The 124,796-nt window shown below is 48.6% G+C and overlaps 3 long non-coding RNA genes across 10 annotated transcripts; 1 reads left to right on the top strand and 2 right to left on the bottom strand.

The window, feature by feature from the left end:
- Nucleotides 1-23,414: 23,414 nt before the first annotated feature.
- LOC138423663 (uncharacterized) lies at nucleotides 23,415-62,421 on the bottom strand. Its single transcript, XR_011250383.1, has 4 exons — nucleotides 62,093-62,421; nucleotides 30,655-30,723; nucleotides 29,165-29,606; nucleotides 23,415-23,817 (listed from the first exon to the last, which is right to left on the bottom strand). It is a non-coding gene; the product is annotated as an uncharacterized lncRNA (long non-coding RNA).
- On the bottom strand, nucleotides 59,456-60,979 carry LOC138423664 (uncharacterized). Its single transcript, XR_011250384.1, has 2 exons — nucleotides 59,757-60,979; nucleotides 59,456-59,506 (listed from the first exon to the last, which is right to left on the bottom strand). It is a non-coding gene; the product is annotated as an uncharacterized lncRNA (long non-coding RNA).
- LOC138423662 (uncharacterized) lies at nucleotides 61,040-90,581 on the top strand. Of its 8 annotated transcripts, XR_011250379.1 has the most exons (13): nucleotides 61,674-61,761; nucleotides 63,003-63,123; nucleotides 71,633-71,724; nucleotides 73,991-74,438; nucleotides 74,614-75,585; nucleotides 75,813-75,891; nucleotides 76,359-76,502; nucleotides 76,834-77,167; nucleotides 80,255-80,452; nucleotides 80,949-81,214; nucleotides 84,624-84,671; nucleotides 89,633-89,767; nucleotides 90,167-90,581. It is a non-coding gene; the product is annotated as an uncharacterized lncRNA (long non-coding RNA). The 8 variants fall into 8 exon arrangements; XR_011250376.1 differs by lacking the exons at nucleotides 63,003-63,123; nucleotides 84,624-84,671 and having other exon boundaries at nucleotides 61,040-61,761; nucleotides 74,356-74,438; XR_011250380.1 differs by lacking the exons at nucleotides 63,003-63,123; nucleotides 80,255-80,452; nucleotides 80,949-81,214 and having other exon boundaries at nucleotides 61,040-61,761; nucleotides 74,356-74,438; nucleotides 75,810-75,891.
- The last annotated feature ends 34,215 nt before the right edge of the window (nucleotides 90,582-124,796 follow it).

The raw sequence follows: 124,796 nt of genomic DNA, 5'->3' as shown, positions 1-124,796 counted from the left end.
TCTGGGAGGTCACGGTGGCAGGGGGGCAGAGGGGTGCCGGGGGGGAGCAGGGGGAGCGGGGAGAGGAGGAGGCCCCCTGGGCTGGGAGGTACAAGGTCCTGGCTCTGTGCCCAGCCCAGGATATGCGCTGCTGAGCCGCCTCGGACACACCTCTGCCCTCTCTGGGCCTCCACTTCCCCACGTCAGGTGGCCTCTGAGGGTTGTCTCGTCTCTCAGATCCCACCCGCAGTGAGAAGACAGGGGACCCCCAGGGATGGCCACAAAGGACTCATGGCCGCACCTGAGCCTCACGTGGTCACAGATTCCCTGAGGTCCTGCTGCACGACCCCCTGAGAGCTGGGGTGCTCCTGAACCCCACCCTTGACTGTGAGCTGCAGCCCCTGAACAGGCTGGGGCCCGAGAGAGGAGTCCCACGGGGGTCTGAGCCCTCCAGGGCTGGATGGTGGCCGAGTGGGAGGATGCAGACAGTTGCGATGCAGCGGGAAGAAGCATGCCCACCCGACTTGGAGCCCCGGGTGGGGATGCTGGGGGGCTTGGGCCCGTCTGCTGGAGCTGCTGGTCTGGTGGGGTGGCCGAGGGGGACACAGATGCTAGTAGCCCTGGAGACTCGGTGGCGTGGGGTGGACGGGCCGGGGCAGGAAGTGGCCTTCTCGGCCTGGTGCTCAGAGGCGCTATCTGGGCTGGGTCTGGCACTCTGAAGGGGGGCAGGGCGGCCAGGGTGGGCTGTGGGAGGCTCACCTGCGGCGGGAGGCTGGGGTGGCCACTCCTTCATTAACCCGCCTCTAGATCTGGGACCCGGCCCGACTGTGTGCCTTCTGAGTGTGTCCACCACCTTGCAGTTTCCTTGAAGCCAGCTTGTGATGGAGGTGTGACTGTCCCCATTCTCCTGATGAGGAGACTGAGTCCCGGGGAGGCAAGCAGCTTGCTGAGTTTGCAGTGGCGTTTTAGAGTCAGTAGGGGAACGAGCTGGCCCTGGCGGCTCTAAGGACCTGGCTCCTTCCTTGTTGGGACTGTTGTCTCTCATCCTCCGGTGATGGGCTGGTCTGTCCATCTGTGCTCTCCCCCGGTCCTTCTCCTCCCCCTGTGCTCAGCTGTGGCCTCCAGCAGCAGTGGAGGGGGCACCCTGGCATCTCAGCTCTGCTCCCTGCTGGCGCTGCTCCTGGGTTGGGGGCAGTGTTTTCTGGCTTCCCCTTCCCTCTCCCCAGAGGGGAGAAAGGACTTCCCAGAGTGAGGGAAGGTCCCAGGGCCAGCAGCCATGGCAAAGATGGAGGTTTGAGACTGATGCATCATTCAAGCCAGAGCTGGGCTGGGGCTGGGGAAGAAACGGCTCCACTTACAGGGTCTTGGGCTTCCCTGGTGGCTCAGAGGGTAAAGCGTCTGCCTGCAATGCCGGAGACCAGGGTTTGATTCCTGGGTCGGGAAGATCCCCTGCAGAAGGAAATGGCAACCCACTCCAGCATTCTTGCCTGGAGAATCCCATGGACAGAGGAGCCTGGTAGGTATAGTCCGTGGGGTTGCGAAGAGTCAGAGACGACTGAGCGACTTCACTCACCTTACAGGGTCTTAGTCCCTGGGAAGAGGTGAGGCTGGCTGGGCTGGGGGCTGAGTTGGGTGGTGGTGACGGCTTGGAGGGAGGTGGGGGGCAGGAATGCAGGAATGGAATTCCTGGAAGGAGGTCCCTGCCCTGGGGGGTCGGGAGGGAGCTGACTTCCCGCCTGCGGCCCTTCCCCTTGTCCTGTCTTCCAGGCCCCACCCGTCCACCTCTGGCACCAGCATCACTTTGCCTGATGGAGTGGGTCAGGTCACAAGTAGCAGAGAATCAAGGCCCACCTGTCCCACCCCAGGGCCAGACCTCAGCAGCGGCCGCGGGGGCAGGTATGTCAGTACCAGCTCCCTCGCCCTTCAGGCGGGACGCCCATAAAAGGTGGATTGATTATTATTTGTATTGTTGTAGTGCCTCCCCAGCACCCTTTCCTTCCACCCTCCCCACAAACGCCACTCTTTCCCGAGCTCTGCCTGCACCCGCCGGCTCTCCCTCTCCCCGCCCACCCCCGAGCAATCCCACCCATGCCCGCAGCCTTGGGTCCCTGGGCAACGTGCTCTGGTTCCCACCCTGGTAACGCTCAGCTGGCTCCTGCCTCAGCCCCTTGTGCATCCTGACCTGCTGCCCTGGGACCTTGTCTAGGGTCTGGTGGGGAGGAGGGTGGAGAGGTGGTGGGGTACACGGCGGCTGGAGGCTGGGGTGGGGAGGAAGGAGGGGTCCAGGTTCTGGCATGGGTGATGGGTACGTGGGGCGCCATTCACTGGGAATGGCCGTTCACCATTCTATGAAGGCATATGAGACTGCCTTCCCAGACTGCCTTGCAGCCCAGGAGTGGCCACAGGAGCCAGGCCTGACTAGTGTGACTCAGGGGACAGAGAGGTGAGGGGGACATTCACTGGAGGGCTTCTGGGAAAGGCTGTGTCCTCCCTGAGATGGGGAGCTGTCCCTGCCCCTCTTCCTGTTTCCGGCCTCTGGACAATTGTTTGCAAACTTGGTGTTTCGAGCCAGGGCAGCCTTCTTGCAGCAATGAGGTCATGGGCAAGAGAAATCCCGGGTCTGGCCCCAGGACAGTGGGACCAGTGTCATAGCCAGGCTTCAGACTCCTTGTTATGCTGGAGAAAAAAACCCTCTTTGGCTAAGTCACCATTCACTGGGTCTTCTATTATTTGCAGCCCAATGCATTCCTAAATAATATAGGATTTGCTACCACGAGTGGGGTTGGAAGCGATTTCCCAGGACCCAATCCACAGAGTCCGCTGGGGCAGGAGGAGACGGGGAACATGATGCAGCTGGGATGCTGGGTTGGAGGGGCGTTGAGGTGGGGCAGCTTTGGGTGGTGGCCAAGGCTGCGGGCATGGGTGGGATTGCTCAGGGGTGGGCGGGGAGAGGGAGAGCCGGAGGGTGCAGGCAGAGCTCGGGAGAGAGTGGCGTTTGTGGGGAGGGTGGAAGGGTGCTGGGGAGGCACTACAACAATACAGATAATAATCAATCCGTCCTTTATGGAGCTGCTGCTAGACCCGAGAGGCTGGAATTTGCATGGACTGTCTCATCCATCCAGTCCTCGCCACCGCCTGGTGTGTGAGGCACTGTCATCGTGGCTGTTTTATAGGTGAAACACAGAGGCTCCGAGAAAGAGCCACAGGGACCCAGAGCACAGAGAGCATCCTGGGGGCACCGGAGGGCCTCAGAGGGGGTGCTGCTGCCATGGGACCCGCAGGATGTTGTAGGTGCGGCGGCCAGCGGGGGAGGCGAGGCTCTCCAGGCAGAGGGGAGGAAAGAGTGGGGTCTGGCTGGGCCTCAGGATGCTCAGGCCGGCGGGGGGTGGGGGGGGCTGCTGGAAATCAGGTGAGGGGATAGCTGGGGCCTGGAGTGCCAGCCTCGGGGAGGCGCCGCGTGACTGGGGCCAGCTCGCTGTGCAGAGCGGCCAGAGCTGAGGCTGCAGCTGACCCTGGGGGGAGTGGGGGCTCGGGCGTCACGCCCCCCTGCCCAGATGTCTCTCAAGGCGGAGGCGAGGCAAGACCACAGTCGGAGCCCTTGGCCTGTGGCCACGGCAAACAACTTGTCCTCATTGTCATTGAGTAACTGCAGTTAGGCCCTTTGGTCCAGGCCATTTCAGGACAGAGGGCTGCCGGCAGCTTGGGCGGGGTGGCAGGGGACCCCCCGACTCACCAGCCTGGGGCCAAGCCCCCCATGGCTGTGGCCCAAAACCTGCTCCTGGAGGGGAGGCCCGCGGGCCAGCTGGGCCGGGAAGGCTGAGTCTGGATGACAGCTATTCCAGGGAGCCCTGGTTGTCCCTCAGCAGGGGGAGGGTGGACATGGAGCTTACGGGGCAGCCACTGGTTAAGAGGGTGCAGGGGGAGGAGCCCTGGGTCGGGGCGGGTGCACCTTCAGTGCCAGTGACCACTTCTGCCGCCGGCTGGATGGCATCAGGAGACCCTCATCCTGGAGGATGGTGGCCAGACCCACGAGAAAGGACTGAGGGGGAAAGCTAGGTGGTCAGACAGCCACCCCCACCCTTGGGGTGAGCTCTCAGGCGGGCCCTGCACTGCTCCAATTTCCCTATCCATCAAGTGGGTACAGTATTCTCCATCCTTTGGGGAAAGCCATGAGAATTGAAAGGATTCATGCAAAGTCCCAGGCCCGCAGATTTCGCAAACAATTAAAATTTCAAAAATCAACTTTAGTTCCTGTCGTCGGGTGCCAGCTTCATATTTTGCCAAATGAGAACACTGAAAACAAAAACAAAACATCAGCTACCATCTACTGTGACCGGCGCTTCACAAAAGAAGCGGCATTTGGACACGAAAAGGGTTGGAAGCCTCTGCAAGGAGAGGGCGGGCCTGGAAGTCCTTGGCCACGTCCTTATTTCTGCCCTGCACTCCTGGGACCAGGCGCAGGCGGCCCCAGCGCCGGCCTGGGGCTCAGCGGGTGCCTTCTTGGTGGGGCTGGGTCTCCCCCCATCTCCTCACCAGCCACTTCCAGCTCAAAACTGGAGAACTTACCATCTTTCAGGAGGAGTCTCTCTGATCAAAGGGTCCCCCCACCCCTGACACCCTGGTGTGGTTAGTAGCACCCACACTCGCCCTGTGCTTCCTCCCGCATTTTCTCAGCAGATGAGGTGCTTTTGGGAAGAAGAACCTGGCCACACCAGGTCCACTGCAGGAGGCGCCGGACTGAACACGCAGACCCCTGAGGTCGGGTGCCTGCCAACCCCTTAGTGCCCTGGGGCTGGGCTGACACCTGGAGGGTGGGAGACCAGGGCTCACAGAGGTGCTGAGTGGCACAGCTGAGGTCCCCCCCACCATCTGCTGGGCAGGTTCCTGAGGCAGGTGATGGAAACCCAGGTGGAGAGCCCTCCCTCCCCTGCAGAATCAAAGGTGCAGACGAAGGTGGGCATCAGCCCTTTGCTTCCTCCCAAGGTCACTGGCCCTGGGCTCTCCTTCCTTCCTGGAGGATCTCCAGGGCTCTGTGGGGCTTGGGAGGCTAAGCCTGGCAGGGACCCGTGGTGTGGGCCTCCACGTGGCTAGTGTTACAGCTGCACACAGGCACCCGCGTGCACACACACACACACACACACTTCCTCTTCAAAGCCCCCTCCCCTGGGTAGGAGTCTGCACACCCATGGCACCGCCTTCCTCAGGGGGCCCCTCTGGCTACGCTGCAAGGAGAGAGAGAACTAGTTTCAGGGAGAGAACTCCGACAGACCTGGGTTTGAGACGCATGCCTTTCCAAGTCTGCAGGCATTTCTCAGGGCCCTGGAGCAGGACGCCAGGCCCCTGCCGATTACTGGTGGGTCACAGATGCTGGGTATGAGTCCTGAGCGGTTGTGCAGCTTCAGGACACCTGTCCACCACGAAGCGGGAGGGAGGGGCGGGGGTGTCACGTCAGCTCACCGCTGCAGCAAAGAACCCTCAGCGGCTCACACAGCACAGGGGTTTACCTGCTCAGGTCTCAGTCCATGCAGGTGTGCAGAGATGGGGCTGAGCTCCTGGGTCACTCAGGATCCCAGGTCGACTCCCATCGGTGGCTTCACGGACAGGAAGGATTTTCGGAAGTGGGCTGGAGGGCCATACTTGGGGAAGGGAGGTGGGGGAAGCGGGAGGGGGCGGAGTTCGGCCAAGCCCAGCTGCGCTGAAGCCTCCGCAAGTCCTCGGCCCACCCCACTGGGAGCTCCGGGGCGGGTGGGCCCTTCCGCGCGGTCTTGAGTTTGCATGAGGACAGCGGACCTTTGCTCTCACGCTGGCCACTCCCCGGTGTGAGGGGTCCTGCGGGAGAGGGGCTGACCCTGGGCAGCTCTCTTCAGGACACGTGTTCTCAAAGGGCTGGAAACTGAGGCCTGTCTTTCGGGGACAAGGTCCTGCCGGGGTATCTGGGCAGCGCCCCGCGGCTCCAGGGCGGGCGGCCCCGTGCACGGCTCAGACCCTCCCGAGTTCTGGGGGAGGAGTCGCTTCCTCTGGGCTCCGCGGGTCTCTCTCCCTAACAGAAGTCAGAAGAGGACGGTTCCTGAACAAACAATCGCCCCGCCGCCGCTGCTGCTGCTGGGCCTTCAGGCGGCTGCGCCACTCATCACCTCCTCGGCTCTCAGTTCTAGGCGCCTGGCGTCCTCTCGCCGACCACGTCTGCTCAGCACCTGGGGGCTCACCTCGGGGCTCAGCCGGAACATCATCCCTGGAATATCTGAGCGCCGGGTCACCACGTCTGCTCGACTGTGGCGGCTGCACCTCTGCATTTTACCATCAACACTGGGCAAAGGGGTGCCAAGGCGTGCCCTGTGGGACCTCCTGTGAGGTCCCCTGAGAGCCAGCCAGACTTCTCCTCATCTCCACCGAGGAGCAGCGATTCTAGTTCGTGCTAATGAGGCTCCATCCACCCCGCTAGGATAATGATGCCCCTTCTCTCTGCAGGTCTCTTGGCACAAGAGGCCAAAGTGCCCGGCATCTCTCTCTTGGCACAAGAGGCCAAAGTGCCCGGCATCCTCTGTGGCTTGGAGGTCACTGAAGCTCTCACTGTGTCCCCAGTGGGAGCTCTAACAGAGCCCCGGCCTGCAGGGACAGGAAGCACAAGCCCCCAGCGGTCTCCAAGCGACGTGGTAAACGTGACCACTCCTGCTTCTACCCAGCGGGGACAGAGAAATGTCACTGACTGAGGTGTTCACTGAGCCCTGGGGACATCACCCCATCCTGGTGAGGAACTGCCTTGAGCGGCCCTTCACTCTACCTTGGACAGGCCATCCTGTCACACCATCAGGCCGGCGTGTGGTCCACGATCTGACAGCGGACTCTACTACAGTTATAGGCTCAGGGCAGCACCCCACTTCCTACAGAGTGGGTCTGTGGTTTGATATGATGGTCCACGGGCCTCACGCCAAGGGACTTTACATTCTGTGAGCTCGAAGATGGTGATGCTGGCTGAGGCCCTGTGGGAAGAAAAGGTAACCTACACCTCTTACACTATTTCTTGATTCCTCATTGCCTCTTCCAGGATGGAAGAAGTCCAGGGTAGTTAACTTGCTTCTAAGAGGCTGGTGGGTTTCCTTTAGGAATGAGGCCCTACTAGGGTCTCAGCATGGGGCCCTGTTGCTGGAAGGTTGAACAAACAGCCGTGGCACAAGCTAGACCAGCCTTGGAAAGTGAGAACCCGGGCAGCTGGGCTGCCTTAAGCTCTGTCTCGATGGCTACTGCAGTCGCGTGCCCACTGCTCCAGTGTGGGGGTGTCCATCCAGCGGCTGGCTGCCGTCAGAAGGCTGTCTCTCTCTCTGTTGTTGCTATTCAATCGCTAACTCGTGTCTGACTCCTTGCAACCCCATGGATTGCAGCTCCCAGGCTTCCCTGTCCTTCATTATCTCCCGGAGTTTGCTCAAACTCATGCCCATTGTGTCGATGATGCCATCCAATCATCTCATCCTCTGTCGCCCCCTTCTCCTCTTGCCTTCAGTCTTTCCTGGCATCAGGGTCTTTCCTAATGAGTCAGCTCTTCACATCAGGTGGCCAAAGTATTGGAGCTTCAGCATCAGTCCTTCCAATGAATATCCAGAGTTGATTTCCTTTCGGATTGATTGGTTTGATCTTTCTGCAGTCTTATCCAGCACCACAATTCGAAAGCATCAATTCTTCAGCGCTCAGCTTTCTTTATGGGCCAGCTCTCACATCTGTACATGACTACTGGAAAATACACAGCTTTGACTATACAGATCTTTGTCAGCAAAGTGATATCTCTCCGTTTTAATAAGCTGTCTAGGTTTGTCTTCGCTTTCCTTCTAACGAGCAAGCATCTTTTAATTTCATGGCTACAGTCACCGTTTGTGGTGATTTTGGAGTCCAAGAAAATAAAATCTGTCACTGTTTCCAGTTTTCCCCCATCTTTTTGCTGTGAATTGATACTGGATGCCATGATCTTAGTTTTTTGAATGTTGAATTTTAAGCCAGCCTTTTCACTCTCCTCTTTCACCCTCATCAAGAGGCTCTTTAGTTCCTCTTCACTTTCTGCCATTAGAGTGGTATCATCTGCATATCTGAGGGTGTTGATATTTCTCCTGGCAATCTGGATTCCAGCTTGCGGTTCATCCATCCCAGCATTTTGCCTGAGGTACTCTGCATAGAAATTAACTAAGCAAGGTGACATACAGCCTCGACGAACTCCTTTCCCAATTTGGAACCAGTCCATTGTTCCTTGTCCAGTTCTAAATGTTGCTTCTTGAACTGCATACAGATTTCCCACTCTTTTCAGGGTGATTCCTGGATGGGGTGTTTTCTAGTGGATATTTTAAAAAATCATTAAAGCATTATTTATTTATTTGGCTGTGCTGGGTCTTAGTTGTGGCATGCAAGATCTCTAGTTGTAGTGTGTGAGCGCTTAGTTGCAGCATGAGGGATCTAGCTCCCTGACCAGGGATTGAACCCAGGCCCCCTGCATTGTGAGTGTGGGGTCTTAGCCACTGGACCACCAGGGAAGTCTCTCTGGGGGGTATTAACATATAATACCTGATGTTTTCTCCACATATGCACACTCCATCTGCACACTTCCACCCCAGGATCCCTGAGCTTCTATTTCTACTCCCAGGCCTCTGGCCAGGTGACGGAGCGATTTGTCACTGCCCACGCATCCAGCTGTACTCGAACTCTGGGCTCCTTCTCCTTCCACACAGAGTGGACGACTGCCCCGAGTCTTGCGGCTTTATTTGGAAGACTCTCCCTTTCTGTTATTCTCAAGGCCATTACAGGTGGTTTGGAGCAGCCAATGTCCGTTTTCAGTTCGCACCCATTTCCTGAACCATCGCTGTGCTCACCATATACTATTCCCTCCATGAGCCAAGCTCACACTGTCCCTCATCAGCTGGTCATGAAAATTTCATGTGGTTATAAGTGTGAGCTGAAGGAGAGGAAGCGGCATCATCTAGTCCTTAACTAAACTGTGCTCAATCTGAGGCGTGGCACGCAGGGGTTTTATGTTGGAGTACTGCTGGGCTTTCCCATTCTACTGGTTTCCTCCACTTCTCTGCATTGTTCACTGAAGAAGGCTTTCTTACCTCTCTTTGCTATTCTCTGGAACTCTGCATTCAGTTGGGCGTAACGTTCCCTTTCCCCTTTGCCTTTCACGTCTCTTTTCTCAGCTATCTGTAAGGCCAAGATGAGGAAAAAGTGGAAAGCGTGACAGATTTTTTGGGGGGTGGGGGCTCCAAAATCACTGTGGATGTTGACTGGAGCCATGGAGTTAAAAGATGCTTGCTTCTTGGAAGAAAAGCTATGACAAACCTAGACAGTATATGAAAAAGCAGAGACATTACTTTGCCAACAAAGGTCCATCTAGTCAAAGCTATGGTTTTTTCAGTAGTCATGTACAGACGTGAGAGTTGGACCATAAAGAAGTCTGAGGGCAGAAGACCTGAAGCTTTGGGACTGTGGTGTTGGAGTAGACTCTTGAAAGTCCCTTGGACTGCAAGGGGATCAAACCAGTCAGTCCTAAAGGAAATCAACCCTAAATTTTCATCAGAAGGACTGATACTGAAGCTGAAGCTCCAATCCTTTGGCCACTTGATGTGAAGAGATAGTTGAATGGTATCATCGACTCAATAGACATGAGTCTGAGCAAACTCTGGGAGATAGTGGAGGACAGGGAAGCCTGCTGTGCTGCAGACCATGGGGTCACACAGAATCGGACGCGACTTAGCAACAGAACGACCAGCAGCAACTGCTGGACTTAACTGACTTATGTCTCGGTAGGTCTGATAGAACCCACTTCATGATGGCAAATTCTGACCACATGGTCCCTTGGTTTCCCATGGCTGAGCACAGTCTCTAGGAGGGTCCACACCACGAGCTATTTATTGAAAGATACATAATTCTCCATTGTAGATACCGTGGGCTTGATCCAGAAATGGAAGCATGTGATTTGAGATTTTCCCATTGGGGTTTGCTGTAAAATCTTGGTGTCTTTTCCCACTGCTGATGACCTCTAAGATCATAACATAGGACAGATCATGTGGTCCAGGGGGCAAGGATGCTTGTTCCGCAGCCTGAACCTGCTGCAGAGCCTCTTCCTGCTTCCAGACCCCACTCAGAGTTAGCATTCTCTTGGGCCACCAGGTATGGGTGAATATTGTTGTCGTCCAGTCACTAAGTCGTGTCTGACTCTGTGCGACCCCACGGACTGCAGCATATCAGGCTACCCTGTCCTTCACCATCTCCTGGAGTTTACTCAAATTCATGTCCATTGAGTCGGTGATGCCATCCAACCATCTCATCCTCTCTCGCCCCCTTCTCCTTCTGCCCTCAGTCTTTCCCAGTATCAGGGTCTTTTCTAATGAGCTGGCTCTTCTCACCAAATGGCCAAAGTACTGGAGCTTCAACTTCAGCATCAGTCCTTCCCATGAATATTCAGGGTTGATTTCATTTAGGGTGGACTGGTGTGATCTCCCTGCAGTCCATGGGACTCTCAAGAAGATTTTTGAGAGTGAATACAGGCAAGTATCCCCAGGTGTGGAGCATGCTGCCCCGAAAACTCAGAGGCCTTCCGCGCTTTGTGTTCCCTTCCTCGCGGAGCGGGTAGAGGAGGGGTGCAAGATGCAATGATTTGTCCTTTGCTTTTGAACAGATCCTGAGAGCATTGCCCTAGGTCACTGGATCGCTAATATTTGCTGATCCAGCAGGCATGCGAATCTTCACAGGGTTTATCTCTCTCCCTTTGGAGACGAGGCCTCCACTGTGTCCATCCAGCTCGTGTTGCATGGTAGCCTCTTGGTAGTGGACCAAAGTGATGTTCTGTGGGGCGTCCAGCCAGGAATGTGATGGGGACTTCAGACTGTAATGTGTCAGGGATGAGAGAGAGCGCCGTAGTGCCAGATGAGATGTGTGCTATAGTTCTTCCCGAGTCCATGAGGACTGTTCTGTACGCTCGTTTCTCATGGGGATGAAAAGAACACAATGGTCCTGTACCTTGTGTCCCGGCCACATTCATCATTGCTAACAAAGACCACATCTGCTACAGGGGTTGCGGCTGGGGCAGCTACTGGCTTGAGTTAGTGGTAATTCGTCACCATGGTGCAAAATCCTTCAGGGCTTTGGGGCGCTGACAGGCAGATGAAATGGAAATATGATGGGGACTGCACTCTGCGTCATTTACCTCTTGAAAGGTGGCATTCACGTGTGCCATTCTCTGGTGTGTGATTTTGGTTTTGGCCCAAGTGGGAGAAGGCAGTTTCAGATGAGGCCAAGGTCAGGGTGGTACCAACTACCAAACAGGTCTGTCCAAACTGTTCATTCCAGTTCCAGGGAAATGACCACTGGACCGCAGACCGGGGCCTCACAGGAAGCCACACCCGGGTCAGGACTCCGTCGCCCCCAGCGGTCTCATTCTATCAGGGTCATCTGGTCTCTGGTATCATCATCAACTCGAATCTTGTGTCCAACAGCCTTTGGGGTGTCTGGGCATCCTCCTTTCTCAGTCTAAAGATGCTCAAGGCACTCAGATCAGTAGCCTCACCCTCATGTGTGGAAGGACTGGCGCGTTACCGCCCTGTACACTTGCGGTGGCCCAGGGCCCTTCCTCCTGGAGAAGTGTCCGTCAGATTCCTGGTCTGAAAACTAGCTCCAGAGGGAAGCCAGGAGGGGAGCTGAGACTTTTTATCGGGGCAGCTACCGTCAGCATCCTGATCAGTCATTTTCGATTTCTTTTCACCGTACAGGTTGCACTTTGCCTTCCGTGGCTGCCCAGCTGTTCTGCCCCATGCTCCAATAACCAGGCTAACCGTTTCCAGAGCCCCCGAATGCCACTGTGATCCTGTTGCTCATTAGACTGGTTATTGTTGTTGTTTAGTCACCAAGTCATGTCTGACTCTTTGTGACCCCATAGACTATAGCCCACCAGCCCCCTCTGTCCACCCAAGAATACTGGAGTGGGTTGCCATTTCCTTCTCCAGGAAATCTTCCCAACCCAGGGATTGAACCTGAGTCTCCAGCACTGCAGGCGGATTCTCTACCACTGACCCCTCTGGGAATCTCCATCACAGTGGTTCTTCTGTCTACTTTCCTGCAGCTCCACGTTGCCCCCTTGCCTCTCCCATGTCACCCCCTTGCAGTCAGGGAGCCTGGTTCTGCAGGGTTAGCCCTGGCTGCCGCTAGCCCTGGATCTGGAGGACAGACGCCACCGTGGTGTTCGAACTTTTCTTACATTCCTTCCCGCTTCGGTGAATGGTGTACTTTCCAGGTCTCTGGATTCATTGTCAGCTTGAATCCTGTGTCCGACAGCCTTCCACGCGTCTGGGTCTATTCCTATTGTGCTGGTCTTACCACTCTCGGAGCCTTGGGCCTCTTCCTGGATCTCCCCCATCTGACCAGCAGGCAAGGGGACCACGAAAGTAAGACACGTGAGACTTTGCTGTGGAGGGGTGAGTCTCACATTGCATTGGGCAGAACTCAGCATCGGGAGAGGGGAATGATTTGATAACTACCCAGCTGGTCCCTGCCACCCCCCTCCAAGGTATCCCGGGCAAAAGAAGTGAGCTTGCCTCCAGTGGGTTGAACTAGGGGGCCTCACAGTTGGGCCCCCCAGGACACCCTGCCAGCCTTCCCTGAGAACCTGCCTGCTTGAGGACTCGGGATCAAGAGGGGCCCCAGCCTGGTGGGGAGGTTGACTCCTGAGTAAAGGATGGTCACCCTGGGGCACAGCTGAGCCCCTGCCGGAACAATCTGAAGGAGCAGTAAAGCCTTCTAGGGGAGGGGTGGACGGGGAGCATGCCAGGACGGGCACTCTGGCTGTCCCTGGGCACAGGTCCCGCAGGCCGACAGTGAAGCAGGGCACACACAGAGGGAGCAGCTTAGGCAAAGGTTCAGGGAACTGCGGCGACTCCGAGTGGCTGTGAGGCTGGGAAGGGGCCGGGGGGAGGGCTGGGAGCACCCCCCTGAGGATCCAGAGGGGACACCCCCTGGTTCCCTGGCGCCTGACTCCCTTTTGCCACCCTACGCCTTGAGCACATCAGAGTCAACTTTCCAAAACAAACCCGGGCTGTGTCACGGCGGGATCGAAGCCCTCCCTGGCTCCCACCCCTCCAGAGCCCACACTCCTTCACTGGCACAGACTCCCCATCCAGGCTGAGTCCGCCCAGCACGGTTCCTGGATCCACCTCTCCACGGGGCTCCCAGCGGCTCTGGCCCTTATGTGGGTGTTCTGTTGTGGCTCAGCCCGTGGGGCCCTTCTGCTCCCGACTCGAGGCCTTTGCTCCTCTGTTCCCATCCGCCGGGATGCTCATCCCCCATTGGTTTTCTAGTTAATTCCTACTTGGCCCTCAGGAGCTGCCTCCTCCAGGAAGTCTTCTCTGATTCCCTCCCCAGCACAGTGCCTGGCCCATTTGGTCATCCTGAAAGATGGCTGCCATCGTTGGCCAGCACCATCTCCTGCTCCAGGTGGAGACTCTGTGAGCAAGGCCAGGAGCCACGCTGGACTCTTCTCCGGGGTCCCAGTCTGCAGCCTGCAACCCAAAGCTGAGCAGCCCACAGGCTGAATGAGAAGAAAGCAAGGAGATGACGCCCTTAAGCTCTGCAAAGACATTTTCCCAAGCAGCTGGCAAGGCCCCCACCCGCTCTGGGGGATTTTCCAATCTGCTCCAAAAAGGCCCAGCTCTGAGCATACTGGGATCATTCCGGGACACGGCGAGTCCCACTTCACTAGCCCTGGCCACGGGCAGAGCATGTCTGGAGGTCCCTTCTCCTGCTTTTCCTCTTCCCCCCCTTTTCCCTCCTGCTTTTCCTGGCAGCGGGGCAATTGGAGATGAGGCGAGATGAGCCTCCCAGAGCCCTTCTCTCCTTGGCAGCCTCTGGCCCCATCCCAGACCTCATCCCAGCACAGGCAGCATCCTTGTGTGGCATAGAGGCTAGCACAACCTGGATGACTCTCAGCGCCAGGGACCTGCAGAGACGATGCTGGCAAGGGGGTGGGGGTGCGACTGAATCTCGGAGGGTGGGTGCCAGGGAACCTGGGCTGCCTGCCCTGCTCCCCTCCGTTTCGTATTCCTGGGCCTGTGTGTTGGGGACGGGGGTTGCTGGGAGCTGGCTGCTGGCAGCGGGGGTGCTCCTACTGGTCCAGGGGTGGAGGGGGAGGCTATGGATGGCCAGGAGCAGGGTGTGGGTAGAGGCAGAGGGAAGAAGGGACTGGGTCAGCTGTGCCAACGTGACGGGCATCTCCTGGGATTTCCAGAGACCGAGCGGAAGCTCTTTGCAGAGGGGCTTGTTCCTCGCTCTGTCTGGCACCGCCTGGGACCTTCTGGGAGTTGTTTTGCTCGTGGTAATTGGTGAGAAGTTTGTTTCTAAAAGTCTGCCCAGAACCCCAAAGTGGAAGCAGGCGGAGGGCCAGGGTGAGTGGAGAATGTTCTTTTCAAACACATTTTTAAAAGAATGTGTTCAGGTCTGCTCTTTGGACTTTGTGAGTTTAGAATTTGGAGTTAATTTAAACAGGGCTGGGTGGGGGCCCACCTTTGCCCCCTGAGGCCCTGGAGGACAGAGGGGGTGTCCCTGGCCCTGGGGAACCGGCTGCCCTGGGGCAAATGACCTCATGCTAATCACAGGCGCTTCTTATCTGTGCAGGGGAGCCAGCCCCTTGGGGTGTCACTGCCTCGGTGTGGGCTCTGCTGCTGAGAGTAAGGGGGAGGGCATCTGCCTGGCCTCCTCTGTGGTCAGAAGCCAGTGCCCTTTGCCAAGTGCTCAGCCCGGGTAGAAAGGCGGGAGTCTGCCCATCCCAGTCCCAGCTCCGACTCTGAACTCAGCTGGTTTCTGCTGTTCACAGACAGCTGCCACCCAGCCAGACTGCCCGACCTTCACGGAGTAGGCTGGTAAATGCAGAGAGAGAGGAATGAGACCCCATGTCCCCTTCCCAGGGTACAACCTGGGAAGAGAAGTCCCCAGCAAAGTGATTTTCTGAACCTGAGGCAGCAAGGCAAGCCATCAGTTTCTGCCCTACTGGGTGATGGCATTCAGTCTCTTGCCCTACTGAGCCTCAGTTTCCCCATCTGTCAAATGAGGGGAGAGTGTCAGAAGGGATGTCTTTTTGAGTTCCATACTACTTAAAATATTGTCCTGTGATGCCCCCTGCGTTGGTTGCCCACCTGTGAAAGGAGGCAATTTGGGAAGCAACTTCAGAAAAGAAGCGTGATACTTGATTGGCAGGTCCTGGTAGCTTGGAGAGAACCAAATGTAAAAAATGGTGAAAAATAGGAGAGATGGTGTGTTTCCAGCCTTCGCCCGGGGAATGAGGGCCGCCTCTGTGCCAAGCTGTTTACCCCCGGATGGGCAGGGCCCAGCCACCGTCTAGAGCATCCTTTTTTGGTAGGTCCTCAAAGCAGCTGGATGTCAGCCGGGATAGGACTGGCACACACACAGGGTCTTCCTCTGCCTGTGTTTGGCAAGGAGGCTCTGAAGCTCGTGGTGTGTAAAACATTCCTGAGTTTAGCCAGAGAGAGGCAGGCTGGACACGGGCACCAGGGTGTCCTGAGGGATCACAGCCTGCCCCGATCTTGATGACCGGTCATGATGCCCACTCCTGCGTCTGGCAGCTGTTCGCTTAACCCAGTGCTGACTGTCTCCTGTGGGCTCTGGATCACCGCCTCCATTCTCACCCCCGGCTTGAGACAGAGCATCATCCCCATTCAAGGAGGTGGAAACCTGAGCTCAGAGAGGCCCTGTCACTTACCTGAGATCACTCCACTAGTGACAGGTGAAGCCCCAGGGTTACTAGACTCACAGGACTGCCCTTGGGTCCCGTCCTCCACCCCAATTAAAAAAAGATGGTAGGCCCAATGGATTCCGAGACTGTGTTAGAGGCGTGTGGATGGATTTTTACATACTTGTGTGTTAGAAACAAGTTACACCATCAAACCTGTGGTTTCAGTGAGAATATTGCCTAGGAGAAAATCAAGGTTTAAGAAGCAAGATTATTTAGGATTGAATTTAAGAATGGCTGCTGTTGTTCAATTGCTCAGTCGTGTCCAACTCTTTGCAAACCCACGGACGGCAGCACACCAGGCTTCCCTGTCCTTCAAAATCTCCCTGAGTTTGCTCAAACCCATGTCCATTGAGTCGGTGATGCCATCCAACCAACCTATCCTCTGTCACCTGCTTCTCTTCCTGCCCTCAGTCTTTCCCAACATCAGGGTCTCTTCCAATGAGTTGGGTCTTCGCATCAGGTAGCCAGAGTATTGGAGCTTCAGCTTCAGCATCAGTCCTTCCAGTGAATATTCAGGACTGATTTCCTTTAGGATGGACTGGTTTAATATCCTTGCAGTCCAAGGGACTCTCAAGAGTCTTCTCCCATACCAAAGTTCAAAAGCGTCAGTTCTGTGCTCAGCCTTCTTTCTGGTCCAACTCTCACATTCATACATGACCACTGGAAAGGAAGTACAACTTTGGTCTAGCCTTGCAGCCTGGCAAAAAGTCAGGGACTTGGGATGAAGCCTGTGTAAGTCACACCATCAGCCTGCTTTCCTCCTGACCCTCGGTTTTCACCTGCAACCCGGGCGCCTTGACACTCCCTCCCAAATCCCTCTCCCTTGGACCTCAACCTCGGGCCAGCTCCCTACACCCTATTCTGTCTCAGAAATGCCTGTAAAGAATGACCTCCACCGTGTGCCCCTCTCTTGAACCCTCTGCACTCTGAACTCTGCTTCCTGCCCCCACTGAGGCCGCCGTCTTCGTGGTCCAGTGGCTTCTCTTCAAGGGGGTCCAGTGGCCTCCTTTGGCATGGCTGTCGGCAGCCCTGATGTGGGTGGCTCCTCTCTCTCAGGACTTCTGGACCCCATGCTCCTGTGACTTCCCCCCTTTTCTCTGGATACTTGCCCCCAGGCTCCTCTGAGGATCTGCGCTTCCACTCACCTTGGAATTTTGTTCCTTAGACCCATTTGGATGCCCTCCTTGCTCCCTGCTTAGCTGGTTCACTCCCTCCCTTGGGTTTAATATCAACCATGAACTGATAACCCCCCTGCTTACATCCGCATGCCATCTCCTGAAATCCCGACCTGCCTGCTGGGCGTCTCCCCTCAGGCCCCTCACAGGCTCCTCCCACTCGACTGCCTGAGCTAAACCCTGGACCACTCCCACCCCTTGCCTGAGCTGGCTCTTCCACCCAGCCTCATGGGCAGATGAATATTGGGACTCCACGTGTCTGGCCTCCTCTGGCCTCAGGAATGTGTCTGGGATCTAACCTCTTCTCTTGCCTCCCCACCACCCTCCTACTCTAAGCGTGGTCCTCTTGCATACTTCAGGGACCACTCCACTTGGATAGTAACAGCCGGCAGGACCTTTTGAAAGACACAACTGGAGTCCAATCACCCCCTGCTTAGAGTCCTCTCCTCCACTCTCATCCTGTCCCCTTGGGATACAATCCAGACTCCTCAGCATTTATAAGGCTCCCACAGAAACAGCTGCAGCAACGAACCTCTGTGGCCAGAAGCTGGTTGCAGAGGGTGGGAGCCAGTCCCCATTTTACCTGCTGCCAAAGCAGACACATCCGGGCGCTTGTGGCCGCTGCTCAGTGTCAGCAGCCCAGGCCCCTTCCGCCTTGTGGCTCTGCTGGTCTCGTGGGTCTAAGGCGACTGTTCGAGGTCCTGCCATTCCATGGGGCAGGGGAGGTAGGGAGGGAGAGAATAAGCAGGAAGTCGGATGCGGTCCTGCTCATGTCCACGGACCAAGCCGCATCATGTGGCCGCACCTGGCTGCCAAGGAGGCTGGGAAATACTGTGTTTGGCTGGGTGGTCATGTGCCCAGCCAACTCTTCTCTTACGACAGAGGAAGGGGAGAAAGAGGTGGGAGCACAGCTGAAATTCCTTCTCAGGAAAGGGTGGTTTGCCCCTATCCTGGGGAACCTCTCCAAGGCTCGGTGCCCATCTATAAAATGGGTGGGGGCTGCGGGGATGCACTGAGATGGTAAACCGTGAATGAGCGCTCTGAACCCCCTCAGGGTGTCTCTCCACTGTTGTCTTTCTCCTTCCATACCTGCCCCCGTCGCCTGGGATTTGGCATCCGTGGCTCATGAATCTTGGTACTGTGACTGAATCGGCGCTTAGTAGGGCCAGACAAAAGCAGCTCTGCGGCATCTGCCTTGTTGCCTTGTCTGTGCCGAGGTTTTGGCACAGGCGGGGTTGGTGGGGGGAGGGTTTGGGGGCCTCGGGAGACGAGGCTGGCAGGGCAGGCGCAGTTGGTGCGTGGCAAACCGAACCTGTCAATTCCAGAAGCTTTTGGCACATTGTGGAAGCACTAGATGACTTTGAGAAGTGTCTGTGTGTTTTTTCCCCAAGTGCAGTTATTTTTGCCGCTGTGAAATGTTCTGAAATCTGACAGTTTTGTTTTGAGTCTTAGCCCGATGGGAAGATGGAAAGGAACACTGCCTCCTAGTTCTGTGGCACTCGCTTCTCGGGGTCTCCTAAGGACACCCAGATCCTGGCAGAAGTGGCCAAGGAGAAGCCAGGCAACCAAGATCTCCTGGGGACGGGTGCACAGTGGGTCAGGCGTGCAGTGGGTCACGACCAGGAGCTCTCAGACCCACTCAGGACATGAGACCCAAGGGCTGAAACTTGGCTGATGTAAAAGTACCTACTCTGGGTCAGGCCCTCCTCCACCAAACATTTGTTGAGAACCTACTGTGTCTTCACATGTCAGATGTAGACTGTGCACCTACTGTGTGCCAGGCCCTCACCCACCAGGCATTTCCTGAGCCCCCACCATTGGTGCGGGGCATGAGAGGGCTCTTGGTGGAGGAGTGGGTGGTGGTGGTAGGGGGGAGATGAATGGGGATGATGCTGAAGGATGTAGACCCCAGAAGAGAGATGACTCAGATGCAGACCCTGGTCATCTGAAACCCACAGGGGTCCTGCCAGGCTGCAGGGAGGATGGGGCGGGGGGGGGTGTCTGAGTGCACCAGGGGAATGGGCGTATCCTGGTCTCGTTGCTGGACCCATCCCCTGTCTGTCTCCTCCTCCTTTTCCCAAGGTCACAGCTCTCTAGGGCTGAGCCAGACACCTCTACTCTTCCCGCCTGCCTGCCCTCTAGCTGATCTCAGTTGCATCTTCACAGATGGTGTCCTCACTGCCAGGGATGCCATGTGCTTCTCCACTCTGGCATCTTCAGGCCCCTCTTGCTGGGTCCAGTCACCTGTGAGCACCTCCAGTCATCTCTCTCTGTGTGTGGTCGTCATGAGCTTGTCGTGTGCCCCCTAACTGCCCAGGCTCTGTTTCGGTGCCCATCACAGGCACTGGCCCCACTGCTCCTGGACCAGCAGCATCTCAGCTGCCTTCTGACCTGAGAGTCCCAGGATCCCGGCACATGGATTATAATGCAGTTGGTGACTTCCCCAAGCACCGGCTGAATGCCAGGCATGGAGGCAAGGGCTTTACCTGCACCAGAATCCCAACAACAGCCCTGGGTGGCAGCAACCACTGTGATCTCCATCTTCACAGATGACAAAACCGAGACCCAGATGAACAGATTACCGGATGACGCACATTGCATCCAGTATTTCCCGAAAAAGCCCAGTCGTTGACTTAACCCCGGATGATAGCTGGGGAATGGGAATTGAGCTATAACAACAGTGATTTCTTACACGTGTACAAATGGTTTTATGTTTACAAAGTACTTTTCTACATTGCTATGGAGACTGAGGATGTAGCCTTTCCCTCTGAGAGGTAGACCTAGAAGTAACTGACAATCACACTACAGTGTATTTCTGGTTAAGAAGGCAAACAAAAACAGGGCGAGGCTCCCGCCCTCCCTCCCCAGCCTTCACTTTGGGACCTTCATGGAGAGACACTGCTGCTCTGTTAGTTACAGGACTGGTGGCTGTAACAAAGATGCCAACGTCACAGCAAGGAAAGTAAGGATGTCTCCTTCTCTTCCTTTAAATATAAGCTATGCAGGGCTGATACTGCAACTTCCTGGCTCCTGGGGCACAGGCTTCTCCTACCCCAATTCTGCCACCTTCAAGCACCTTTCACTTTGTAGCTCAGGAAGGTCATGCCTACAGCCAACCACACGACACAGCCAGATAAGGAGGAGGCAGAGAGCAGAGTGCACGGCTCTTTCCTTAAGGAGCTGCACGTGCTGCGTCTGCTTGCATCCCATTCGCTGCGAGTTGCTCACAGGGCCTCATCTAGCTGCAAGGGAGGCAGGAAGCATTGTCTCAGGGGGCGGCTCTGTTCCTAGCTCAAACTTAAAGGGCTCTGTTTTTAAGGAACGAGGGGGCAAATGGACACTGGGGAACAACTCACAGTCTTGGCCATGTCCACCCCTTTGGGCCCCCTGACTTCCATGCAGGCTCTCCCTTCCAGCCCCTGGACACATTCAACCCCTTCTCTTGAGATCAGTCCTGAAGTCCCGCCCAGGCATTGCATCCAGCCATGTCCAGGGTCCAAAGGGAATGTGCAGACCTCTTATCAAGACCAGATGTGAAGGCTCATGGATAGGGAAACTATTAATAAAAAAGACAGTGGTTTATAGCCCCCGTTAGGTGATGATGAGGCAAGAACAGCAGAACTGCTGTAAATCTTGCCTTTGGAACAGATGCACATGGACAAGACAGCTGCTGCTGTCCAGGATGATGACTGAATCTGGTCGGGCAGTCATCACCACCACTCTGCTGCAGCTGACCCCTTTGGTCACCCAGCCTCTGCTTCTTGGAGGAGTGCATTGTCCACCATCTCCCGCTGGCCTTGCTGGGTCCTCTGAGAACACTCTCCTTTCCCACCCCCGTCTCCAAATCCACCCTAGTAGTGGGCATGGCTGACTACACGCTTCCTGGTGGCCACCAAACTCCCACAGCAAATATCTGGCTGTGTCTACATTTTAGGAGTGTCGAGGGATCTCTTTGAGGCGGGGTGTCAAAAAGTAACAAGCTTTGGGAAGCTGGGCTATGGTTTATTTGGCAACACAATTCCCTGCAAAACTTAGTAGGTCTATTTGCATCTGGTTATTCCATATTGCATGTAACCCCACTTGAGATCTTGTCCATGTCTTGCTTTTTACTCTGAGGAAGCTGCTCTTTTGTTTCCAGGCCTCTGTTTTCAGCTCATTTCACAGCAGCTACTTTGATGTTATCTGAACCACAGGCCTGAGTGGGGAGACGCGGAACCACATTCAGACTGTGACCCCCAGGACAGCTGGCCTTGCCTGTTTGAGAACTCTTTATGGGAGGAGCTGGGAAGGGATTGGGTCATCTCTTTCTCCACCCGGACTGCACCTCCAAATCCATCTTCATAATTTTCCTGTATCACTTCCTAAAGGCAGCGTGCCACAGCCAACACATCTGTACTGAGTCTCAAACCAGTTTTCTCTTCTCAGGGGCCATCACGATGTATTCAATCTTCCAGACATCGCAGGGAGCATTTTTATGACAGGCTTTCGGCAGCACCAGGGCGGAGAGCTTTCCAGTTCACAAAACCTGAATCCTAGACTCTGGAGGCCAGACCTTGGAAGTCTGAGTTTGTTGTGGCAATGCCCCAGCCCCACTATGTTTGTGTAGCCAAATCTGTTAATAGTCAACATATTGGCTTGACTGCTAGAACAAATACCTAACCCTGAGCCCCCCAAAGTGGCTTAAACATGATGGGAGTTAATTTTTTTCTTATGTTACAGTCCAAGTGGTTCAGGATGACATGGTGACACCAGAACCTCAGGAACCTAGACATGTGTAGCCTGCTGCTTTACTGGCCTCAAAAGAAACTTTGAATTCACAGTCTAAGATGGCTGCTGCAGCTCCATCCATCCCATCTGCATTTTGGCCAGGGTTGAGCAGAGAAGAGGAAGAAGACAACATGCCCTGCCTCTTCCTCTCAAGCCCAGGGCCTGGAACACGCACGTGTCAGCCTACTCATATTCTGTGGCAAAGAGGGATCTGAGGCTCAGGACACTGGGTCGCCGGTGTGCCTGAGTGTCTGTGAGGACATGTGTATGTATGAGCTATTGTGCTGCCCAGGTCTCTCTCTCCTTCATCCAGTGCTCTTTCTTTAAGCAGCAACACTGGAAAGAAGCGGGCCTGGGAGAGAAGTGAGATCCTTTGTTCCAACTGTGAAATGCCTGCGCTTGGAATTGGGAACCCGGGGGACGGAATGAATGCTTGTGCATTGTGGTCATGTACGCTCAAGGCCCAGGACGCCCGCTGGCTGGGCAGCCGTGAGCCAGCCGGCCTGTGGGTGAACAGTGCCTACTGCCGTCCTGGCAGGGCCCGAGCCCCACCTTCCTGCCCGTCTTGCTCTGACGTTGCCAGCTGTGTGCGTCTCAGGGTTTTCGCCTATTGTTGTTCAGTCGCTCAGTCTTGTCCGACCCTTTGCAACCCCATGAACTGCAGCACACCAGGCCTTCCTGTCCTTCACTGTCTCCCGGAGTTTGCTCAAACTCATGTCCATTGAGTTGGTGACGTTATCCAACCATTTTCACCTGTAACATGGAGTTAATGCTTTTGTCCTGTTACATCACACGTACTTTTGGGACTTCAGATGGGAGACTGGGGCAAAAAGGCCATCAGCTGGAACATTGCGAGTGGTTGAACAGGGGACCCCGGAGGGACTCTGCAGATGAGATGAAGCTCAGCATATTGAGGTGGGAAAATGGTCGTGGATCACCCAGAGGGAGGCATGCAACCGGGAGGGTCCCTAGGGAAAGCGGGAGATGGTAGGGTCAGAGAAAAGAGGATGTGATGATGGCAGCAGGGGCCCTGGTGATGCAGCTGGAAGGCAGAGAGAAGGGCCAGCCGCCCAGGCATTGGAGGGCAAGACTTCTCCCCCGAGCCTGCAGGAGGAGCCGCCCCAGGTCACGCCTTGGCTTTAGCCCGGTGAGACCATTTGGACTCCTTCTCAGCCGTAAGCACAAGGGTTTGTGTGGTTTTCGGCTGCGGAGTTGGTGGCTCTCGTTACAGCAGCAACAGAAGTCAGATATGTGAAGGCCTGGGGCGCTGGGACCCTGTGGATTGCAGCTGGCAGGATGGGAACCAGTGGGTGGAAGGAGACTCAAAAGGAAAGGTCCAGAAGGAGCAGTTCGGCTCTTTGCTGGATGGTGAGCGGCCTCTGGGACCAGCGTGTGGGGGGCTGGGATGGGCTCCCGGGGAGGCCAGCCAGGAAGGCCCTGAACCCGCCTTTCACCCCCATCGAGGGGCCTGCGCTTAATCTGGAGGAAGAGAGACCCATGAGGGTGGTGTGGGGGCCCGTGGAGATGCCTCCGGGCGAGGAAATGACTGGCGGGTCGGGAGGCAACCGGAAACGGCCTCACGTAGCCGGAGTGCTTGCGGTCGCGGTGTTGTGCAAAGTTTTGGAAGCCGGTGCGTCTCAAGAAGTACCCGGGTGTGCAGGGCCGCGGAACGAATCTTGGATCAGCCAGACCAGAGCCCCAACAGCACAGAGAAACCAGAGGCAAAGACCCGGAGCTTTTATTGAGAGTGCTTTCAGAGACCACTACACAATCCAGGGTCCAGCGGCCGCTGGCTCTCGGGGGAGGGGCTGTGGAAGTGCAGAGATGCTCTGCAAGCGGAGCCCAGGAGGGTCCCTAGGAACTGGAAGCGTGGCTCAGCCAAGACGCACAATGAAAAGAAATGTGTGACCGTGAAAGAGACACTTTCAAAACCGCACGTTTGTCGTTTGCGGTGTTCACGGAAACAGGCCCATCAGCGGGGGTGGGCGCAGTGGGGGTGGGGGAGGCCTGGCGGAACGCGGCGAAGGGCTCCGGGAACAGGATTTCTGCGCGCGGCGAAGACGCCACCCTGGAAAGCCATGTGTGGACGCGTGCGTCCAACCGCCCCACGGATGGTTTCAGATCCTGCAGGGAAGAGAGAAAAAAACATTCTGAACATTGCCAGAATGGTATTTGAGTAAACAGTGTGGACAGCTGCTCCTCGCTGTCGGAGCCAAAGAAATTCTGCTGTCGTCCAGGAGGAAAAAGCGTTTGGTCCAGGAGGAAAACGCGTTTGACGAGGGACCTATTAACTGGGGGCTGATCTATCCGGCAGGATTGGCGCCCCTGCCAGGGGCACCCCGGGGGTCTGTGGACTCCACCTCGAGCACCCTTTTTTCAGCTGGCTGTGGGTTCCCTGATTTGCGGGTTTTTTTCCCTTCCTAGAGAAAGTGTTAACTGTGCGTGGGAGGGGGAGGCGGGCTGCAGCCTGGCTTGAACCCCAGGTGGAGATGTGGGAGGTGCTGGGAGAGCCCGGTGCCCCTCGAAGCGGCAGGTAGGGGCGGCGGGGAGGCCCGAGGAGGGCATGCCAAGGCCTGTCCGGCCCAAAGGTCAGAGGCACACAAAGGATGCTGGAGTTCGCCCTCTCCCCCGGGAATGACCCGAGTGTGAGAGCCGAGCTGCTCCTCCGGCAAAGCGCCTGGGGATTAATTAGTTTAATTGGTCCCTGCTTTAGGCCAAATAGTCAGTGTCAAAAGAGAAAAGTAAAAGATACTTTCCCATTTGGGAAGACAAAAACGGCCCCTGGCAATGGCGGAGGGTGGCAATAACAACAAAAGCCTTTGCGGGAGTTGACTTGAATGGCCTGGGAAGGCGGCTGGACCCCAGCTCGGACCCCCTCGCATACCAAGCAGAGATGGGAGCCCTCTGGGAAAGGCCGGCCCAGGAACTTGCTCTGGCCAAGGCGCCACCCCCAGCCTCGGGCAGAAACATCTTGAGGGGGGGGCTGCCCATTGAGCCTCCTTATCAGGGTTTCTACCCGAGGCCGCCCACAACTCTCCCCAGCCTCATTTGCAAGAGGAAACCAGGTTCTCAGAGGACTGGCTGGTTATGGCTGCGCCTCGCTTGGGCCGCTGGACTCTGATTTTCGTGCAGTAATTGTTGTGGGGCTGGGGAGCCTGGTGGGGACAGAGGCTTGAAGCAGGCCCACGGCTGTTAAGATGCGCAAGGACCTGTCTTATGTCTTAGAGGGTGGAGGTGTGGTGGCGGGGGGTGGGGGTTGGGCAGGGCCAGAGCCCACAGCCCAAGGTTAGGCTAGCTGTGTGACCTTGGACAAGTCGCTTGGCCCCTCTGGGCTCCTGTCCCCATCCCTCAGATGCAGATCAAGCATGTGCCCGTGTGTGCTGTTAGGATGGTGAGCACAGACGCCAAGGGCAGCTCTGGCGCGAGGACGGTTTGCAGTCCCAGGGGAGCTGGGACGAGTGAGGGAATCTCGGCTAAGGCTGAAGGAGTGGTCCCAGGTGCATTTTCCCAATTAAAGAAGGTTGAAAGAGTTGGACGCGACTGATCACGCACGCACGCAGGACAATACGAGAGTCGGAAAGATTGTTTGGGGAACCAAACTGTAATGACTTTAAAAATCACGCTGGACCTTTTCTATTTATATTCTCTTACCCAAGCCGAGGCAGAAAATGTTTATCTGTGCTGTTTTATAAGAGATGGCCTCTGGCCAGATGAGACACGACTTCGGTCCACAGCGCCCAGAAGACAAAGGGAGGAAGGGAGCTCCATCAGGAGCATTCATTGTGTCAAACTGCCCCGGAGAGACGAGGGTGGCCACTGTTTGTTTTGTTTTGTTTTACAGCTTTTTAAAAAAAAATTGTAAAATCTACTCTGTTGTTCTTGTTTAGTCGCTAAGTTGTGTCCAACACTTTGTGACCCCATGGACTGTAGCTTGCCAGGCTTCCCTGCCCTTCACCATCTCCCAGAGTTTGCTCAAACTCATGTCCATTGAGTTGGTGATGCCATCCAATTGCTCATCTTCTGTTTTCCCCTTCTCTTTTTGCCTTCAGTCTTGCCTAGCATCAGGGTCTTTTCCAACGAGTCTGCTCTTTGCCTCAGGTGGCCAAAGTACTGGAGCTTCAGCTTCAGCACCAGTCCTTCCAATGGATATTCAGGGTTAGTTTCCTTTAGGATGGACTGGTTTGATCTCCTTGCTATCCAAAGGACTCTCAAGAGTCTTCTCCAGCACCACAGCTCGAAAGTATCAATTCTTTGGCACTCAGCCTTCTTTATGGTCCAAGTCTCATATCTGTACATGACTAGTGGAAAAACTGTAGCTTTGACTATACAAACTTTTGTCGGCAAAGTGATGTCTCTGCCTCTTAATATGCTGTCTAGGTTTATCATAACTTCCCTTCCAAGGAGAGTGAAAAAGCTGGCTTAAAACTCAACATTCAAAAAACTAAGATCATGGCATCCGGTCCCATCACTTCATGGCAAATAGAAGGGGAAAAAGTGGAAACAGTGACAGATTTTATTTTCTTGGGCTCTAAAATCACTGCGGATGGTGATTGCAGCCATGAAATTAAAACATGCTTGCTCCTTGGAAAATCTACATAGCATATTATTTACTGTTTTAATAATCTTCAAGTGTATAGTCAAGTGGTGTTAAGTACATTTCACATCATTGTACAACCATCCCACCATCCGTTTCTAGAACTCTTTGATCTTTCCCAACTGAAACCCTGTCCCCATGAAACAACCCCTTCCTCTCCCTGCTTCCCCCTGGCACCCACCCTAAATTCCTCTCTCTGTGAATTGACTGCTCCGAGTACCTCATACGTGTGGACTCATATGCTCTTTGTCCTTTTTGTCTTACTTATTTCACTTAATGGTCTCAGCGTTTGGCCAGGTGATAGGATAAGTCAGATTTTCCGTCCTTTTTTAAAAAGCTGTATGTCTTTCTTCACTTGTTTGGCGGCCTCGGGTCTCAGCCGCAGCTCGTGAGCTTAGTGGTTGTGGTGCTCGGGTTTAGTCGCTCTGTGGCACGGGGGATACTATTTCCCCAACCAGACATTGAACCTGAGCGCACCTGTGTCCTCTGTTTTGCAAGGTGGATCCTCAAGCACTGGACCATTAGGGCCGTCCTTTCTTCCTTCTTAAGGCTGGAAAATATGCCAAGAGGGCTTCCCAGGTGGCAGCAGTGGTAAAGAACCTCCCCCTGCCAATACAGGAAACATAAGAGATTTGGGTTTGATTCTGGGGTCAAAAAGATCCCCTGGAGGAGGGCATGGCAGCCCACTCCAGTATTTTTGTCTGGCGATATTCCAAGAGGCCTTTGGTTTTATTCTGTGGTGTGATGGTGGTGGGGGATACAAAGAGAGAAAGAGGGGTTGGCCCAGATCCAGTGGCCAGAAGGGAGGTGGCCGTGGGCTCTTCTGGGGGCGGGATGAAGTTGCTGAGGTTGACTCGCTGTGGGAGGATTGGGGGAGATTTCATCCTTTTAGTAGCTTAAATGGAATACCTTAGGGCCAGATCGCAGGTGAGGCACTGGGACTACATGCGACATTTCAGGAAGCATCCTCAATATCAGTGACCAGATAAATCACATTTCACTGCAGTATTTAACAAAATCGAAGTAATCAAAAAAAATCTGTGATGAACAAAATATCAAAATTTAAAGTGAAGACAGGATTAGTCTGGTTCTGTCTCACTCAGGCTCTCACAAGGATTGGCCCAGCAAATCCTTGTCTTTATTTTAAATTTTGGTATTTTGTTCATCACAGATTTTTTTTCCATTATTTTTTGTCTAAGTTACAGTCAAATATACATAACACAAAACTCATCATTTGCAGCCATGTTGAGGTGTACAATTCGATGGTATTAAATACATTCAACTGCGTGCGTTCTCAGTTGCTCGGTCCTGTTCGACTCTGCGACCCCATGGACTGTAGCCCACTAGGCTTCTCTGTCCATGGAATTTTCCAGGCAAGAAGACGGGAGTTGGGTAGTCATTTCCTCCTCCAGGCGGTCTTCCTGACTCAGGGATCGACCCTGCATCTCCTATGTCTCCTGCATTGGCAGGTGGGTTCTTTATCTTTGAGCCGCCTGGGAAGCCCGTTAAATACATTCACATTGTTTGTGACTATCACCACCATCCATCCCCAGAAATTTCTTATCTTCCCCAACTGAAGCTCTGTCCCCATTAAACACAAACTCCCCTTTCCCCCTCGCCCAGCTTACTGGAAGCTACCCTTTTGCTATCTATCTCTATGGATCTGACTACTCTAGGGAACTCCTGGAAGTACAATCAGAACTCTTGTTCTTTTGTTATTGACATTTCACTCAGTGTATTGTCCTCAGGGTTCATCTGTGTTGTAAGAGTACCAGAATTATCTTCCTTTTTCAGACTGAATAACATCTCGTTGCACGGATAGACCACATCTTGTTTAGCCATTCATAGGTTGATGAACTTTGGGGTCTACTTCCACCCTTCAGCTATTGTGAATAGTGCTGCTACGGACATGATTGTGCAAAGAAATTTCTCGAGTCCCTGGCTTCAATTCTTGCAGAAGCACAATTCCTGGATTATATGGTAATTCTGCGTTTAGCTCTTTGAGGACAGGCAAAACTATTTTCCAATGCACCAGGATTTCAGTTTCTCTACACCCTTCCAACACTTGTTCTTTTCATTAAAAAAAAAAAAAAAAATTTAGCCAGCCTGGTGGGTGTGAGGTGGTGTCTCACGGTGGTTTTGATTTGCGTCTCCCCAGTGACTAATGATGCAGAACATCTCTTCATGTGCTTCTTGGCCATTTCTTAACTCTGGAGTAATGTCCATTCAATTCCTTTGTCCATTTTTGAATTGGGCTGTTTTACTTTGTTGTTGTGATTGAGCTGTATCTTCATTACTTTTGACTTAAAAATTATTGCCTGAAATGTGACTAATCTTCATTGCTGAGGTTTTTGGTGTTTCCTTGAATTCTGCATGAAGGGACCTCATTTGCCTCGCCCTAGTTCCAGACCTGGTTCTCTGGGGGAGGAAAGTTCCTGGAGGGGCGGGTGATAGCCAGGCTGGGAGAAGGTCAGACGAGGGGGAGTGGGATGGGGGGTGGCTGGTGGGAAGGGCAAAGTGGAGGGCTGAGGAAGGTCTGACCCTTGGTCTTCTCAAGGCTGCCGCGTAACAGCCCCTGTCTTCGAACAGGAGCCCTCCACGAGTGGTTTATCTTCGGAAAGGAGGAGGAAGGGTTGAGTTCGATGTTTGGGCCAATGCCTGGCAGAGGTAACAGAATAGCTGCAAATGTGGTGTTGAGGATGGGGAAGGACAGGTGGCCAGGAGAGGTGGGTGCTCAGCCATGCCAGTCTCTTGGGGATGTGTGCCCAGCCACGTGGATCCTACAGGGATGAAGACCCCAGAGGCAGTGCAGACCCACCCTCCTCCCTTACCCTTTGACCTGCCAGGCAGTTGGGGCTGCATAGGAGGTCCACTCACCAAGCTCAAACAGACTGCTTCCCTCTTCTAAAGGACGGGTGCCCTTCCTGCATCCTGGGTAGCAGGTGGTGTATCCATCACCAGCTGTGCATGTGCGTGCAGCTGAGTCCGACTCTATGGTGCCCCGCAGAGAGAAGCCCGCCAGGCTCCTCTGTCCATGGGATTCTCCAGGCAAGAATACGGGAGTGGGTTGCCATTATCTCCCGACCCAGGGATGGAACCCGCCTCTCCTGTGTCTCCTGCATTGGCAGGCGGGTTCTTTACCACTGAGCCACCTGGGATGCCTTATCCATCACCACGGCCAAGCCCAAAGGCAGTGGTGGTGACGCGTCGAGTCTCCAAGGAACTGAGAGAACCTCAGATTCTCACCAGAATTCAACCCACATCTCAGCGTCGTTAGCATCAAACTGGGACCTGCTTGTTCTGACTTCTGGACAGCATCCTAAGAAGAATGGTTATTAGGGTCATTAATAATGATCAGTTGGCCTTTATTCTCAAAGACAGAGGTGTTCCTTCTGGGAGGCCTAGCTGAAATGCCACATCCCAATTTGATAAAAACTATGAATATACAAATCTGAGTTCAATGACTATGAAGTAGAGTAAATAAAAAGAAAAGCACACTGAGCTCTATCATAATTAATTTTCTGAATTCAGAGATAAACAGAAAATGCTAAATGCAGCCAGGTAAGAAGGAGACCTAGAGAGGAACAATCTGCAAATGCCAGTAGTGTTCTTTTTGGAAACAGTGCAAGCTGGAAGTCAGTGGGGCTAATATCTTTAAAATAGAGAAAGAAATTGTTCATCTAGAATTCTATTTTCTGCAAAAATATCTTTCCAAAATGCAAGGCAAAATAAGGAGTTTTAAAGACCCTAGCAGACTGACATTACAGGAAATATTAAAGGAAGTTAATATTAAAGGAAGCAGAAAGAAGATAATATTAGGTAGAAACCTGGATCTACAGAAAAAGAGGCAAGAGTATTAGAAGTGGCAGATATGTAGAGAAATGTAAAAAAAAATTAAAAACAAACAAAAGCTCATTTTAAGACTGATTATTCACAGTGATATTTGTGGCATTCTGGCAGTTCTTAGTTTTATTTAAAAACTTGAATTAATATATTTAAATTATAGATGTCATGTATACTCATTTCATTCAGATTCAAATAGAAACTCAATAATAATAAAATTTCAATCTATTCCCTGAAAGAAGTAATGTTTGATAATCAACCTCCTATACATTTTGCATATTAAACATTAAAATATACAAACAAGTATGGAATATTAATTTTTACATGAAATATTAAACATTATTCTGCTAATTGCATTTAAAAACACTAAAAGAAAAATTTTCTTCAACGTTTAATTTCCTTAAAAAACAACTGACCATTTAAAACAAAATATCAACAATATACTCTGAAAAGTAAAATCTATGACCACAGTAGTACATAGGACAGGGGAATTAAATGAAAGAATATTGTTGCAGGATACTTACATTATATGTGAAGTGGTACAACATTTGACGGTAGACTGTGATATGTATGTTTAAATTCTGGAGCTACTTCTGAAAATTAGAACAAAGAGATTCGATTGATTAGAGAGAATCAATCTGTGGGGAAAATGGAAATTAAAAAAAAATTAATTGCAAAGAAGAAAGGAAAAAAAGAACAAAAGACAGATGGGACAAATAAGAAACAAGGGGATACGGCTTCTCTGGTGGCTCCATTGTTGAGAGTCCTCCTGCCAATGCAGAGATACGCGCCTCATCCCTGGTCTGGGAAGATTCCATATGGGGCAGCTAAGCCTGTGTGCCACAGCTTCTGAAGCCCATGGACCCCGGAGGCCATGCTCTGCAACAGGAGGAGCCACAGCAATGAGAAGCTTGCGTTCGGCATCTAGAGAGTGGTCCCACTTGCCACAGCTGGAGAAAAGCCACCGAGCAATGCAGACCCAACACAGTCCAAAAAAAAGTGGAAAGACGGTAGACCTACACCCAGTGATTCTGATAATTATATCAAACGTTTACATCTGCACATACTTTAGTAAAAGGCAGAGATTGTGACACGGGATGAAAGAGCAAGGCTCAACTATATGCTGCTTGAAAGTGAACATGTTAGCCGCTCAGTCGTGTCTGGCTCTTTGCGGCCCCATGGACTGGAGCCCGCCAGGCTCCTCTGTCCATGGAATTGTCCAGGCAAGAATTCTGGAGTCAGTAGCCATTTCCTTCTCCAGGGAAGCTTCTCAACCTAGGGATTGAACTCAGGTCTCCTGCATTTCGGGTAGATTCTTCACCATCTGAGTCACTAGGGAAGACCCCATATGCTGCTTATAGAAACCTATTTTAAATATACAAAAATCAATTGTATGTTCACATACTATCAAAAAAAAGTTGGTAAGTGAAAATTTAAAATGCTGTGTTATAAATGAATTATATAAACGAAAAGCAAAAGAATGAGGGAATATTGAAAAGGCACCCAAGCCAGTCTGAAAGAGCTCCCAATGGCCAATGCTGTAACAATATTAGAAACAGAATAAACTATGACAGTATTGGATTATAGAGGAAAACAATGGAAGGGGAAAGACTAGCAATCTCCTCAAGAAAATTAGAGATATCAAGGGAATATTTCATACAAAGATGGGCATGATAAAGGACCGAAATGCTATGGACCTAACAGAAGCAGAAGACATAGAGAATACACAGAAGAATTATACAAAAAAGATCTTAATGACCTGGATGACCTCGATGATGTGATCACTCACCTAGAACTGGACATCCTGGAGTGTGAAGTCAAGTGGGCCTTAGGAAACATCACTACAAGCAAAGCTAGTGGAAGTAATGGAATTCCAACTAAGCTATTTCAAATCTTAAAAGATGATGCTATCAAAGTGCTGCACTCAATATGACAGAAAATTTGGAAAACTCAGCAGTGACCACAGGACTGGAAAAGGTCAGTTTTCATTCCAATCCCAAAGAAGGGCAATGTCAAAGAATGCTCAAACAACCACACAATTGCACTCATTTCATATGCTAGCAAGGTAATACTCAAAATCCTTCAAGCTAGGCTTTAATAGCACGTGAACTGAGAACTTCTGGATGTACAAGCTGGATTTAGAAGAAGCAGAGGAACCAGAGATCAAATTGCCAACATCCATTGGATCACCGAAAAAGCCAGAGACTGCCTGGATCGCAACAAACTGTGGGAAATTCTTAGAGAGATGGGGCTATGAGACCACCCTCCCTGTCTCCTGAGAAATGTGCACGCAGGTCAAGATGCAACAGTTAGAACCGGACATGAAACAATGGGCTGGTTCAAACTGGGAAAGGAGTACGTCAAGGCTGTATATTGTCTCCCTGCTTATTTGACTTATATGCAGAGTACACCATGTGAAATGCCACGCTGGATGAAGCACAAGCTGGAATCAAGATTGGCGGGAGAGATATCAGTAATCTCAGATATGCAGATGACACCACTCTTATGGCAAAAAGTGAAGAACTAAAGAGCCTCTTGATAAAAGTGAAAGAGGAGAGTGAAAAAGCTGGCTTAAAACTCAAGATTCAAAAATGAAGATCATGGCATCCGGTCCCATCATTTCGTGGCACATAGATGGGGAAACAATGGAAAGAGTGACAGACTTTATTTTTGGGGGCTCCAAAATCACTGCAGATGGTGATTGCAGCCATGAAATTAAAAGACGCTTACTCCTTGGAAGAAAAGTTATGACAAACCTAGACAGCATTCTAAAAAGCAGACATATTACTTTATTGATAAAGCTCCATATAGTCAAAGCTGTGATTTTTCCAGTAGTCATGTATGGATGTGAGATTTGGAGCATAAAGAAGGCTGAGTGCGAAAGAATTGATGCTTCCAAACTGTGGTGCTGGAGAAGACTCTTGAGAGTCCCTTGGACTGCAAGATCAAACCAGTCAGTCTTAAAGGAAATCAACCCTGAATATTCATTGGAAGGACTGATGCTGAAGCTGAAGCTCCAGTACTTTGGCCCCCTGATGTGAAGAGCCAACTCATTGGAAAAGACCCTGATGCTGGGAAAGACTGAGGGCGGGAGAAGGGGACGACAGAGGATGAGATGGTTGGATGGCATCACCAACTCAACAGACATGAGTTTGAGCAAACTCTGGGAGATGGTGATGGAAGGGAGGCCTGGTATGCTGCAGTCCACGAGTTCTCAGAGTCGGGTATGATTGAGTGACTGAACAACAAGTATTGGATTATAACCCAAATAATAAACTGAATATATTTTAGTCTGAACAAATATAAATTAATAATGTAATAGATAAATAAATGAAATTATATGAAAAGGAATATCACTGAAGTGAAATGAAAAGGAATGATACCTATTTATAGAAGAAGCCCAATTAATTCATGTAAAAAGGAATAGGGGGAAATAGAAAAATCCAAATAGAATTTCATGGATATCATGGAGGCAAAATACACCAATGGATGCTAAAATTAGTGGGAGAAAGTGTAAGAAGAAACAGAACCTTTGCATTGCCTCAAAGTATCTCCCTGCTCTCTTACAAAAAGAAAAATAGTGGCTATACAGTGGAGGAACCTGACAGACACCATCTTTACAAAATGATGAAAGTTCCCGTCACAAGAAATAAGACACGGTAACATCGAGGACTCCCTGATATGGCACAGGTTACTCCTGTGGTATTTCTCTCGATGATGCAGAATCTCAAATCACTATGAGAAGGCATGACGCAACACAGATCAAGGAACGGTCGAGAAAACACCTGACCACTGACTGCTCTTCAAGAGTGCCGAGTCCTGACCAACGGAAACACTGAACAACCGCAAGACTGCAGGGGCCTAAGGACGCGCCAACTAGAGGCAGCGTGGGATCCTGAGCTGCCCTCCAGAAGTGAAGAGCATTTGTGGAAAAGTGGTAAAATCCAAATAAAATTTGTAGTTTAGTTAACAGTATTTTACCAATGTTAATATCTCGGTTTTTAAATTAGTCCATGACTTAGGCGTTATCATTAGAAAAGGTGAGTAAAGGGTATATGTGTCTTCTGATATTCTGTGTCTAAAAAAGAATATATGTAAGAATTAAAGATATTAAAATTTAAAAAATAAAAAGCTAAAAAAAGTATATATCTATTGTTTTTATGTATATATAAATGTATATATATTATATATGTATATAAATGTGTATATGTATATAAATGTGTATATATGTACATGTGCATATAAAGAATGTATATATTTGCATATGTATATGAATATATAGATACATAAACTAAATCTCTTTGCTGTACTCCTGAAACTAACACAACACTGTAAATCAGCTGTACGTCAGTTGGCGAGAACAGCGTGGAAACATACACTACCACACGTGAAGTAGATAGCCAGGGGGAATTTGCTGTGTAATTCACAGAACTCAAACTGGGACTCTGTAACAACTTAGAGGGGTGGGAGGTGGGAGGGATGTTCGAGAGGGCGGGGATGTACGTACACCTATGGCTGATTCAGGTTGATGCACGGCAGAAACCAACACAATATTGTAAATCAATTATCCTTAAATTAAAAAAAAAACAATAAAACACCAAAAGTGCATGCACCTAAGTAAAGGCTTTATATATTACAGGTCTAGCCATCGCTTGACTGTAACCTTGTGAGAAGCCTTGAGCCTGAACCACTCAGTTCATGGATTGCTGATGCTCAGAAGTTGTTAATAAATTTTGTTGTCTTAAGTCACTATGTTTTGGGTTACTTTTAAAATGCAACAATAGACACCTACTACTTAGTGAGTTTTAGGAAATCGTTACTATAAACAGAATAAACATGTGGTCAAGACTGCCAAAAATAATTCTACATCAATAAAAAGTTGTTTGTTTTGAAAAAAAAAAAAAAAACCTTAACAAACAATACAGTTTATGATAGCATAAAATACATGAACGCCTAGGGATAAACGTCACACAATATATACCAGACCTGCCCCCTAAAAACTATAAAACACTGAAATTAAAAAGAAAAATAAGAGAGAAACTAAAGATGGTATGAAGAAATAAAGAGCTATATCTTGTTCATGGATCCAAAGATTCAATATGGTTAGATATCAATTTTGCCATCAATAATCTATGGATTCAGTGCGAATCTCAATTATAATCACACTGGTCTTTTTGTGGCAGTTGATAAGGCAGTTCTAAAATTTACATGGAAATTCAAGGAACATGAATAGCCAAATCAATTTTGAAAAAGAAGAAAGAAGGAGGATTTATACCACTGAATTTTAAGACCTACTGTGAAGCAGTATGCTGTTGGTGTAAGAACAAATATCTAGATCAGTGGAACAGAATAGAGAACCTAGAAAAAGATCCAGCTTTGTATGGCCAATTGATTTTTTTTAAAACGGGTGTGGTGAATCTTAGGGAAAAGGAAAGTTTTTAAAACAAATATTGATACATAAAAACATAAACATACATAAAAACACGAACCTCAACCCCTACCTCACATCACACACAAAAGTAATTTTGAAATGGATCACGGACCCGAACATAAAAACCAAAAATATAAAACTTCTAGGAAATGGAGAGAGATGATTTGTGCCCTTGAGGTAGGCAAAGGGTTTTTAAATTCTTTGCATTTTATCTCTTTATTTCTGGTGGCCCTGGGTTGCTGCTGTGGCACGGCTTCTTGTGCTGGCCTTTCTGGTTGTGGAGCACAGGTTCTGGGCTGCGGGCTATGTGTCTGCGGCACGTAGGTTTAGTTTGCCCCATAGCACCTGGAATCTTCTGGGTCCAGGGACTGAACCTGTGTCGTCTTTATCGGCAGTCGGATTCAGATCCACTGTACCACCCGGGAAGTACTCCGGCAAAGGGTCCTTAATAAGACCCGCACCGTTACAAAGCGCAAAATGATGAAAATGGATGCCAGCAAACTGAACATCCGGCTTTCAAATGACCTGTTAAAAGACAATGGACAGACAAACCAGTCTGCGAGAACAGATGTGCAGCTCACAATCTGATAAGGGACTTTAGCAGAATTTAATAAGCGCACGAACAACGTAATTAAAATATTGGATGAAAAACTTTGAACAGATACTTCACACAAGAAGCTCTGCAGACAAGGGAGCCCTTGGCTGTTCCCTCTGCCTGAAGTGTCTCCTCCTCCATCCGTCTCACTAACTCCCTCTTCAAGTCTTTGCTCAAACTTTGCCTTCTCAAAGAGGCCTCCCTTGACATTTTACTAAATATTACACTCTGCCCCGGCTCCTCCCCACCACACACATATTCCAAATCCCCTCTTTTTTCTTCTTGCTTTTTTTCCCTTGGCACACCCATCACTTTCTAACACACTGTAAAATTTACTTACTTATGCTTATTCATTATCTCCGTCCCCTGTGAGAATGAGCAAGAACTCTGTGTATTTTTCCACTGATGCATCCCGAGCGTCTACATGAGTGCCTGACATGTAGTAGGTGTTCAAAAAAAAAAAAAAAATCTCTCTTTTATACGTGAGTGAATGAATAAAAGGCTGCTTTTATGCTTCTGCTTTGTTTTTGATCTCCAGCAGTGTTACTTTGATATGTCAGGCATGAATTCATTTTCATTTATCCTGCTACAGACTCGCCATGCATCTTAAACGTAAGATTTCCATCCATCGTCAGTTCTGGGAAATTCTTCGTCATTATATCTTCACGAAGTTCACCTTTTAGTCCTGTTCTGTCTAGTTGCTTCTAGAACGTCAATTAGATAATGTTATGCTATTTATTTGATCCTCGTGTCTCTTAACGGCTTTCTTTTTTTTCTGACCTCCTTTTTTTTCTCTTTGCATCAGTAGGTAATTTCTTTCACTCCACCTTTTATTTGACAAATTCTGTTTTCAGGAAACAGGTCTAATCTGCTGTTTTTCCAAATATGAAGGTTTTCATACCATCAGTAAGATTTTCACAGCCAATTCTGCTTGGTTCCTTTTCAAATTTATTTGGTCTTTCCTCCCTTCCCCCGAGAGTGCTTTATTAATTCCCCATAATTTTGGTTTCCAGTTTCAGTTCCAGTTCTTTGAAACATTTAATGCTGTTCTCTCACATCATCCCACCTTCTTCTTCCCCCACTGTGTCCAAAAGTTTGTTTTTCATCTGTGTCCCCTTTGCTGCCCTGCACATAGGATCGTTGACACTATCTTTCTAGATTCCAACATATGTGTTAATGTACAATATTTGTTTTTCTGACTTCACTCTATACCATAGGCTCTCGGTTCATCCACCTCATTGGAACTGACTCAAATGCGTTTCTTTTCAGATAGCCAGTGGGAGTTTGATATACGATACGGGGAACACAAAGCCGGCGCTCTGTGACAACTCGAGCAAAGGATAGGAGCGGGGCTTGAGAGGCAGGGGGCCCATGTACGCCTGTGACCGATTGGCACTGCTATATGGCAGAGGCCATCACAATATTGTAAAGGAATTATCCTCCAATTAAATAAATTTTACAAACATTTAAAAGAAACGTTTATTTAAGTTCCTTAATTAGTAGTTGCGTGTATCTGATGAACTCGGGGTTCTGACTTGGGACTGTGAACACCTCGTTGGTAGGTTTATATTTGTGGGGTCCTTTGAGGCCAGGTTGTGGAGGAGGGGGATTTGCGTTTGCTTCCAGCAGGAGAACCTTATTGGAAATATCTTTAATTTTACAGTTTGGGGTTTTCTGGACCCAAACATAGTGTAAATGTGACCCACAAACTTTTGTGAAATAAGAACACAGGAGACTGGTTTTCTCCACCTAGATTCCAGATGAAGACAGCGAGCTTGCTTGCCATCTCCTTTGCCAACTTTTTAGTCAGGAAGTCCTGCTTCCCTAAAGACCAATCCCCTCTCTCTGGCTAAGCCCAACAGAGGCTTCTTGCTCCTGCAAAGTTTTCAGGGAATCTGAACAACTGTCCAGACAGCGGCCCCACATGGAGCAACTCAGTGACCTATGTTGCGACAATCCCAACACAGGTCTGCCATCCTGATGCATGGCCTGCAGAGTCTGGTTTTGGTCTAGAAGTGATTCACCTCTCTTCTTCTCAGCATCCATTGGCCAGAACCAGTCCCGAGGCCAGGCCAGTTGGAAGAAGGCCGGGAATGTGTCCATCTGTGCCTGGAGATGCTGGCTCCAGGGGAAGGGGGTCCCAACATCCCATCTCGCAGGTGCCATAAGCCCTCTCTCCTGTCCCTGACAACCACCGAGACCTACACTGCTAGGGCCCTGGGCCTGACTGATAGCCTGGAGTCATGTCAGCTTCAGGACTGGCTAAGCCATCACTCACTTTCACCTCTCCCTTAAATTCTGGGTGACTTCTTCACCTTCCTGCAAGCTCAACTGCACATTGCAAATGATGTTTCTTATATTTTATGTAACATCCACAGGCATTTCGTTTTAGGGGGTATTATCTACTTCTGCTTTATTGACTATGCCAAAGCCTTTGACTGTGTGGATCACAATAAACTGTGAAAAATTCTGAAAGAGATGGGAATACCAGACCACCTGAGTTGCCTCTTGAGAAACCTACATGCAGGTCAGGAAGCAAGAGTTAGAACTGGACATGGAACAACAGACTGGTTCCAAATAGGAAAAGGAGTATGTCAAGGCTGTCTATTGTCACCCTGCTTATTTAACTTCTATGCAGAGTACATCATGAGAAACGCTGGACTGGAAGAAACACAAGCTGGAATCAAGATTGCCGGGAGAAATGTCAATAATCTCAGATATGCAGATGACACCACCCTTATGGCAGAAAGTGAAGAGGAACTAAAAAGCCTCTTGAAGAAAGTGAAAGAGGAGAGTGAAAAAGTTGGCTTAAAGCTCAACATTCAGAAAACGAAGATCACGGCATCTAGTCCCATCACTTCATGGGAAATAGATGGGGAAACAGTGGAAACAGTGTCAGACATTATTTTTTGGGGCTCCAAAATCACTGCAGATGGTGATTGCAGCCATGAAATTAAAAGATGCTTACTCCTTGGAAGAAAAGTTATGACAAACCTAGATAGCATATTGAAAAGCAGAGACATTACCTTGCCAACAAAGGTCCATCTAGTCAAGGCTATGGTTTTTCCAGTGGTCATGCATGGATGTCAGAGTTGGACTGTGAAGAAGGCTGAGCACCGAAGAATTGATGCTTTTGAACTGTGGTGTTGGAGAAGACTCTTGAGAGTCCCTTGGACAGCAAGGACATCCAACCAGTCCATTCTGAAGGAGATCAGTCCTGGGTGTTCATTGGAATGACTGATGCTAAAGCTGAAACTCCAATACTTTGGCCACCTTATGCAAAGAGTTGATTCATTGGAAAAGACCCTGATGCTGGGAGGGATTGGGGGCAGGAGGAGAAGGGGATGGCAGAGGATGAGATGGCTGGATGGCATCACCAACTCGATGGACATGAGTTTGAGTGAACTCTGGGAGTTGGTGATGGACAGGGAGGCCTGGTGTGCTGCGATTCATGGGGTCGCAAAGAGTCGGACACGACTGAGTGACTGAACTGAACTGAACTGATTATTATTGAGAAACCTAGACAGCTTATTAAAAAGCAAAGATGTCACTTGGCCGATAAAGGTCCATATAGTCAAAGCTATGGTTTTTCCAGTAGTCATGTACAGATGTGAGAGTTGGACTATAAAGAAGGCTGAGTGCCAAAGAATTGATGCCTTTGAACTGTGGTGCTGGAGAAGACTCTTGAGAGACTCTAGGACTGCAAGGAGATCAAACCAGTCCATCCTAAAGGAAATCAACCCTGAATATTCATCAGAAGGACTGATGCTGAAGCTGAAGTTCTAATATATTGGCCACCTGGTGCAAAGAGCTGACTCATTGGAAAAGACCCTGATGCTGGGAAATATTGAGGGTAGGAGGAGAAGGGGATGACAGAGGATGAGATGATCAGATAGCATCACCGACTCAGTGGACATGAACTTGAGCAAACTTCAGGGGAGAGTGGAGAACAGGGAAGCCTGGTATGCTCCAGCCCATGGGGTCGCAAAGAGTCAGACATGACTTAGTGACTATGCAGCAACAACAGAAATGAGTATTATCCACACCTTGCAGACGAGGGGAACTGGCTAGAAAGCTTTGCTAACTGGCCGCAGGACGCACATGAGATAGCCTTGCTCTTGGTCAGGCCTGTGTGACCTAGGCATTCCAGCTGGCCTTCCTCGGGAGAGGGAGGGTGGGAAGGTGTCTGGCACAGATCAGGTGCAGGCTTCCCAGAGGAGGCAACCTTCGATTGGGCCTGGAAGGGTACACGGTTGGGGCGCAGGGGTGTGGCCCTGACCCAGACCAGGCAGAAGCCTGAGGGTGTGACAAGGTCAGGACACAGGTGAGCCGCTCCATAAATATTTACTGAATAAATGAATAAATAAATAGCCTATGAGAGGGCTGAGGGGGTGAATAAAGCTGTCAGTAAAGCCTGAGTCAGTCTCTCTTGTGATGGCTTGTGTCTGACCCCGAGTGTTTCTACCTGTTCTTGCCTCATTTCCCAAGCTAAACAAGCCGGGAAGGACTTGTGGGAACGCCAGGGAATGAGTCCCTCTTCCAGTCTTAGCAACTGCAGTTACCTAAAATTGCAAGCCTGTCTGATCTTATTAGCGAAATAAGACTCAAAAGGGGGCCTAAGGTGGAAGTTCAGCCCTGATGTGGAGACGCAGCCTCTTTGTCTGTCTCCGGTCCTGGGTAGAACCCCGGACGCTGCCAGGCTGGCCGAGTGAGCGCCCCACGCCCGCGCCCCAAGCCCGCCCCAGGGAGGAGGAGAAGGCAAACAGAGGGCAGAGCCAAGTTCAGCCTGGACCACACTCAGCGCCTGGCTCCGTCATAAACACCCTCCCTCGTCTTTATTACGAGGCGGGAACTTGAGCCCCAGGGCCTGCAGGAAGGGCTCCGTCCAGAAAAGCCCACTGAGGCAGATACCAATGGGAGGCCTAGCAGCGTGGGCCTTAGGTGAGCGGCGAGGGGGTCAGGAGGAAAGGCCAGGAGTCGGGGCTCTGGATCCTGTTCAAGGACCTTGACACCTTGACGTTCATGCAGTGAGAGAGCTGAATAGGTGGAAGCTCGCAGGACCCAACGCGGAGATCTTATTTGCAGCAGCAAGTTGCTTCTCTAGGGAGTGTTTCAGAAGACAGAAATATTGTGGTCTGCTCGGGTGGCTAGGATGCATCACAGAAACAGCTGTTTATCGATCTCCTCCTGGGGGCCACGCTCAAATTAGTGCTTTCACACCCATTATCTTAGGCACTCCTCGTGAAAGCCTGCAGACAGGGATCATTATCCCCGGTTTTTAGATGAGGGATCGAAGAAGCACTGGTTAAGTAACTCGCCCCAGGTCACTTAGCTGGTAAGTGCGGCCTGGGGAGCCTCTTCCCCATCAGACTCGGAGAAGGCGGTCTGCCTCAACACCGTTTTTTTTAAGGAGCCGCTGGACACCTGTGCAGTTTTGCCTAAAGCAGAAAAAATAATGTTCAAGGACTTGAAGGCTTATAAAGCTTAAAACAAAATTTTATTATTTTTTCGTTTTTACAATATTGTGTTGGTTTCTGCCAGACTACAATGCACGTCATTTATATCTCTATATATCTTCCCTCCCTCTAAAGGAAATCAACCCTGAGTATTCACTGGAAGGACTGACGCTGAAGCTCCAATATTTTGGCCACCTGATGCCAAGAGCCAGCTCATTGGAAAAGACCCTGATGCTGGGAAAGACTGGGGGCAAAGGAGAAGGGGACGACAGAGGACGAGATGGTTGGAATGCGTCACTGACTCAATGGACATGAATTTGAGCAAACTCTGGGAGGTAGCGAAGGACAGGGAAGCCTGACGTGCTGCAGTCCACGGGGCTGCAAAGAGTCGGACACGACAGAGCAACTGAACAACAGCCCTTCCGTCTTAAGCCTCACTCCCTCCTGCTCCATCCCACCACTCTAGGTCATCACAGGGCACCAAACTGGGCTCCTCTGCTCTACAGCAATGTGGGAGGGGCTCACGGGAGTCACAGCGCATCTCGGAGGGATTCAGAGTGGAATCCCAGGCTCTCTGGAGGTCTGAATGGATGAGGATGAAGTTGCTTCTGTGGGCGATGGGTGGCTCCGCTACCCCCACGCCAAATGCACTTCTTTTTGTTTGTTTCTTCTTTAAACTTTTAATAAGTGAAAACTCCTGAGAGAGCAAACCAAATGTTCTCACCAAAAAATAAAAAAAGGATAAATATGTGAGGTGATCAGTTCAGTTCATTTGCTTAGCCGTGTCCAACTCTTTGCGACCCCATGGACCACAGCACTCCAGGCCTCCCTGTCCATCGCCAACTCCTGGAGCTTACTCAAACTCATGTCCATTGAGTCGGTGATGCCATCCAACCATCGCATCCTCTGTCATCCCCTTCTCCCACCTTCAATCTTTCTTTATGTGAGGTGACAGGCATGTTAATTATCTAGATGGGGGGGAATCCTTTCACGATGTTCGTACATGCTAAGTTGCTTCAGTCACATCTGATTCTTTGCGACCCCAGGCTCCTCTGTCCATGGCATTTCTCTGGCAAGAATACTGGAGCGGGTTGCCATACCCTCCTCCAATGAATCTTCCCTACCCGGGGGTGGAACCCCCATCTCTCAGGTCTCCGGCATTGGCAAGTGGGTTCTTTACCATTTGCGCCACCTGGGAAACCTGTATAAGTGTATCAAAACACCATGATGTACTCTTCAAATATCTCACAAATCTATATGTGAATAACATGTCAATAAGCTAAAAAATAACTTTAAAAAATGGAGTACTGTAGATTCACAAGAAGTTGCAAAATTAGTAGAGAGGTCCCAAGAACCCATCGCCTAATTACCCTCATAGTTAATCTTACATTTTGTAGTGAAATATCACATGGAGGAATTTGACGTTGGTGTGGTGTTCGAGTATAGTTCTATATCATTAATTATTTTTATTGGGGTGGACATGGAACAACAGGCTGGTTCCAAATAGGAAAAGGAGTATGTCAAGGCTGTCTACTGTCAACCTGATTATTTAACTTCTATGCAGAGTACATGAGGAGAAACGCTGGGCTGGAAGAAGCACAAGCTGGAATCAAGATTGCCGGGAGAAATATCAATAACCTCAGATATGCAGATGACACCACCCTTATGGCAGAAAGTGAAGAGGAACTAAAAAGCCTCTTGATGAAAGTGAAAGAGGAGAGTGAAAAAGTTGGCTTAAAGCTCAACATTCAGAAAACGAAGATCATGGCATCCAGTCCCATCACTCCATGGGAAATAGATGGGGAAACAGTGGAAACAGTGTCAGACTTTATTTTTGGGTGCTCCAAAATCACTGCAGATGGTGACTGCAGCCATGAAATTAAAAGACGCTTACTCCTTGGAAGAAAAGTTATGACAAACCTAGATAGCATATTGAAAAGCAGAGACATTACTTTGCTGACTAAGGTCCGTCTAGTCAAGGCTATGGTTTTTCTAGTAGTCACGTATGGATGTGAGAGTTGGACTGTGAAGAAGGCTGAGCGCCGAAGAATTGATGCTTTTGAACTGTGGTGTTGGAGAAGACTCTTGAGAGTCCTTTGGGCTGCAAGGAGATCCAACCAGTCCATTCTGAAGGAGATCAGCCCTGGGATTTCTTTGGAAGGACTGATGCTAAAGCTGAAACTCCAGTACTTTGGCCACCTCATGCGAAGAGTTGACTCATTGGAAAAGACTCTGATGCTGGGAGGGATTAGGGGAAGGAGAAGAAGGGGACGACAGAGGATGAGATGGCTGGATGGCATCACCGACTCAATGGACGTGAGTCTGAGTGAACTCTGGGAGTTGGTGATGGACAGGGAGGCCTGGCGTGCTGCGATTCACGGGGTCACAAAGAATCAGACACGACTGAGTGACTGAACTGAACTGAACTGAACTGAGTTGTACAGCAGAGTGAATCAACTATATGTCTACATATATCCCCTCTTGTTTGGATTTCCTTCCTATTGAGGTCACCATAGAGCTTTAGGTAGGGTTGCCTGAGCTATCCAATAGGTTCTCGTCAGTTATCTGTTTCACGCATAGTATCGTAGTGTATATGCGTCAACCTCAATGTCCCGATCCATCCTACCCCTTCTTTCCCCCTTGCTACCCAGATATTTGTTCTTATGTCTGTGTCTCTATTTCTGCTTTGTAAATAAGGTCATCTACACTAATGTTTTCAGATTCTACATTTATGTGTTAGTAAACAATATTTTTCTTTCTCTTTCTGATTTACAGTTCCATGTCATATTTATCACTGGCTTCCCAAGTGGCCCTAGTGGTAAGGAATCCACCTGCCAGTAGAGGAGACATAAGAGACACGAGCTCCATTCCTGGGTTGGGAAGACCCTCTGGAGAAGGGCATGGTTGCCTGGAGAATCCCATGGACAGAGGAGCCTGGTGGGCTACAGTCCGTGGGGTCGCAAAGAGCCGGACACGACTTGGTGACTGAACAGCGAGGCTAGAAGGGACTGAGGCGTGAGTGAGGAGAGCCCTGGCTGAGGGCAGCTCGGGGTCTGAGGAGGGTGGCTGCCGGCAAACACCTGCGTCTCAGTGACTCTCGCAGGATGGAGTGGTCTGGGTCCCTCAAGCTGGACACCAGCAGCTCTGCCCCAGAGTGGCATGCAGTGCACTGGAACTGGTTTGAAAAACGGGGTTTCTGATTGAGAAGCTAGCTTGAATAATAACATCTAGTACTGTATTCTGAAGGGCTAATTGTTTTATATTTATAAAGATTCTTAATTATCTGCAGCAAATGCATTTAGTTCACTTGGTAATTGAATTAAGGAAAATGTCTTTTCCGGCATTGTAAGTCATTGCAATCATTAAAAAAAAAAAAAAAAGACAGAATAACTTTAAAGTACTTCCCTACATGACCTAGACAAACTCGTTATTACTGAAAGCTGAATAATTCCATTAAGGGCCCTGTCGGCTCTAATATAATGGGAATTCTGGGGATACGAACCAAATTAAAATCACAAGAGCTGATGGAAATTTCCTTTCATTGGTGAGCCTATGTTGACCCCTATCTAGAAATAGTCCTTCCCCTGTGGGCTCTGGACATACTTTTTTTTTTTTTTACACCTATCACACTGTATTGTGATTATCTCTGGGTTCTCTGTACCTTGTTTATGCCCCAAATGTGTTTGTCTCTTGAGAGCTAGACCACGTCTCGCCTGCTTAGGAATCACGAAAAAGAACCCCAATGTTCACAGCAGCACTACTTATAACAGCTAGCAAGCAACCTAGATGTCCACCGGCAGAAGAAAGGATAAAGAAATTTTGATACATATAGACAATGGAATCTCACTCAGTCATAAAAAAGGGATGCATTCCAGTCGGTTCTGGTGAGGTGCATGAACCGAGAGCCGGTTATACAAAGCGAAGGAAGCAAGAAAGAGAAAAACAAATTTCACATATTAATGCATATACACAGAATCTAGGAAACTGGTGCTGATGAAGCTATTTTCAGGGCAGGAAGAGATATGCAGACGTAGAGAACAGACTTTGGACAGAGCAGGGGAAGGAGCGGGTGGGACGGGTTGAGAGAGTAGCGTTGACGTATACACACTGTCACGAATAAAAGCGATGGCCAGTGGGGATTTGCTGCGGGATGCTGGGAGCCCAGCTCAGTGCTCTGTGACAACCCAGCCAGGCAGGGTGGGGTGGGGCTGCGGGGTGGGCCCCCCTCCCCTCCCCCCTCCCCCCCTCCCCCCTCCCCTCCTCCCCTCCCCTCCCTCCCCTCCCTCCCCTCCTGTCCCCTCCCCTCCCTCCCCTCCCTCCCCTCCCCTCCCCTCCCCTCCCTCCCCTCCCCTCCCCTCCCGTCCCCTCCCCTCCCTCCCCTCCCCTCCCTCCCCTCCCCTCCCCTCCCCTCCCTCCCCTCCCCTCCCCTCCCCTCCCTCCCCTCCTGTCCCCTCCCCTCCCTCCCCTCCCTTCAGAGGGGGGACTTATGTGTACTTGCAGCTGGTTCACGTTGTTGGATGGCAGAAGCCAGCACAATATTGTACAGCAATCATCTCCCAATTAAAAATAATAAAAAGAAGTCCACACCTAACTGTAACACCCAAACTGAGTTGACACCTCTCCCTCCACACCCGTGAAGTTCTTCAGAAAGCAGCCTCTCAACCTTTTATCTTTGGATGGACACATCTTTTAGTGGACTCCAACAGCCATATGGGGTTGCAAGATCCAAGTCATGGAATGTTGGTGAGGACGCCTTGGCCAGGGGACCCTCAGGCCCTAGGGGACTTGGGCCTTGATGCCGGAGCCTGGGCTTGTCAGGCAGCTTGGGTGGCGGTGGTGGGCAGGGAGTCAAGAGGAGCCCAGACCAACAGGCCCTGGATTTCGAAGAAAATTCAATACCTGTCCGGCTTTTATTGTACCATAAGGTGTCCCAGGTTGCACGGCCACCTCCTGGCCCCCTGCATGCCCAGTGAGCTCTGCTGATCAGGGAGCTGCCTGCTGTACCCCTACACGGCCCCCTGAAGCCATCAGAGGGGCCCGTGTCTGCTCTGGTTCTTTATGGTGGTAAAACCCACTGGGATTTCCCACAGCAGCGGGGCAGGGTAGGGTGGCTCCCTGGATCTTCCAGAGGAGCATGAATTCAGCCAATGATCACCCGAGTGCCATGACCACATGCTGGATCAGCCTCTGCTGATGCCACAGGGACCCCACCAGATGGGCCACTTAATGCCCGGAGCCTACAGCCAGTGTGGAGATTGATGCTGAACCGGTAAATGACTTAAAAGCAGGGTGAGTGCAGACTGATGTGTTATCCACCAAGCAATAAACCGGGGGCGGGGGGCAGGGATGGAGGCGTGGAGGGCAGGGCAAGCGGGAGGCTGCAGACGGTCGGGCTGCTGCCCATACGCTGGGTGCTTGGCACTGAGCTGGCATCGCTAGTGGCCCCTCCTCTCTCAAAGGGGACTGTCTTCTCCTCCCCGACTCTGGGCTCTTCTCCTCTCTCCTCTTCCTCTCCCCATTACCTTCCCATGCCGACTCCAACACCTGCCCGTGGCTCTGATGTGCCCATGCCGTCAGGGCGCCAAGCTGCCGCCTCTCTCATTTCTTATTTCAAATGTTCGGGCGGAGACTGTGATCCCCATTGTCCAGTCTATGCATTGGCTGTCCCAGGCAGGTCCATCCTGGGGCCATCAGCCAAGGCCTGTGTGGAGTGGACGACCCACCTGCCCGGGACACAGGTGCCCAGCAGGGGATGCCATGCGGCAGAGAGACACGAGGCCTGGGATTGAGTCCAGATCCACCCCTTATCAGCTTATTAGCTTACTTGAGCTAGCCTCTTGCCTCTGTGCCTCAGCTCTATCACTGGAGCCTGGGATGGACTGAGGGAGGTTGCGTCCAACCCCAGGCAGGGTGGGCAGGGGACACAAAGGGGTTTTCTATACGGATGAGCAAGACGTAAAGGCTGCTGCCGATAGCCAGGGACTCACAGGGCAGTTTTGGATACGTGCTCGCTACCCATTTTTATAGAATTCCACATCCTTTCTGGATCTTGGGATTACAAAACAGCCACTGGGAAATCACGCACCCCATTAACACTGAGACTTTTATGTATTTACAATTCAGCTTAAATTTTTACCAAGAGAGGTTTTCAGAATGTAACATGTGTTAGTCACCGCGTGAATTGCGAAACCAAGGAAATATCTCCAAAGTGCTGGCCTTGACAATGTAATCTGGCAGGGCTTGGGGGGAATAAAAATAACGCTTCTCAGCATTGCTGCCTTGACCGGTAGGGGGGGCACGTGGAGCCCTCCCTGGGCTCCCAGGTAGCTTGCTGGCGTGTGTGCTGGTCCCCTCTCCTCCGCCCTGGCCATGCCCAGCCGTTGTGGGGTGGGGCGGGGTGGGGGGGGGGGGAGTGGGGAAGGAAGGAGACCAGGGAGTCAGGGGGCCTGGTTTGAATTCTAGGGGAACCACCCACTGGCCAGGAGACCTCGGGCATTTTCCAGACCCCGTTGTGCACAGAGAGGTTAGGGGACTGCCCACGGGGGCACTGCAGTAATGAGAGGTCCTCACCACTGGCCCCCTGTCTCCCAGATGGGTCCAAACCCAGAGGCACCGTGCCCCCCGAAACCCTGAGGCAGCCTCTAAGGCTGCAGCCGCATTTGGGAGGATGGAGGGGGTGGTGCCCGGATGTCCCCCGCGGCTGTACGGCCAGCTTGGTTTTCTAAACACAACAAGCCAGCACTTCCCCACGGAGCTACACGCCCGCAGGTGGCTGGATGAACATGTGGTTTCTGGATGTGACATGAAAGTGAGCATTTGCAAGCTCTCTGTCTGGCTTCCCTGGGTTTGTTTTTCTTGCTTTTACGGCCCTGAAATATTCCCGATCGTGTTTATGTCGAGGCAGGACGCATGGAGGCCAAGCGCTGCTGTATCACGATCGGCTCCATCATCCCTCCGAAAAGCACCAGAGGGGTCCTGAGCCAGGCAAGCACAGAGCCCACCGCACAGGCGCCAGGCTTCTGGGCACCTGTCCACTGCCTCACCCCTGCCCATGCCAACTGCATCCTGGCCCCCACCTGGGAGCCCCTGTCCATTGGTGACGTCAGCTTCCCCTGGGCTCCACGTGAATGATTTCTGACCCTTGCTGCAGATGGGGAGTGATGGTGTGTTCAATTTGTTCAGTTGTGTCTGACTCTTTGGGACCCCATGGATTGCAGCCCACAAGGCTCCTCTGTCCATGGAATTCTCCAGGCAAGAATACTGGGGTAGGGAGCCATTTCCTCCTCCCAGGGATCTTCCTCATCCAGGGATCGAACCTGCATCTCTTGCACTGGCAGGCAGGCTCTGGATGGCTCTACCACTGAGCCATCACCAGGAAAGTCTCCCTGGTGGCTCAGACAGTAAAGAATCCGCCTGCAGTGCAGGAGACCCGGGGTTCCATCCCTGGGTTGGGAAGATCCCCTAGAGAAGGAAATAGCTACCCATTCCAGTATTCTTGCTTGAGAAATCTCATGGACAGAGGAGCCTGGTGGGCTACAGTCCAAAGGGTTGCAAAGAGTTGGATGAGACTGGGCAACTAACACCTTCAGGGAGAGTGGGGACCTGGATTAGTTATTCCTACGCTGCAGGGGACAAAACTGAGGCTTGATAGCGACTTTCTGTCCATCGTGAGGCTCAAGGTCACACAGCAGTGCAAGATGAAGTTAGGGTTGAAAGCAGCCACTGTTTCTATCCTCTCGTTTCTATTCTGCATCCCCTGCCCCACCCCCCACGCCCAAGGGTGATGCCTCAGTTTCTCACTGCAGTTCCGAAGCTCCCACAGCCTCCCCCGATGACACCCACTGTGGCCAACAGCTCTCGCCCTTGGGTCCATCTGGATCTCCCCTTTGGCTTGGATTATATGCCGCCTAATGCCCCTGTCCTGATCGCCGGCTCTGCTTTTTAATTGTCTATGTTTTGCCTGCTCCCTGAGACTGTGAACCCCAGAAGGACAGGAGCCATGGGCCAGCTGCCCTGTGCCTGGCCTGGGGTGGCCACATAGCTGACTCTTAACCACGCTTGTTGAATGATGACTTGTTATTATTCCCTGAGGCTGGGTTCCAGCCTGTGTACGGCCACAGGAGGCTAGAACCTCCCCCCAACACACACATACCCCTGCCCCCAAGTCCTTGGCTGGCCAGCATTTCAAATGATATTGTTTCATATTAAATTATTTTAAATTCCATGGACCTGGGTTTCACAATCAAATAATTCGATCTTGTTTACAAATGGAATTTTTACTTTTTGACGGTTTCTAGCTTTGCTGGGCTGGATGGTCAGGAGAGCGTGTCCTCTCGTGCCCTCCTGCCCACCTCTGCTGCCTTCCCTGGGACGCCGTGGAGTCAGGGAATGGTCTTGGGGGGTGGGTGGAGGCCACCCAGCATGGCTGTGGGGGAGGCTGCCCCTCCAGTGGGCACTGGGCACAGAGGCCTCCCCTGCCTTTGACGTTCTGTCATGAGTAAATCCATAAATTACAGAATAGGAAGGGACCACTGGTACTTGTTATTCCAACCCCGCTTTACAGACTAGGACACTAGGGTTCAAGACCACAGTCCCTGTGGGTGGCCGGGACCCTATCCTTGCTCTTTGGATGCCGTCCTCCAAGGGCTATTGCACATCCTGTCTTCCTCCACCTATACTGATGAAATCTTTCCATGTCGCTTTGAGCTATGGAGACCTAGATGTGGGAAGACATGACCTTTGATCCCTAGATGCTCATAATCTGGGTGCTGGGGTCGGGGGTGGACAAGGAGACAAAAAGTGGCCGTGCTGAGGCTGGTGGGGCCCCGGACGGAGCAGGGGCAAGTTTGTGAGGGCACAGACGTGGGCTGAGCTGGGTGGTTGCCGGCCACCCCTTCTTAGGAGATGGTTGGACTCAGCATCTGAGTACGTTGACCAACGTGCAAAACTTTAGTCTCCCAGAGAGTCCCCATCACCCTAGAGGCTGCCTCCTCGCCCCACAGCGCCGTCACCACTGGACACAGATTGGCAGCCTCTCCTCCAGAACTTGGTCTAAGCAAGTGACGGTCCCGGGGTGGGGGAAGTGCTTCCTTGCTTTGTGGCCACTCGCGAGGGTGACCTGGGTTGGCCCCAGCAGCAGCCCTGCTGGGCTTGGCTCAGAACGGTATCTGGCTGTTTCCAGAAGTTGCCGGCTCTCTGAGTTCGGAATTGAACCTCCGAGGACCCGCCTGTGTGGGCCGCCCCCAAGGGGCCGAGGTGCTCGCGTATCCGCCAGCCCTGGGGGTTGCAGAGGGCTCCTCAGGAAGGGCCTAGAGGAGGCTGGTTGACAACGTCCCAGCTAACTTCTCAGTGCAAAGGCAGGCACTTCATGCCGTGAAGGTCCTGGGAGACCGCGCAGGGCGGGCCAGATGGGCACTGTGGCTCCAGCCCATGCTGCTAGGGCCCTGACGTGCCCTGGACTGCTGCAGTCCACTCCCCACCTCTGTCTCATCACTGTGACCTTCATGGTCCTCACACATCTCATAGGGCTGACCCCATCTGGGCACCTGGGATCAGACTGCAAACTATGTGGACAGTGGGGATGCCCCAGGCCGGCAGGGGGATGCCCGGGGCCGGCAGAAATGTACATCCAGCCAAGTTGAATAAGCGTCCACACTTTGGGCCAGAATCGACGTTTCTAGGTCTCTAACTTCTGGGTGTCCTGGTGTCGGTAACCATTCAGAATGTCACACGGGCACCTAAAGCCTCCTGAGAGAGAGGGAGGTGCGTCTACCCGTGTGTGTTGGGACAAACAGGTCTCCAAAATAAACAAGGTGAAAAAAGGCAAGATGCCAAACAAAGTGGGATCCATTTTCAAGTTTGAAAAAAAAGATACAGGGTTTTCCTTACTAGCCGAGGGGTTAAGAATCAGGCTGCCAATGCCAGAGACGTGAGTTCGATCCCTGACCCAGGAGGATCCCACCTGCCTGTGTGCCTCAACTACCAAGCCTGTGCTCTGGAGCCCAGGAACCACAACTACTGAGCCCACAAGTCGCAACACTGAAGCCCGAGCGCCCCGGAGCCGGTGCTCTGAAACAAGAGGAGCCCCCGCGGCGGGCAGCTGTGCACCGCAACGAAGAGTGGCCGCCGCTCATCACAACCAGAGAGAGCCTGCAGGCAGCAGCGAAGACCTGGCAGAGCCAAAACGCAAACAAGTTGTTTAAAGAGTTACTTTAAGAGAAGATAACTAAATAGATGGAGGTATATGCCCTGGACGTACCCTGGTGGCAGGCACATGGACACAGGCCACTGAGCACCCAGCTCCCAGGCCCTACAGGTTGTTAACTCACTGAGTCCTTGGAAGACCCCAGGAGGTGGGTACTGCCATCCCACCCACTTTGCAGATAAAGAAACTGAGGCCTCGGAAGCGAGGAGTTGAACCCCTGACCAGGGTGCGGCTGGGGAGGGTGGCTGGAGAGGGGCTCTCAGGGCTTCCAGCTTTCCGTGTTCACCTTTGTGTCCTCCGAGTTTTCATCCCAGCTGAGTGTGTGACTCTATTTAAGAAAACATCAAGGGGTATCCTGGATAGAGGTAGGAAGCCTTTAATTCCTTTACTGTGTTTTTCTGTATTAAAGAGGAAAACAGTCATGTCATCTTAAGAACTCACCTTTTGCTCAAAAGAGAGAATAACTCTCTAGGAGCAGGCACAGAGGACAGATGGACCCTGTGGGGAGGAGCTGGGAGGCTGGGATTGACACATACACACTATTGACACTATGCATAAAAAAGGGCTTCTATTTTATAGGCTTGGGGCTTTTATACTATGCATAAAATAGGCGTAATAGCTCAGTTGATAAAGAATCTGCCTGCAAAGCAGGAGACCCTGGTTCGATTCCTGAGTCAGGACGATCCGCTAGAGAAGGGATAGGCTACCCACTCCAGTATTCTTGGGCTTCCCTTGTGGCTCAGCTGGTAAAGAATCCTCCTGCAATGCAGGAGACCTGGGTTTGATCCCTAGATTGGGAAGATCCTCTGGAGAAGGGAAAGGCTACCCATTCCAGTATTCTGGCCTAGAGAATTCCATGGACTGTATAGTTCATGGGGTTGCAAAGAGTTGGACATGACTGAGCGACTTTTACTTCACTATAAAATAACTAATGAGAACTTACTGGATGGAGCAGGGAGTTCTATTCAGTGCTCTGTGGTGACTTGAATGGGAAGGAAATCCAACAAAGGGGGTGTATGTATATATATACATAGTTGATTCCTTGTGGCTCACCGGTAAAGAATCCTCCTGCCAATTCGGGAGACCCAGGTTTGAACCTTGGGTTGGGAAGATCCCTTGGAGAAGGAAACAGCAACCCACTCCAGTGTTCTTGCCTGGAGAATCCCATGGACAGAGGAGCCTGGTGGGCCACAGCCCATGGGGTCACAAAAGAGTCGGACAGGACTTAGCAACTAAACAGCAATAGCTGATTCACTTTACTGTACAGCAGAGACTAACAGCTATATGCCAATAACAGTTTTTCATAAAGAAAATTAAAAAGAAAAAAGCTAGGACTGCAGCAAGTGATCCCCAGTCCTGGCGAGGGGGGTGTCCCTGGGCATTTGCTTATGGAAATCAGCTGTTTCCCATGATTTCCAGAATGTGGGATGTGAGAGACTCCTGCCTGACTTCTAGTCCAAAGCGGGCAAGGGGAGGGGGTTGGTGGTGAGGGAAGGGGTAGCCTTGCTCTAGGAGTCACAGGGGGTCCACCTGGCGCCCACGCCAGGCCCCTGGGGGGCTGCCCCACCACCCTGAGCTGGAGCTGGGAAAGATGAAGCCGGGTATTTCTTGCCATAGTTGCTTGATAACCAAGATCAAGCCTGCCCAGGAACTATACTTAGTCCAGGACAGGATTCCGCGGCCACCTGGCCACCAAGCAGGGGGCCCTAAGCTGCCCGTCTTGCCTCATCCAGCCTCTGAACCCAGCTCACACTTGAGCTCGAGGCTGCTGCCCTGTGACTCGCACGGCCATTGAGAGGGTGATGTTGCCATTGGTGACCACAGGTGTCCTGGCAGCCTGAACAGAAAGGCTACTTCAGGCTCCCACAAGGCCCAGGTTTCCAGGGGCGACAGAGGAGCCTCAGCCTGGCAGGCATCCAGCTCTGTCCCGACCAGCTCAGCGAGCTCTCTAGAAGCTCCCCTCCCCCAGGCCTCAGTTTCCCCACCTGTAAAACCATGGGAATGGCTTAGATGGCCTCAGGCCTTCAAGATGGTGGCAGACATCAGCCCCTGGCCTTGCTCCTGCTTCAGGTGAGAGGAAGGATGAACTGGAGGGCCTCTGGGATGCTGGTCCAGTCTCCATGGAGACCAGCTCACTTTCTCTCCTGGGCCAGCCTCCGTATGGTTACCTCGGAAAACAGTGGGCTCTGGCCGTATGCCTCCTGCTGGTGGCTGACCTTGATTGTTAGAGCTCTGGAATGCCAGAGATGGAGGTACCCCAAAAGATGAAGGGCCTCCCCTCATAGAGGATAAAACCAGGCTGTAGAGGAGCTATGAGGCAGCCCCCAAGTGCTGGCCTGAGGCCCCCACCCCCTGAGGCTGAGCAGCAAGACTGCCCCACCCCATCAGCAGCTTCCATCATTCTCCATGTCTGCCCACCTGCACAGTGAGTCTTCTGCCTCTATATGGGCCTCCCGCAAACCCAGGATCCATGTCCTGAGCCTGGCCTCTTACACCCAGTGACCGAGGTAGGGGGGGCAAGATTCCCTCCGAAGAGTCTGTGAGGCTGTTTCTGCTTTGTATGTGGATTCATTTGCATTCCTTTCGTTCCACATATACCCACTCCAGGATTCTCGCCTGGAGAATTCCATGGATGGAGGAGCCTGGCGGGCCACAGTCCACCCGGTCGCAAAGAGCTGGACACAACTGAGCGATGAACACTTTCACTTTCACAAGCAATATCAGATAATACTTCTCTGACTTCACTTAGCATGATAAACTCTAAGTCTATCCATGTTGCTGCACATGGCAACCTTCTCTTCTTTTTCTAATGGCTGAATAACACTCTATCACGTGTGGGTACCACAACTTCCTCACCCATTCATCTGTTTATTGATGAGCTGGGTAAAGGTTGGACCACACAAGAGCCACTTCAAAGCTAGAAAAGGCTGTCAGATCAACAAAACCAAACGAAAGGGACTATCAACCCAACAGTCATAAAGCCACAAAAGATGGGTTTGGCTGCACAGGGTAGGTCTGCACATCAGTGGGTCCCCCTGGGAGTGCCTCTCACAATCCCTGGGCTCCGGGGTGGGGGAGGTGGAACACTCGGGGTTGGAGGGGAGGCCCCACTACTCCTCTCCTTTCTTCCCCCATCTCTTGTCCCTTTCCTGCATCTCTGGTGCTGGCCAGGTCCTCCATCGGGCCTTTGCACATACTGATGTCAGAACCGTCCTGCACAGCCTCAAGCACAGCTTTGTCTTCAGCAGCACTTCCCTGGCCATTTGACTGATGCAGACACGATCCCTCCCCACTGCACGCCCTGCCCTGCTGGGCCCTCTCCCACTCGGAAGTCAGCGCCACCGTAAGAGACTTGGTGGCGAGGGCAGGTGTCTGGCCACATCTGGTGGGCACAGAGCTCCCCTGCCCAGTGTCCCCCATTCAGGGGCCACCAGAGACTCGTGGAGCCCAAAACAGACCTGAGGGGAAAGAGCCAGGCACAGACCAGTCCCACCAGATCCATGTCCCCCGCCCCACCCCAGGTCTATTACTTGCCCCAAGAGTAAGTTGGTGATCTATTTCCTAATTTTCACTTGCTGCCTACAGAAAGGCTAGAAAGGTTGAAGTGTGTGTGAAACCAATCTGCCAACTAAAATGCACGGTGCAGGTGTGTGTACGTGTGCACGAGTGTGTGTGTATGTGCACGTGTGCATAGGTGTGTGTGCACAAATGCACGTATACCTGCTTGTGTGTACAGAGGACACAGGGGCAGCCTGTCCTGGCCATGTGATGGTGACGATCACTGAGGCAGCAGGAGAGCCCGCTGAGGCTGGAGCAGGGAGGCTGCGGTTCTGCCCCTGGGCAGCTGTCAGAAGCAGTCAGAAGAAAATGGACTCAGCTCTCCCAGGGCTCCGAGAGAGGAATGCAGGAAGCCAGGGAACAGCTCTCCTCCATGTTGCCTGGGGGCCTTCCTCCTAGAAGACAGGAGCTCAGGGCCCCTTCCTTGGTGGAAGGATGCTGGTCGTGGACCCCAGGGGCTGCTCATCAGGCAGAGTGTCATGGTGTGCCAAGGCTAGGAGAGCCGGCCTGAGCCCAGCTCTGCTCTTGCTGTGTGACCCGTAGTTATGTGAACACCCTCTCTGGGCCCTGCATGCTCCACCTGCAACATAGGGGCAAGGTGGGAGAAAAGCAGCACCTACACCTCCAAACTGCTGTCAGGGCTGGCACCAGGGCACCGAGCACACAGCGGATTGTCTGCAGAGGCTGGCATGGGTGGTACAGACCCCCTGTCTGTCCCCCATGCCTTGGGGTCCCACGGGGGCAGCATGACTCCATCCAGGCTCTGAGGATTCTGTGCTGGACCGCATGGGTTCACATCTGCCGTGGGGACCCAGGAATTGGCTGGAGCTGGGCTGGCAGCAGAAGGATTTTGCTGGGAGGGTGATCTGGGGGCAGGCGTCCTGGGCAGGACCACAGGTGTGGCAGGAAGGCCCAGGGATGAAAGTGGCCAGTGAGTGGGTACCTTGAGCCCAGCCCTTGTCTCTGGCACGACTTCCCTGGATTTGCACTGTAACCCAAGGAGGTGGGTGCGGTCAACCCCACTATGAGAGGAAGCCCAGTGAAGGGTGGTGACACCCCCAATGCCAGGGTGCTAGGAAGTGGTGGCCTGAGTGTCAGCAGGATGCTCTGACTCCGGGACTGGAATCGGGGAAGCAAAGCAGGTGGGGACTGTGGGCACTCTGGGCTGCCTCCAGCTCCTCCATCCCATGCCCGCAGCTCTGAAAACAGGGATCTATGAACTCCAAGAGGCAGCCCACTGGGATGAGGGCATCACTCTGGCAGGTGGCAGCCATCGCTGGGAAGGAAACGGGGTAACAAACGTCAGAATTCCCGATGCGGTTAGAAAAATCCTTTTCTGGGGAAGCGTTTTGGTTCTGTGTGTACAAAGAGCTCACCCCTTATTTCACATGAAGCCGCTGTGAGTGTCCTGGGATGAGACTGGCCATCTCCTTTCTCGCCCCAGCCACCGTCAGCAAGCCCTGGAAGCCACTGCGTTGGGCCTTTCTCAGCTCCTCAGTGGCCTCCGGGCTTTTGTTCTCTGAATAAGAACGCCGGTGCCGGGCATAGGACAGGAGCCAGGCTGCGCTGGAGGGTTTCCGTGCTGCGGCCCTACCCGCATGCTGGCGCGCTGGCCGGGCAAGGGGGCGGTGCCCCTGTGTGAGGTCTGAGTGCTCAGGGTGTTGAGGTTTGGCTGCGGCTGAATGAGGGGGACCCCAAGGCTCTGGTACGGGCCATGCTGTCCTCTCTTCGTGAGTCCCACGGAGTCCCTCACCTGCGGGCCAGAGGTGCCCCGAGGTCCCCAAACCCTAGGCCCCAAAGCTGTTCCACCAGGGTGCTCTCTGCTCTGAGAGGCGCTGAACCCTGTGTAATCCTAGGGGATGGGCAGAGAGAAACCTCCTGCTCCGGGGCCCTGTGGGTGATGAGCAGAGGGCCTCAGGGAGGAGGCGGATGTCCAGATGATGTGGAGATGGGGGGGTCAGGGGCCAGGAAATGCCAAGCTGGCCTGTGGGGAAGAAGCCAGCAGTGGGCACCTGGAGGGCGGCCACGGGGTGATCAGATTTGTTTTCCAATCAGGTCACTGACTCTGGCTGGAGTGGGGAGCTGGCCCCGTGTACCTGACTCTTTCCTATTGATTCTCCTCCAACCAGAGGAAGGCCAGACTTGTGTTGGAAGCCTGGGATGTGAGCGAAAACCCCAGTACATCCAGTTTCAAGCGAAGCTGTCTCCCCTCCTTTGGGCATTGCCAGACACTGCCGCTCCTTTTGTTTATTATATCCATCAAGTTCTAAGGTCTCCCAGACTGGAGGCCATTTTTCTAAATATCTTTGACTATTCCGATGTTCAGAACATGTGGGCTGGCTGTTTTGATCTTGGAGGGTGCTGGGGGCCAACTTCCCCAAGGAAGGCTGGGGAGAACCTTCAGATGCCAACCCTGCAGGGGGTTCCTTCCCTTCCTGGTCTCAGGCCTGTTTGGGCAATTCTAAGTCACTGGAAGGTGGCTCAGTGGCAAAGAACCTGCCTGCAATGCAGGAGATGCGGGCTCAATCCCTGGGTCGGGAAGATCCCCTGGAGGAGGGCACGGCAACCCACTACTGTATTTTTGCCTGGAGAATCCCATGGACAGAGGAGCCTGGCAGGCTACAGTCCATAGGGTCACAAAGAGTTGGACACGGCTGAGCAACTGAACACACTCACACAGGCCCCTGGAGACCTTCAGTTGTAATAAACAAGCATAGAGCAAGCTGGCTTTCCCACATGAGGCCACACGCTCCTTCTGCCCTCCTGGTTTTCCTGTTTGCTACACTGCCTGGGCCAGGTGCCACAGAAGGGGCCTTTGTTTTCCTTCTGTGAACTAAACAAATAGAACAAAACAAAAACAGAATCAAAAAAAAATCCCAAACACGCTCACACACACATGATGCCACCACAACACGCTCACACACACATGATGCCACCGTGTCCACAGTCAGGACGGGGGCTGGAAGCACTGTCGCCTGGCTTCACGGGACGTGAACAGACAGACGGCCGTGCTGGTCAGGCTGGGCCTCTCCAGGTGCCAGGGGAGCCCAGGGGTTTCTCGCATCCCAGGTCTGGGTCCATACTTTGGTCACTTGTTTTTGTGAAAATGACCAACGGGCCCCCAACAAGGCTGCTGAGGGGCCCACCGGAGAGTTTTTAAAGGAGAGAAAACATCATAAAATGGAGGAGGAGGGTCCTCCAGATGGGACCAAAACGGGGATACAGGGGCAGCAGGTACGAGGTGCCCAGGCTTGCCATGTGGGTCTGTTCTGCACGCCCGGGGCACCTCCTGCACCCTCCCTGTACACCCGACCCTCTGACTGCCTTCCATCACACCCTCACACACATAAGGGGTCTGAGCCGCGCTGGCATAGGTAGGAACAAACGTTTCGGCCTGGTACTCCAGTAAGCCCCCACCCGCGGAACAGCAGGGCCCCTCATACCGCAGTGCGACTAGCTGCATCTCAACCCTTCTCCCGGGTTTCCAAAAGACAACAAAAACACATTTTCCCCTTTCCTGTCCAGTTTAAAGGTTGTTCCTAAAGAGCAATAGTCAACTTACTTTTGGTTTTTTGAAACAGAAAATTATTTACCAAGAACACACGGCTTATTTGTTTTACTCTAAGCTACTCCTTTATTGAAACAACATCACTGGAAAAGCCATTTCAGTACAAATGGAAGATGAATTGAAAAATGGATTTTTCCTTTTTTTTAACCATCACTGGGGTTACTGATTTAAGGGCAGTTGTAGTTCAAACAAAGCCAAGGTCACTCAGTTTGTTATGTAATAGTGAAATAGTGCTGTTTTGTACAAAACAAAACCAGATATTCTTTCAGTTAAAAAAAAACGGTGATTTTGCCTGTGCAATTTTTGTCTCAAGTAGAAGATGATTCTAATTTTATCTGTGTTCAATAAACAGATTTTTAAAAAAAATCATGAGGCTGGACCTGTTTACTTTTCCTTACAGTTCTCTGAGCAGCTGAAGAAAGTATAATCACCTTGAATCTAATGTTTTCTGAGTACACTACAATAGCTAGGTCCCTTAGACCCATCTGGAACGAAATTAATTATATCTATGTGTTAGTTTAATAGGAAACAATTTTATTTTCACTTGTATTTTCCTCGGGGATCCTAGGGAAAAAAAGAAAAAAAAGAAAAAAAACAGGATATCAGGAAAAGGCTTTGGTTCCTCATGGCCCATTTTCTCTTTAGGCTTTTCTTGCTTTCCAGCTTCTGTTTTTTAAATTTTTTACGGTTTTTTTTCTTTTGGTTGAAAAATACACAAAACGGGTATTTTAAATATCAAATAATTATAGAATTTGAACATGACAAAATTTGAGAGCCACTGTACATTTTGACAAAAAATATTATTAAAAATTACCGTCTGCTTTCACTCCATTTACATGCAAACGCCATCCTTTTCATTTCATATCTTCTGATCTGTTCAACCTGCCATTTGTTATTCAGAGAATATTTGGGGGAAAAGTAAACAACCGATCTGTAAAATTTCTACGGAAGCACGCTTGCTTAGTCCATATTAGTTTTAAACACCGTGTCGTGCTTGAAATGGCAAGTGTCGCTCGTGGGCACCGCAAGGCGGCTGCCCGGACTCAGGGTCGCGGCTCTTGGCGCGGCGCGGCAGGGCCACCGACGACCTTGCCCTCGTCCCGAGGCCCGGCTCCGCCCGCAGCCCCCGGGCGCACTCCCGCTGTCCCCCGGCCCGGTGCCGCGCGGCCTTCGGGTCTTTACAGAGGCGAACCGAGGCGCGGGAGAGACCCCCGCGGGGACGAGATGAAGGTGCGCGGCCTGCGTTTCGGCTCCAGCCGCGGGTCCCACCTGCTTTGCCCGGCCCCCGTGCGCCCCAGAGCCGCCGCCGCCACCGAAGCGCACGGCCAAGGCCAGCTGTCGGGACACCCCGAGCTCGTTTGGCTTCCACTAGGCTTTTTATCTGCCTCCCCCATCCCGACTGGTTCGGATTTGCAACCTCACAGGTGTAGGAACTGGGCTGGGCCGGGCTCTTGGTTTTTCGGGGACCCCCCCCCAGGGGACCCCACCTCCACCCCCCAGCAATGACCCCTGTGAGCGCACGGCTGGGCCCAGGGCCACGGGCAGGGAGCGATCTAGGAGGCCGGGGCTCCGAGCTCGCACTCCGCCGCCGCAGTCAGTGGCTCGACCTTCGCCTAGCGCAGCGCCCCGGAGCTGTTCCGGGCGCACGGCCTCCGTCAAGTCGGGCAGGCTGGAGGAGGAGACCCCAGAACCTGTGGGCACAGGGCAGGAGCCCGCGGGCGCCATCGGAAGCAGGCGCGGGAGGGCAGCGCGGCGCAGACACTTGCTCTCGGCCCCCCGCGACCCTTGGAGGCTGGGACGCCCAGCCCTCTGGGGAGGGCGCGACCACCCACGCCGCCGCGGCCGTGTGAACCTGGCCGTGACCTAGGCCTGGGGGCGCTGCGGGTCGGGGCGGGGGGGGGGGGCTCTGCTTGGCCACCATTTGCCAGCCTCGCATCACCATCCCGAGAGACCTGTCCTCAGTCGGGAGACCCCCAAATCGACCTGCTCCGACCGAGCCCAGCCGACCCCCAACGCCAGGAAACCCCAGGCCAGCCTGGGCGGCTGGGCCCCGCGGGCGCCAGGCACCGGAGGGGGAGGGCCCCGAGGGCCTGGGGCGCCGTTCCAAAGGCCAGAAAATGGAAACTGTGCGAAAAGAATCTCCAAATCCGGCCGGGCCCAAAGCCCACCGGCTTACATAAAGCCCCAGGAGCCCGCCCGCCCGCCCGCGGCCTCCCCTCCCGGGGGTGAACAATCGGCCGGCCCCTGGCCAGGCCGTCCTGGGGTTGGCACCACCACCGACCCCCTGACCAAGGGCCTGGCGTGACCCCGGGGAGGAGAAGGGGGTCTCGGCCTCTTCCCACCGGCTGCCCCGAGAAACATTTAACTGGCCTTTAATCACATTAGCAGCCGGCCCCAATTAAGGCCGCGGGCGGGGGAGGCAGGGGAAACCGCCGGCCGTGTCACTTGAGGATAAAGGTCCTTTATGCCCCAGGCCTGGCCTGGGGCGACGCGGCGGGCCGCCGTCCCCAGCCTTTGATTGCCGGCGCCTGGGCCTCGCCGCCGCCGCCATCTCTTTGCCCCTTCAAACTACCCCCGCCCCCGGCCCCCTCCCCTGTCCCCACTGTGCCATCGCCCTCGGGTGACCTGGTGGCCGGGCAGGGCAGCGACCCAGGCCCGGACTCGAGCCCGCGCCCCCACGCCAGCCGGGACGGGGCCCCCTCCGGCCTGGGCTTGCGCCTGCGCGCTGGGAGCGCTCGAAGGGGCGGCTGCGGGGCTCACCGAGAGCCCCCGGGACGCGCCGCCTGCCCGCCGACGCCCAGCGCCCGGCTGGGACCCTGGTAAGGCCGCTGCGCACCAAGTGGTTCGGAGGGAGGGTGACCCTCGTCGTGGGCGGCCCGGGAAGGTCACCCGCGGGCTTTCTGGGCTCTGTCTGGCCTCCTGGGCTCGCGGTGAGCCCCGCCGGGCCCTCCGGCCGGGCCCAGGACCAGTAGGGAGCCAGGCTGGCTGGTCTCCGGGGTCCCAGGTTCCGGCGGCGGCGTCGGGCCTCTGGCGCACGGGGAACACCAGGCCGGGCGGTGGGGCCGGCCCGCGGCCTTCTGTCTTGGCTCGCCGGCCCAGCGCGGCGGAAAGCGCGCGCTCGAGGGCCGAGGGTCCCCGCGCGGTGCTTACCTTGCTCGGGTGCCCGGACCGCGCTCCCCTCGCTCCTCCTCGAGGGTCGCCCGGGGCGCGCTCTGGACGGGCCGGGGTCGCGCGAGGACAGCGGCCGCCCGCGCCGCCGGAATGCCTGCCGAGGCCGCCGCCGCCGCCGCCGGCCGCGACGCCCGGGGGGCCGCCGGGGACCCCCGCCCGCCCCACGGCGGCAGCTGCAGCCCGGAGCCGCGTGACCCCGGCCCCGACCTCGCCGCGCTCGGCTGTTTGTCTCGCACAAAAGAGAACACTCATATTTTTCTTTCCCCGGCACCGATTTAACACCCGCCCCATCTCCCCTCCCCCGAATTACCCCCCACCTCCCACACGCTTCGCTGAGAACCGCTTTCTCTCCGCACACCCACTTTGTCTCGCCTTTCTCCACTCTTGAATTCCGTCGTTGTAGTCGAGGATGTCAGCATAGCTTAGAAAGTTTCATAGAAAGTCAGAAAGCAATTAGAGAGGCCCTATTATTGGAGTTTCGCTGGTGCCATGGAGTCTTTTAAAGGACAGCCCGAAGCACCGAACACAATCCCATTAAGCCGCCCAGACTCCCACAGTCCTCAATAGGGGTGCTCAATACTTCCACAGACTTTCGCGGCTCATGGGGGAACCGCGGGGTTTCAGTCCCCAATCCCGCAGCCCACTCAACAACAGCGCGGCCTTGAACCTCGCATTCCTTCCTTTCTCATCAGAATTTCCATTGGGAAAATGGCTTGCAGGGCCGGAGTGGACATTAATTAAAGTCTGCCAAGCGGGCCGAGGTCTCTGCTTGACAAGGGCTATGAAAACCTCAAGCAGTTTCATAAGTAACTCCCCATCCTGTTTATTTGAAGTTTTTCTTTTTTTAAGTTTTAAAAGTTTTTTTTTTTTTTTTTTTTCTTTTCCCCAGCCACTGTCTACAAATGTGAGCGCGATTGAAATCAACTTTTACCTCTGTCCGGTTTCAAATCGATCAGCTGATGTTTGGAAAATGGGTCAAAGAAATTATGCTTTGCTGAGATAAAGACCACGTATGACCAAAGTTTCAGCTTAATTGAATTTTAGTGCCAAATTATAACTCACTGAATAACTGGACTTGGGCGCAGGAGGGGTGGAGGAGAAGGCAGTGAAGGACAGGCAATTCTAATGGAAATCCAGCCACCCTGGACTGGGGTCCTGTGGCCGCATGGGCACAATAAGAACTGCAGCTTGATTCCAAGGGAGTGAGGTTTATCACACTGTGGCTTTCATGTGGGAAAACGGGGTTGGCCTCTCTTGGTTCTGTGGGTTTGGGTTGATGTTTCTGGGTATTATTTCATGTAGCAGGCAGCTCTTCTATAGAGCATAGCTTCTCTTTTGTTGTTGTTGAGACTAATTTCTGTTCTTGCCAATAAAAATTAATCTCTTCCTTTAGAAGTCAGTGTGTAAAGAAAGCAGGTGTTTTGAAGAGAGAAAGTATTTAAAAAATAAAACAGGTACTTGGTTGTCAAAGCAAAATGCCGGGTTTGGAACAACTAGGATTTTGCTCCTGGTGTGTCATCACAGATGTTCATTTTATTAAATAGACATTTGTATCTGGCAGTTTCTGGATTAATTTCAGGAAAGGAGAAGAGGTGATGGGCTCATAATGAAAGAATTATAATTTAGGTGGTAGTGCACTGAGCCTCAGTTGCAGGCAGATGGGTTGTTTGCTAAATCTATAAGGGGAATAATTAAAAATGAGCATGCGAAGGATGTTTAATTTTTGGGTAGTCTGTATTTGTCATCAATTATTTGGAGCTTTTTCTCAAAGTTGCCCCCTTTTTTCTTGTTTCGTGGCCCATCTTGGCTGTGCTGCCTCCAGGCTCAGCCCCCTGGCCTCTGACCTCTAGTTCTGCATGCATGCTGCACCCTCCGCCAGCCTACTGGGTTTTTACATCTGTTCTGCTTGCAGGACCTCTCCCTGCCTAGGTGGTGGAAAGGGCAGCAGGCCATGCCCCCTCCGCACCACCCCCCCCACCCCCGCCCCGACCCCCCCAATCCCCACCCCCCGACCCCCCCCCCCCCCCGCCCCCCCCCCTCCCCCCCGCCCCCGCCCCCCCCCCCCCCACACACACACAGATCCAGCCTCGGGCACTTTGTAGCTAGGCCTTCAACACTTCCTGCCTTGGCCATATCAGTTTCTTCCGATTCTTAACCAGCTTTTCTTGGTCCTGCCTCTAGGCGTCCCTCAGCCCCTTTCCCCACCTGAAACATCTTCCGCCTTCCTGTCTACCTGTCCAAATGGCAGTTCTCAGACCAGGATCACAGCCACATTGACCTGGCCCCCACCGGGCTGCAGGGAACTGCCTCCTCTGCTTGGCCTTTAGGGAGGGCCCCATGCTCCAGTCTGTATTTCATTGCCCTGTGCTTCCTTCTCTCGCTATAGCTGGACTTTGGGGATGTTTCCGGTAGAAGAGAAAACGACAGAGGCGCCTTGAGAGTAGGTGTCATTTTACACTGGTCCCAGGGCTCTGCCAGCACCCCGCACCCACAGAGTGGGCCATCCATCAGCCAGCCGCACGTGGATGTGTAAATCAGAACGACGTTTGGGCGGCAGCGACGGATGCGCCCAGCTCCTGGAGGTGCGAGCAAAGTCCATATGCTTCTGCGATGAACTCACAGGACCCATCCCTGGACTTTTTCAAACAACATAAAACTCTTTAAATTCAATGGAATCTTAAACTGTTTAAAAAAGTGAATATGACTCAGTTGGACTGCAAGAGAAAGTGGAAGAAAAACAAACAAAAGCAAATCCAGAAATCCAAACAGTTGAGTCTGCTTTGGGTAGTCTTGATTTGCCCAAGAAAGGGAGTAGATTCCTGAGAAACAAGCAAAAGATTCCAAAAGTGCTGCAATGTCTCGTCTTCTGGCAGGTTACCTGCACCGGGTGTTGCCGGGGCTGGCTTCTAGAATGAGACTGTTCATCCCCGCAGTCTTGTAATTGTTTAGGAAAAGTGCCATCCGGGACTGTCCCCGTGTGCCCAGGGAGGCGGAAGACAGGCACCTTCTTCAAGGAGCATGCCGAAAACCTGGCTATAGGGCTGACTCTGAAGAGGCTGATGAATTCCAGTCTGGTCAATAGCGCGTGATTAAGGTAACAAGATAAAAAATGATGTGAACCAAGGCACCTTCAAAACTCTTCAGGGAACAAAGAGATTAGCAATTGCTGCAGTACGGGAAGAAATGACAATGATGAAAATAACTCAGGAACTTGAAGGAGGAACATTTAACAGAATTCAGTGCAAATGTGTTAACAGTCCATCTGTGGGCAAGGTGCCTTTTCTCACCACTTAATCAAATTAACCAAACCAGGAGCGTTAGCATTTAGAGATGCAGCGTGGTTCAGAACGTGGCTGTCCCAAGAGTCTTCGCGTTCAACCAAGACACTGAACTTCTTTCTGGAGTAGCAGATTCTCAGCTCAACGTTTGCAAGGAACAGTAAGATACATCAAGAGAAAAAGCAGGTATACAAGACACAGAGCTGGACTGGAGGACCGCCAGGTTAAAATGCACATGTGGCACTCTTTGCAAGCTGTTTAAAAAACTTTGAAAAGCTTCTTCTCTTTGTCCCTGAGAGGAAGTTTCAACAAATGGCTGGGTGGTTCAAGTCTTTGCCATCTGTGAAACCCCTAACCTCCTTCTCCCGTGTCTCTTTGTCTGGGGCCTTAGACTGGATGAAATGCATATCCTGCTCACATTATTTTTTGGAGAACAGTTTCAGTGTTATGATTTTGTTCTAATTCAGTCGTTTAAGAAAATATGTAGGCTCAGGTTCATTTTAAATGGGTTCACTTGGTGTCATTCAAGGGGACGGAGAAAGAGAGAAACAAAACAAGGCAAAAGTTCCTCCTTGAGACTTAATGATTCAACACAGAGTTAATATTGGGATTTTGGGCTGGTGATGGGTGAATGGGTGCCCTGTGTTGGGGGTTTGTTAAGGACAGCTGGGGGTCAAGGCCAGGTCATCTGTTTCAGTCCTAAATATCCCCTTCTTATTCTCAGTAATTTCGGGGCATCTTTGTCCTGATCAACCACCAGGCGCCTTGCATTCAATTTTGACCTTACTGGTCCACACAACCTTTGGGACTTGTTGTTTTCCAGAGCTTAGATTTTTGGTTTTTTTTCTCACATTTTAAAAGGAAGGTACAGTGTAGAGACTGTCTTATAGAATCCTGTAGCCTAGGAGTGTTCCCTTATTAAACCTGTGGGCATTTTCACAGTAAACATATGCATCTTCACTTTCAGAGGCATAAAAAAAATTGAGACTATAAATAACCTCACGTCAGGATTGTGTGCTAAATTTTGGAAATAATGTTTGATTTTCAGGTTTTTTTGGAGTTTGGGGCTCACATGTGAGGGACTGTGGTCCTGGATTACAAAACTCTGCCTCTTTTCCTTAAATAAGAAAGGCGCTGATTCGAGGATCCTTCAAGATCCTTTCGTGTGGGTCAGTTTTAACTGTAGCATTCATTAGTCTCTGTTTAGAGAATGCTTATATACTTTGAGAATTCACAGTAACGTAGGGACTAAAGACCACGCTTAGCGTATCAGAAGAGCCTGTTCGCACATTTCCGAGGCCCACTTCCGCGTGTCCTGCTGTAGGTGGGGGAGTGGGAGCTGGAGGCATCCTCCTGGCTGGACGAAGCGCCAGGGACAGCAGGTGACCTCTGATGGCCACATCTCATTCCTCCCCCTGCCGGGAAAGTCTCCGAGGCTGAGAAAAGCAGCAAGTGACTTCATTTGCCTCTGACCTTTCTAACGAAAATAAACTGTACATGACTAATAGAACCTAAGGTACTAAGAGGTCCTTAAAATGATGGAAATTGGCCACCAGCATGTGGACGGACCTCCTGCAGGCTTGGTTACATAACCCCTACTATCCTGTCCAGTTTTGACTCAGTAAGCCGGCGTGACCTATATTAAGTTCTAATAAACATCAGCTGTTTCAAGAGATACACATACTTTGCACAGAAATAGCCACCATTCCGATTCAAATGGGACTGGGATGTATATTTTAATGGTGACATTTTTGTTTCGTAAGAAAAGTCACCAGTTGTTTGTGAATTTGATTGCATACTTTTAGACCCTTAAGGGCCAATTATTAATAAATGCACACAGACTGTGCACCCTCTTGGAAATGTCAGAAATCTGCATTCGATTTTATGTCGTGTTGGACACAAGTGTTTGACGTACAGGAACACGTGCAGGAAAAGTGAAAACCCTGGAGAGGACCGATCTACCAGGCTGGTGTTCAGTTTTGCAGGCAACGCTTCAGGAATCCATTCAGTAGCTCAAAGCAAAAATGGTCCTGTCTTAGTGATGTGGCTTTTAGGGGGTTATTGGGGTTCTGTGTGCATTCCAGAGGGCCTGGCTTTAGGACCTGGAGGGCCTAGAGATGTCTGCTTATACTCATGAAACAAGAAGAGAGTTAGGGGGCCTGTATTCCCTGGGTTTGAAAGGGTGGGGAGGGAGCGGACGGGAAGCATCAGCTGACAGGCACTCTCCTGGTGTGTCCTGGAACTTTCCAGAGAAACAAGATGGACTTGAGAAAGGTGGTTGAAGTGGTGGCATCCTGCCTGATCTCTCACCCACAGGTCTGGCGTGCTGCAGTTCATGGGGTCGCAAGGAGTCAGACACGACTGAGTGAGCATCCGTGTATATTTAAGCACATGCTGCTTGGAGGCACCGACCACGGAAAGCTTTAAAACCTGGCTGATAAGCACCTCCGGAGGAGCAGGGGCTGTGCCTGCCCCACGGCAATCTTCTCATCTAAACTTCTTCTTCGTATTTCTCATGTCAGCACCGTTTCGACTGATGATCTCAAGGTATTGTGTCCAGCTGTTTATACCTGTGAAGCATCTCTCATTTTGCACAGTTAAGATTTGGGGAAGCAAGTGAAGGTGTAGACAGAAGAGAGAGCCAGGTTATACAGAAGGTCAGAGGGTCAGAGGACTGGGAGCAGCAAATCCAGAAACTGCCTGAGGCAGGGGGGCGAAGTCACTGCTGTCAAGGTCAAGAAGAAATCATCTCTGCCTATTCCTGGCCCAAGGCCTGGTGAGAGCCTCAGAGCACTGGTTACAGGGCAGAGGCACTGTGTCAGATGCATCAAACGGGACAATTTTGGGGGACCCATCATCCAGGCTGAGCAAGGAGGGGACACATCCTTGGAGAGCTGCTGCCTGAGCTGAGGGTCATGGGATTAGTTGGCATTGATCAAGACAAGGGATGCTGTGGGAAGATGCACGAACAGGACGGTCCAGGGAGAGGGAACAGATGGCCCAAGAAGGGATGGTGGGGTCTCTGGGGACCCCACTCCATCACCAGGCCTCCATCTTCCACCAGGCTGCAAGCCAATGGGGTGATCTCTTTCCCTACAGCTTGATCTGCATGGTTTCCCAAGTGGTGCTAGTGGTAAAGAACCTGCCTGCCGATGCAGATGTAAGAGACACTGGCTCCATCCCTGGGCTGGGAAGATGCCCTGGAGAAGGAAATGGCAACACGCTCCAGTATTTTTGCCTGGAAAGTTCCATAGACAGAGGAGCCTGGTGGGCTACAGTACAGTCCACGGGGCCACAGAGTCAGATACGACTGAGTGACTATCTTGGCCCGCATAAGTCTATCCTGGATTGCAGCTGCAGACTTTAATAGGCATTCACAAAAGAGAAGGTACTCATTGGAAGGACAGATGCTGAAGCTCCAATACTTTGGCCACTTGATGTGAAGAGCCAACTCACTGGAAAAGACCCTGATGCTGGGCAAGATTGGGGGCAGGAGGAGAAGGACAAAGGATGAGATGATTGGATGGTATCATCGACTCAATGGACATGAGTTTGAGCAAAGTCTGGGAGAGAGTGGTGGACCGGGAAGCCTGGCGTGCTGCAGTCCGTAGGGTCGCAAAGAGTCGGACACAACTGAGCGACTGAACTGAACAACAACCCAGAAGAGAAGCACCCAGTGGACCACCTCCTAACATTTGATGTGGAGGATGTTTCCAGACTCTGATTCATGGGCCTTGTTGGCTTAAGCTCAGCATCTCTGTGTGTTGTCTTTAACTCACCTATTTAGTGAGCCTCTATTGAGCGTCTAATGGCCCAGGCGCAGGAGGAAATGGTCAGTGGCGGGGCATAGTTTCTGCCTTCCTGGGGCTTGCAGTCTGCAGAGGGTGACTCTTCAGCAGCAGCATGTGACCCAGGGGGCCTTTTAACACCTGCTGTTTCAGTGGCTCAGAAGGAAGAGAACCTTCAGCAGACATCTCCAGGAGCCCTGCCGCGTGCCAAGGCACCCTGTGAGGTGCTGTGAGTGTGTGAGGTGGTCCCGGCTCCCAGAGAGTTCGGGGCTGGGTGGGGAAGGTCAGGGAAGGTCATTTGAGTGTTAGCAGTGGTAGAGGTCGTGGGGCCATACGGAAGGAATATTCAGTGCTAAGCATGGGGCATTCCAGGAGGAGGGGAGACCACTACAACGCTGACTAGGGCACAGTACACCCTTTGGGGGCTGGGGGAGAAGGTGGGACGGTAGTGGTGAGGGCCAGAGTCGGGTGGCAGGGGCTGGCCTCTCCTGCGCTTGTCTGCAGTCCTTGAATTACATGCTCCAGATGACAAGAATTATGAAGGCTGAGGTCGTCTCGCTGAAGATGTTCTATTGAATTAAGTTCACGTTTTCTGTAAAATGGTCCGCAACGTTAGTTATAATTGGACATCTCTTAAAAGAAAAATCTCATTTCCCAGATGTCACCTGGATAGCTTATTTCCACGTCCGGTTAAACTTCCTGCTGGATAAAGATTTCCAGTGCGGAATGCCAAGAGCTGGTAGGGACAACAGTGGGATCAGTCATACTGATGAATGTGCCCGACTATCGCAGTAGCTCTGGCTGGCTGGCTTGCGCTGCACCTTTGGGTACCGCTTCTGGGATGAGGAAGGAGGCGGTAATGTGAGGCTGGCAGTGGGAACCAAGGTGCTCACTTGTTCTGGAGCCAGCTGGTCTGAGCGTGCTGTGATATGAGCTTGCTAACACTTGGGAATCAAGTGATCACAGTTTTTGAAGGTGCTTTACTGCACGTTTCCTAATTTTTTTCCCCTTCTGGAGTGTGACAGAGCCTTCTACTCTGAAGCTGGCAGTAGTGGCCGAAGCAGCTGGTCAGCTTGCCTGTGACCCCTTCTCAGTCCCAGAGAGCTCCCGGTCTATACAATGAAGTTGATTCGTGGGCTCAGCTGAATGTTTTTCCTTTCCTTTTTCTCTTTTTTAAAAGAGCAACTGGTTAGTAATTAGTTGTTCAATTCGACTGTTTTTCTCTTAAATTTTTTTTTTTATGCGGTAGAAGTTTTATTTTTTTTTCTGGGCAAATTCTCAGGGTTTAATTGCACTTAAAAATCGTGGAGCCTGTCAGAGTAAATTGCAGATAGAATAGTTTTACCCAATAAAACTAGTCCTGTGATTGTCACCATTGTCAGGCTTCTCAGATAAAGTTGTGGGAAGGAGAATTTAAGTCTGCACGGTGAACCACACTTCAAATCAGTATTCAGCACGAGGCTCATCATGCTCAAAGACAGATACCCAGGGTAGCAGCTTTGACGTTGGAGAAATCAGACATTGATTTTAAAATGATTTTTCAAATGCTGCCCACGTAAAGAAAAGCCCCAATGGGCTTAAAGCAGTGCACTTAAAAAAAAAATTTTATCGAAATATAATTGATTTGTAATACTGTGAAGTAGTGTAATTTGTGAAAAAATTTTTAAAAGGCAAAAGCCATTTTACAGCATGTTAAAAACAATAAAACACAAGCAATATTAGCTACGAGCTTCATGCAAAGTTGCATCTGCTCTTTGGCTCAGTGAAGGTTCTGTTTATTCCTGGGAGCAAATGAGGTCGCTGAATGTCCTAAGTGGCTCTAGCCTTTTCTTGGGCCGTGAGAAAAGGTCCTCTCCCACCCACCCTATGCTTCCCAAGCAGTTTGTGTGTGTGTGTGCGTGCTCAGTTGCTTCAGTCAGGTCCAGCTCTTTGCAACTCTATGAACTGTAGCCGGCCAGGCTCCTCTGTCCATGGAGTGCTCCAGGCAAGAATACTGCAGTGGGTTGCCGTGTCCTCCTCTGGGAGATCTTCCCCACCCAGGGACTGAACCTGAGTCTTCTGTGGCTGCTACGTTGCAGGATGGCTCTTTACTGCTGAGCCACGGGGGAAGCCCGTCAAGCAGTTTTTAATCCCCTAAAAAATAGTGTCATCTTCCTCCTTCCCTTTTTAATGAGGGAGCTTCTCATGCTGGATCTGCCTTCACGAAAGACAGAACTTTCTAGAATATGCGGCTTATCTTTCAACCCAGCTGGGATTTCTGAGGACAAAAGCGGAATCTATACTTATTGTTCTTTCTCCCAGAGTCCAAGGCTTGTATTGACCAATAATAAACTTCAACCAATTATTGGATCTACTGAGGATGGGAAGTAGTTCCTCCAGTGTTTGAAATCATTTTTAAGTTAACTATATTATGTCAATCTATTGCTAATCTGTAATATACATTCATATTTCAGGTGGTTCCCGATAGATCAGGATGGACAGGGTAGAGCACCTTCCTTACGTGAAAAGTATCAGCTCGTTTCTGCTCTTCAGCATTGTGGAGAAGGTGAGTTAAATAATATGTGGCGAAGCTGTTGGAACTTTTAAGGAGAAAGATGTTGAATGAGAGAGAATACAGGGACTTCCCTGGTGGTCCAGGGATTGGGTGGAGCTTCGACTTCAGTGCAGCGGGTGTGGGTTCCGTCCCGGGTCAGGAAGCTCAGATCCCACGTGCCTGGAGGCCAAGAAGCCAAAACATAAAACAGAAGCAATATTATAAAAAATTCAAGAAAGACTTTAAAAATGGTCCACATCAAAAATCTTTAAAAAAAATCAGTGCAATTAAAAAAAAAAGAGAGAGAATATGGGTATCACCTGGGAACTGGAAGCCTGGCCCCCAGAAGCTGACTGCCTCAGGCCTGGCTAAGGTCTTCACCCTCGAGCTGTGCTATGTAAGTTCTGTGACCCAGACGAACTCAGTGTGATGCCCGACCCAGCACAGTGGGTAATCGTGTGTGATCATGTTTATAATCAATCATTAAGGAGAAAGCAGTATTTCACAAAAACAAAACTAGGGGAATGAAGGTGAGCGTGTATTTGTCTTATGTGTGTTAGTCGCTCAGTTGTTTCCGACTCTTTGCGACCCCACGGACTGTTGCCCACCAGGCTCCTCTGCCCGTGGAATTCTCTAGGCAAGAATCCTGGAATGGGTTGCCATTCCTTTCTCCAGGGGATCTTCTCGACCCAGGGATCCTCCATTGCAGGCAGATTCTTTGTGGTCTGAGCCCCAGGGAAGCCCTATTTGTCTTATGAGTGATATATCTATTTTTCCAAATGGCACATCAAGAGTACTAGCTATAATCAGTTAATATAATTATGTACATTTTCCATATCCGAGTCCTAGAGATTTAAAAATTGGTTGCCCGTGGACGTTACTGGGTTCTGTGTCTTGCGTGTGTCTGTCTACACGTTTAGTGTATCCGGTCACTTTATGCATTTCACATTCATTTTGTGGGCTGCCAGATAATAACAGCAGGGCTGGCATCAGCTCTATATCTGCTTGGAAATGACCATAAACACCACCACGGAAACTGAGAGTTCTTGCGTTTAGGCACCTGCCTCTCTGTCAGCTGCAGAAGAGCAGGGGGCTGTTTAGAAGAGGCTTGGGAGATGGGGGCTCAGAGCTGTGCTCCTTGTGCCCCTGCGGAAGGCGGGGGCAGGGCTTCCTTCCTCTTCCTCTGGGTAGAAGGGGCCAGCCGGGGCCCCGGAGCCAGTGCCCCAGATGCACCTGGCAAGTGGTTCTGGTGCCAGCTAGTCCCTGGCAGAGGGAGTCACGAGCTGGGTGGAAGGGAGGAACGTGGGCCACAGAGCAGATCTGCCCCCGAGCCCTGGGCCTTGGATAGCCTTGGGACCTTGCAGAACTGCCTTTCCCTTCTGTTGTGTGAAGACTAGCTCATGTCACCCAGGTTAGTTGCAATGACCTGCCATTCCCCTTTAGAAGCCGGGTGGGAGACAGATGCCACTGAGTATAATAATACCACATCCTAGCTGAAAAAGAGGCAATTGCTTTCTGAAATAGTTACTTCTCCATAAGTGCTGGAGGGAGATAACACAATTGGATGTCTGATAGAAGTGGTAACATGTTTTCTCCAGTCCCGCCTTCTGTACATCTATTTCACTGAGTGCGCCATTTTTCACAAGAGCGTTTCCTACCTTGGGGTCATCTTTGTGCTGGAGATTACAGAAAGCCAGCTCACACCATAAATTGCTTTGCCACAAAAAGGCCCTTCTAACTTCTCACATTCTGGGTCAGAATTTTTGTTGTTGTTTGTTTATGTTCCCTCCCCAGTTCATCCCAGATAACTGTGCAAAATAATATTGTAAATGTCGAGGGTCTTTGTCTGTGGACAATAGGATAGGCCCAGTGTTAAAATATCTTACATACCTCATATTTTAGGAAACGCACACAATATATACAATTGATTTACTCTCAAGCTATATCTTAGGTTCAAATCTGTCTACTAAAAACCTTTCTGATGACATATTTGAGATAAATATGGTAAAAAAAAAAATAGGTAGAGGACTGGATCCACAAATGTAAACCAGTTTGTATAAACCACTGTTAATGAGCAGTTGTTTGATTTCATCTGGCTAATACTGAATGCCAGTTTGTGTGTGTAGCCAGACTGTAAACGTGAATCTTGTGTATGAAGAGACACTTGAAAAAAAAATTACATTTCCTTTGTATTGGAGTCTAGTTGGTTTCCAATGTTGTGTTAATGCCAAGTGCAGAGCACAGTGATTCAGTTATACTTATATCCACTCTTTTTCAGATTCTTTCCCCATGTAGGTTATTACACAGCACTGAGCCGCATTCCCTCTGTGCTGTGGTAGGTCCTGAAAAGACAACATTTTTGATGGAAGCTCTGAAGCAGGACTCTGTGCTACATTTTTGTACGATGCATCAAAAGTGTTTCATATTTTTTTCCCTCAAAGAGGATGCACATTAAATTCTTCTGCAGCTGCTACTGTCTGTCCTGGAGGTGTCTTCAGTTACTTTGTCTTGAGGCTAAAGGGATTTAATGAGAGCTGACTTAATGGTTGGGCCTGACACTCTTCTGAGGGCTCTGCCTGTGTTGACTCATCAATTTCTGGTCCGTCTGGTGAGACGGGGCCTCTTATTATGTCCATCTTACAGCCGAGGAAACTGGAGCTCCATGAGGCTAAATGTCTCATCCACCATTGAGCGGGGATTCACACCAGACGCCAGACTTCAAGAGCGTGCGTGCTTCTCAGTATTAAAGAGGAATCTGGGGAGTCTTTGTTTTCAACGGCAGCTTATTATGTTACCAAGTCTGTAACAGTAACTACGAATGGGCCTAAATTAGGACTACTGGGCAGATGTCACAATGGTAAGTGTTTTGAACGTCTGCTTGAAATACACTTCTGTTGACAGGGAGCCAGCTATAACCATGGAAGTCGGAAACACTCACCCATGATGATCAGAGGATGTCTTCAGACTGGATCTGTCCTGTGAACATGTAAAGGAGAACTAACGTTATAAATACAGACCCTACAGACATAAGAACTGTGAGTTAGCGCTTGATAGGGGAGAGTTAAAAACACCACTTTACCTAAAAAGCACTCTAGGATTATCGTGCTCTCTCACCTGCCAAGTGTTGAGAGAGTCTTTCTCAGGAGCTTGAGAAAACCAAGTCAAGAGATAATAGAAACACTTCTGGATGGACAGGAAGAGACTTATCAATGTGCAAGTGTTATTAAGAGAGAGAGAAAAAGTGAACATTTGCAGAGAACAATCCTCCATTTCTCAAGAATACCAGTAGTTTCAAAGGGAGCAAGTTAAACACTGATTTGGGGAATACTAGTCAAGGGCAGTGACATTTGAAAGTGAAAGTCACTTGGTGGTGTCTGACTCTTTGAGACCCCATGGGCTGTAGCCCACCAGGCTCCTCTCTCCCTGGAATTCTCCAGGCAAGAGTGCTGGAGTGGGTAGCCATTCCCTTCTGCAGGGGATCTTCCCGACCCAGGGATGGAATCCACACTGCAAGCCGATTGTTGGTGACAATGAAATTCTGATTGCCGGTTGCATGCTGTTGAGACCAGAATGGCTCCCTGGGACTTCCTTACACAGTCGCTGGGATGGACCGACAGACTATTTGCAGGGGTACTGCGTTTCTGACATCTGTGTATTTCAGTACATTCGATTTAGTGGTTAAGTGAAGTCATACGTGCATCTGTGCTAAGTCTCTTCAGTCGTGTCTGACTCTCTGCGACCTTGTGGACTGCAGCCCTCCGGGCTCCTCTGTCTATGGGATTCTCCAGGCAAGAATACTGGAGTGGGTGGCCCTGCCCTCCTCCAGGGGATCTTGTTCCAACCCAGGGATGTTTACCTCTCCTTCATTGGCAGGTGGGTTCTTTACCACTAGTGCCACCTGGGAAGTTCCTCAGTGAAGTCACTGATGATCAAATGTCCTCAAAGGAACCCCCCCCTCCAACAATCCCTCCGCACTGGAAGGGTCCCAAGAACCTGGGGGGGGGGGGCTGTGAGGGGTGGGAGGTGATGCCTCTGTGACTTTTAGGCTCTGGCTTGGTCTCATTAGGGAATCAGATATGTTTGTGCTCATTTCGCAGCAGAAGAAATACACTTTTAGAGGAAGAAGGGAAGCTCAGCTCTCATCCTGCCCACTGGAGTCCATGGCATAACTTCCAGATGGTGATATTCAGATTCTTTTGATATTCCTCCAGCTAGGAATATGAAATACATACGAGAGAAAAAAAAAACTTAAGCCCTGGGGGAAAAAAGATAAGCGCATCCTAACGACTAACAATCCCTTGTCTGTTTTTAATGAAGTGTTCCCCTTCTGGTGTGAGTGTCTGGAAGTCAGCTATGGGTGATACTGCAGTATAAAATTCACATGGTCCTTCGGGGTGCCTGACTTCATCTGCCTGCTGGCTCTGCCTTTCCAGTGCTCAGAACAAAGTGTGGGGTGGTGTAGATGCCCAAACTATTGATGGCCAAGGGACCGAGTGATTGACAGAGATGAGTCTAGAATAGGAGGTATTCGACAGAGAAGGGCCATTTAGGTACTGATTAAAAAATACATCGGTGGACCACGGAGACCGTCACAGTGGTATCTGCTAATGCAATCTTCTTTCACCTTTCCCTGGGTTCTTTAACAGCTGCAGAAAAACCAAGAAGACCCACAGGCAAATTTCGAAGATCGCACGGCTAATTTACAAACAAGGGGGAAACAGAACGCTGAGAAACTCAGCGCCTCCAAAGACTGCAGTAGATGGGAAACAATTCGGAAAGCGGCCTCCGCGGTGAGTGCAAGCCGTGTTTGCTTCTCAGTGGTGATTTCTGAGGATTAATTTTGAGAGGGAAGAGGGACTTTACTCCTGTGTGTAGGATGGCTCTCCATCATGAACCGTTGTTTTAACGGACTAAAGAATTTGTTTGGCACACACTTGCTCAGAACCCAAGGGAAAAAAGCCAAGTTCCCTTGAGGCTGTCAGCCCCGGAGGACAGGAGTCAGTTTGAAACGTCTTAGCTTTAAGAAGGTGGCAGAATTACATAATTATTCACAACTCATAAGAAATTAAAATACCTCTTCCAAATATGAAGTTGTGAGATAACACAAACCACAAATTCTAGACTTTCAGAGAGCGCGTGCCTCGTTCGACCTCCTACGCAGAAACCCACAGCAGAATGTGTGCGCGGCGAGCACGTGGCCGCGCTGCCCTCGCTTCCCCCGAGTCCTTCCGCGCACAGGAGGGTCCTTGACCAAGCACAGGAGGGTCCCATCGTGCACAGGAGGGTCCCATCGCGCACAGGAGGGTCCCATCGCGCACAGGACGGCCCCATCGCGCACAGGAGGGCCCCTCCGCCGGGCTCCTTCGCGATGCCTAGGGATCTCAAGACGGAGCATGTTGGAGAAGCAAGCGGTCATCACAAGGCCCTTGGGACCCCGGAGGAACCTCTGCAGGAGGTAAGGAACAGCCTAGAAAGTCCTTGAATAAAGGCACAGCACGATGGGATGGAGGTGGGGGGTGGGGTGGGCTGGAAGTATGGAGAAATGGTCACATGGGCCCAAGGAGTCTGTCTTTTTCTTGCGGGGCGGGGGGGGGGGGGGGGGGGGGGGGGGGGGGGGGGGGGGGATGCGAGGGAGGAGGGGGGGTACGGGGGGGGGGTGCCCTAGGGGCACTGTGCGCTCTCCATGTTTGTGAATAAGTTTGAAAATCATCAGTTCAGTTCAGTCACTCAGTCATGTCCAACTCTTTGAGACCCCATGGGCTGCAGCATGCCAGGCTTCCCTGTCCATCACCAACTCCTGGAGCTTACTCAAACACATGTCCATCTAGTTGGTGATGCCATCCAACCATCTCATCCTTTGTCCTCCCCTTCACCTCCCGCCTTCAATCTTTCCCAGCATCAGGGTCTTTTCAAGTGAGTCAGTTCTTCAAATCAGGTGGCCAAAGTATTGGAGTTTCAGCTTCATCGGTCCTTCCAGTGAATATTCAGGACTGATTTCCTTTAGGATAGGCTAGTTTGATCTCCTTGCAGTCCAAGAGACTCTCCAACACCACAGTTCAAAAGCGTCAATAGCACCACATTAATCCAGGTTCACTTCGAAAGCTAATGTGCCTGCATGCTCCAGTCACTCAGTCCTGTCTGATTCTTTGTGAGCCCACCAGGCTCCTCTGTCCACAGAATTCTCCAGGCAAGAATTCTGGAGTGGGTTGCCATGCCCTCGTCCAGGAGATCTTCCTGAACCAGGGATCGAACCCGCCCTGTCTTTCACAGCAGACACATTGTTTACCTCAGAGCCACCGGGAGAGCCCCTTGAAAGCTAATATCACCTGTTAAACCCCTTCGATGGATAAACTCAGCCCCATTTTGAGGATCTGCCCTGCCTCACGCCCAGTATGAGGCCCTGGGGCTTCCAAGGCAGAGTAGCTGGGTTCCTGCCAGGTGTTTATGTCACTAGCAGGGGGCACCGTGGTCAGGAGTGAGCCCTGGACTGTGGGGTGGGCATGGGCTGCAAGGGTGGGAAACCAGGATGGTGTTTGGTGAAGGGGAGGCCTCAGGGGGCAGGGCTGCAGAGGTGGGGGGACCTGGTGACTTTGGGGGGTTTTGTGTGCTGCGCTCAGGGGCTAGGTCTGGCCATAGCAGGAGCTGGGTCTGTGTCTCTCAGTTGGGGGGTCCTCTCATTTGGGGGTCCTGGAAACCAGTGCCCGAGGAATTTACTGGAGACAGAAACTTTACCATGTTGGGCAGGGGAGTGAGTAGGACGTGGAGGAAGGTAGATTTTTAAATGTGAATATCTTAATTTTTTTTTACATTGTTTTAAATATAACATTATATATATATTTTTCTTTTTCAAGTGGGGTAGATTTTTTGAGGATGGCAGCTATGACTTACTCCTCCCCAGGTCCACTGTAGTGCAAAAAGGGAGTCCCCAGTTAATTGGAAATACTGTATGTCCACAGAGTTTCAGTAGCAGTATTCTTCCAACTTTATCTTTCTCAATTTGAACGAAAGCCCATAATCTAGAATGAGGATATAGGTTTATGAACGTGGCCAGAAAGAAGCAAGGGATGGACCCCAGGTCTATCCAGTCTGTGTTCTCTCCACTTTTCCTTCTGGGTGGGGGGACTTCATCGAGTCCCCGCCCCCCCCCCCCATACAGAAGGCGTCTTATATTTGAGTTGCCCGTTTAGAATACAAAATTTGAGAAATAATTGCCATCACATTCTGCTAAATACCTGCCGTCTACCAGAAGCATGCAGCATGTGTGGCTGCTGCCCTTTGAGACCTCATGGTCTGGATTCTTTGCTTAACGTGGTGGGAACTGGAGGAGATTGAATTCTCTGAAGAAATGATAGCACAGAGGAGCAACAGGGCCACCCTGTTTCTGTTTGGAAACCCTTCACAATTTCAGAGAACTCAGAGAAACATGCCACAATACAATGATTTTTTTTTTTTTATAAGCACAAGAGAGCTGTCTCCAGTCAGTCCCACCTGCGGAGAATTAACTAGCCTGCCAGCAACTCTGACGGTGAAGGGGTTAAAATAACAAATAAATGACTTTATTTAGACTTGAGCATTTCTGGCATTTTTTCTAGAATTTTTTTCCCCCCACAGTATTTGATGTGACAGCTTTTGTTTGCTCACACTTGTCTCTCTTTTAAATTTCTCATATCAGCGGTAAAAGCTATTTCTTTTTTCTGTAACATCTTGAGCTTGATATCCAATGAAGGGAGAAATTGCTCTTGCATTGCTTGAAATTATATTATACCTAATTTTGGGGGGAGAAAGATGAGAGTAATTTAGATCTCCAGGCACTGAAGATTTTGCAGACAGGTCATCTGCAACTTTATTGCTGATTAGTCATCCATAAAAGTGTTTTTACTGCGGGGGAGGTGTCGCCATTTCTAGTATGTTTTAGAAACGCTGGTTTTGAGGTCCATCCAGGGAAGGGAAAGACCGTTGTCCACTTTAAGGGCACAGTCTGGCCTTGATGGGGCTCTGGTTGGGAGGGGAGAGCCTCTTTGCCCTGAGGGACGGAGCAAGGGGAGGGGGCGCCGGGTCTCATCTTACCTAAGCCCATCAGAAGCATCAGCCTTGGCGCCACTGGCCTTTAGGCCGCGCATGCGCGGTTGCAGAGCCAGCCTCTCAAGTGGGCGGCGGGCTTCAGGTACCAATTATTTGTGCGTGGGGAAAGGTTCCCTGGAGAAGCCTGTCATTTCTGGACTTGGCGGGCTCACTTATAAACCATGAACAAGCCAGAATTTGTTGGCTAACCATTTATAAGCAATTTGGAAAGAAATGTGCTTCTTTCCTGACGTTTTCCTTATGGGAGTGAGAATCAGCCTGCTCTTCCACACTTTCTTTCACACCCCAGGGCCCCTTCCAAAGGCCCCCATTTTCCAGAGGAATTCAGTGACAAGCTCTGGCCTTTTGGCCACTAATACCCGAGAGGGGACGCATACAACTGGTTTGAGTGCCAGGAAATCTCCCCTCCTGCCACCCTTCCCGGGTGGGCAGGGGCTAAAATGCTTTATGTAAATTTCAGGGCAGAGGGGCTCATTCTCTGATCCCTGCCGTCTGGAGCAGCTGGTATTTCCTAAACTTTTCTGTGTATATCGTTGGAAGCACAGCGTTACCACTCTAAAGAGGGACACCGAGGAGCCGAATGCCAGTGGAGTTCTGTAATGTGGGCTGCAGTGTAAACTGTGGTAGGGTTGAACTGAGGACTCTTCTAGAAAAACCTGTAAGTAATTAAGTTCTCCCTCCAGCAAGGTAAAAGCTGAGTCTGAAGTCTATTAACACAAAGGAGAGTGAAACCTTTGTTGGTGGTTTTATATATATATATATATTTTTTCTTTTTCCTTTTTAATGTAAATAAATAAAAAATTCTGGCAAAACAAACAGAAAAAACCACCCCCAAAACCCTCGTATCTTGTTACTGACTTAAGGAGAAAAGGAAAGATGCTGCCTTTGTTGGCCGCATGTTTCACATTGCTGAGGTCAGAACAAAACTTAGATTACCCTGTTTCAGCAACTCCCAAACCATGTTCCGGGGAATATAAGATATTTCCTGGGGAGGAGGGAGGAAAGATTTCATGGCCAGCTCAGTTGCAGAAACCTTCCATATAATTTCCCCCTCTCTGGAGATTCACAATGCTCTGTAGCTTCTTAGGAGAATGCTGTTTGCCTTGGCTTAACCCAGCACTTTAATCTGGTGTGACCAGAGTCCTTTTTCACAGGGCACCTGCTCCCATCCAAGGGGAAGTACCGCTTACTTCACCTCCAGCAGAAACACTGCCCACTGGCAGCTGATCTTCCCTGCTTGTCCTTGTCTACACTTGCCCTGTGGCTCTTTATCGACATCGGCGGTGTTCTCAGTCTTGCGATGCGTGTATCCAGCTTTCAGGAAAGACTGCATGCTCCTTGAGGACAAACACTTTTCCTGTGTCATCTTTGTATCCCCAGCGTGCCTGCTGCAAGTATGGGAGCATTTGATTACCATACAGTAAGTCCCCTACTTAGCAACCTTCAAGTTGCGAACTTTCAAAGATGCGTACGTGCATTTGCACGTCCAGTCACATGAGTTAGTTCACATGTCTGGTGTACATCGTCACTTGAGTGCATCCTCTACGAGTGACTGTGCTCTTGTATACGTTACCGTACAGTACTGTATAGACTACCGTAGTGCAGTATCTTTATTTCAAACCCAGAATGTCCGGAAGCAAGCGTAAAAGCTGCGGTGATGTAGCTGCTACTAGTGTGCTTTTCAAGGTACTGTGTTATAAGATTAAAAAATGCTCAAGTTTTGTGCTTTCTTGTTTTTTGTGCATTACTTGTGTGGTAAGCAGCCTGATTCATGAGAAGTGAAGCTGCTCAGCTGTGTGCGACTCTTTGCCATCCCATGGACTGTAGCTTACCAAGCTCCTCTGTCCATGGAATTTTCCCGGCAGGAGTGCTGGAGTGGGTTGCCGTGGAAAGTATTATAACCTAGTACAGTATAGCACTATATATTATAGCCCATTCTGTTAGTTGCGTACCTAGGCTAACTTTGCTGGACTTATGAACAAACTGGACTTACGAATGTGCTGTTGGAACAGAGCTCTTTCGCCTGTAGAGGATTTGCTGTATGTTGAAAGCTAGTCCCAGAGTGGCTCATGGAAGGACCCACGCGCACTTCGGACCTGCTAACAGAGCAGAGGGTTAGAAGCAGGGGAGATAATGAGAAGGATCTGCAGAGCTAGTTCTGTTCAATTGCTTTCTCTTCCTGCATTTCATTTTCTCCATGGAAAACACCTACCTTTAGAGGACTCTTTACCTCTCTCTGCACTTGTAAGAATAAAACCATAATTTTTTTTTTTTTATTGTAAAACTGTTAGGAATGGATTGAGGTTCAAAGCAGATAGAGATTCAGTTACCTGGCCAGGCTGAGTCGGGAGCATCCCGTGTTTGAGGCTCTGAGCAGAGAGCATAGGGCTTGGAAGAAAAGGCTTGAATTTTCACTGCCACAAGAAATAGGAGAGTGACCATCCTCTCTGAGGAGACTGAGGGCTGGCACCAAGAGGAGGCTGGCGAGACGGTGTGATGTCCGTTGCTTAGCATCGTGGGAAGAGCGTGGGCTTTGGAGTCTGGTGGTCTTGGCTCTGAATTCCAGCAGCTCTGCCTTTTTTTTTTTTTTTTAAATTGAAGTATAGTTGCTTTACAATGTTGTGTTAGTTTCTGCTGCACAGCACAGTGACTCAGGTACCCACATATATGCATTCTTTTTCGTGTGTGTTTCCAGTGTGGCTTATCTCAGGAGACTGGGCCGCAGGACCTCCGTTCCGCATCTGCATTTGCGGGACTCCCGGCCCGTCCCCGCCCCCCGCCCCCCGCGCCTCGGCAGCCACGGCTCTGTCCTCTGCGTCTGCGAGTCCACCTCTGTTTCCTAGTTGGTTCGCTTGCGCCACACTTTGGATTCCACATATAAGCGGTGTGGAATTTGTCTTTCTCTTTCTGACTTAGGCGATTCGTCTTTCTGAGTTACTTCACTTAGTATGGTCACCTGTGGTTGCGTCCGTGCTCTTGCGGATGGCAGTACTTTGTTCTGTTTTCGTGGCGGAGTAACATTCCGTTGTATGTGTATATATGTACCAGACTTCTTTATGCACCCATCTGTCGATGGACACTTACGTGGCTTCCGTGTCTTGGTTATTGTGAACAGGGCTTCCAGCAACTCCGCAGGAGCTTGGACTAGAGTTTCAGTTTATTTAAGTGTTGAAAATATTTATTTTAAAATTTACTGAATTTTTATAGAGAGTTACATTAATTATTTAAAAGTATTTGAAATTTTAATTTTGATAAGACCTAACTCATAAGACGATTGTAGTCTGTGTAGATTTTTGTATAGTGTGACTTGATTATGTTCATATAAGCATGGAACACGCCAGGCTGTTAGCATGGGTTATCTGGGAGAGGTGTCCCTTGCAGGACGGTCACTGAGGGCTATGGCAGCCAGCATCCAGGAAACCTTGCCTCCTGGGGTTCATGTGTTTATGCAGTTGCTACCCACCATAAATAGGGCTGGCCTGGGCAACCAGCAGGATACGACAGAACGAAGAAGGGTGACCTTTTCGAGGCTAGCTCATAAATGACATTGCAGGTCCCACCATGCTCTCTCGGCTTTTGCTCTGGAAGAAGCCAGCTACCTTGCTGTGAGGACACTCCAGGAACCCTCATGTGGTGAGGAATACAAGCCTCCTGCCAACAGCCCACACCAACCTGCCAGCCACGTGCGGCACCATCTTGGAATCAGAGCTTCTAGCCCCAGTCAAGCCTTCAGATGATGGTAGCCCCACCTGACCTCTTGACTGCCCTCCAAGGAGAGACCCTCTACCCAGAATCACACAGCTAAGCACTCCCAAATTCCTGATCAGCAGTGTGTCTAAGATAATAAACATTCATTATTGTTCTAAGCTAAGTTCTGAGTTGCTTTGTTATGTTGTGATAGCTAATACAAGTTAGGGAGGTGAGAAGGCAGACGAAAAGTAAAAGTCTGCACTAAAAAACCAGAGTGTGCATGATATGATTTCATTCACATGAATTTTATATAAATGTGCATAAAGAAACCAGAAAAATATATAGCCACAGACTTGTAGGAATATCTGTGTTACAGTGTCAGTTGCCAAGTGGCAGATATAAATTACAGAATAATGTGTGTAGAATGAATCCATTTTGGTGAAAGCAAGCAATAAATCAGCCTGTTTACAGAAGGCTGTGGTAGGTTTCTTTAGGAGGTGAGTATAATCACCTTTGTATAATCTTTTCTTGTGTTGTTTCACTTGTTATAATAAGCTTAAATTATTTTTGTAATTTGAGACTGCGGCCCTGTAGTTTAAAAATGAAAAAACAAAGTGATTGAAAATGAGAAGAAATGTGTTGCAGACTGCCTGGCACGCAGAGGCCTTCATTAAAGATCTTTTCTGTGCCGTGGGCTAGTTTGGTGTCCATATCTGGTGGTCTCGTGAACCCTGTGGTCCATTTCTCAGACTAATGTGTTTAAGTCAATCAGTACGTTAAAATACATAGGCTTACAGAGGAAACCCCTTCTATTGAAATAAAGCTGCAATATGTTAAAAGCCAAGCGTGTGATGAAGCAGTAACTCTATTAAAGCAACAACTTTATTAATATTTTAAATAAGATCCACTAAATTGAACGGCTCCTAGAATTTTGGAATAGTAATGAGCGTAAGTGTTATTTGAAATACTTGGAACAACTTTTATGTCACAAGAAAATATCTGTGATTTCTACTAATTACGGTAAAGTCGCAAACACTGCTGATGTGTTATATTAAGATTTGCTGCCTAAGTTCATGACTGAAAATGAAATGTTAGTTGCTCAGTCATGTGAGACTCTTTGTTAATTCTGTTTTCTCTAGCCCACCCGGCTCCTCTGTCCATGGGATTCTCCCGGCAAGAATACTGGAGTAGGTAGCCTTTCCCTTCTCCAGGGGATCTTCCTGACCCAGGGATTGAACTCAGGTCTCCTGCATTGCAGGCGGATTCTTTACCAAGTGAGCTATCAGGGAATGCAAAGCAACAAAGACCCAGTGCAGCCAAAAATAAAATAGTAAATGAATAATGAAAAAAATGAAATAGAAAACAATGCCAACATTAGTAGTAAAGGTAAATACTGTATTGTGAACGTGTGTCTCAGATGAATACACACATATACCCCCCCACATGCATGTATGTACTAGATTACAGTGTGTGTGTGTGTGTGTGTGTGTGTGTCAGTCGCTTAGTCATGTCCAACTCTTTGCGACCCCGTGGACTATAGCCCGCCAGGCTCCTCTGTCCATGGGATTTCCCAGGCAAGGATACTGCAGTGGGTTGCCATTTCCTTCTCCAGGGGATCTTCCTGACCCTGGGATCGAACCGGGGTCTCCCACATTCCGGACAGATTCTTTACTGTCTGAGACACCAGGGAAGCTCTTTAGATTGTTGTAAAACGAAAACAGTATAACAAAAACTGGAACGTTCCTGCTGTAGGGAATATCCAGCAAACATTAAATGTTAGGGTGCTTTTACCATTCAAGTCACAGTCAAGTGGGATGGTAAACACACGAGCTGTGATGCATGAAAGCTAACAGCATGAGGGCAGCTGCATGGTGCTGTTCAGCACCTAGGGGAGCATCCCTCATCAGTGAGCACAGGTCGCCCAGAGCTGGTCTTATCTGGAGGCAGGAGGGAGGGCTCTTGAATCCTCTGGTTTTGGACTGCCCGTGGGAGGGGCATTGGTTCTCAGAGGCATGGCTTCTGGGAATGGGGGAGGAAACCCTCTGGAGGAGGCAGCTAGGAGCACCCAACACTCAGCTCGCTGACCTGGTGAAGGCCTCTAGGCTGGTCACCAGCCAAGTCTGATGCATGGAGATCAGGTTTCCTAATAGAGGTCCCCGCTCTTGGAGGGTGAAATGAAACCTAATTGTTCCCCAAGTTAATTGCAACGTAAGATCCAAGGATTTGATTTGGAGTGTGTTATTTTTGGGGGGGAGGGGTGGTCTCATTGTTGTTGCTCAGTTGTGCAGTTGTGTCTGACTTTTGGCGACCCCATGGACTGCAGCATGCCAGGCTTCCCTGTCCTTCATTACTTCCTGGAGTTTGCTCAAACTCATGTCCATTGAGTCGGTGATGCCATCCAACCATCTCATGCTCTGTCATCCCCTTCTCCTGCTTTCAGTCTTTCCCAGTATCAGGGTCTTTTCCAATGAGTCAGCCCTTTGCCTCAGGTGGCCAAAGGATTGGAGCTTCAGCTTCAGCATCAATGAATATTCAGGGTTGATTTCCTTTAGGATGGGCTGGTTTGATCTCCTTGTAGTCCAAAGGAGTCCCAAGAGTCTTCTCCAATACCACAATTTGAAGCATCAGTTCTTTGGTGCTCAGCCTTGTTTATTGTCCAGCTCTCACATCCTTACATGACTACTGGAAAAACCATAGCTTTGACTGTAGGGAACTTTGTAGGCAAAGTAACGTCTCTACTTTCTAATACATTGTCTAGGTTTGTCATAGCTTTCCTATGGGTGGTCTCTACTTCTTTTTATATGCTGCCATCATTTCTGCTTTTTACAGATCATGAGTGCTGAGTGCTAAGCTGCTTCAGTCGTGTCTGACTCTTTATGACCCTATGGGCTGTAGCCCCGTAGACTCCTTTTTCCATGGGATTCTCCAGGCAGGAATGCTGGTGTGAGTTGCCATGCCCTCCTCCAGGGACCTTCCTGCCTCAGGGACTGACCCTGGGTCTCCTGCATTGGTAGGTGGGTTCTCTACCACTAGTGACACCTGGGAGCCCAGTGTCACTCGAATGTCACCTTTTATGTGGAATCTGGCAAGAATGCATATCTGTTATCTGTTGCCTGGCGGGCTTGCACACTTATTTCCTGGGATAGGTTGTGCCCTATTTCAGCCAAATGGGACTGCGTAGTCTTCTGGGACATCCCAGTGGTGTTCAGGAAGACTATCCCCACGTCTGCATTTGGTTGGCATGCTTGCTTGGCCAGCAGGTGTTGTCAGGAACAGCGAGCTTACTGTGGATCCTGAACTTGCCTCTGTTCAGTGTTTTGCAGGCTGCGTGTGGGGGTGAAGTCCTTTGCCCTCTCTGGGACCAGTCTGGAGGTAGTGGCATTTGAGCAGAGGTTCCCTGAGAGTGCGTGTGGACGGATAGCACCGTTGGTATCACAGTAGCAGGAGACGAACTTTTCTGAATGAAGAGAGAATGTACCAGCACCCCCCCCAGCCTGGGTGTAAGTCATTAAAAGCGTTGAGACTTCATGCCCTCCGAGCATAGCGTCTGTTGGTTTTCACTGTAGTCGGTGCACGTCCTGCCTGTGTGTGCTTCACCCACGGTTGGGAGGGAAGTATATTAGGAAAGGCCAGGCTGGGAGAATCTGGGTCCGGACAGTTTGTCCTTTTGTAAGAGTTCAAAGTTCTGCAGCTGTTCGTAGCGTGGCACACAATGTCCCGAACTTCCGCAGGCCACACCGGTTGATCCCATCCCTGGGTCATGCATGGTCATGCTCATTGACCAGGCTCTTTGATGCCCGGGGTGCCACTCTCTGGCTGTCCCTAGTGCAGGAAAGGATGTGTGGGATGCCACTCAAGTCTGCATGAGACCCAGTGGAACCCAATCACGGTTCTTTATTTAATGAATATGTGGTGTGTCCTCAGTCGCTTCAGTCATGTCTGATTCCTCGTGACCCTGTGTACTGTAGCCTGCCAGGCTCCTCTGTCCATGGGATTCTCCAGGCAAGAGTGCTGGAGTGGGCTGCTGTGCCCCCCTCCAGGGTTTCTTCCCGACCCAGGGTTTGAACCCACGTCTCTTAGGCCTCCTGCATTGGCAGGCAGGTTCCTTACCACTGGTGCCACCTGGGAAGCCCGTAATCAATGTGTCAGTTCATCAAATTAATTTTCCAGCTATCTAGTAACGAAGACCCCTTATGTGAAGATTCGCTACAGGCTCACAGTGCTTGGTTCATCTATTTCTAGAAAAACAAAGCGAGGAAAAGGTAATGACCTAATCCCCATTGAACTTTGTGTCTTTCTGACGGTTTAAGAAAGGCTCGGTGCAGAACGCTAACTGTTGCAGACAGATGTTGCCCTGTGCCTTAGCAGATCATTGCCGTCATCTGAGGAGGTGCGGCTCTTCCAAGGACACAGAGAATTCTTCTTTGTGTGAGGAATCGAGAGAGGGTGTGCATCCTTTGGGGGGGCCCAGGTGAGGGGTGAATTGGAGAAAGTGCTGTTTGCAGCAGTGGTTGTCAATGGTAACAGCTCTGAGGTCCCTTTTATACACATATTTTGTAATTCTCTGTGGTAAGTTACAAAATACAGCTCAGATTCCCTCCATCCATGAATGCTCTGCGTCAGTGATGTGGTGGTGTTGCGCCTCTCATCAAGAAGCTGTGTCTGGGAGCGTCCCTGGTGGTCCAGTGGTTAAGACTCCGAGCTCCCTGTGCAGGGGGTGAGGGTTTGGTCACTGGTCGGGGAGGATTCCACGTGCTGTGTGGTGTGGCCAGAAAAGAAAACAAAAAGAGGCTGTGTCTGTAACTGTACCCCTGTCATCCTGGCTACTCTTGCGATTGACCACGACCTTTAGAATGCCAGGGACTTGATGCTGGGTGGCTTCAGAGCCAAGGCTTCAAAAGCCTTTGTAGCATCTTCCTTCTCTATCTTGGAACCAAGTCACCGTGTCAGGAAGCCTGAGCTAGCCACCTGGAGAGGCTGGAAGGAGAGCGAGGTGCTTGGGCTACGGTCCCAGCCAACTGCCAGACCCGTGGCCATCACACCCAGCCAGTCCCGGGCTAATGGGCCAACTAGTCTCAAAGGCAACGTGCACTCTGCCAGCAGTGGTGGTGTGCAGTCGCTAAGCCCGGTTGGACTCTCTGCGACCCCAGGCTTCCCAGTGCCACAGCATGTTGAAGCTGCTGTACAATTGTGCTCATTTCACGTGCTAGCAAGGTACTGCCCCAAATCCTTCAAGCTAGATTTCAACAGTATGTGAACCGAGAACTTCCAGATGTACAAGCTGGATTTAGAAAAGGCAGAAGAACCAGAGATCTGCCAGTGTGCTGTAGAGCAAAGGGAAGCCGTTCCAGCTGGGTCCTGCCCAAGTGCCAGCCCACAGAATCGTGAGCGAGATATGATTGTCTGAAGTCACTAAATGTGGGGTAGTTTTTATGCCCCAGTCGAAAACTAATCTTCATTATTTATTTTCTTTGAAAGCCATAGGTTCTATGAACTACTACACATAAAATTTAAAAAGAAAGATGTAACACCTTGAGTATAATACAAAAGGAAAAATAGGAAGGTAAATCAGTGATGTGCAAATCCTCAGGGTCGGCTACGCTTGAAGTAGAAAAGCGGTAGGAGGTAGCTGAACTCGCCACAGACGCCTCTGTTTCAAGCGCAAGTTGCTCCTGTGGGGCTGAGTCACATAACCCGAGGGCCCGCCATTGTGATATCATTTTCTGAAATGGTGATCAATTCTTGGCTGAGTTCAGCAAACAAAAAATAATATTTTCCCTCTATTGACGTGGCAGTGAGATTCTTAGTGCATTAATTTTACATTAAAACTGCACCCCTCAAACCCTTTGTGTGTGCATATAATTTTAAAGCGTTAGTTCTAGTTGCGTTCTTTTTACTTTAATATTTTTCTGCTTAGAATAATTTTATATTTAAAACATTTTATTACAGTTGATTTACAGTGTTGTGTTAATTTCTGCTGTATAGCAAAGTGATTCAGTTTTACATAAGTGAATGGCAGCCCACCCCAGTATTCTTGCCTGGAGAATTCCATGGACGGAGGGACCTGGTGGGCCGTAGTCCATGGGGTCACAAAAAGTTGAACACAACTGAGAAACTAACGCATGTATGTATATATATTCTTTTTCAGGGGCTTTCCAGGTGACTCAGTGCAGTTCAGTCGCTCAGTTGTGTCCAGCTCTTTGCCATCCCATGGACTACAGCACGCCAGGCTTCCCTGTTCATCACCAACTCCCAGCGCTTGCTCAAACTCAGTGGTCATTGAGTAAGTGACACCATCCAATCAGCTCATCCTCTGTTGCCCCCTTCTCCTCCTACCTTCAGTCTTTCCCCAAGAAAAGAGTCATTCTTCGGATTAGGTGGCCAAAGTATTGAAGCGTCAGCTTCAGCATCAGTCCTTCCAATGAATATTCAGGACTGATTTCCTTCAGGAAATAGTCTGGTTTAATCTCTTTGCTGCCCAAGGGACCCTCAAAAGCCTTCTCCAACACCACATTTCAAAAGCATCAATTTTTCAGTGCTCAGCTTTCTTTATGGTCTAACTCTCACATCCATACATGACTACTGAAAAAACCATAGCCTTGACTAGATGGACCTTTGTAGGCAAAGTAATGTCTCTGCTTTTTCATATGCTGTCTAAGTTTCTCATACCTTTTCTTTCAAGGAGCAAGCGTCTTTTCATTTCATGGCTGCAGTCACCATCTGCAGTGATTTCTTGGAGCCCAAGAACATGAAGTCTGTCACTATCTCCACTGTTTCCCCATCTATTTGCCATGAAGTGATGGGACCGGATGCCATGATCTTGGTTTTCTGAATGTTGAGTGGTAAAGAATCTGCCTGCCAATGCAGGAGACACAGGAGATACAGGTTCAATTCTTGGGTCGAGAAGATCTCAGAGGGAGGACGTGGCAATGCACTGCAGTATTCTTGCTTGGAGAATTCCATGGACAGAGGAACCTGATGGGCTATAGTCCATGGGGTCGGAAAGAGTTGGACATGACAGAGCATGGATGCAAAAATTCTTTTTTATATTCTTTTCTATTATGGTTTATTACAGGATATTGTATATAGTTCACTGACCTCGTTGATGATCCATTCTGTGTATGCTACCTCGCACCCACTAATCCTAAACTCTCCATCCATCCCTCCCCTATGTCCCCTCCCTCTCGGCAACCCCAGTTCTGTTCTTTGTGTCTGTGAATCTTTCTGTTTCGTATCTATGTTCCTTTGTGTTTTACTTTAGATTCCATATATCTGTGATGTCATGGTATTTGTCTTTCTCTGTCTGACTTACTCCACTTAGTATAATAATTTCTAGATCCATCCATGGTTGCTACAAATGGCATGATTTCATTCTTTTTTCTATGGCTGAGTAACATTCCATTATATGTATATACCAGAGAAGGCAATGGCTCCCCACTCCAGTACTCTTGCCTGGAAAATCCCATGGACGGAGGAGCCTAGTAGGCTGCAGTCCATGGGGTCGCTGAGTCCGGACACGACTGAGCGACTTCACTTTCACCTTTCGCCTTCATGCATTGGAGAAGGAAATGGCAGCCCACTCCAGTGTTCTTGCCTGGAGAATCCTGGGGACGGGGGAGCCTGGTGGGCTGCCGTCTGTGGGGTCGCACAGAGTCGGACACGACTGAAGCGACTTAGCATATGTATATACACCATATATATACCACGTTGTCTTTATCCAGTCATCTGTTGATGGACATTTGGCTTGTTTCCATGTCTTGGCTATTGTAAATAGTTCTGCTGTGAACATAGGGGTACATAGGTATCAAATTATAGTTTTGCCTGAGTATATGTCTAGTTATATTCTAGAGTCAGATAAACACATTCAGAAGCTGAAAGAATTCATTGCCAATAGACCTGCATCATAAAAAAGGTTATAAAAAGTCCTTTAGGCAAAAGAATATTGATACCATGCAGAAATATGGATTACATATGGGAATGTATAGCACTGGAAATGCTAACCACATGGGCAAATACTTAAGATAATTTTCTTATTATTTAGATCTTCCTGAAAGATAGCTGACTTTAAAAAATAATAATGTAGTGTGAGTTTTATGACATACGTAAAAATAACGTGGATGACAACAATAGCATAAAGGTCCGAAGGGGAAGGGGAAGGAGATGCCTACCCACTCCAGGTATCCTCGCCTGGAGAACCCCATGGACAGAGGAGCCTGGCGGGCTACAGTCCACGGGGTCACAAAGAGTCTGACACGACTGAGTGACTAACACGAGGGGAAAATGGAAGTTTGTTTTAAAGTTCATTTTCTCTCTACAGAGTCATATAATGGGTGCCGAAGATAGACAGTGATTAAGTAAAAAATGTGTACTGAGTCCCAAAGCCATTGCTAAATAGCAAAATACAGACATAAGCTAACAGAAGAGATAAAATAAAATTACAAAAATACAGTTAATTCAAAATGAGAGAAAAAAGAACAAAGAAGAAATGAAATGAATAGAACACGTTTATAGATTTAAACTAGCTATACCAATAATCACACAAAATGTAAAGACAATGTCCCAATTAAAAGGTAGAGATTTTTTAAATGGGATTGAAAAAGCAGTACTGTGTGTTACCTACAAAAAATAAAACAAAATTGGACCGTAAAGAAGGCTGAACATTGAAGAATAGATACTTTCGAATTGTGGTGCTGGAGAGGACTTGAGAGTCCCTTGGAGTGCAAGGAGATCAAACCAATCAATCCTAAAGGAAATCAACCCTGAATATTCATTGGAAGGACTGATGCTGAAGCTCCAATACTCTGGCCACCTGATGCGAAGAGCCGACTCATTGGAAAAGACTTTGATGCTAGGAAAGATTGAGGGCGAAAGGAGATGAGGTCGGCAGAGGATGAGTTGGTTGGATGGCATCACCAACTCAATGGGCATGAATTTGACCAAACTCCAGGAGATAGTGAGGGACAGGGAAGTCTGGCATGCTGCAGTCCATGGGGTCCCAAAGAGTCAGACACCACTTAGCGATTGAGCACTAACACCTTCAATATGAAAACACAGAGAGGTAGGAAAGATTTACCGTGATAATAATGATAAAAAATCATAGCAGCTATATTAATATCAGATAAAGTACATTTCAGAGTAAAGAATACTACCCCGTATAAAGAAGGTCATTTCACAGTGATATTGAAGTCAGTTCAGCAAAAGGACTTCTTAACGATTTATGTACCTAATAACAGAACTTCAAAACAAATGAAGCAATGCCTGATAGACCCACATGGAGAAACAGAAAACCCATAATTATGGTCAAAGGTTTCAGTATACCTCTCTCAATAATTGATAAGACCTGGACAACTTGACCTCATTGACATTTATAGAACATTCCATCTCACTAGGCGAGAATGCACATTGTTTGAACTGGATGTCTTTACCGAGGTAGATCGTGTTCTGGGCCACAAACAAGTCTCAATAAATGGAAGAAGTTTCAAGTTAATGAAGACTGTTAGAAATCAACGACAGAAAGACACCTGGGTAATGCCCACATATTTGGAAACTAAATAGCACACTTGTGAATAACCCATGAGCCAAAGGGAAAATAAAAATGGAATTAGAAAATATTTTGCACTGGAGTAAAGTGAAAGAAGTACACATCAGAATTTGCAGGAACACTGTTGACCAAATAGTAGAGGGGAAACGTTGCATGAAACCCCCTATATTGGGGAAGAAGGAAGGTCTCGAACCAGTGACCTCAGTTCTTGCCTTAAGAGTCGTGAAAAGGAAGGGTGAAATTAAGTAGAAAGAAGGAAATTAGAAAGAATGGAAATCAGTTAAAAAAATAAAGGTCCCTGAAAGACAACAGAGAAAGGCAGTGAAACCAAAAGCTCATTCTTTGTTGTTCAGTTTCTGGGTCGTATCTGACTCTCTGTGATCCCATGGGCTGCAGCACATCAGGCTTACCTGACCTTCACTGTCTCCAGAGTTTGTTGGAACTCATGTCCATTGAGTGTGAGGCTATCTCGCCATCTCATCCCCTGCCGCCCCCTTCTCCTTTTGCCTTCAATCTGTTCCCAGCATTCTTTGAATAGGTCAGTAAAACTGATGAGTTACTATGCAGACTGATGAGTCAAGAAAGAGAGAAGACACAAATAACCTATATCAGAAATAAGTGAGGTGAGGGATTTACCTGTTGGTCCACTGGCTAAGACTCTGCGCTCCCAATGCAGGGGGCCTGGGTTCAATCCCTGGTCAGGGAACTAGGTCTGGATTGCCGAAACTAGAAGATCCTACATGCCACAAGGTAAGTCGCAGATACTGAGTGCCACAACTGAGACTTGGTGCAGCCAAATTCATTAAAAATATTTAAAAAAAAATTAAGCGAGATGACATCACTACAGATTGTACAGTCACTTGAAATATGAGGGACTAATGTGAAAAACTTTACACCAGTGGATTTGCAACTGGATGAAATAAATAATCCGAAAGACACCAAGTACCAATATTCACTAATTAATTAAATAACCCTATAATCTATTATTGGTCTTCCCCAGTGACCCAGCGGAAAAGAACCCACCTGCCAATGCAGGAGACATAAGAGATTCGGGTTTGTTCCCTGGGTGGGGAAGATCCCCTGGAGGAGAGCATGGCAACCCACTCTGGTATGCTTGCCTGGAGAATCCCATGGACAGAGGAGCCTGGTGGGCTATAGTCCATGGGGTTGCAAAGAGCTGGACATAATTGAAGCGACTTAGCATGCATGATCTGTTATTACAGAAATTGAATTTGTAGTTAAATATCTTTTCACAAAGAAAATGTTAAGCTGAAATGGCTTTACTGGTAAATTTTACCAAACATTTAAAGAAGAAATAATACCAGTTTTACACATTTTTTTTTTTTTTGTGACCTCATGGACTGTAGCCCGACAACCTCCTCTGTCCATGGAGTTCTCCAGGCAAGAATACTGGGGTGGGTTGCCGTGACCTCCTCACACATCGTGACTACCATGTGTTTTATCCCAGGACTATATTGTTTGATTTAAATATTAGAAAACCAATCGGTGTAATACATTATTTTAACAAAATAAGAAAGAAAACACATATGGTCATTTCAATAGAGGCCCTCTTCCTCTCTTTTCAAAAAGCATTTAACAAAGTTCAATATCCATTTTTAATAAAAATTCTCAGCAATCTAGGAATTGAAGGGATTTCCCCAATGTTATACAGCTGGTGGTGGTTTAGTTGCTAAGTCATGTCTGACTCTTGTGACTCTTATGGACTGTAGCCCACCAGGCTTCTCTGTCCATGGAATTCTCCAGGCAAGAATACTGGAGAGGGTTGCCATTTCCTTCTTCAGGGGATCTTTCTGACCCTGGGATCAAACCGGGTCTCCTGTATTGCAGGCAGTCTCTGGCCTTTCAGGCAGATTCTTTACCAACTAAGCCACCAGGGAAGCCCCTCAATGTTATATGGGGCATCTGCAAAAACCCTTCAGCTTCAAAGACTGAATGCTTTTACTCTAAGATCAGAAATAAGACAAGGATGGATTCTATTCACCACTTCTATTCATTCTTGTCCTGGGGCTCTAGCTAGGGCAGTCAGAGAAGAAACATAAATAAAAGGCAACTAGGAGAAGGCAATGGCACCCCACTCCAGTACTCTTGCCTGGGAAATCCCATGGGTGGAGGAGCCTGGTAGGCTCCAGTCCATGGGGTCTCAAAGAGTCAGACACGACTGAGCGACTTCCCTTTCACTTTTCACTTTCATGAATTGGAGAAGGAAATGGCAACCCGCTCCAGTGTTCTTGCCTGGAGAATCCCAGGGACGGGGGAGCCTGGTGGGCTGCCGTCTATGGGGTCGCACAGAGTTGGACACAACTGAAGTGACTTAGCAGTAGCAGCAGTTTGGAAAAGGAGTAAAAGTGAACTTACTGGCAAATGATGTGATTGTCTCTATTAAAAATCTGATGAGATTTACAGAGAAGCTCCTAGAACTAATAAGTTAATTTTGTAAGGTTGTAAGGACACAAAATAAGTACATAAAAAGAACTTCCCTGGTGCGCTGCGCTTCCAATGCAAGGAGCATGGGTTTGATCCCTGGTCGGGGAACTAAGATCCCACAGGCTGTGCAGCTCAGCCAAAAGCAAATAAAAGCCATGACAATCAGTTGTATTTCTATATATTAACAACGAAAACATACAAGTCAAAATTCAGAATTATTTTTATAGTGGCATCAAAAATATGAACTATGTTAAAGATAAGTTGGAAGAGATGGTTGGATGGTATCACCAACTCGATGGACATGAGTTTGACCAAGCTCTGGGAGTTGGTGATGGACAGGGGAGCCTGGCGTGCTACAGTCCACGGGGTTGCAAAGAGTCGGACACGACTGAATGACTGAAGTTTGACAAAAGACTCTGTAGATTCTGTATACCAAAACTGCAACACTGCTGGGAGATGCCAGGGAAACCTGAAGGAATGGAGACATGTACTGTCCATGGGTCAGAAGAGTCTGTGTTGTTCACCTGTGGAAGTGAAAGTGTTAGTCGCTCAGTCAGGTCTGATTCTTTGGGACTCTGTGGACTGTAGCCAGGCTCCTCTGGCCATGGGATTCCGCAGGCAAGAATACTAGAGTGGTTTATCCGTTCCCTTCTCCACGGGATCTTCCTAGACTCAGCGATCGAACCCAGGTCTTCTGCATTGCAGGCAGATTCTTTACCATATTAGCCATCAGGAAAGCCCCCGTTCATCTGTGAATTCTCCCCAAATTGCCTTGTGGATTAAATAGAGGTTCTTTTGTAGCACTTGACACGTGGATTCTAAGATTCTTATGAAATGTAAAGGACCTAGAATAACTAGATCAACTTTGGTAATGAAGGTAAACATTATTTGATTTCAAGACATAATAAAATGACAGCAATGAAGATAGTGCAATATGGGCTTAAAAATAGACAAATACGTCAGCGGAACTGAATAAAGTTTAGAAATAAACCCACGCATACATGGAAAACTCCATGGAGGTTCAAAGACCTGTTAGTGATGAAAGGATAATCTTTTCAACATTTGGTGCAGGACTTTGGTACAAACATGTATGAAAAATTAACTCGAAGTGCATCCGGGCCCTAATCAACACCAGAGCTGTAGACTTTGTAGAGGAAAAGTAGGAGAAGACTTTTGTCACCTTGAATTAGACAAAGGTTTCTTAGATCCAACAACAAAAGCATGATTTGTCAAAGACAAATGGAAAAATTGGATTTTGTCGAAATTAAACACTTCCGCTCGTCCAAAGATGTTTTTAGGAGAATGAGAAAGCTGGAGAAAGTATTTGTAAATTATCTATCTGATAAAAGAAGTATTCAGAACATGTAGAGAACTTTTAAAATTCAGTGATTAGAAAAGAGTCTGTCAGAATGGCCACTGTTAAATAGTCTATAAATCACAGATGCTGGACAGGATGTAAAGAAAAGGGCACCTTCCTACACTGTTGGTGGGAATGTAAATTGTTGTGGCTACTGTGGAAAACAGTATGGAAGGTGCTCAGAAACCTAAAAACAGTGTTGACATGTGATCCAGCATTCCCACTTCTGAGCGTATTTCTGGGCAAAACTATGATTCAAAAAGGTACGTGCACCTTTATGCTCATAGGAGATGTGGTACGTGTATGCAGTGGAATGTTCAGTTCAGTTCAGCTCAGCCGCTCAGTCGTGTCTGACTCTTTGCGACCCCATGAATCGCAGCACGCCAGGCCTCCCTGTCCATCACCAACTCCCGGAGTTCACCCAGACTCACGTCCATCGACTCCGTGATGCCATCCAGCCATCTCATCCTCTGTCATCCCCTTCTCCTCCTGCCCCCAATCCCTCCCAGCATCAGAGTCTTTTCCAGTGAGTCAGCTCTTCACATGAGGTGGCCAAAGTACTGGAGTTTCAGCTTTAGCATCATTCCTCCCAAGGAACAGCCAGGACTGATCTCCTTTAGAATGGACTGGTTGGATCTCCTTGTAGTCCAAGGGACTCTCAAGAGTCTTCTCCAACACCACAGTTCAAAAGCATCAATTCTTCGGCGCTCAGCCTTCTTCACAGTCCAACTCTCACATCCATACATGACCACTGGAAAAATCATAGCCTCGACTAGACCTTTGTTGGCAAAGTAATGTCTCTGCTTTTGAGTATGCTATCTAGGTTGGTCATAACTTTCCTTCCAAGGAGTAAGCGTCTTTGAATTTCATGGCTGCAGTCACCATCTGCAGTGATTTTGGAGCCCCCCAAAATAAAGTCTGACACTGTTTCCAGTTTTCTGAATGTTTTACTCGGTCGTAAAAAAGAGTGAAATAGTAACACCTGGAGCAGCATGAGTGGCCCTGAGATGGTCATGCTAAGTGAGGTCAGAAAGAGAGAGAAAAAATACCATGTGATGCCACTTACATGTAGAATCTAGAATATGATGCAAGTGAGCTTATCCACTAAAGCAGCAACGGACGTGCAGACGTGGAGCACAGACTGTGGCTGCCAGGAGGGCAGAGGGTGGGCTGGCAGTCTGGGATTAGCAGATGCAAACTCTTACGTATAGAATGGGTGAACAACAGGTCCTACTGTATAGCACAGGGAACTATATTCAATATCCTGAAATAAACCATAGTGGAAAAGAATATTAAAAAGAATATAGATACATGTAAAACTGAATCAGCTATGCTTCAATAAAGTAAAAAAAAAATCAACCTAATTAAAAATTAGGCAGACACAGGAACAGATACTTCACTAAAGAAGGTATGTGGATAGCAAATGAGGGCATGAAGAGGTGCTCAACATCATTAGTCATTAGGCAACTATGACTCGAAAGAACAGTGAGGGCTTCCCGGTGGCTCAGGGGTAGAGAGTCTGCCTGCCAGTGCCAGAGACACGTGTGCAATCCCTGATCCAGGAAGATAGAAGGTGCCGCGGAGCAGCTGAGCCCGCGCGCCACCGCGCCTGAGCCTGTGCTCTGGAACCTGGGAGCCATAGCTGCTGAGCCCACGTGCTGTGACTGCAGAAGCCCCTGGGCCTCGAACCTGCGCTGCACAACAAGAGAGGCTGTTGCAGCTGAGGAGGGGCCCCTGACTGCCACGGCTAGGGAAGGGCCGCACAGAAACGAAGGCCTAGTACAGCCCCCAATAAAAATAAAACCCCAGTGAGCTATCACTACACACCTGTTGAGGTGGAAAAGGTAAAGACTGACTGTAGGAAGTGTTGGCCAGGAGGTGGACGTCTAGACCTCTTCGTATACTGCAAGTGGGACACGCGAAAGGGAGAAGGTGCTCGGGAAAGCAGACAGTCTGAGCCATTCCCCTCCACCCAAAAGAAAAGGCACATGTACGGACATATGCCCATACAAAGCCTTGTATGCAAATATTGATAGCAGCTTTATTTGCCTGTGTACAGAAGCAACCCAAATGTCTCTTCTGGGCGCAATGGATGGACTCGGGTATATCCATACAATGCAGTACTACTCATCAGTAAACAGAAATGGACTATTAAGACGTGCTGCCTCACAGATGAGTTTCAGATTAATTACTGAGTGGAAGAAGCCAGGCAGAGCGCCTATAGCATGAGTTCATTTACATGAAGTTCTAGAAAATACAAACTAATCTACAGCAGCAGAAAGCAGATTAGTGGTTGCCTAAAGATGGTGGGAGAGAGGGGGGACACAGGCGTTGCATAGGGACCAAAGGAAACTTTGAGGGGGCGATGAATATTTTTATTATCTTTTTTTGTGGTGCTGGTTTCACAGGGGGGTGTGCGTGTATGGCAAATTGTGCAGGTTGTTGTGTGTCTGTTTTATATCAATAGGATTGTTAAAAATTCAGATAGCTCCTCCCAAGCAACATTGTACCCCCTTTCCACAACATCCCCCCAGACTTTCCCTGAGAACACTGGTTGAGAGTGTAGAAATCGTTGCTGGTTTACTTATCCTGTGTGCTCAACATAGCTGCCGCATCCTACGAGACATTATCCCCCCCGAGTCTCCTGCTATAGTGTGAATTTATTCTCCATCCCGGGGGCAGCCAGGTTACTGTTAAAACCTCAAACAATACCACTGTTGTTGCTGTTGTTTTACTTCCAAATTAAAGATGATATCTAGTGCTGTTCCTTTTGTTTTATTTATGCCAATCCAAACCCAACCTATCATTTAAGGATCTTCGCTTTCCTGCCCATAAACTCCGTGAGTTTTCTAGGTCTGATTCAGTTTAGCAAACAGTTACTGAGCACCATGAGACGAGAGTCTCCTTAAGACAAGAGTAGTATCTTTGTGCTTCCAGGGTCGAGCTTCATAAATACTGAGCTATTTTAGCACGTTGCGTACTGTATTATATTATTTGTTAATGATTTTGTGTCTTTACTCTTTCTCCTCTGCTATATTCTTGCCTCTAGCACAGATTTAACACAGAGGAAGTGACTAATTCTTGGAGATCAAATACTTTGGGGGAAGGCATAGAGAGCCCATGGACAGCGAATCAGTAGCCTTGCGGACTTTCCTCCGTTTGTCAGAACCCACTTATTAAGTATGAAAGCCTTAATCATGTGCTTGGCTGGACAGAACCATTTCCTCTTGTAAAAAAAGAAAATGAAAAAGGTAATGTCTAGGCCTGTATGCTGCAGTCACTTCATTCCTCAAACATCTGTTGTTTCTTTTGGCTGTGGTATGACATGGTTTAAATAATACTGACTAATTAATTTACCTACAAAGCACGACACTAATAGGTACTACCGGGGGGAATTTGTTTACGTAGCCCTAAGCACTCTGGAGAAGGCGATGGCACCCCACTCCAGTATTCTTGCCTGGAAAATCCCATGGACGGAGGAGCCTGGTAGGCTCCAGTCCATGGGGTCGCTAAGAGTCGGGCACGACTGAGCGACTTCACTTTCCCTTTTCACTTTCATGCATTGGAGAAGGAAATGGCAACCCACTCCAGTATTACTGCCTGGAGAATCCCAGGGACGGGGGAGCCTGGTGGGCTGCCGTCTATGGGGTCGCACAGAGTCGGACACGACTGAAGCGACTTAGCAGCAGCAGCAAGCACTCCAGTCTTACAGAGTATTTGTTTTTATGGCAGAATCAGAACCACTAAGATTAGATTGACTTAGATTTATTTACCAAACTCACAAATATTAGATAGAACCAGAGAGAACTGAGATAGCTTTAGGACACAGAAAAAGAACAACAATTGTATCTAACTTGTGATGGTGTTTTGCGACTGTTAGACTCAAAGCAAGATGCATTCTGAAAACAGGAGGCTCCAGAGGGTTTGGATGAATTCATGAGTGATCCTTCCATAGCTGACTTTTAGGGAAGTTGAAGGTTGTTTGGTGGAGAGACTCATGTCTGGAACAGCAGTAATGGTGTTAAGAGACCAATTGCTGGGATGGAGAGAGCATGGCTTAATACATTAGTTATTTATAAATTAAATGGATTTCCCAACTTCTGATTATACACAAAATTCATCCTTTCATAGTAAAGTGAAAAAAATGCTGAAAGCTATAAAGAAAGAGGTAACATTTATGCTCATTACTCAGTGACGATCACTGTCTCCATGCTCTTTTTTGTTAAGTGTACATTAATTTTTCTAGTATGTTCTTATGAAAATTTCAAATGTATGGCCAACTTTTTCAGGCACACTCATATACCCACACCTAGATTATGTTATTAACATTTTCCTATACTGGCTTTATCATATATTTATCCATTTGCTTATTCCTCTCTCCCATCAATCCATCTTGTTTCACTGATGTTTCCGCAGTTTAGCACGCATAATATCTTGAGTTCAGTCTGTGTTTCCTTTTGATGTAGAGGCTGCAAATCTTAACTGTTTGTTCCCTGAGTGTGGTGGGTATACACTGAGGGGACCCCTGGTGATACTCACCTGGTATTCACACCCTGCATAAGCCCCTGTAATTTGCTTTTTTGTTGTTGTTGCTCAGTTGTGTCTGACTCTTTTTGACCCCATGGGCTGCAGCATGCCAGGCTTCCCTGTCCTTTACTGTCTCCCAGAGTTTGCTCAAACTCATGTCCATTGGATTGCTGATGCCGTCCAGCCACCTCATCCTCTGTGGTCCCCTTCTCCTCCTGCCTTCAATCCTTCCCAACATCAGGGTCTTTGCTAATGAGTTGGCTCTTCACATCAGGTGCCTGAAGTATTGGCGCTTCAGCTTCAGCATCAGTCCTTCCAGTGAATATTCAGGACTGATTTCCTTTAGGATGGACTGGTTGAATCTCCTTGCAGTCCAAGGGACTCTCAAGAGCCTTCTCCTACACCACAGTTCAAAAGCATCAATTCTTTGGTGCTCAGCTTTCTTTATAGTCCAATTCTCATGACTACTGGAAAGACCATAGCTTTGACTAGGACCTTTGTTGGCAAAGTGATGTCTCTGCTTTTTAATATGCTGTCTAGGTTGGTCATAGTTTTTCTTCCAAGGAGCAAGTGTCTTTTAATTTCATTGCTGCAGTCACCATCTACAGTGACTTTGGAGTACAAGAAAATAGTCTGTCACTGTTTCCACTGTTTCCCCATCTATTTGCCATGAAGGACAGGCTCCCCTGTCCTTCACTATCTCCTAGAGTTTGCTCAGATTCATATCTGCTGAGTCAGTGATGCTGTCTGACCATCTAGTCCTCTGTGTCCCCTTCTCCTCCTGCCTTCAGTCTTTCCCAGTATCAGGGTCTTTTCCAGTGAGTCAGTTCTTCACATCAGGTGGCCAAAGTATTGGAGCTTCAGCTTCAGCATCAGTCCTTTCAATGAAGTGATGGGACTGGATGCCATGATCTTAGTTTTCTAATGCTGAGTTTTAAGCCAGCTTTAAGCTGCTTGTATCCAGTGGTAAGTGACAAAGATGTTAAGATGTTACTCCTGTGGTGATGTTATATGATCTTAGACTCCTTATTTCTAGTAGTCTGGACCTAGAGACTTATTGTGGGATCAGTGAAGTAAGTGATCATACTGGAGAAGCTCAAGCGACAAGGAACTGTGTATGGCATCTAGGATCTGAGAGCCAGCAAAAAGCTTGGGTCCTCAGCCACACGGCAAGGAAATAATTCTGGAACAACTGTGAGAGTGAACTTAGAAGCAGATTCTTCCCTTGTTGAACCTCCAGATGAAAACAACAGTCCTATAGGACCCTGAACAGAGGACTCGGCTAAGACACGCCCAGACTTCTGACCTACAGAAACTATGAGATAATTTATGTGTGTTGTTTTAAGTGGCCGAGTTTGTTGGGATTTGTTTGGAGCAGCGAAATGAATGCAGGTATTATTACCTGGTGGTGGGGTGCTGTTGTAACAAATACCTAAAAATGTGCATTGGTTTTGGAACTCAGCAGCTGGCAGAGGAGCCTGAGAGAGAAACCCAAGTCTTCCCGAAAAGACTGTTAATAGTAGAAGTCTGGGCTAATTTAGGGATGCTACTGGTGAGAGCTCATAAGGAAGTGGGAAATGTGTTTCTGGAAACTGGAGGAAGGGAGAGTCCTTGGCCTGGAGGGGCAGAGAGTTAAGTGCTGTCTCCTGTGCTGAGTGGAAAGCTAACTTTGTAGATGATGAACTCGGTTATGCAGCTAAGGACAATCCCAAGCGGAGAATTGAAGGCATTCCCTAGTTTCTTCTGGGTGCTTATCGTAAGGTGTGAGAGGAGAGGGATTAACTGATAGAAGAACTGTTAAACAAGAAGGAAGCAGGACTGGGTGACTTTTGAAAACTCTGAGCTTCTCCAGAGGACAATAGGAGCTCAGATTAAGGCAGGGTGATCTGGAGAGAAATCTGAGGTTGTGATTGCATAACCTTTGGCTAAAACTCAGATAATCCAGTCCAGTGAAGGGATTTTTGAAAAGAATATGCCTCACAGATCCTCTCCGCCAAACCAGAGGATGTCTAGAAGGGGTAAGCTCACTGGCCCTCAGCGTCTCCACCTTCCTAGCAGAGAGAACCAGAGACTCTTCCCTTGAGCATGGCGCAGTGAGTGGCCACGTTGGAGAATCCACATGACAAGGGGCCAAGAGCACCCTCGGGACTGTGGAGGCAGTCTCCAGGTGATAGCCAGAAAACGCTGGGGCTCTTGGGCCGTTGAATCCTGGCCATGACCCCCATGAGCTTGGAAGGAGATTCCCAGTTGGGCTTTCAGATGAGAACACGGTCTGGCTGTCACACCGCAGCCTCGTGAGATCCTGAGAAGAGGACCCTGTCGAGGCTCATGTGGACGTCTAACAAAAACTATGAGATCACACACGTGTGGTTTTAATCCTCCAGCTTATGGTCATTTCTTATGACTCAGTAGAAAACAAATACACTGAGTTTTGGCAAGTTCATACTCTGCAATTCAAACTTCCACCCAGATAGGGAACATTACCATCACCTAGAAAATTTCCACATTCAATATCCTAGTCAGTCCCCAACCTCAAGCTGCCCCCCTCCCAGGCAAAAACTCTTGTGATGCTTTTTACACTGCAGATTAATTTTGTCTGTCCTGCAATTTCATGTAAGTAGAATCCTACTGTGTGGTCTCTTTTCTGTTTGACTTTCTCTCAACACAATGTTAATATTTTTTTGCAATTTATCCTGCATTGTTGTGTGGGTCAGTGGTTGGTCCTTTTTGTTTCTGCATATTATTCTGTTCTGTGACTATATCACAATTTTTTAAACCATTTTTCTTTTGATGGACACAGGGGCAGTTGCTGGTTTTAGGTGATTATGCCGTAAACACTTTGAATAATTTTCTTTTTGTGAATGAATATGTTTCTGTTTTCCTTGCGTAAATACCCAGTTGTGAAATTACTAAGTCATAGGATAGGCATATGATTAGTCTTCTAAGACACTTTGAGGTCTTTTTCCCAAATGGCTGTCTCATTGCTCATTCACAACATGTATGAGAACTCCTGTAGCCTTGCACCCTCAACAGCACTTGGCGTTTTCATTCTTTTTGATTTTCACTATTCTAAGAGATGTGTAGTGCTTTATCATTGTGGTTTTAACTTATGTTTTCCTGGTTTCTAATAACGTTGCATATTTTTTCTTGTGCTTTTTAGACATCAAGTCTCCTTTTGAAAGGTCTCTTTTTAAATCATTTGCCCCCCTGCTCCCTTTTTGAGGAGGGAAGTTGTTTGTGCTTTTATTATATTTGCTGAGTTATTGTTGTTGTTCAGTCGCTAAGTCATATCCGACTCTTTGTGACACCATGAATTGCAGCACCCCAGGCTCCCCTGTCCTTCGCTATCTCCTAGAGTTTGCTCAAATTCATATCCACTGAGTCAGTGATGCTGTCTGACCATCTGGTCCTCTGTGCCCCCTTCTCCTTTTGCCTTCAGTCTTTCCCGGCATCAGGGTCTTTTCCAGTGAGTCAGTTCATCACATCAGGTGGCCAAAGTATTGAAGCTTCAGCTTCAGCATTAGTCCTTTCAGTGAATATTCAGAGTTTTTATTTCCTTTTGGGTTGACTGGTTTGATCTCCTTGCTGTCCAAGGGACTCTCAGTCTTCTCCAGCAGCACAGTTCAAAAACATCAGTTTCTTGGCACTCAGCCTTCTTTATGGGCCAACTCTCACATTCATACCTGATTGCTGGAAACACCATAGCTTTTACTATATGGACCTTTGTTAGCAAAGTGATAGCTCTACTTTTGAATGTGCTGTCTAGTTTTGTCAGCTTTTCTTCCAAGGAGCAAGCGTCTTTTAATTTCATGCCTACAGTCACTACCCACAGTGATTTGGGAGCCCAAGAAAATAAAACTTGTCACTGTTTCCACTTTTTCCTCTTATATTTGCCATGAAGTAATGGGACCAGATGCCATGATCTTTGTCTTTTGAACGTTGAGTTTTAAGCCAGGTTTTTCACTCTCCTCTTTTACGCTTGTTGAGAGGCTCTTTACTTTCTGCCAATACCACTCTGAGTGGTATCCAAGTGCATATCTGAGGTTGCTATTTCTGCCGGCAATGCTGAGTCACAGGTATTCTTTACATACTCTGGACATAGTCCTGTGTATGACCTTTGTTTTGCACATGTTGTCTCTCATGTGGTAGCTTGGTTGTTGATACCTTTTGATGAATCAGTTCAGTTCAGTTCAGTCGCTCAGTCGTGTCCGACTCCTTGCGACCCCATGAATGGAAGCACGCCAGGCCTCCCTGTCCATCACCAACTCCCGGAGTCCATTCAAACCCATGTCCATCGAGTCGGTGATGCCATCCAACCATCTCATCCTCTGTTGTTCCCTTCTCCTGCCCTCAATCTTTCCCAGCATCAGGGTCTTTTCAAATCAGTCAGCTCTTTGCATCAGGTGGCCAAAGTACTGGAATTTCAGCTTCAACATAAGTCCTTACAATGAACACCCAGGACTGATCTCCTTTAGGATGGACTGGTTGGATCTCCTTGCAGTCCAAGGGACTCTCAAGAGTCTTCTCCAGCATCATAGTTCAAAAACATCAATTCCTCAGCAATCAGCTTTCTTCACAGTCCAACTCTCATATCCATACATGACCACTGGAAAAACCATAGCCTTGACTAGACCTTTGTTGGCAAAGTAATGTCTCTGCTTTTCAATATGCTATCTAGGTTTCCTTCCAAGGAGTAAGCATCTTTTAATTTCATGCCTGCAGTCACTATCTGCAGTGATTTTGGAGCCCAGAAATATAAAGTCAGCCATTGTTTCTACTGTTTCCCCATCTATTTGCCATGAGGTGATGGGACCAGATGCCATGATCTTAGTTTTCTGAATGTTGAGCTTTAAGCCAACTTTTTCACTCTCCTCTTTCACTTTCAAGAGGCTCTTTAGTTCTTCTTCACTTTCTGCCATAAAGGTGGTATCATCTGCATATCTGAGGTTATTGATATTTCTCCTGGCAATCTTGATTCCAGCTTGTGCTTCCTCCAGCCCAGCGTTTCTCATGATGTACTCTGCATAGAAGTTAAATAAGCAGGGTGACAATATATAACCTTGAAGCACTCCTTTTCCTATTTGGAACCAGTCTGTTGTTCCATGTCTAGTTCTAACTGTTGCTTCCTGACCTGTATACAGGTTTCTCAAGAGGCAGGTCAGGTGGTCTGGTATTCCCATCTCTTTCAGAATTTTCCGTAGTTTATTGTGATCCACACAAAGGCTTTGGCATAGTCAATAAAGTAGAAATAAATGTTTTTCTGGAACTCTCTTGCTTTTTCCATGATCCAGTGGATGTTGGCAATTTGACCTCTGGTTCCTCTGCCTTTTCTAAAACCAGCTTGAACATCTGGAGGTTCATGTATTGCTGAAGCCTGGCTTGGAGAATTTTAAGCATCAATTTACTAGCATGTGAGATGAGTGCAATTGTGCAGTAGTTTGAGCATTCTTTTGCATTGCCTTTCTTTGGGATTGGAATGAAAACTGACCTTTTCCAGTCCTGTGTCCACTGCTGAGCTTTTGATGAGTAGACACACAATTTTCATTTTTCATGGTTATTGCATTATGTGACTTTTTTTAAAAAAAAATCTTTGCTTATCCTTAAGCTATGAGCATATTCTCCTGTGTTTTTCTATGCAAATACCACAATTGCTGGATTACTATAGTCAAAACTGTATATTGTCACCCTGCTTATTTAGCTTATATGCAGAGTACATCATGGGAAATGCTGGACCAGAAGAAACACAAGCTGGAATCAAGATTTCTGGGAGAAATATCAACAACCTCAGTTACGCAGATGATGCCACTCTAATGGCAGAAAGTGAAGAGGAACTAAAGAGCCTCTTGTTGATGGTAAAAAGGAGATTGAAAACATGTACACCCATGAGTGATTCATGTGAGTGTATGGCAATACACTCATGTGAGTGTATTGTAAAGTAATTAGCCTTCAATTAAAATAAATTAAAAACAAACAGAAAACCCTCAGCATTCAAAAAAACTAAGATTATGGCATCCGGTCCCATCATCATAGCAAACAGAGGGGAAAAAGTGGAAACAGTGACAGATTTCATTTTCTTGGGCTCCCAAATCGCTGAGGATGATAACTGAAGCCATGAAATTAAGACGCTTGCTCCTTGGAAGAAAAGCTATGACCAACCTTGACAGCATATTCAAAACAGAGACATCACTTTGCCGACAAAGGTCCATATAATCAAAGCTATGGTGTTTCCAGGAGTCATGTATGGATGTGAGGGTTGGACATGAAGGCTGAGTGCCAAAGAATTGATGCTTTTGAACTGTGGTGTTGGAGAAGACTCTTGAGAGCCCCTGGGACAGAGAGAAAATCAAACCAGTCAATCCTAAAGGAAATTAACACTGAATATTCATTGGAAGGACTGATGTTGAAGCTGAAGCTCCAATACTTTGACCACCTAATGTGAAAACTCAACTCATTGGAAAAGACCCTGATGCTGGGAAAGACTGAGGCAGGGAAGGGGGCAACAGAGAATGAGATGATTGGATGGCATTAGCGACCCATGGATGTGAGTTTGAGCATACTTTGGGAGATTATGAGGGACAGTGAAGGGAAGATCCCCTGTATTTCCAAATACACTTTAGAATAAACTAAAGTGGCTCAGATGGCAAAGAAACTGCTTGCAGTGTGGAGGACCCAAGTTCGATTCCTGGGTCGGGAAGATCCTCTAGAGAAGGAAAGGACAAACCACTCCAGTGTTCTTGCCTGGAGAATCCCATGGACAGAGGAGCCTGGCAGCCTATGGTCCATGGTGTCCCTAAAAGTCGGACATGACTGAGTGATTTCACTTTCACTTTCTGAATGTCTACCAAATGAAGCTACTGGTGTTATCATTGAGATCACTTTGAATCTGTGGATCACTTTGGTCAGAATTGGCATCTTAATAGTAGATAGTCTTTTGATCCATCATCATGGTATATCTCTCCATTTATGTATGCCTTCTTCCAATTTCTTCCAAAATGTTTTATGGTTTTCTGTGTACCAGTCTTGCACGTATTTTGTTAAATGAAATTAAAAGATGCTTACTCCTTGGAAGAAAAGTTATGACCAACCTAGATAGTATATTCAAAAGCAGAGACGTTACTTTGCCGACTAAGGTCCGTCTAGTCAAGGCTATGGTTTTTCCTGTGGTCATGTATGGATGTGAGAGTTGGACTGTGAAGAAGGCTGAGCGCCGAAGAATTGATACTTTTGAACTGTGGTGTTGGAGAAGACTCTTGAGAGTCCCTTGGACTGCAAGGAGATCCAACCAGTCCATTCTGAAGGAGATCAGCCCTGGGATTTCTTTGGAAGGAATGATGCTGAAGCTGGAACTCAGTACTTTGGCCACCTCATGCGAAGAGTTGACTCATTGGAAAAGACTCTGATGCTGGGAGGGATTGGGGGCAGGAGGAGAAGGGGACGACCGAGGATGAGATGGCTGGATAGCATCACTGACTTGATGGACGTGAGTCTGAGTGAACTCCGGGAGTTGGTGATGGACAGGGAGGCCTGGCGTGCTGCGATTCATGGGGTCGCAAGGAGTCGGACACGACTGAGTGACTGAACTGAACTGATGCCTAAATATTTCGTAGGGCTTCCCTGGTGGCTCAGACAGTAAAGAATCTGCTTGCAATGAAGGAGCCCTACGTTTGATCCCTGGGTCAAGAAGATCCCCTGGAAACGGGCGTGGCTACCCACTCCAGTATTCTTGCCTGGAGAATTCCATAGATGGAGGAGCCTGGCGGGCTATAGTCCATGGGGTCAGAAACAGTCAGACACAACTAAGCATACTTTTCAATTATGTAACTGAAATGCTTAAACTTTTTTTTTTTTTTGCTGTTTGCTGCGATTGACTTTTGTACGTTTATCTTCTATCCTTTGACCTTGCTAAATTCACTAATTTGTTTTGGTAGTTGTTTGGTTGATTCCTTTGGATTTTCTGTTTAAACGATTATGACATCTGAAAATGAGACATTTTTCACTTCTTCCTTTCCAACCTGGATAGCGTCTGTTTATTATATTTTGTTTATTTTATTGGCTTATTGCACTGACCTGGAACCCCCAGTGAAGTGTTGCATAAGAATGTCCATTCTCCCCTTGTCCCCAACCTTAGTGGGGACATTTTCAGTCTTTCCTCATTAAATATTGTATTGGTTATATATCTGATGTCAATTTTTATATCTGATGTTTTGTTTTTTATCATGAAAGAATTAGAGTTTTGTTAAATGTTTTTTGTGTGCATGCATGCGAAGTTGCTTCACTCATGTCTGACTCTTTGAGACCTTCTGAACTGTAGCCCACTAGGCTTCTCTGTCAGTGGGATTATCCAGGCAAAAGTGCTGCAGTGGGAGCTCCTAGGGAGCTCTGAATGCTTTTTATGCATGTATTAAAATGATCACATGGCTTATCTCCTTTAGTCTGTTAATACTGTGAATTACCTTGCTTGTTTTTTTGAATGTTAATTCAAACTTAAATTTCTTAAATTTCTACTTGGTCATGATATGCTATCCTTTTTAATACTTTTCTGTATTGTTTCTTATTATGAATTTTTGTATCTCTTTTTCTACCTACCATTTTATGACTGGTTTTCTACTTGCTGCATATTTTTTTTTGTTCCTCTGAATTTTTTTAGTGATTTCTCTAAACATTACAAGGTTAGTGATATTGATCCATAATTATATTCTATAATATCTCTGTCAGACTGTGGTTTTAGGATTTCAGTGGCCTCATACAACAAACTAGAAAGTGTTTCCTCCTCTATTTTAAGAAAGTTTGTAAGTGATTGATACCATTACTTCCTTAAATGCTGACATAATTAACCAGTGAAGGTGTCTGGGTCAGCAACTTTCTTTGAGGGGTAGGTACGTCATAAAGAAAAAGATGCCTTTTATGAATATGCGACAAGATATTCTGTTATAAAGGATTTGTCCATTTCATTTAAATTGTCAGATTTGTTAAAGTTGGCATTATCTCTGTAATATCTGTAGGAGCTGTAATGATGTCCTTTGTCTTGCTCTTGAGGTTAATTTATGCCTTCTTTCTTTATTTTCTTGATCAGAGTAGCTAGACATGTATCAGTCACATTTAGCTTTCAGAGAACAAGCTTTTGGTTACATTGACTGCTCTGTACTTTTTTTGTTTTATATTGCACCGATTTATGCCCTTACATTTACTATTCTCTTCTGTCTACTTACTGTGGGTTTCCTTTGCTCCTTTTTTTGTAAATTCTTAAGTTGAAACCTTGGATCTTTTATTTTAGGTCTCTCTTCCTATCAAATATTATAAGCATGTAAAGCTGTTAATTTCCTTCCAAGCTCTGCTCTAGGTCAGTCCCACAAATTTTGATATGTAGTTCTAATATCATTCAGTTCAAATACTTTCTGATTTCTCTTGTGATTTATTCCTTAACCCATGGATTTCTTTAGAATTGTGTGGTTTAAGTTTGAAATACTTGGGATTTTCTAAATATTTTTTATTATAACTGATTTCTAATTTTGTTGTGGTCAGAGATTATACCTTGTATGATTCAAGTGAGGCTGTTTTATCTTTTGATTAATGTTTAATGTACATTTAAATAGAAAGAATATTCTCGAGGTATTGGATGTAGTATTCTGTAGGCATCAGTTAGGTAAAGTTGGTTGATAGTACTGTTCAGATCATTTATAGATTTACGGATTTTGTTTGCTTGTTTGTTTAGTTGTTCTATTAGAAATTTAGTGAAGGAGACTTAAAATCTCTAACTACAACTGTAGAATTCTCTGTTTCCCTCTAATTCTGTCAATATTTGCTTCACATACTTGAAGATCTGGTGTTACATGCTTATACATTTATGGGTTGTTACTCGTTGTGATCGGAGAAGGCAACGGCAACCCACTCCAGTACTCTTGCCTGAAAAATCCCATGGACAGAGGAGCCCCTTAGGCTGCAGTCCCCGGGGTTGCTGCGAGTCAGACACGACTGAGCAGCTTCGTTTTCACTTTTCACTTTCATGCATTGGAGAAGGAAATGGCAACCCACTCCAGTGTTCTTGCCTGGAGAATCCCAGGGACAGGGGAGCCTGGTGGGCTGCCGTCTGTGGGGTCGCACAGAGTCAGACACGACTGAAGCGACTCAGCAGCAGCAGCAGCACTCGTTGTGATGGGTTTATGCTTGTAATGATTATGAAATAGCCCTTCTTATCTCTATCAGTACTCCACTGTTGAAGTCTATTTTATCTTGATATTAATGTGTTCACTCAGGTCTTCTCATGTTTACTATTTTCATGATATAAATATTTATACTTATTTCCGACCTATTTATATCTTTATATTTAAAATATGCTTCCTTTGTAACATGTAGTTAGATCCTGCTTTTTTTGTTTTATAATCCAGTCTTATGATCTCTGCCTTTCAATCAGAGTATTTAGTCAATTAACAGTTAGTGTGTTTTTGATAGAATTGGATTCAGGTCTACCGTTTTATGATTGGTTTCCTGTTTATTCTATATATATGTTTTTTTGTTTTTCTTTGAATCTTTTAGTGATTTCTCTACACACTGCAATATAGATCTTCCATCCGTCACAGTGTATTCAGTGTGAATATTGTAGCTCACTATGTAAAATGTAAAAATTTTGATACTGCATACATTTACTTACCTCTATTTTCCTTTTACCCTGTAATTATTATATTATGTCTATATTATAAAGCCATGCATACAATGACTGTAATTTTTCACTTAGTTATATTTTTAAATAAATCAAGAAAATATTTTTTATTATCATCCAGCTATTTTGCAGATTCATCATTTCTGAATAGTTTCCATTTTTTTTTCCCAGAAGATCTGAATGTTTCATGTGGTATTATTTCCCTTCAGAATGAAGAGCTTCCCATAGCATTTTTCTGGTACAGATTTGATGTCGGTGAATTTTCAGTTATCTTTTCCCTGAAAGTGTTCTTATTTTGTCTTGATTCTGAAAGGCTGTGTTCACTGTCGCTGCACACAATGTTCTGAGTTGACTGGTTTTGAGGTCTTTCTAATTTAGAACTCTAAAGATGCTGTTCTAGTGTGTTCTGGCTCCTGTCTTGATAAACCAGAGGTCATTTGACTTGTTCTTCTGTACGTAGTGTTTCATTTTCCTCTGGTTTCAAATTTTCACTTTATCTTTTTTGGACTCTTTGACTGTGGGAGTCTGGGCGGGCTTTCCTTTGAAGCTTTTCTTCTTGAGGTTTTCTGATTTTCTTATTGGAAAATTTAAGTATTTGATCACATTTGGGAAAATGTTTGCCATGGGTTTTCAAATGTTCTTTATCCTATTCTCTTTTTCCTCCTCATGCCAATTGCTCTTATGATGGATACTGTATGCTAGGTTCCTAAGGTTCTGTTAACTTCTTCTAGTTTTCTCTTTATATTTCACAGGTTAGATTTATTTCTGTTGGCCTGTCTCCAAGTCCACTAACTTGTTCCTCTGTCACACCCATTATGCTGTTAAACGTATGCAAAGAATTTTTAATTTCATGTATTATATACTGATGCTCTAGAATTTCCTTTTAACATTAAGAAAAAAGTTTCTATTTATGTGCTGACATTTCCTGTCTTTACATGCACGGAGCACGTATTTTTATATCTGTCCTTGTTTTTAAATCCTTGTCTTATAATTTCAGTATTTTAGTCCTTTTGGAGTTGGTCTCCATCTATTGTTTTTCCCCTTGAAGATAAGTCACATTTTCTTGCTTCTTCTCTGTTGTGTAATTTTGGATTGTATCCTGGACATTGTGAATGCCATCTGGATTCTGTTATATTTCTTTGAAGAATGTTGTTTTTTTTATAGCAGACTATAAATTTAATTGGACTCAAACTGTGAACTCTTTCTCTTCAAATAGCTCAGATCTTAGCTCTGTTCTTTGTCATTCACTTACTGCTTTGAAATCCACCTCTCACATACATGGTTCAGGTGTTATATAGAGAATTTGGGATGCCCTTCTTCTGACTCTCTCCTTTTCAGAATTACCCCCTGATTTTCCAGTGACTCTCGTTGCCCTGAACTCTGTCCTTTCGTTCTTCAGGCCGGAAAAACTGTAGGTTTTCCTTTAAAGATTTAGCCACTTCTGTGGTGACAATTTTGAATTGCCCGTAGGCTAAAAGCTATAAAAATGGGAGTTTCATCTCTTGCCATTTTTTTTCCTTCCAAATATCAACTTCCTTAAGAGTCTGCCTGCCTTTTCTTCATCCTCCAGTGAACAAAAGCTATGTTTTATATTTTTATACAGAATTGCTTGTTGTTATCTGCGGAAGGGTTGAGTCTATAGGAAACTCTCTTGGTCATGCTAGGAGGAAAAATCCTTCTTCCTTTCATGGAGGTTAAATGCATTTTATTTGCAGAGAAACTATGTGACATGTATTTTTTCCTAAAAGCAATGCTTAAGCTCCAAATAAATCAAGGTAAAAATAAATGAAGGGCTCAAGATGACATCAATTCCATTTGTCTAAATTCTGGTTCACTTTTGATTTTATAAGAAAGATACTAAATACTAATTTTGTTTCAAAATTTACAAAATTTTCTATTGCTTAATAAATCTTTATTGAATTAATAAGCATTATGATAATGTTATCAACAGTTTACATATCATAAAATAGTTTAAAAATATAGCTTTAGTATATACCATTTCAATGTGTGTGTGTGTATACACGTATATATTATATATATTTGTCTTATGGATGTGTTTCCTGTTTCCATGTTTTTTGCCTGTATTGGTTACTATTCTGAACATCTTTCTACATAAACTTTTGATGAAATATATGACTGTAAAAGAAATGTCTTAACCACTCCTCTATTTAATTGACATTTGACTGGATTCAGTTGACATTTTCTACACCTTCTGCAGTCAATTACATTTTTTTATACCTTCTGCAGGGGTTTTCCAGGTGGCTCAGATGGTAAAGAATCTTCCTACAAGGCAGGAGACCCAGGTTTGATCCCTAGGTTGAGATCTCCTGGAGAAGGGAATGGCAACCCACTCTAGTATTCTTGCCTGGAAAATTCCATGGACAGAGGAGCCTGACGGGCTACAGTCCATGGGGTCACAAAGAGTCTTACACAACTGAGCCACTAACACTCCCAAACCTCCAGTGCTGACTGTACAGAGAACTTTTGTTTTTTTCCTCCTCCCATTATTTGGGATGTATGCTTACCAAGAGCTAATTGTGTTTATTCCCAAACCTGTTTATGCCAGCTGTTACTATGACTTAGTTGATTGGAAAACTAACCTACGAAATATGAGTGAAAAATGAAAGGAGAGCTGTTTCTAGAAAAACCATAGAAACAGAGCTGGATGTTTTGGGGAGACTCAATAAAATAAAGGAACAATGCGATTGCAGTGAAATAAGGTTATGGGCAAGGCAAGTGTGAACAGTCTGAGAAAAAGGATTGTAAGCTAAGAAAAGAACGTACTTCCATTTTGATGCCCAAATATCTTGATGTTTGTGCTCCCGACTGTATTTTTTAATTTATTTCTTAAATTAAAAATTTTTAATGTATTTTTTCATGTTTTTTAAAAAATGTATCTAATTTATTTTGTCTGCACTGGGTCTTCACTGCAGCACAGGCTTCCTCTCGTTGTGGCGAGCAGGTCCTTCTCTCGCTGTGGTGCTCAGCTTTGCGTTGCAGTGTCTCCTCTCGTTGCAGAGCGTGCGCTCTAGGGTGCTCGGGCTTCAGTAGCTGCAGCGCGGGGCTCAGGAGGTACAGTTCCCGGGCTCTGGAGCACAGGCTCAGTAGCCGTGGCTTACTTGCTCCACAGTGTGTGGAATCTTCCCAGATCAGGGATTGAAGCTGTGTCCCCTGCATTGGCAGGCAGATTCTTAACTGCTGGACCACCAGGGCAGTCCTGCCCCAAACTTTGTTAAGAGCACAGATCATTTAGGTGTGGTTTATGCAAGAAAGATGCTGCAGAATTCTCACCAGGGATGAGACCCTGAAAGAAAGCCCTTGGTTCTTTGTCATAAAATTGGTGAATGGGTCCACATTTTATATTATGACATACTGTGATCTTTATAGTATACTTTTGCCATTGTTGATGAGTTCCCTGTCTAATTGACTTTTCAGTGGTTCAGATGGTCTATACTGCTGGTCCTCAAAGCATAAGAAAAGCAGATTTGAACTGTGGTTCCTCAGGTAGGTTCCTAGAAATGTCATTCATTACTTGTGTGGTCTTTTTTTTTTTCCACTATTGTTATGTATTTACCTACTTGCCCATTAGGGAGATTGTATCCACTTCTGTTCCCACAGAGGGTTCTTTCTGAAGTTTGAAACTATAGCGCAGTGAGGCTGCTGTCTTCCTCCAGCTCCGTCAGCTGTCATGTTTTGGACTTGAGTACCTGTAGCCCGAAATGTCTTAAAAAATGTCTCAGGACTGTCCTTTGCTATGACAAAAAAAAAAAAAAAAAGGAACTTGATCCTTGTCTGTTAATGCCAGGCTTTCATGAATCTTAACCTTAAATGCCATAAAAGCATTGAGATTGGTGGCCAAACACACTCACAATTTCATCTATCATGTTACAGTATTCAGACAATCACCCTTTTTTCATGCTAGAAGGTACCCTAGGGGTCAGCTTATTCAAACCTTCTTTTACAAGTTGCATCCTGAAATGGGGGACAGGGAGAAATGACTTGATGTAGGTCTTGAAGCTTAGTGTGTCTCCACTGAGCTCAGAGCTCGAATATGCTGACACCTGGTCTAATCCAGCTCTTTCACATATGTAACATCGATCTGATGGGGAAGGGAAGCGTGCAGAAATTTATCCCGCAGAGTGTCGTGTTACCAAGGGGGACTGTGCAGGGTGTTATCAGATAATGTCTATAGTATGAGCTAACATTTATTGAATGCTTAACTGTGCCAGATACTGTTTTAAGTGCTTTAACTGGATCAAATTATCTTATTATCTCTCCCACGTAAACTTCATGATGACTCTCCGAGGCCCCATTTTTTAGATTAGGAAACTGAGTGTGGAGAACTGCCGGAGGGTTTCTAACCAGTCAATGGTGAAATTGGAATCTGGTCGCCTACATTCTTGCTCCAGAGCCTGGGTTCTCACATATCTTGCTAAATTGCCTCTCTATATGTTTCAAGAATAAAAGGAAAGTAGTGTTTATTATGTGTCTGATATGAGCCTGGCATTTTTAGATGTTTTACACTCTTAAAAAGCTGAATCTCCACAATCCCATTTTCACTTTGAAAGAGTGTTAGTTGCTCAATCCTGTCCAACTCTTTGCGACCCATGGACTGTAGCCCACCAGGCTCCTCGGTCTGTGGGATTCTCCAGGCAAGAATACTGGAGTGGGTTGCCGTGCCCTCTTCTTGGGGGGTCTTCCCAAACCAGGGATCAAACCCAGGCTGCCTACATTGCAGGCAGATTCTTTACTATCTGAGCCACCAGGAAAGCCCAAACACCAGGTAAATTAAATGACTTGTCTAACGACATAGCTAGTAGGTGGCAGAGCCAGAAATCAAACCAAGACCCAACTGGCTCAGCAGCCTGTGGCTTTGTTAGAAACTCATGCAGGGGTGGCACCACCTGGATCAGCGATTCCTGTGGCCTCAGCTGCACATCGAAATTAGCCAGGGAGGGTTAAAAAAGGGCGATGTTTCTGCCCCACATCCAGAGTTTCTGATTTCATTGGTCCGAGGTACAGCTTGAGCGGTGGGGCCTTTTTTTTTTTTTTCCCCCTTAAAAGCTCCCAGGGGATTCTAATATGTAACCAAGGATGCCACCCACTGCAAAAGATTCAGATGGTTTCGGTCATACCATAGGATTTAATTTCTTTGTCCAAATATGGGAATAGGGATAAATCACATCCCTGAAAGACGTGTTTCAACAGTGTATGGGTTTCCTGGGGCTGCCGTGACAAATCACCACAAACTGGGTGGCTTCAAACAACAGAATTGTGTAGTCTTGGGATTCTGGAGTCTGGAAGGCTGAAGTTAGTGTCAGCAGGGACACGCTCCCTCTGAAGGTTCTGGAAAGAACTCTTCTCTGCCCCCTCTGGCTGCAGCTGGTTGCATCCGTCCTTGGAGCTCCTGGCTTGTAGGTGGCTCATGCCAGTCTCCGTCTCAGTCGTCACACGGCCGCCTTCTCCTTGTGTATCTGTTTCTTGTGTTTCTTTGTATCTGCCTGCTCGTGAAAGAATAGAAAGTATGTACTCTGCCCCCCTGGTTCCCGGCACAGAGCTCCTAAAACCCGTAAAGTTCCTAAGTGATTAAAGTACCAGGACCATCTTTTGTTTAGATAGTTGGTCTTTGACCCATCCCGGACACAGGGCTCCTAAAACCCTTGGAATTTCCTGAGACATAGGAGTGTCTTTTGTTCTAATGAGGCAGCTCTGGGTGGGCTCCTGGATGGAGGCTGGTTCACCAACCTGGAAGCTGTCCAGACCCCACGGGGTTGGGATTTTTTCAGAGGCTTCCTCACGTAGGCATGAGCTTGTCCACATACCAGGAAGGTGAGGCGCCGCTGTCCTGTGGGAACAGGGCACCTGTGCTGGGACCCTCCCGGACTTTGCCTGTGTATCTCATCATCTGATGGTTCATCTGTATCGATTGTCATATCTTTTATTATACAGTAAACTGGTGAACATAAATAAGTGTTTTCCTGTGTCCTAAGAGCCGTTCTAGCAAATAATTGAATCCAAAGGTCACGGGAACCTCCGATCAGACAGACGCTATAGGAACCCGGAGACCTGTGACATTTGGTTGGCATCTGAGGTGGGGGACCCTCCCATGGGACTGAGCCTTTAACCTGTGGGGTCTTCACTCATGCTCAGCTGTGCCTGACTCTTTGCAACCCCATGGACTGTAGCCCCCCACGCTCCTCTGTCCATGAAGAATTCTCCAGGCAAGAATTCTGGAGTGGGGTCCCATTTCCTCCTCCAGGGGACCTTCCCGACCCAGGGATGGAACCCGGGTCTCTTGTGTCTTCTTCATTGGCAGATGGGTTCTTTACCACTGAGCCCTCTGGGAAGCCCAGGGTCTGCTCTGTCTCCTAACAGCTCAGCATTGAATTGTTGGACACCCAGCTGGTGTCTCAGAATTGCTTGGTGTGGGGGAAAGACCCCACACATCTGGTGTCAGAAGTGTTGTTATGGGATAATAGTATGAAAAGAGGAGGAACACACATGGCGGAGAAGTGAGTTTTTTCTATTCGCTGCTCTATTCATAAGAACCCAGTCTAACCCATCTTAACTAACCATGTGCGCATAGACCTTACTTCCAAATAAGTTCACATGCTGAGGTTCCAGATAGACATGGTCTTGGCCAGGGGAGGCAGGGAACACTATCAAACCCAGTACAAGCTGAAAATTAAGCAACATTATTATTATTAAGAATTGCATGAATCTCGGGATGGCAAACATGAAATTCTATGCTTTCTGGATCTGATATTTAAAAAATAAATCTTTAAATTTCTTAGATACAGCTTCTCCCACCAGGAAAAAAAGGCATCCAGTCCTAGTAGGTGTATAACTAAAATGTAGAAAGACCTGTTTCTGTGTCTGGGTCCCTTTGACATGTTCAAGAAGACACAGAGCCCACAGGCTCAGCCTGTGTGTGCAAGGTGTGTTAAGTGTGCACAGAAGTCTGTGGAAAAGGTAGCCTGTTCCCAATGGGGGATTTTTGGAGGAAAAAAAAAAACAAACAAAAAACCAGTTCTGATCTTCTTCTGTAAACTGACAAAAGAAATTTACAGCACCTTTTAAAGCATCAAAGAGCTATTTGCTTTCTCTTCAGATTTGGTTCTGGAGACATTATGTATTGAAGCACCTAAAATTTGGAGTTTTGTTTTGAGATCATTATTTTAGTCAAACATTTCCTTTATTTTTGTATCGTGAAACCTTGATGACAATTTGAAAGTACAGTAAAGTACAGTCATTGAAAATCTGACAATTTGATTCCTTAAAGGACATTAATAGGTCAAAATTGTATATTCTGACCCCCCCACAACTAACTTGGAAGTAAATACCTACCAGCAGTAGCACCATTGTTTCCTTATATTCTTGCTTTCTGTTGAGAAGACCAGCTACCAGTTACACTTGATCCCTGAACAGCACAGGTTTGAACATCAAGAGTTCACTTCTACGCAGATTTTCTTCAATAAATACCTAGCCGTCTGCATTCCCTGGCTTCTGTATCTGTGGGTTCAACCAATTGCAGGTCAGATTTTGCATCCACAATTGGTTGAATCCGTGGATGCCAAACCTATGGATGCAGAGGCTGAGTGTGCTGGGCCAGTTTATGAGAAGGACTGGAGCATCTGTGGATGGTGGCATCTGGGGTAGGAAGAGGGGTTCTTGGAACCATCTCCTACCCCTACCCCAGATACCGAGAGAGGACTGTTATTTCCATCTTCAGTTGATCTTGCTAGTCAGGGTATATAACATTTTTTTTAACAAAGTCCTTATTTTCATTTTAGAATTGGCAGAAAGGATTTGGTTATCAGAAGCGGTGAATTTCCCTCTGAAGTTGTCACTGAAACTTGCCCCTCGCCCCCCGTCATGAGTACCATCAGAAGCTTTTTCCAGATCCTTCTTATTTGTGATGCTTCTCTTAACCCTGGGCAGGGTGATATAGACAGAAATGACTCATAGATGGGTAATTTACCAAGGATAAACACGATAATTGGTACAGAATCCAATTATTGGACTAGCTTTTTGGGAAAAAAAACTCTGTGAGTCTATAAAACCTCAATAGCAACATTTAGGCAATTTTGTAAATAATAAATCTCCATTTCCACTTGAAGAAAAATCCTAGCCTTTCTGTCTCAATTTAGCCTCCTGTAAAAAGATTACAGTTGGATCTAACTTGTATTCAACTGAGTCCTTAGGCAAAAGCTGAAGGAAATCAACAATTTCTTCTTCAGTAAGTGCCACAAAATCAAATTCTCAAAGACTCACCAGATGATGGCATTAGGTCGTCTACTAGATGTGTGATGCTAGCGAACTGGGGGGATTGGTTTTGTGTTCTGGTACCTGACAAGGCGTTTGATGGCCATTTGCCTTGGGAGGATGGAGATGCTGTTGTCATGGACCACACGCTTCTTCTTGGTACTGTCCAGCTCTCTATTTAATGTACCTTATTAAGAATAACCATAAATACCTAATATGCCACGACTTATTGTAGAGTTCCACATTGCCCTCCCATTTAAGAATCATATCCTGTCAGGGCTATAGAGTTCTTTTTCTGTGCCCCTCAGAGACCTGGAGCAAGCACCTGTTCACTCCGTAGAGAAATAATTAGCCACCGAGGCTTCCCTGGTGGCTCAGAAACAGTGGGGAATCTGCCTGCAATGCAGGAGACCTGGGTTTGATCCCTGGGTTGAGAAGATCCCCTGGAGAAGTGAATGGCAACCCACTCCAGTATTCTTACCTGGAGAATTCCACGGCCAGAGGAGTCTGGTAGGCTACAGTCTGTGAGGCTGCAAAGAGTCAGATTCAACTGAGTGAGAACACTTTCACTTTCAATATGTAATAAAAAATACAGAAAAAAGTATTTGTGTTGCTCTTTGTTCAGTGAGTCCGTCAGAGACTTATGTACTGGACTGGAGAAACAGCTTTACATGTCTAAGACATGACTTCTTGACTCTCTGAGGCTGTCAACAGGGCATCGAGTTCGTCACACACGCATGTGCTCACGCCTCTAGACACGCTCACACAGAGTGGTTAGAAAACCCACGCAAACACGAGTGCATTTGCATTTGGCTGATTCCACCCAGCTCAAAGTTATGAAAGACACTTTGACATGTTGAGGTCCAGGGAAGTCATTCTGGTTTGTGCATGATTTAATTTGAACTTATAGTCAAAGCTATGGCTTTTCCGGTAGTCATGTATGGTTGTGAGAGTTGGACCATATAGAAGGCTGAGTGCCAAAGAATTGATACTTTCGAACTGTGGTGTTGGAGAAGACTCTTGAGAGTCCCTTGGACTGCAAGGAGATCCAACTAGTCTGTCCTAAAAAAGATCAGTCCTGAGTGTTCATTGGAAGGACTGATGCTGAAGCTGAAACTCCAGTACTTTGGCCCCCTGATGGAAAGGACTGACTGATTTGAAAAGACCCTGATGCTGGGAAAGATTGAGGGCAGGGGCAGAAGAGGGTGTCAGAAGATGAGATGGTTGGATGGCGTCATTGACTCAATGGATATGAGTTTGAGAAAACTCCTGGAGATAGTGAAGGACAGGGAAGCTAGATGTGCTGCAGTTCATAGGGTCACAAAGAGTAAGACACAACTTAGCGATTGAACAAGGACAAAACTTGAATTTTCTGCTAGCTAAAACAGTCAGTGTGTGGCCTATCAGATGTTCACTGTACATCCACTTTAATCCTTGAAGAAGAGAGTGTGTTGACCAGATGTAAAGAATGTCCATATTAAAAATGAAGATGCTAATGCTTATCCTCCTTCAGTGATAAGACTCTCTTCCCAGGTGGCAAGGCCATGCTGACTCTGTGCACCTGCTGATCTAGTTTTGTGTTTTGAAACCTTGAAGGCATGTATCCCTGACTTGTTTCATGTTCTTTGTTCTGACAAGAATAGAGCTGAGCTGAAAACCACGCTTCTCCAGAGCAGCTCCTCTGAGTTATCTAGGGGTTGTCAGCAAGTCTCACTCATCTGAGCACTCTCTCAAAATTGAGTCCTCAGTTTGGCTCCAGTAAAAGGCTTTTCTGATCTGATTTAGACACCTGATTTAGAGCGTGCAGATAGGTGACCCCGGGCAGCAGCTGGAGCAGGCTGCTGTCTGGGCCTGACCCTGGGGGACTCTGCACAGCGCCTGCTTTCATCACAGAGAGGCTGGCCCCAAAGATGCCAGTCCGCGAGAGCTGGCCGTCCCGGCCTTCCTAACTGCGAAAAATAACATCCCGTGGGGTTGAGTGTCACAGGTAAACTGTGACAAATAAGCCAGTGATGGCTTTAAAACATGTTGCCTTTGGAGGTGAGTTGCTGTAAAACGCACAGCAGACTGCTGAGGCTGTGGGGATAGCTATGGCCGAAAGGCGTTCACTTGTAGGCCGGCTGGCTTCCACTGTGCCCTGGCTTGACGGCAGTTTCGAAAACCACTTCTTTAATTTGTTTTCTCTGCAACTCATGGCACTGGGGCTGGGGCGTGGCTGGCACTTGTGCTGGATCGGCACGTTCCCTGTCCTGTAGCCCTTTGGCAGGACAGCTTGCGGGCTCGTGTTGAACCCCAGACCCTCCCTCCCGGCCCTGCCCACGGTATCAGACTGAGAGCTGTGGGTGGTAGTCTCCTCTCCCAGGAAAACTTTCCCCAAGAGGGGGTCCCATCACTTTGCTAGAACTGGCCTTCCTGACCTTCCTTTGTTTGAGTGACATCTTGGTGTGTTTTTGAATCAAAAGTCGAATCAAAGGGGCTTGCAACATTAGTTTTTAAAATTTATTTATAAAATACAGTAAGTCCCCTACATACGAACAAATTCTGTTTTGAGAGCACATTCATAAGTCCAATTTGTTTGTAAATCCAACCAAGTTAGCCTAAGTACCTAAATAACACAGTCAGCTGTATAGTACTGTGCTGTAATAGGTTTATAATATTTTGCATACAAATAATACATTAAAAAGAAACAAACATAAAAATAAAACAATTTTAATCATATAGTATAGTGCCTTGAATAGTATTCTTGGGCTCCAAAATCACTGTGGATGGTGACTGCAGCCACGAAATTAAAGAATAGCTATGACAAACCTAGACAGTGTATTAAAAAGCAGAGATATCACTTTGCTGACAAAGGTCTGTATAGTCAACACTATGATTTTTTCAGTAGTCATGTATGGATATAAGAGTTGGACTCTAAAAGAAGGCTGAGCACCAAAGAATTGATGTTTTCCAGCTGTGGTGCTGTAGAAAACTTGAGAGTCCCTTGGACTGCAAGGAGATCCAACCAGTCCATCCTAAAGGAGATCAGTCTTGAATATTCACTGGAAGGACTGATGCTGAAGCTGAAACTCCAATACTTTGTCTACCTGATGTGAAGAGTTGACTCGTGGGAAAAGACCCTGATGCTGAAGAAGACTGAGGGCAGGAGAGAAGGGGGTGACAGAGGATGAGATGGTTGGGCGGCATCACTGACTCAATGGTCATGAGATTGAGCAGACTCCGGGAGATGGTGAAGGACAGGGAAGCCTGGTGTGCTGCTGTCCATGGGGCTGCAAAGAGTCGGGCATGACCTAGCGACGAACACCAACCTGGAACAGTACAGTAGTGCAGTACAACAGCTGGCAAACAGGGGCTGATACTGAGTGAACAGCCGAGAAGAGTGATTGACTGGAGGAGGGGAAGGAGGTGGGAGATGGTTTGTCAGGAGGAGACCTGTGAGAGATGCATGCACACAAGGCCTGTAAACCAACTTACGTGACTGGACATGGAGAATGCATCTCTGAAAGCATGTAACTTGAAGATCCTTATGTAGGGGACTTCCTGTATCTGCATTTTGAAAGAAGGATATACTAAAATCAAACAGAAGGTGTTGGGCTTTCACTGGGACAGCTTGAAATTGTGGGATGATTAGGGATCGGACCTGTGTTAGAACCTTAGTTCTGTCACTGCATGTGATTTGGGCCAGTGGCTATACATCCCTGTGCCTCAGTTTTGTGATCTGTGAAATGGGGTGATAACACAAGGCTGGCAGTATCTGGAGGAGGACTGAATGAAGCCAGCTGACACATTGGGTTGCAGGCACGTGCTTTATATAAGGTGACCTTTTGGACTATTGTTACCAACAGAATCGCAACCACCCTGAATGCCTGTCCTTATTTAGTACAAAATGGGTTTCCCTGGTAGCTCAGTGGTGAAGCATCCTCCTGCCAATGCAGGAGATGTGGGCTTCATCCCTGGGTCAGGAAGATACTCCCGGGGAAGGAAATGACTCCCCACTCCAGTATTCTTGCTTGGGAAATCCCGTGGACAGAGGAGCCTGGCGGGCTGCAGTCCATGGGGTCACAAAAAGCGGCAGACATGAGTTGCTGACTAAACAACAACCTGCCCACAGCTTCAGATTCTGAAAACACACGCTCACATACTCAACTGACTGGATGAGAATGCATCTGGCCGGGCGAAGGAAGCAAACCCACAAAAAGAAATCCCCGCAAACGGTCTTCCGGAATGAGCACGCGGCAGCCTCCCGAGGTCGCCTGATCCCCTCCGACTCTGTAACAAGCACGCTCGCTCCGCAGGGAGCCCAGCGCCCTTTCCGGAAGAGACGGGCCCCAGACAAAAAGTTAAGTGGATTTAAATGTAAGCAGGTCTAAAAAGAAAGCAGTGTTTCCTTTTAGAAGCTTAAGAAAACAATTAGAAATAAAAGGAGGCCAGAAAGCACAGTTAATGAAGGGGCCCGAGAAGCGAAGGCGATGGGGAAATTCACCCGCTTCAGGAACACTTTTGCAAGGGCAAGACAGAGG

Source organism: Ovis canadensis, chromosome 18 (assembly GCF_042477335.2).
Source record: "Ovis canadensis isolate MfBH-ARS-UI-01 breed Bighorn chromosome 18, ARS-UI_OviCan_v2, whole genome shotgun sequence".
NCBI lineage: Eukaryota > Metazoa > Chordata > Mammalia > Artiodactyla > Bovidae > Ovis > Ovis canadensis.
This window is presented reverse-complemented; position numbering and strand designations above follow the sequence as displayed.